The 130,690-nt window shown below is 53.5% G+C and overlaps 49 protein-coding genes across 49 annotated transcripts; 26 read left to right on the forward strand and 23 right to left on the reverse strand.

Moving 5' to 3' along the window:
* Positions 1–431: 431 nt before the first annotated feature.
* On the reverse strand, positions 432–765 carry CGGC5_v011872 (uncharacterized protein; the record flags this gene model as incomplete). Its single annotated transcript, XM_066152614.1, has 2 exons — positions 432–566; positions 700–765. The coding sequence occupies 2 exons, from the start codon at positions 763–765 to the stop codon at positions 432–434; spliced, it is 201 nt and encodes a 66-aa protein (XP_066007912.1).
* Positions 766–3,499: 2,734 nt separating this feature from the next.
* ustT-1 (Efflux pump ustT) lies at positions 3,500–5,187 on the forward strand (the record flags this gene model as incomplete). Its single annotated transcript, XM_032030644.1, has 2 exons — positions 3,500–4,179; positions 4,236–5,187. The coding sequence occupies 2 exons, from the start codon at positions 3,500–3,502 to the stop codon at positions 5,185–5,187; spliced, it is 1,632 nt and encodes a 543-aa protein (XP_031889892.1).
* Positions 5,188–5,762: 575 nt separating this feature from the next.
* On the forward strand, positions 5,763–6,425 carry CGGC5_v011874 (uncharacterized protein; the record flags this gene model as incomplete). The annotated part of the gene is made up of 2 exons (XM_032030645.2): positions 5,763–6,196; positions 6,272–6,425. The coding sequence occupies 2 exons, from the start codon at positions 5,763–5,765 to the stop codon at positions 6,423–6,425; spliced, it is 588 nt and encodes a 195-aa protein (XP_031889893.2).
* A 63-nt stretch (positions 6,426–6,488) lies between these two features.
* CGGC5_v011875 (uncharacterized protein) lies at positions 6,489–8,449 on the forward strand (the record flags this gene model as incomplete). Its single annotated transcript, XM_032030647.2, has 5 exons — positions 6,489–6,492; positions 6,550–6,651; positions 7,081–7,163; positions 7,392–7,439; positions 7,520–8,449. 5 exons carry the CDS (start codon positions 6,489–6,491, stop codon positions 8,447–8,449), a joined length of 1,167 nt encoding a protein of 388 aa, XP_031889739.2.
* A 2,653-nt stretch (positions 8,450–11,102) lies between these two features.
* CGGC5_v011876 (uncharacterized protein) lies at positions 11,103–12,357 on the forward strand (the record flags this gene model as incomplete). Its single annotated transcript, XM_032030648.1, has 4 exons — positions 11,103–11,282; positions 11,336–11,601; positions 11,652–11,999; positions 12,051–12,357. 4 exons carry the CDS (start codon positions 11,103–11,105, stop codon positions 12,355–12,357), a joined length of 1,101 nt encoding a protein of 366 aa, XP_031889738.1.
* A 522-nt stretch (positions 12,358–12,879) lies between these two features.
* Positions 12,880–14,515, forward strand: CGGC5_v011877 (Secondary metabolism regulator LAE1; the record flags this gene model as incomplete). Its single annotated transcript, XM_066152615.1, has 10 exons — positions 12,880–13,077; positions 13,135–13,163; positions 13,219–13,304; positions 13,359–13,381; positions 13,434–13,560; positions 13,608–13,645; positions 13,704–13,741; positions 13,795–13,932; positions 14,004–14,420; positions 14,473–14,515. 10 exons carry the CDS (start codon positions 12,880–12,882, stop codon positions 14,513–14,515), a joined length of 1,137 nt encoding a protein of 378 aa, XP_066008038.1.
* Positions 14,516–14,582: 67 nt separating this feature from the next.
* CGGC5_v011878 (uncharacterized protein) lies at positions 14,583–15,750 on the reverse strand (the record flags this gene model as incomplete). Its single annotated transcript, XM_032030650.1, has 3 exons — positions 14,583–14,792; positions 14,850–15,488; positions 15,544–15,750. 3 exons carry the CDS (start codon positions 15,748–15,750, stop codon positions 14,583–14,585), a joined length of 1,056 nt encoding a protein of 351 aa, XP_031889736.1.
* Positions 15,751–16,232: 482 nt separating this feature from the next.
* On the reverse strand, positions 16,233–20,311 carry CGGC5_v011879 (putative transporter; the record flags this gene model as incomplete). The annotated part of the gene is made up of 6 exons (XM_032030652.2): positions 16,233–17,403; positions 17,457–18,110; positions 18,162–18,252; positions 18,731–19,538; positions 19,594–19,934; positions 19,996–20,311. 6 exons carry the CDS (start codon positions 20,309–20,311, stop codon positions 16,233–16,235), a joined length of 3,381 nt encoding a protein of 1,126 aa, XP_031889734.2.
* Positions 20,312–20,895: 584 nt separating this feature from the next.
* On the reverse strand, positions 20,896–23,820 carry CGGC5_v011880 (Cutinase transcription factor 1 beta; the record flags this gene model as incomplete). The annotated part of the gene is made up of 5 exons (XM_032030653.1): positions 20,896–22,036; positions 22,090–22,838; positions 22,891–23,572; positions 23,627–23,642; positions 23,742–23,820. The coding sequence occupies 5 exons, from the start codon at positions 23,818–23,820 to the stop codon at positions 20,896–20,898; spliced, it is 2,667 nt and encodes an 888-aa protein (XP_031889658.1).
* Positions 23,821–24,724: 904 nt separating this feature from the next.
* On the reverse strand, positions 24,725–26,359 carry CGGC5_v011881 (uncharacterized protein; the record flags this gene model as incomplete). Its single annotated transcript, XM_032030654.2, has 4 exons — positions 24,725–25,881; positions 25,929–25,959; positions 26,068–26,104; positions 26,163–26,359. The coding sequence occupies 4 exons, from the start codon at positions 26,357–26,359 to the stop codon at positions 24,725–24,727; spliced, it is 1,422 nt and encodes a 473-aa protein (XP_031889732.2).
* Positions 26,360–27,208: 849 nt separating this feature from the next.
* On the forward strand, positions 27,209–28,807 carry CGGC5_v011882 (putative agmatinase 1; the record flags this gene model as incomplete). Its single annotated transcript, XM_032030655.1, has 9 exons — positions 27,209–27,469; positions 27,531–27,624; positions 27,684–27,790; positions 27,842–27,995; positions 28,052–28,075; positions 28,128–28,149; positions 28,205–28,247; positions 28,298–28,523; positions 28,578–28,807. The coding sequence occupies 9 exons, from the start codon at positions 27,209–27,211 to the stop codon at positions 28,805–28,807; spliced, it is 1,161 nt and encodes a 386-aa protein (XP_031889656.1).
* Positions 28,808–29,346: 539 nt separating this feature from the next.
* On the forward strand, positions 29,347–30,910 carry CGGC5_v011883 (uncharacterized protein; the record flags this gene model as incomplete). Its single annotated transcript, XM_032030656.2, has 2 exons — positions 29,347–30,437; positions 30,502–30,910. 2 exons carry the CDS (start codon positions 29,347–29,349, stop codon positions 30,908–30,910), a joined length of 1,500 nt encoding a protein of 499 aa, XP_031889731.2.
* Positions 30,911–31,045: 135 nt separating this feature from the next.
* CGGC5_v011884 (uncharacterized protein) lies at positions 31,046–32,399 on the reverse strand (the record flags this gene model as incomplete). Its single annotated transcript, XM_032030659.1, has 2 exons — positions 31,046–31,198; positions 31,623–32,399. The coding sequence occupies 2 exons, from the start codon at positions 32,397–32,399 to the stop codon at positions 31,046–31,048; spliced, it is 930 nt and encodes a 309-aa protein (XP_031889807.1).
* A 982-nt stretch (positions 32,400–33,381) lies between these two features.
* On the reverse strand, positions 33,382–35,029 carry prp17 (Pre-mRNA-processing factor 17; the record flags this gene model as incomplete). The annotated part of the gene is made up of 2 exons (XM_032030660.1): positions 33,382–33,878; positions 33,934–35,029. The coding sequence occupies 2 exons, from the start codon at positions 35,027–35,029 to the stop codon at positions 33,382–33,384; spliced, it is 1,593 nt and encodes a 530-aa protein (XP_031889804.1).
* A 753-nt stretch (positions 35,030–35,782) lies between these two features.
* On the reverse strand, positions 35,783–36,489 carry ERV14 (ER-derived vesicles protein ERV14; the record flags this gene model as incomplete). The annotated part of the gene is made up of 4 exons (XM_032030661.1): positions 35,783–35,875; positions 35,934–36,000; positions 36,058–36,213; positions 36,389–36,489. The coding sequence occupies 4 exons, from the start codon at positions 36,487–36,489 to the stop codon at positions 35,783–35,785; spliced, it is 417 nt and encodes a 138-aa protein (XP_031889805.1).
* Positions 36,490–38,245: 1,756 nt separating this feature from the next.
* On the reverse strand, positions 38,246–39,634 carry fma1 (Methionine aminopeptidase 1; the record flags this gene model as incomplete). Its single annotated transcript, XM_032030662.1, has 5 exons — positions 38,246–38,367; positions 38,425–38,971; positions 39,033–39,349; positions 39,401–39,434; positions 39,494–39,634. 5 exons carry the CDS (start codon positions 39,632–39,634, stop codon positions 38,246–38,248), a joined length of 1,161 nt encoding a protein of 386 aa, XP_031889809.1.
* Positions 39,635–40,437: 803 nt separating this feature from the next.
* On the forward strand, positions 40,438–42,328 carry nic-3 (Kynurenine 3-monooxygenase; the record flags this gene model as incomplete). Its single annotated transcript, XM_032030663.1, has 4 exons — positions 40,438–40,549; positions 40,809–41,026; positions 41,076–41,495; positions 41,549–42,328. The coding sequence occupies 4 exons, from the start codon at positions 40,438–40,440 to the stop codon at positions 42,326–42,328; spliced, it is 1,530 nt and encodes a 509-aa protein (XP_031889810.1).
* Positions 42,329–42,624: 296 nt separating this feature from the next.
* On the reverse strand, positions 42,625–43,778 carry CGGC5_v011889 (putative oxidoreductase; the record flags this gene model as incomplete). The annotated part of the gene is made up of 3 exons (XM_032030664.1): positions 42,625–43,059; positions 43,134–43,506; positions 43,561–43,778. 3 exons carry the CDS (start codon positions 43,776–43,778, stop codon positions 42,625–42,627), a joined length of 1,026 nt encoding a protein of 341 aa, XP_031889666.1.
* Positions 43,779–44,578: 800 nt separating this feature from the next.
* On the forward strand, positions 44,579–45,621 carry PIG8 (putative NADP-dependent mannitol dehydrogenase; the record flags this gene model as incomplete). The annotated part of the gene is made up of 5 exons (XM_032030665.2): positions 44,579–44,663; positions 44,725–45,035; positions 45,086–45,196; positions 45,256–45,556; positions 45,614–45,621. The coding sequence occupies 5 exons, from the start codon at positions 44,579–44,581 to the stop codon at positions 45,619–45,621; spliced, it is 816 nt and encodes a 271-aa protein (XP_031889808.1).
* Positions 45,622–48,224: 2,603 nt separating this feature from the next.
* CGGC5_v011891 (Cytochrome b2) lies at positions 48,225–49,637 on the forward strand (the record flags this gene model as incomplete). Its single annotated transcript, XM_032030666.1, has 5 exons — positions 48,225–48,550; positions 48,609–48,738; positions 48,795–49,354; positions 49,409–49,535; positions 49,587–49,637. 5 exons carry the CDS (start codon positions 48,225–48,227, stop codon positions 49,635–49,637), a joined length of 1,194 nt encoding a protein of 397 aa, XP_031889881.1.
* Positions 49,638–50,109: 472 nt separating this feature from the next.
* Positions 50,110–53,028, reverse strand: OPT2-0 (Oligopeptide transporter 2; the record flags this gene model as incomplete). Its single annotated transcript, XM_032030667.1, has 6 exons — positions 50,110–50,612; positions 50,665–50,722; positions 50,777–51,396; positions 51,451–51,714; positions 51,768–52,442; positions 52,524–53,028. The coding sequence occupies 6 exons, from the start codon at positions 53,026–53,028 to the stop codon at positions 50,110–50,112; spliced, it is 2,625 nt and encodes an 874-aa protein (XP_031889665.1).
* Positions 53,029–56,089: 3,061 nt separating this feature from the next.
* CGGC5_v011893 (uncharacterized protein) lies at positions 56,090–57,564 on the forward strand (the record flags this gene model as incomplete). Its single annotated transcript, XM_032030669.1, has 2 exons — positions 56,090–57,343; positions 57,400–57,564. 2 exons carry the CDS (start codon positions 56,090–56,092, stop codon positions 57,562–57,564), a joined length of 1,419 nt encoding a protein of 472 aa, XP_031889641.1.
* Positions 57,565–60,797: 3,233 nt separating this feature from the next.
* Positions 60,798–61,591, forward strand: CGGC5_v011894 (uncharacterized protein; the record flags this gene model as incomplete). Its single annotated transcript, XM_032030670.1, has 2 exons — positions 60,798–61,254; positions 61,335–61,591. The coding sequence occupies 2 exons, from the start codon at positions 60,798–60,800 to the stop codon at positions 61,589–61,591; spliced, it is 714 nt and encodes a 237-aa protein (XP_031889590.1).
* A 550-nt stretch (positions 61,592–62,141) lies between these two features.
* CGGC5_v011895 (putative transporter) lies at positions 62,142–63,229 on the reverse strand (the record flags this gene model as incomplete). Its single annotated transcript, XM_032030671.1, has 4 exons — positions 62,142–62,536; positions 62,592–62,898; positions 62,956–63,035; positions 63,088–63,229. The coding sequence occupies 4 exons, from the start codon at positions 63,227–63,229 to the stop codon at positions 62,142–62,144; spliced, it is 924 nt and encodes a 307-aa protein (XP_031889643.1).
* Positions 63,230–65,099: 1,870 nt separating this feature from the next.
* DHG2-0 (L-rhamnose-1-dehydrogenase) lies at positions 65,100–65,977 on the reverse strand (the record flags this gene model as incomplete). Its single annotated transcript, XM_032030672.1, has 2 exons — positions 65,100–65,559; positions 65,622–65,977. The coding sequence occupies 2 exons, from the start codon at positions 65,975–65,977 to the stop codon at positions 65,100–65,102; spliced, it is 816 nt and encodes a 271-aa protein (XP_031889642.1).
* Positions 65,978–66,607: 630 nt separating this feature from the next.
* On the forward strand, positions 66,608–68,873 carry AMTR1-0 (Transcription activator AMTR1; the record flags this gene model as incomplete). Its single annotated transcript, XM_032030673.1, has 6 exons — positions 66,608–66,693; positions 66,768–67,599; positions 67,649–67,702; positions 67,766–68,426; positions 68,490–68,678; positions 68,734–68,873. 6 exons carry the CDS (start codon positions 66,608–66,610, stop codon positions 68,871–68,873), a joined length of 1,962 nt encoding a protein of 653 aa, XP_031889627.1.
* A 502-nt stretch (positions 68,874–69,375) lies between these two features.
* CGGC5_v011898 (putative fructose-bisphosphate aldolase) lies at positions 69,376–70,297 on the forward strand (the record flags this gene model as incomplete). Its single annotated transcript, XM_032030674.1, has 2 exons — positions 69,376–69,977; positions 70,027–70,297. The coding sequence occupies 2 exons, from the start codon at positions 69,376–69,378 to the stop codon at positions 70,295–70,297; spliced, it is 873 nt and encodes a 290-aa protein (XP_031889626.1).
* An 863-nt stretch (positions 70,298–71,160) lies between these two features.
* BOT2-2 (Presilphiperfolan-8-beta-ol synthase) lies at positions 71,161–72,727 on the forward strand (the record flags this gene model as incomplete). Its single annotated transcript, XM_066152616.1, has 8 exons — positions 71,161–71,257; positions 71,400–71,424; positions 71,500–71,626; positions 71,680–71,698; positions 71,762–71,929; positions 72,061–72,313; positions 72,381–72,597; positions 72,716–72,727. 8 exons carry the CDS (start codon positions 71,161–71,163, stop codon positions 72,725–72,727), a joined length of 918 nt encoding a protein of 305 aa, XP_066007851.1.
* Positions 72,728–74,315: 1,588 nt separating this feature from the next.
* BOT4-0 (Cytochrome P450 monooxygenase BOT4) lies at positions 74,316–75,369 on the forward strand (the record flags this gene model as incomplete). Its single annotated transcript, XM_032030676.2, has 5 exons — positions 74,316–74,379; positions 74,452–74,620; positions 74,683–74,793; positions 74,870–75,134; positions 75,205–75,369. The coding sequence occupies 5 exons, from the start codon at positions 74,316–74,318 to the stop codon at positions 75,367–75,369; spliced, it is 774 nt and encodes a 257-aa protein (XP_031889628.2).
* A 237-nt stretch (positions 75,370–75,606) lies between these two features.
* BOT5-0 (Acetyltransferase BOT5) lies at positions 75,607–77,223 on the reverse strand (the record flags this gene model as incomplete). The annotated part of the gene is made up of 3 exons (XM_032030677.1): positions 75,607–76,128; positions 76,191–76,910; positions 76,993–77,223. The coding sequence occupies 3 exons, from the start codon at positions 77,221–77,223 to the stop codon at positions 75,607–75,609; spliced, it is 1,473 nt and encodes a 490-aa protein (XP_031889649.1).
* A 3,894-nt stretch (positions 77,224–81,117) lies between these two features.
* CGGC5_v011902 (Zinc-type alcohol dehydrogenase-like protein) lies at positions 81,118–82,522 on the reverse strand (the record flags this gene model as incomplete). The annotated part of the gene is made up of 5 exons (XM_032030678.2): positions 81,118–81,292; positions 81,351–81,705; positions 81,768–81,861; positions 81,924–82,325; positions 82,490–82,522. 5 exons carry the CDS (start codon positions 82,520–82,522, stop codon positions 81,118–81,120), a joined length of 1,059 nt encoding a protein of 352 aa, XP_031889648.2.
* Positions 82,523–83,969: 1,447 nt separating this feature from the next.
* On the forward strand, positions 83,970–85,211 carry SET6 (putative protein lysine methyltransferase SET6; the record flags this gene model as incomplete). The annotated part of the gene is made up of 1 exon (XM_032030680.1): positions 83,970–85,211. The coding sequence occupies one exon, from the start codon at positions 83,970–83,972 to the stop codon at positions 85,209–85,211; it is 1,242 nt and encodes a 413-aa protein (XP_031889865.1).
* A 96-nt stretch (positions 85,212–85,307) lies between these two features.
* CGGC5_v011904 (uncharacterized protein) lies at positions 85,308–87,667 on the reverse strand (the record flags this gene model as incomplete). Its single annotated transcript, XM_032030681.1, has 3 exons — positions 85,308–86,376; positions 86,522–86,738; positions 86,797–87,667. The coding sequence occupies 3 exons, from the start codon at positions 87,665–87,667 to the stop codon at positions 85,308–85,310; spliced, it is 2,157 nt and encodes a 718-aa protein (XP_031889866.1).
* A 311-nt stretch (positions 87,668–87,978) lies between these two features.
* Positions 87,979–89,797, reverse strand: SEO1-0 (putative transporter SEO1; the record flags this gene model as incomplete). The annotated part of the gene is made up of 5 exons (XM_032030682.2): positions 87,979–88,203; positions 88,254–88,603; positions 88,677–89,029; positions 89,088–89,375; positions 89,436–89,797. The coding sequence occupies 5 exons, from the start codon at positions 89,795–89,797 to the stop codon at positions 87,979–87,981; spliced, it is 1,578 nt and encodes a 525-aa protein (XP_031889867.2).
* Positions 89,798–90,597: 800 nt separating this feature from the next.
* On the forward strand, positions 90,598–93,323 carry CGGC5_v011906 (putative transcriptional regulatory protein; the record flags this gene model as incomplete). Its single annotated transcript, XM_066152617.1, has 9 exons — positions 90,598–90,742; positions 90,815–90,895; positions 90,965–91,656; positions 91,708–91,910; positions 91,962–91,982; positions 92,046–92,444; positions 92,495–92,817; positions 92,873–93,100; positions 93,175–93,323. 9 exons carry the CDS (start codon positions 90,598–90,600, stop codon positions 93,321–93,323), a joined length of 2,241 nt encoding a protein of 746 aa, XP_066008055.1.
* Positions 93,324–93,609: 286 nt separating this feature from the next.
* Positions 93,610–95,201, reverse strand: ugl-0 (Unsaturated chondroitin disaccharide hydrolase; the record flags this gene model as incomplete). The annotated part of the gene is made up of 2 exons (XM_032030684.1): positions 93,610–94,896; positions 94,947–95,201. The coding sequence occupies 2 exons, from the start codon at positions 95,199–95,201 to the stop codon at positions 93,610–93,612; spliced, it is 1,542 nt and encodes a 513-aa protein (XP_031889860.1).
* Positions 95,202–96,956: 1,755 nt separating this feature from the next.
* Positions 96,957–98,048, forward strand: CGGC5_v011908 (uncharacterized protein; the record flags this gene model as incomplete). The annotated part of the gene is made up of 1 exon (XM_032030686.1): positions 96,957–98,048. One exon carries the CDS (start codon positions 96,957–96,959, stop codon positions 98,046–98,048), a length of 1,092 nt encoding a protein of 363 aa, XP_031889862.1.
* A 1,779-nt stretch (positions 98,049–99,827) lies between these two features.
* On the forward strand, positions 99,828–100,619 carry dltE-0 (putative oxidoreductase DltE; the record flags this gene model as incomplete). Its single annotated transcript, XM_032030687.1, has 1 exon — positions 99,828–100,619. One exon carries the CDS (start codon positions 99,828–99,830, stop codon positions 100,617–100,619), a length of 792 nt encoding a protein of 263 aa, XP_031889863.1.
* Positions 100,620–102,910: 2,291 nt separating this feature from the next.
* On the forward strand, positions 102,911–105,190 carry CGGC5_v011910 (uncharacterized protein; the record flags this gene model as incomplete). Its single annotated transcript, XM_032030689.1, has 2 exons — positions 102,911–103,394; positions 103,458–105,190. The coding sequence occupies 2 exons, from the start codon at positions 102,911–102,913 to the stop codon at positions 105,188–105,190; spliced, it is 2,217 nt and encodes a 738-aa protein (XP_031889869.1).
* A 741-nt stretch (positions 105,191–105,931) lies between these two features.
* aglD-1 (Alpha-galactosidase D) lies at positions 105,932–107,806 on the forward strand (the record flags this gene model as incomplete). The annotated part of the gene is made up of 5 exons (XM_032030690.1): positions 105,932–106,316; positions 106,371–106,425; positions 106,473–106,640; positions 106,702–106,842; positions 106,903–107,806. The coding sequence occupies 5 exons, from the start codon at positions 105,932–105,934 to the stop codon at positions 107,804–107,806; spliced, it is 1,653 nt and encodes a 550-aa protein (XP_031889870.1).
* Positions 107,807–108,086: 280 nt separating this feature from the next.
* On the reverse strand, positions 108,087–109,320 carry CGGC5_v011912 (uncharacterized protein; the record flags this gene model as incomplete). The annotated part of the gene is made up of 3 exons (XM_032030692.1): positions 108,087–108,780; positions 108,838–109,047; positions 109,106–109,320. 3 exons carry the CDS (start codon positions 109,318–109,320, stop codon positions 108,087–108,089), a joined length of 1,119 nt encoding a protein of 372 aa, XP_031889635.1.
* A 3,076-nt stretch (positions 109,321–112,396) lies between these two features.
* CGGC5_v011913 (uncharacterized protein) lies at positions 112,397–113,249 on the reverse strand (the record flags this gene model as incomplete). The annotated part of the gene is made up of 2 exons (XM_032030693.1): positions 112,397–112,893; positions 113,060–113,249. 2 exons carry the CDS (start codon positions 113,247–113,249, stop codon positions 112,397–112,399), a joined length of 687 nt encoding a protein of 228 aa, XP_031889634.1.
* Positions 113,250–115,502: 2,253 nt separating this feature from the next.
* On the forward strand, positions 115,503–117,292 carry VAOA-0 (Vanillyl-alcohol oxidase; the record flags this gene model as incomplete). The annotated part of the gene is made up of 3 exons (XM_032030694.1): positions 115,503–116,731; positions 116,784–116,935; positions 116,997–117,292. The coding sequence occupies 3 exons, from the start codon at positions 115,503–115,505 to the stop codon at positions 117,290–117,292; spliced, it is 1,677 nt and encodes a 558-aa protein (XP_031889633.1).
* A 1,175-nt stretch (positions 117,293–118,467) lies between these two features.
* Positions 118,468–119,886, forward strand: rds1-0 (Protein rds1; the record flags this gene model as incomplete). The annotated part of the gene is made up of 1 exon (XM_032030695.2): positions 118,468–119,886. The coding sequence occupies one exon, from the start codon at positions 118,468–118,470 to the stop codon at positions 119,884–119,886; it is 1,419 nt and encodes a 472-aa protein (XP_031889632.2).
* A 389-nt stretch (positions 119,887–120,275) lies between these two features.
* Positions 120,276–121,070, reverse strand: fkr-5 (FK506-binding protein 2; the record flags this gene model as incomplete). Its single annotated transcript, XM_032030696.1, has 5 exons — positions 120,276–120,484; positions 120,543–120,616; positions 120,671–120,712; positions 120,774–120,831; positions 120,890–121,070. 5 exons carry the CDS (start codon positions 121,068–121,070, stop codon positions 120,276–120,278), a joined length of 564 nt encoding a protein of 187 aa, XP_031889639.1.
* A 3,278-nt stretch (positions 121,071–124,348) lies between these two features.
* On the forward strand, positions 124,349–124,624 carry CGGC5_v011917 (uncharacterized protein; the record flags this gene model as incomplete). Its single annotated transcript, XM_032030697.1, has 1 exon — positions 124,349–124,624. One exon carries the CDS (start codon positions 124,349–124,351, stop codon positions 124,622–124,624), a length of 276 nt encoding a protein of 91 aa, XP_031889638.1.
* A 1,502-nt stretch (positions 124,625–126,126) lies between these two features.
* Mkl2 (MKL/myocardin-like protein 2) lies at positions 126,127–126,764 on the reverse strand (the record flags this gene model as incomplete). Its single annotated transcript, XM_032030698.1, has 2 exons — positions 126,127–126,350; positions 126,629–126,764. 2 exons carry the CDS (start codon positions 126,762–126,764, stop codon positions 126,127–126,129), a joined length of 360 nt encoding a protein of 119 aa, XP_031889637.1.
* A 1,221-nt stretch (positions 126,765–127,985) lies between these two features.
* CGGC5_v011919 (uncharacterized protein) lies at positions 127,986–128,417 on the reverse strand (the record flags this gene model as incomplete). Its single annotated transcript, XM_032030699.1, has 2 exons — positions 127,986–128,052; positions 128,110–128,417. 2 exons carry the CDS (start codon positions 128,415–128,417, stop codon positions 127,986–127,988), a joined length of 375 nt encoding a protein of 124 aa, XP_031889636.1.
* A 328-nt stretch (positions 128,418–128,745) lies between these two features.
* CGGC5_v011920 (Vegetative incompatibility protein HET-E-1) lies at positions 128,746–130,497 on the forward strand (the record flags this gene model as incomplete). Its single annotated transcript, XM_032030700.1, has 1 exon — positions 128,746–130,497. One exon carries the CDS (start codon positions 128,746–128,748, stop codon positions 130,495–130,497), a length of 1,752 nt encoding a protein of 583 aa, XP_031889631.1.
* Positions 130,498–130,690: the final 193 nt, after the last annotated feature.

Raw genomic sequence — 130,690 nt, forward strand, 5'->3', positions numbered from 1 at the left:
GCGGACATCCTAGACTTCATCACCTCTTGATGGAGGGAGGTGCTCGCGGGGAGGGGGGTGGTCGTTTTTTTCCTCGCTGAGAATCAAAACAAAACGGATGACGGTTACGGCTCTCCCTCCCAGGACGACCAACAACAAAACTCATTTACATTATCGCCGGGGATGTGCGCGTTCGTATTGGAAGGTAGCGAGAGTCCCAGTTCCCGGACGAATGTTTATGCTGTTGGTAGATGGACAGGGAAGCAAGCAGCAGCAGCCGGCGCGAAGAGGGAGGAGAAGCCCGGGGCCCTGGGTACTGACGGTTGTTGCTGCTGCTCACTTTGGGCGGAATTGGGTCCGGGAGATCGGGGGAGCATGCCGGTGACGAGTGAAATGGCTCGGAAGACGGTTTTGGGAAAGACGATGGAGAGAGATGGAGGGGGGAGTCCATGTCATGCCAGCCTTGGGAGCGGGCGGGCAAGACGGTGGCCATGTCCGAGCAGTTGGAACTTGGGCTCTCTCTCTCTCTCTCTCTCTCTCTCTCTCTCTCTCTCTCTCTCTCTCTCTCTCCTCCTCGCAGGGAACATCTACCGTAGCATTAGCATTCATAAGAGGAAAACCGTCGCAGCCAGCGCAGCCCAGACCGGGTGCGTGTGGGATATGAGGAGCGACGAAGGAGAAATGAGAAAAACCCGAGAGTTCGGGAATACCTGCACCCACCTGCCTGCACCACAACTGAAATTTCTGCCTGCACGGCGACTGGATGGATTTGGATTCGGTTTGCATTGACAGTTACTCAGCGTTCATAACTGTAATGCAGTCGGACGAGGGACGACAACGTGGGAGAGGAGCGCGCAAACTCAAGCGCGCCATCACGCCAGACCAGACCCCTTTGCGCCAAATGCCATTCCAAAGCTGGGAATCAATGCATTTCCCGCTTCTTCCCCCGCTCCCAATAGACTTTGGTCTACGGTTCACTGACACCTCGTGCCCTGAGTTCTTCCCCTCTCGGTGAACAAACCCCGTGGATAAAAGTTGGCTTCTGCTTTCGTGATCCCCCACTCGAGGGCGGGAGGTGCCTGGCGGGAAGCATATCTCTCTTCCGCGAGCATCACATCGTGGACCAGGGGCCTGCTGGGCGGAGTCGTACGGGAGGTGGACTGGTCATCTCCTGCACCGAGCGCCGGGCCAGACTGATCTGTTCCGAACAGAGTTAAGCGAGAAGAGAGGGGGGCCAGGGCAGAGGAGCACTGAGGAGGCGCCGTTTGGGCGTCTGCGCCTCGGACGTGTCTTGCACGTGTTTTGGGACCGTTGGTGCTTTGTCTCTTGTCCTCAGTCGCCGTTTGGTCGAGGGGCCCAGCACCCGCGGATCGTTCCGGCCGTCAGGAAGAACCTGGGACGAGAGAGAACTGAGGAGTGAGGAGTGAGAAAGCAAAAGGATATTGGATGATGCCCGATACGCGGCCGCGGTGAACCACCCAAAGACGAAGGGGAGGAACCGGGGCGAAGGGTCCCAATCTCCCCCCGTTCCAACAGATGGGTAGCAGGGCAGTCCCCCGAATTGCCAACACGCAGTTCCTGAACTCTTTTCGCTCTCGTCCTCGCAGCGGACCTTCACTCAGGTGCTGGTCCCAGCCCGCAGAGAACATCCCAATGCAAAGGCAGACGCGGTTCTTGTCGTCGCCAACAACCGCGGCGCATCCCAACGCGCGTCCATTGCCTCTTGCAGAGGAGGGGCGGCAAACAGCAGGAGAGAGTCCAGAGCTGCGAATAGCGCATTAAGCTTACCCATTACCCAACGATTCTGCCACTCTGATGCTTGTTGTTGTCTGTCATTGGGAAGATTGGGGAGGGAAAAGAGGGGAACAGCTTTGGGCATCCGGTTGCCTCGGTGCAAAAGTGCCATTGCCCGAGGACCTGGGACCTGCGTTGGCGTATCTCTTAGGTCACCACACGACGGAGGAGTAAGACGACGACAACGACGATGGGCGTGAGCAATCAATCAGACAGGGCAGCGGGAGACTGTCGATAGAAGCCGCCACGCAAGCGGAACCACGTCAGTGCTCTGTCTCTGTTTCCGTCTCTCTCGCTCTCTGCTTCGGTGTCGTGATGTGTCGTGATGTGTCGTGATGAGAAATACGTACTCGCTCTCACTCCAAATACCTGCCGAACACACTGCTGGAACACACAACACAAACACACACAGACAGCAAGGTCCCGAGTCTGACATCCCCAATCGGGAGGCGGCCGGCGTCCGAACACGCTCATTGGGCGCCCCGAGCTCCCCCAATCCCGAGGGGGAGCTTTCTTGCTCCTCCTCAGCGATCAGTCTTACTGTCTTCCTTGTCCATCCCTGAAGTCGCACCATGCCTAACCTGGAAATTGGGAACGCTGCCGCCCCCATCTGATAGGTTGCCGGGCTGGCGACTCAGGGAACAGCTCGTCGTCGAAGGCAGCTCTCCCGCCCGTCCTACTGCGTGTCTGAACTGTGACTTGCGTGTGTGTGAGAGAGACAGAGACGGAGATAGGGAAGAGAGCTCCAGGTACAGCAACAGCAGCAGCGACAAGGCAGTGTGTCAAGTGTCATCGAGCTGCTACCGCCGCCCAGCCGGTCGGGACTTTTGACGCCCCCAAAATTCATGCAGCCCTATTACCTCTCCATTGCGTAGCTCTGGTTGCTGTTTTGCAGCGGCGAACCTGTCGTGTGCCGCCGCCTCTCACAGCTCACCCATTGCCTTCTTTGGAACATTCTCTTGGCCGCTCATTCGCAGGATTCCTCGCAAATCGTTTTCGATAGCCGGGCCAGATTCCTTCTTCCATCTCTCTCTTGGTTTTTGATGCATTTGATGACGACAGAGCACTTACGTCTGCCCCGTCTGCTGTCTTTTCCTACTTTGGAGCAAAGGTCCGCCCAGCAGGGCCCTGATAGCGACTCGCGAGCCCATCTCGTAGTAAGACGGAGGAATATTACCTCCTCGTCCGCTCGTTCAACCTGCTTTTTTCGGGCAGGACATTGGACCTTTTGGGCCCCTTGCTGCATCGTGTCGTGTGCCTTTCTTATCGTGCCACGCAAAAGACCTGAGGAAAAGCTGCCACGACTGCGCAAGCCCAGGTACGCAACACACGGCTCCGCGGCAAACGCATACGGCTCGCGAGTCGCAGATACGTCGAGGTTGCAGCAGTAGCTCCGGCGGCAGAGCGAGAAGCACTTCGTTGCCGCAGGGAGTGCCTTATTTTCAGTTTCAGACCGCGTGTCTGAACGTCGGGGTCCCATCACGTCAGGAAAGGGATAAGATTGCACTCTGCGTCTTGTCACCACACCATCATCATTGCCTGCCCTGCCCCAGCGATGCCATCTCATTCGTATTTCTTGAGCTGTCTTCCCTCCCCTTCGTTCCTTTTGAGAGTCCCTTTTGGATCAAGGGACTGACTCGCACCTATTCTCTGTACTACACCCCGTTCTTGAGAGAGCATCGGAGCGCCACAGCCAAGCCCACGGAACCGTTACACCGCAGCTAAGATGCATCGCCGCGCCGAGCAATCCGACGACTTCAATGGGGACCACGGACCCGCCGCGCCGTCTAGGTACTCCGTAGACGAGGAGCCCACCGAATCGACGCCCCTCATCGCCGGCGATGGCAGCCCACGCCGTCCCGGCGCCGGCCGTGGCCGCACCGACTCCCTCATCCGCGCCGCCAACACCATCCACGTTCCCAAGGTCCACAACCCGAACGTCATCGTCGGCATCTTCTGCGCCATTATCCTGCTCGGGTCTGCCGCCGGCGGGCTGTGGACCATCCCCACCACCCGTAAGGTCGAGGACATTGTCTGCCGCCATTACTATGACGTCCTGAGCAACGAGAACATAGACGAGAGCCTCTGCAAGGAGGACGCCATCCAGTCCAAGGTTGCGTACATTTTTGCGGTGTATAGCGCCCTCCAGGCCTCCATCGGCGCCATCTGTGCATTCCCCTGGGGTATCGTTGCTGATCGCCTTGGCCGCAAGATGGTCTTCTCCCTGACCATCTTCGGCATGGCACTGGACCAAGCTTGGTTTGCTACGGTCTGCGCGTTTCCCCGGGTGATTCCCCTGGAGGCCCTCTGGTTTGGCCCCTCGATGCTCATGATTGGCGGTGGAAATGCGGTTCTGAGCGCCATCGTGCTTTCAATGCTCGCCGACGTGACAACTTCCGAGAACAGGTTTGTCTTCGAGTCTTACTCCGTCGATCGTCGAGAGATAATAACTTTTGTACCAGGGCAAAGAGCTTCATGCATGTTCACCTGGTGTCAATGATTGGCAACCTGTGCGCCCCCGCCATCGCCGGCTGGATGATGGAGAAGACCGGCCCTTGGCCCGTCATGGGGTTGGCGTTTGGCCTCTTTTCGACCTTAATATTCACCATCCACCTCATTCCCGAGACCAAGCCAGCTGCCCAAGTATCCGATGACCCGATTGAGGACGAGCCCGAGGTCGAGTCTCCCGCGCTTGGGGCCATACAGCACACAATCCTCCGCCTGAAGGAGTCCTTGGCGCTGTTCAAGTCGCCGTCCCTCATACTTCTGCTTGTAGCGATGCTCACTTCTTACCCCGTCATGCTGTCGACGCTGCAGTTCATGTCCATCTTCGCCTCGAAGCGATACCACGTCTCGCTGTCGCAGACAGGCTACCTGTCGTCCCTGTATGGCACGGGCGTCTTGCTTTCGATCGTGCTCATCCTGCCGGCCTTCTCGAGGCTCCTCGCATCCACCAAGATGCCCAAGTCGCTGCGCCTGTCGGACGACCACCAACGCGACCTCTTCCTGGCCCGCCTGTCCTCCGTGGCGCTGTTGATCGGTTCCCTGAGCATGTCCGCATCGCCAACGGTTGGATCCTTCATCGGCGGCCTGGCCATCCTGTCGCTGGGTACCGGTTGGGGCAGCTACGTGAAGAGCGTCAGCAACGTCTACGTCGACGCGGCGCATCGCACCCGGCTGTTTTCCATCATCTCGCTGGTTGAGACTGCTGGACAGACGTATGCGCAGCCGTTGCTCGCAGGCCTGTTCAGCCTGGGCATGAAGATGGGAGGGCTCTGGATCGGCCTGCCCTACTTGGGTGTCGCAGCGTTCTGCTTGATCGCGCTAACTTTGTTGCTCATTGTTAGACTACCGCCGGCCGAGGGCAAGGTCCCGGAGGACGGTGGCGAAAGCAATGCGCCCGCCCAACACTAAACGTTCCATGATTTTCCTTTGTTGCTGTCCTTTGTTTGTAACAACACCTGAACGAGCGATTTCCTTGTTTGTTTCGATACCATCCACGCTTTTAGAGAGAGAGAGCGACTCTGTCGTCCTAGAAAGAAGATGAATAAAGTAGACCTTCGCAAGTGTAATCATGGCCCGAGATGCAGCTTACCATATGACGGCTACTCGTCCCCATTTCCTTGGTAAAAGTACCATTTTGTACGTCACATTCAGTCGGAGCGCAAGGAAGCCATTGGATGCGTCTGGAGCAGATGGGACTCCAGGAAGGCTAAAGCGATTTAGCTGTGGTGTCCGCTGTTACCCTTGCTCCAACCCTGTAAAACACCGAGTTAGTGACCCATTTCCAGCCATTTCAGGGGACGAAGTCCGGCATGATGCTCTCTTGTGCCTCCTGCGCCGCGGACCCGCTTCGCCCGGCGCCTTCGCTACTTAAGGGTTGGTGTGGTCCTCGTCGTCTTCGTCGAAAAGACGATCGCAGCGAGGTTGTTGTCCTCTGTAATCGTTCACACAATCGAAGAAGCCTCGACAGACATGTGCGCGGGAGGATGGCGGACGCAGTCGACGTTAGCGGTACCGCGGGCCATCTGGAGGCTGCCGTCCAGCTCAGCGCTGCGGTGAGCCGGCAGATTGACGCCATCTCCGACGCGCCACGAGTCCTCACGACCCTCTCGGCTGATCTGCAAGAAGTGCTGTCGATCCTCGAGACATTGCTTTACTACCTCAGCAACGACGACACGGCCAAAGGAGTCCTGCATCCGGCCACGGCTCGGGACCTGGATACGGTCCTCAAGAAATACGCCAAAAGCCTGTGTCTGCTGGAAGAGAAGCTGGAAAACGCCACCGAGGGCCGTTCCGGGGGCAAGCTGGGCTTGTGGAAGAGGACGATGCTTACGCTGCAAGCCAAGGAATTCACCGACGTGCGGGAACAGCTTGCGACGCAGAAGATCATGCTGAATATCAGTGTGGCGGTGTCTAATTTGTAGGTGTTCCGAGAAAAAACAGAAGGAGTCGGATGCTTTCGCATGGACGTGCCTGCCTAACATTTTCTCTGCAGTATTAATACGACATACGAAGCAACACCTGAGAACCGGAAGGAGCTCGTCAAGATGAAGACGGACGTCGCCAAGGTGCTCCTGAAGCTGGACCACAGCCAGCGGCGGCAATCCCACCGGAGATGTCCATCGCTGCGATCTCGTCACACAAACTGAGGCTGGTTTGCATGTCGCAAGTTGTCACAAGTCAGGTGTTTGACGATTCAAGCACCATAGAACATGAGTTTGACGCCCTCATCTCTCTTTTTCACTCTCCGCGACGGATGCTGACTTCCTTTAGGCGACAAACAGGACCGATGTAGAAGGGCACGGCACGCGAAATGTGACGCTCGACTCGTGGCTAGCGGAAGAAGAAACGACGAGGTTGATGACGATCTTCAGTGTCCGTGACACTCCATTCTCCCCGGATCGACGACACCCCGGCCGGCCTGCGATAGTGTCGTCGGACAATTTCAGCACGAATTGTATGCCTCTCTTCGTGTGGCTTCAACGTCTCGATTTCCTGCGAAGCCCTGATGCAGCAAGTCCGGTCGAATCAGTCGGAAACAGAAAAACGTACTAATAACAAAAATACAAAAGACCCTTTTGATAGTGGAGGAAGGGTCCAGGCACCAGGCAAAGCGCCGGTGGTTCGCATTGTGGCCCAAGACAAGGGGCCCTTGAGGCAGCCGGGATGGGTTCGGATGGTGAGATGGCGAGGCGGAGGATGCGAGGGGATCTGCGACCACCAAGACAAGGGAAGCGGGTGGCTTGAGTGGGGCACAGCCACCAGCGGCAACGCAAACACGGCCGCTGAGAGGCCGCTGGAAAGCACCCGTCAGCCAGTCGTCCAGTGGCTCCAGGGATCTTCCTCAGCGGGTGGCCGTTTCAGACGAAAAGCTGCAGCGCTTACTGGTACGTCATACCCGCTGAACCTCGCCGCCGTGGGGTCCAGTCAGAAAAGGGGAGGCCCACCCTCACCATACACATTAATGCGCCGCGCCTCACGCACGAATGCTTTCTCTTCCATCATATTAGACACCACTTCGCTCCCTAGTGGTACGCGAAACATGGCCGTCAGTCTTTCATTGAATCAATCAATCAATTAAACCGAATCGTCGATAATGATGCCATGATTTTCAGAGGGCTGGAAACGACCACATCGTCTGCAATTGCGAGTCGTTAATCACGGTAATGCACCTTGAATCTCCGAATTTCCCGCTCGCCAAACCTCAATCTCGAATTCGATACCCAACTTCATTTCTTTCTAGACGCGAGTCCTCCACTCGCACTTCGCCAAAATGTCCTTCTTCAGCCCCCCGAACTGTTCCGTCGACCCCGCCACCATCTCCGTCGCTGGCAATGCCGGTATCGCTGGAGTGGCCGTCTTGCTCTCCTTCACCATCGCCGCCACCATCGCCCTTCTCCTCAGCTGGTCCATCGTCTTGTTCGAGCGGAAGGAACGTCCCTCCAGCATCCGCCGCAAGCTTCTGAACGGTTACTCCGATACGCAGATCCTCCAGGGCATCGCCATCTCCATCCTCGGGCTCGCCACCACAAATCGCATCGTCCCCTACCACTTTTTCATCATCTGGTGTCTCTCCAACATGAGCATGGCCGTCCACAACGCTACACTCTTGATCTACGGTCAGCATCTCCGCCAGGACTGGCTACTCCGTACTCTCCGACAGAGTCTCATGACCGTCAACCTCGCGCTTAACTGCACATACGGCGGCGTCATCCTGCAGAGCCTGGGCAAGGGCATGAAGGACTCCAAGCTGCCCGTCGGCTGTGTATGGTCCTCCTTCAACGGGACCACCGGCGGGGGCTCCTTCATCGACTACGCGGGCACGATCGCCGTCATCGTCGCGAACGTTCTCGTCTTCTTGGGCGCTAGCTGGTACATCCACTCGCGGGGGAAACGCTTCGCCAGGCCAATGATCATGGGCGGCCTGGCCCTCATGACGGCGTCGGCGATTGGTGCCGCTGTGCGGTCCTTCATGGCCTCGTCCGTCTTTGGATCCGGGCCCCAGGGCTACAAGCTCGCTGACAACAGCGAGGAGAGGTGGGAATTCGGGCAGTTCCTGTCTATCCTGGTATTGCTGTTCCCGATAGTCAACTTGCTGGAAATCTGGCGGGGCGAGATCATGGTGGCAGAGCCCGTCTGCGAAGATGCCGAGGACCAAGAGAAGATGCTATAATTCAATTATTTTTTTCTTTCTGTTCGCATGTAGATCTTTCGGAGGGTGACTGGGCTGGCTTCATCGTGACAACGGCCTCGAGAAACTGTACTAATCGAACGGGCAATTTCAGTCGCCTTAATGCTTTCTGAAGAGCAAGTGGCCCGCGCCTTCTTCCCATTTTAAGCGACTCTTGAATGCTCATGTCCCCCTCTACCTGAGTCGCCTTATCTTGTCTAAGTCAGCCCAAATTGACTTCCTTATGATTAAGCAGACGGGATGTCGAGCAACCTCACATACGCAGGACCACGTTTACAGACTTTCAACGGTTATGCTTTGATCATATACGATATGAAAGTGCCGGCATCACTCGAGTACTTTTTGACTCGAAACGCCATTGCTTTGTACCTTTCGGCTCTTCGAGGGAACTTGCGACCAGAAGCCTGACCAGAAGCAATCAAGCCACCAATTACTTGTGCCACTTTCGATCCCCCTGCGTTCCTTCTCTTAAGCCACAAGTACTTCAAGTTGTAGAAACTAAGGGCTGGGCGCATTCCTGATGACCAAATTGCCTCCAGAATGGCATCAAAGGCCATGAGTGTGACCCGGTTGGGGGCCAATATTGGGTGTTCATTCTGAGACTTGCCTCCTGGTTGGGAGGAGGGGCGCTCAGTCGCGAAGACGGCGTCGAATTCCAGGGTCTGACCGGTATGTTAAGTCAATACTGAAGAGGATGTCTGGCATTTTCACGGGTTTTCCAGTTTGCCACCCTCTTTCTTTGGAGCCTACAGGGCCATGCAGGCGAAGCTCTGTTTCTTAAGCGAAAAGAACCAGGTGAAAACCAAAAATTCCTCTACTTCGGGACAACGCCAGAGGCCTGCATTCTTATGCCGCACACAGCAAAATTTACATTAAGGAATGAGACCTGTGTTTGCATGTTAGGGTACATGTAGTGCTTCCTGAGATTTGATGGCTTGCAAACACCTGCCTAAGCCAAGCTGCGGCAGGCCTAAGCACGTGGGTCTGCCGAAGTTTGGATATTTGTCAGTTGGGCAAATCTCCAGCAGAAGCTTGTCTTATCGACAGGACGGCCGATTGGTCGTGGACAAACCTTGAGGCGTGGCAGCTGCTGCTCTCAGGCGGCTTACCTCGCCCATCTGCTACCCAGGTGTGATGTTGAACCCAAACATCACGAAAATCCAAAGCTCTCTTCAGTTGTCCCGTTTCCATATCAAACCAATTATTGGATGTGCCCTACAGATTCAGCGACCACCCATGGCGTTTGCGCCATAGGGGATTTGCCGTGATTGGCTTCCAGCTTGCTGTGCTCATCTCAATTTGCTATGCCCAACTCCTTTCCGTCTCCCCATGGAAAGAGTGAAGCGGGCTTTGCCACGTCCACCTGTGGGTTTGGCATCACCCCTTCCTTCCATACTGGCATAAACTCGTCTCTTTCCAATGCGTGCGCCATGCTTTCGCACTTTTCTATTGGAGTATCGTCATGCATACTCAACGGACAAGAGAGTTGAAGGACAAACACACTCCAACGCACATCGGCACGTAGGATCTACCACCACCCGACCAGAGCAGGGTGGACCAACCTCTGCAAGCAACAGCCACAATGACTATCGACGATGCTACCAATAATTCGGCCTTGCAACGAGCGAGAGATATCAGCGAGCTGATTTTATAGCTCATAGCACAAGTCCCCGGTTCCTTCCTCCATTGCAAGGGTTTCGATTACAGCTGCTGATACTAGGAACCAGGAAGTTGTGGTAAGCAGCAGCTTCCCGTGTTTTGTCCATCAGAGCACACAACAACAGCACCAACCAACAAAATACACCCGATCAACCTCGCCTCAACATCACACAGACACAATAAATTGGCTGGTTGCCCTCGACGTCTCGCAACAACCGTCTACACAGTAGTGACTACTCTGAGATATCAGAAGTCGCGGCAAGATCAACCGAACCTCGCGTGTTTACTTCCTTCTATCTACACTGTTGACTCTTTTTCTCACGACCCTCTATTTCTCTCCGACTGAATAGACTCCTTGCTCATTCTTCGTCAGCTCTTGAACCTTCTGCAGACATAAGAAGACTTGGGCTTTCCTCCGGCTTCACAACGCAGCTTCAGTTTACCTTTGACAGCCTGCTTGAGAGAAAAGTCCGTCACCAGTGTCAAAAAGGACCGGCTTCACGACGACAACGACAACAACGAAACTCGAACCACTCACTGTCTTTCAACAGAAGGCGCCATCCATAAAGTTGGGTGACACTGATAAGCCTTGATAAGATTTACTATCACTGCTCAGTCGACATCCAGTGGCAGGGACGACAGGGACGACACTTGAAACTCTTCAGCAACTTCCTTCATTTCCGATTTCCTCTGTCTATCTACACACTACCCAGAGTGCTGCCTTCCGAAGCTCAACAGATTGCTAAATTCAGGAAAGAAGCATATTAATATCGCGCTTGCCAACGGCTAGGCGAAATATTTCAAACATATTTAATTCTTTTTTTTACTTCGCCGAGCGATTGTTGCACTCGTTTCGATACACATCATCTACATTGTTTTGGATTCAGATATCCCGTTCGCTCTCCCATAGATTTATACCCACGACAAAGCATTACTATCTGTCGAAAAATCACGGCCCGCTTCTCAGCCCGCGAAGATGCTGCCGCCGCTTGCAATGGGCGACCCGCCGGCCCCTAATCTCCCCAGACCACATGATAGAGATAGCCGCACCAGCGAGAAGATTCACTCCATCGAGTTGGAGTCTATGCTGCCATTGGGTTGCGATTCAAGAAGGGTAAATGAAATTCTTTCTCTTCATCTGCAGATCGAACTCAAGGTTAGTCACGCGCGTACACCCGTTCCCGCCCCTTAAGCTGACCATAATCACAGGACCTGAAAGAGGACTTCATGGTGTTCTCGGAGGCCGTGGGATCGAAACTCCAGCCATTGCATAGCAAGCATATGACCTGGAGGACGATTCCCCTCGTCCGTAACATTGTGATTGGGGGCGAACCCGACGACGACGACGACGACGAGGATGACGAGGACGACGCAGACTACGAGTACTACGACATCCTCTCGCCCTTTGATGTGAACGGTGTCAGCGACACAGACGTGACCAGCGAGGAAGATGATGAGTCGGTGGAGCTGATAATGTAAGTCAGATTCATGGCTATGAAAACAAGGATTGGTCTAACATCACCAGTACCGGATTCGGTCACGACCTTGAGACCCTTAAGCCCGCGGGCCTTCCGCTCTTGCGGGCCACGAAGGGTGAAGACGGTTTTGAGGAGGAGAGGCCCATCATCTTTCAGAACGAGTTCTTCGAGATCCGGCGCTCTCCTGTGGCCGGCTGGGGTGCGTTTGCCACGAGAAAGTTGGACAAGGGAGACCAAATCCTCGTTGAGAAGGCCCTTTATCATGCGACTTATGAAGATGTGGAATCGTCCGTCCTCAACCTTAATGAGCACGAACAGAAGGTCGCCAATGACCTGCATGCCCATTTCGGCCGCGATGGAGAGACCAAGGCGCAGGCTGTTTGGAATACCAATGCGTACGTCCCTTTTCCATTTTCTCCCAAAGCTCCTGCTAACCCATTTCTCAGGTTCGCATCCAAGCTCCCCAAGGACACCGTCTCGACACGTAAGAAGGGTTCGGGGGCGTGTAGGGATGTTGCCGGCCTCTTCCCCATCGCTGCTCGCTTCAATCACTCCTGCAATCCCAAGGTGGGGCACAGATACGATGCTGAGGAGGAGGTACTGATATTCGAGGTCCGCGCATGGGTCATCGAGGAGGGCGACGAGCTGACCATCAGCTACGGTAAAGATCCATCGGTGTTGTATTATAAATTCGGATTCAACTGCGGATGCGGCTACTGCGGTGGTTTTGACGACAGCAGGTGGAACTTTTAGGTGTGTTCGGGCGTTTGTAAGATATTTGAGCGGGAGCAACTTGGACAGAGAGCATGCAGATAGACATTGCGGAGCGGCCTGCAGCGGTTTGCCTTTTGGCACATTTTCAGCTTCTAGGATGATACGGCGCGCATGAAAAGCATTTGGGATTCTTCTTCCAGGTCTAGACCCCCCTCCAGCCGTGTGATGTGAACCGTATGCACTCGCTTTCGGGGAGAACCAATCCGCTGGCACACTTGCACGGCGGACATGCCCCGATTTGACCTGTCATTTTTGAGAAGATGTGACAACACGATGATGAACACGCAATGCCCCGCTCCAAAGGCCAGGGTGTCGATCGGAAAGAGGAAACAACCCTTGCTCGTTCTCCAAGAACGCCGCAGAACTGCAGAGGAGCCATCCACTGGAAAAAAACGAGTCAAGCTGCGAGTTACAAAACCCTGTGCCCCTCCTTCATCTCGGGAAAATTTCCAGCCCAGTTTTCTGGTTACTTTGTTCTAAGACATTGAGTTTTGCACTAAAATGGCTGATGCAGCGGCTGAGAATACAACGGCGAGTCCCGGAGCCCGGGTGCCGGAGTCTACTCCGAAGAGCCGGTCGCCGACCAAATCGCCTCGGTCACCGCAGTCCCCGCAGCCCCCGCAGTCCCCGGAATCCCGAACTTCGGCAGCCGGCGACGCCCCGGCACCTGTTCCACTGGAGGTGGACGATACACCCAGCGTTCGTCACCTATCGATGTGAACTATATGTCGTATTCAGATCTGACACTTGAGCCAGGTTGATGGCCGCTCGATTGACGAACAAATGTAGGCTCGTAGGATTTTGAACAACTATCGGTGATGTTACTGACACGCTGACTAGCTCCTCTTATACGGCGTCATTAACTTCATCTGTTATTGACTACCCCACCGAGTATGGGCGACGCTATCATGCATTCCGTGCGGGAGGTAAGTCCCTAGTGAACATCGCTGGCGATGAACATGTTACTGAGATATAATTAGCGTATAACTTTCCGAATGACGAGGTACCCGCCGATTTGTCAAGACGTTGATTTTGAAACTTATTTCCTGTCCCAGAGCGAGGTGGATCGTCTTGACTTGACCCATAGCATGGAGGTTAAGGCAATTGGCTATGAGCTTTACCTGGCACCTCTGAAGCCCGAAATCCAACGTATTCTTGACTGTGGGACTGGGACTGGTATTTGTGAGATACGAGCGCTCTCATACTCTGTTCACTGCTTAGACTCCCAGGGGCCATCGAAATGGCAGACTTCTTTCCCAACGCCGAGGTATGATCTCCGAGTAACCCCTTGCTGCCCACACACTGACACATCGGATCGTCCAAAGATTTTTGGGAACGATTTGAGTGCGATCCAGCCGGAATGGTACACTCCTCGAATCCCATCCTCGGAAGGGACGCATAGCTGACTTAGCACAGGGTGCCACCGAACGTGAGATTCGAGGTTGATGACCTCGAAGACACGTGGGTCGGCCACCAACCTTATGATTTCATCTTCAGCCGATACATGGCCGCATCGCTCGCCGACTGGCCAAAATATGTGAGAAACATCTACGAGTATGTTTCGCCGTTATTTACCATGATGTCCTCCACCCTCCAACCAGCGTGTCTAACATGACATGGTGCAGCAACATCAAGCCCGGCGGCTGGGCCGAGTTCCAGGACTACAACCTGATGCTAGACTGCGACGACGGCACGCTGGAGGGGACGGAGGTCTGGCGCTGGAACGACCTGATGATGGACACCTGCAAGATGCTCAACCGCGAGGCGGCCCCGGGCCCGAAGCTGGAGGACTGGGTCAGGACGACCGGGTTCCGCAACGTGCGCCGCCAGGACTTCAAAGTGCCGCTCGGTCGGTGGCCGAGAGATCCGCACTTGAGGGATGTGGGCATGTGTAATCTGGTGCAGACGCTGGATGGGCTTGAGGGGTTTACGATGAAGCTCTTCTGCGGCGTTCGTGGGTGGAAACCGGAGGAGGTGCTGGTGTTTCTTGCTGGGGTTCGCAAAGAGCTCAAAGCTGGGAACATTCACAGTTATCTGAATTAGTAAGTCACCCGTCAACTGCGGTTTGAGGATTATGGCTGACGTTGTTGGAAGTTATGTTGTTTATGGACAGAAGCCTGAGGACCAAGAGGAATGAAAAGTGTCCATCTGTTGACATGCGTTGGCTAAGAAAATGTGCATATTCTTCAATTAATATGGATAACTCATTCAGACTTCTTCGGCTGCCTGCTTGCAACATTGGGATCGTTCTCGGAGTACGCGATGTAAGTCCACCGCTCATCATACGGCTTTGTCTTATCCACGAACCGCAAGTCCGTTGACACGCGAATGCGGCCCTTTGGCGACTGGTTCATCGCCCCAGCATGGACGGCGTACGGGGTATGAAACACCACATCCCCAGCCTCGTACGCTCCCTACGAAACACCAGCGTCAGTAACCACAAGAAGTCTGCAAAAAAAGGCGAGACTCACCACAAGCCAGCTGCGGGCCCAGTGCTCCCCAAACTTCTTCGCATTCCTATCCAGCCACCCGCCCTTCTCCATGTTCCTGTTAAACGCGGAGATCCTGTCCGGGTCGGGCAGCTCCGCATTCACCCTCGAAAAGTCCTGCTCATACTTCTTCCCAATCTCAGCCGAGCGGTCCAGGTAGATCAGCCCGCCGCCCTCCAGCTCCACGTCGCCGATGGGCACCCACGCCGTCACGCTCGTCGGCGGCCCCGCCCGCAGGAAGATCTGGTCGTAATGCACGGGCGTCGTCTCGCCCCCCGGCACGGCGCACCGCAGCAAAGACCGCGGAAGACACCAGGACTCCTCGAAGCCGGCGAGCTTGCCGACGAAGGGCTCGAGCTCGCGGCCGACTTTGTCCTTAAAATCTTGGTAGAAGGCGGCGCTGTGGCTGGCGATGGCGTTGTCGACAAAGGGGCCTTCGTCCTTGAGGCCGCAGGCGACGCGGACGGCGCCGGGCAGGAGGAACTCGCGCCAGTCGAGGCCGGAGAAGATGCCGTCTGCGGGGTCGGTGCCGGGCTTCAGCATGCCGGTGCCGTTGTCGACGAAGGTGAGGTAGTCTGAGCGCATTTGGTTGACCATGTCTGGGTTGAGGAGGCCCTTGACCTGTGGGCGTGTGTTAGTGAATGGGTGTGAGGATTCGCGGAGAAGGAAGGGGTACCCAGACGACACCGTCTTGCCAGTATCTCTGTTGAATCTCCTCGATGGGAGTGTCGGGGTAAACGGGTTGGAGTAGCCTGACATCGTCGAGGATACCGCCGTTCCCATGCAGCGAGAGCTTCTCATCTTGTTGGACCACGGACTTTTCCTGTGAGAAGACAGGTTTTGAGTGGATGTCAGGGGCGCTGTAACCGAGGACTTCAGTCATGTTGGAAATGTTGACAACTCGTCTAATGTAGATCAACACAAGTATCAATGGTAAACAGGAAACTTTTGCGTGTGAAGCGAGCAGCTTTGTGTCCAAGTTGACATGCATCCATCTTGGAGTGCTACGTGCATCTCCCGTCTTTATGCACTCGAATCCTGTTGACTCGAATGGTCAGCTAAAGGAGACGGTGCCACGAGTGATTGCCGAATACAGTAATGAGCAGCGTTCCCCGAATCATTGCCCGGAGGCGGGGGCGGGGTTGACGCCCGGGGAAGTTGTTGATTTCCTAATCCGGTAATTCTGGACCGTTCCCCGGAGAAGCCGTGGGAATCATGCAGATTCTTCGGGACGCCAAAGTTGGGGTCTCATGATGTCAATACGGGATATTATGCTGGGGAAAAGCACTTTCGAGACTGCGTTTGTCTGTACTCCAATTGGTACGAGAGTAGTAAAATGCCGGCGGTAGTCTTTTACGCGGTCGACTACCTGGCTTCGACATCCACGTACTCATCGATAGCCGAAGTGTCAAAGAAGAGATTCGACCACGGGCCGCCAAAGTCCATCAAGGGCGTCTCAAACGCTGGCATCTCATCAACAGTACATGCACTCGCCAACATATCCATCCCCGTCAACGTTGTCCTTGCCGTCACCTCTCGCAGCTCGTTCAGTATCTCAACATATCGCTGCCCCACCAAGTCGCCTTGCACACCGACCGGGAACTCGGCCATGGCCTCCTCTGCCGTTTCCCTGACGTGCGTCGCCTCGGGCCACAGGTGAGAGTACATGTACAGAGTGCCCAACGCGGCGAACTGCATGTAATTGACCAGCCAGAACGCCCTCGAGAACAGGCCTCGCTGGCAGAGGTAGCGGCACTCGTTGACGACCACTCTGGCCGCTTCGATGGACTTGTCGTGACACCTCTTGACCCACTGCTCGAGTCTCGATACGACTCCGGTGGCAGGGTCCATGGAGTAGAGGATGAAAGGGCGGTAGAGCAGGAGACTGGCATGAGCGAACATCAGTTTCAGTGTGCACGTCTGGCGTTGAGTCATCGTAGATAGCGCTGATGGGGGCAGGGCGACGTAGTTGAGATACGCGGGGAGGTTGTCCTGCCAGTCCAGCAGACTCTTCTCGAACTCGGCCGCAAACTGGTGTAGCTGGGTGATGCTGTTGTTCCGGGCCGCGGGACTGTAGAACTTTCTGAGGATCTTGCCTAATATCCTGGAGAGGCGAGCGTAGTGGATGAGTGCCGCGGCAGAGCAGAACTCTCCGTTGGGGGCTACTCGGCAGCCCGTTGCGGTGATGTCGTCGTCGTTGGCCAAGGCGCATTCGTTTTGGTCAATGTCATCGTCGTGTATGGCGCATGGACGGCCGAATATGCTGCTTATGATTCGGTCGTTGACGTAGATGGCCCAGAACAGCCGTTTCCGATATTCGTGGGTGATGTAATTGCTCAACGGGCCGACAGAATGGCGATGAAGGCCGAGGGCTTGGGCGTGGCGGACGACGATGCCGAAGGAGGACCAGGCTTCGTGCATACGCGAGTGGTTCAGCAGGTAGTGTGTCGCGAGAAGCCGCGCTTGCAGGGATGCAAACGTGATCTTGCTGGATTCTCTCTGGAGCTGGCGGTCGGCCATGTGGTAAAACCGGACGCTTCATTCATAAGGGTCAGTCTGAACTGTAAGGGATGATAGGCCGAGACGTACCTAGAAGAGTAACCGCAATACATGTTGTTGACTCTCGAGTAATGGGAACCAAGCGTCAGTACCATGTAAATCAGAGCCAAGCTGTCGTTGTTGAGACTGTCGCCCTGGCCGTCGCTGTAGAGCTTCTCGAAAGACTCCATCAGAGTCGGCTCATGCACGAAGCGCGAGGTGGTCAGGCCAAAGTCGAAGAAGGTCCGCATCAGCCTGTCAGCGATGGGTTTCGGAGGAAGAATCGGCGGCAGGTTGCCAGACTCGGCGAGCGGGTAGTCGGAAAAGTGAATCGACATTGACGGCAGACGGGCGAGTTTCTGCTTGGCCATGTGGAGGAAGGCAAAGTCGGAGGCGCCGCCGTGGAAGTGGCCGTACTGGTCCTCCTGAAGCGGCCCGTCGGGAGTCTCGCTGGAGGTCCCATTCGCTGGTGGTGACGATTGAATTGGCGAGAAGTCGTGAAGGCTCTCTGGCTGGGCGCCGTGTGAGTGCTGCTGCTCGAAAGAGATTGTCGTCGCCGTTGCGATTGGCGATGGTGCTGAGGGCGTTGCTCTTGGGCGTCTTTCTGGCGGACATGGTGATGCTGTCGTCGGCATGTACTGGCATGGCTGGTCGTGCTGCTGACAGCGGATACATGGTAGGTGGCCGGAACAGCGAGTCTTCTTTCTTTAAAGGGAGTTAGCATTATGGTATGTTTTGTGAAATAAAGCAACTCACTCTCTGCAGGTCATGCAGGCATTCCTAATCTTCAAAGATGACCCATTCTGGCTGTCACCGTGAGTGCCTCTCCGTTTGCGTTTCTGGCCGGCTGTTTGTCCTGGTGTTTGATACGGAACAATTTTCAGTGGCGGTGCTCGGCTAGAAGCAACGCGATCCATCTGTAGTCGAGGGGCGCGAGTTGGGCATTCCCAAGCACTTTAATCGCTTTTTGAAGAAGGCCGTCTCGAATGCGTGTAGTTGGCAAGCATCATCTGCAAACGGGCAGCCGAGGTGGAAATCAAGGACCTAGCAGGAACTGACTGACCAACCCCCTGTTTCTTACTGGCAGAGGGGTCAGAAGGGCGCTGCAGCCTGTGTGGAGAGGGGCACGTCAGGGGCCCTAACCCACTGGGCTTCACTGGGACGGCGTCAACTGGCTGTCTTTCTCCGTCTCCAACCGTGACCACATCACCATTGTGATATTGTCTTGTTAGTTGGTGTTTTGTCCTAGATTCAACATGTAACTCATACGCCCGTCCTTATTGAGCTTACCTCCTACATCATCTACAGCATGTACCTAAACCCACTGGCCCGCTGCGCCGCCGTCGGCCCGCTCACGCCCAGCTCCCTCCCATCGTCCATCTTCCGGTTCTCCCTCCGCAGATACATCCTCGTCACCGTTGCCGTCACAATCGCCGCCCCGGCCGCCACCAGATTCACCGTAAACGCGGCGAAATACCGCGGCGCCCCGTTATACAGGTACGGCGTCCACACGTTCGGCGTGTTGCACACCGACACGATCAGCGCAATCGCCGCCGCCCGCTTCGTCACCGGCTGGTTGATGGTCCCCGCGATCCACGACAGCAGCACCGTCGACCCCGCGTAGAAGGACGCCGGCATTAGCATCATGGCTGTGTACCGCGCCCCGACGTTGAGCGTCGACACGGCGATGACGTTGGCCGCGAGCGTCACCCCCAGCGGCGCCACGACGTGCCAGTACCGCTCGCCCGCGCGGTCCGAGTGGAACCCGTTGGCGAGCATCGTCGCGCAGCAGAGGATGAAGGGCGGCGCCGTCAGCGCGTAGGTCACGGTCCGCGAGTACCCTAGCGTCGCGACCACCGGCGGGAAGAAGTTGGTCACGCCGGCCGACGTGAAGATGCAGTACAGCGTCGCGAGCATGAGCCACGTCTTGGGGTCGCGGACGGCTAACATGAAGCCCTGCCGCGCCGAGACTTCGGAGCGGTCGTCGCTCTGGCCCTGGTCCTTTTCGTAGTTGAACTTGACCCATGCGCGTTCCGTCTCCGAGAGGGACTTGATGCCGTCCGGCGAGTTGGGGAGGATGAAGGCGAAGAGGAGGGCGAGGCCGACTGTGACGACGCCTTCTACGAGGAAAAGCTGTTGGCGTTAGTCACACGGGATTAGAGAACAGAGAGTGAAGCATGTTACTCACCCAGCGCCAGCCCTCTAGCCCATATTTGCCGTCCAGTTTCAGAATGGCGATTGCGAGTAAACCGCCAAAGGCATTGCCCAGCTGGGACCCCGAGTAGAACAAAGCTGCGCGGAGAGCATACTGCCGTCGGTTGAAGAAAAGGGAGAGGTAAAAGAGACCGCCCGAGAAGAAGACGGCCTCCACAAAACCGACGGCGAACCGGGCGACCGCCAGGCTGGCAAAGCTCTTGACCACCGTCTGCGCCGCCGTGACGATGCCCCAGAGCGACATGGCGCAGCAGATGTAGACGCCTGGTAGTTTGATCTTGCCGATGATCATGTTTGACGGGATCTGCATGATGACTGTACTCAGTTGTTAGCCGAATTCCCCTCTGCTTCTGTAAAGTATGCGGCGATGACTTACTATATCCCACAAACAGAACCGAGACGCATGTCTGGTACTGCGTCTCTGAAAGGTGCAGGTCTTCCGTGATCCCGGCCAGCTTTGCCGCGGCGATGTTGTTGCGGTCGAGGAAGTTGAGGATGAAGGTGATCATTAACGTCGGCATGATGATGATGTCCATCTTGAGCGTCGCTCTCCTGCCGGTCTTCCTGTACTCCGCCGCCGAGAGAGACCTCAGAATTTCCGGCATGGGGTGCTCGATAGCACCTTTTTGCTCTTGAGATACATCCTCCTTGATGGACTCGTGGGCAATGGAGCCGGCCTTTTCAACGTCCATCGTGAGCAGGTAAAGGGAGTTTACCCAGGATTCTGTAAGAATGTCAATGATCAAATGGACCACCCGACAGACATGACGGGGTATAGGTGAGCACTCATTTTCGCGTTATATGTACTCATCACCGTTGGACTTCGCCAAAGCACGTTCATGTCACCTGGTCTGGACATCTTCCCGGCCCATTCCCCGCCCTTGACATCGCGGGGTTAGCTCCGGGGAAGACCAGTTTGTGGGGGATGGGTAATCCGGGGTTGGAGAACCTCACGTTGCGGGGGACGGGTCTGCTTTCCCAGACTGCACTCCCAACGCGGTTCCCCGGGCATTTCCGCCCTGCACGGCGCAGATCTCGTATGTTTCCGTCTCGGGGGGAATTCGTGCATGAGATAAGGGAACTGATGTGCCGGATAATCTCTCCTGAGGAACTGCCATTGGCCGCTGAATGCCGGCCGCAAGACGTGCATGTAATGGACCCTTTCTTTGGTTGGCCGCGCTCTTCACTCTCATGGCGACACTACTGCAAAGTCTGACGTATGCAATGGTCAAGTCATTATCATCATTCTAGTCATACCCTCTATAGACATCCGGCATCACGCAGCACACTCAGCCAAGTCCCCCTCCCGCAGCGCCTCAAGCAACACCCGCGCCGTATCCCGATCCGTCCTGTCATCCCCGCCGTGCGTGAGCTCCCCCCACGCCGTCTCGATCCAACCATTCGGCCCGTCGTGCCCGGGCATCCCGTCGAAATACATGCCGTCAAAGTCGCCCTCCACGCTGACGGACTGGTCGTCCAGCGGGAACGCCGCCAGCACCTCCGCGGCCAGCCCGTCGATTCCTTCTGAGGGTGGCCGGTCCGCCATGCTCACGTCGCCCCCGGCGCCGGTCCCGCGCGGGGAGGTCCCGTCCGTCGCGCTGTCTTGGCTCTGCGACGTAGGCGAGTTGCTGTCTTCGTCGGAGGGGATGACCGTCACCGTGCCCGGTTCCATGCGGAAGAGGCCGGGCCGCAGCGTGCCTGTTTCAAAGTCCATCATCGACGCTGTAGATCCAAGGCCGCCGAGAGCGCCGAGACCCGCCCTGCTCTCGTTCCGTTTCCTTTCGAGGAGCGCCTTGAGCGGGTTGAAACCGCCTGTGAACAGGCCGCGGAGGCTGACCGGAAAGTCGCCGTCCTCGGGAAGACGCCCCTTGCTGAGCGAGAGGTCCATTGTCAAGGCGAGACGGAGGTACGAGCTGGGCTGCGACGCGAGGATGTCCGTCCAGTCCGCGATCACGGCGCCGCCCTCATTCGCGCTGGCAGGAGCCTCCCCAGTTGCCGAATCTATCTGTGCCAGGTTGACGATGTGCCGTATCGTCTCGCTGACCCAGTCGACGCCGTCGTATTGCGGCTGGTACGTCTTCATGGCTTCGATGAGGATGTTGAGGCGGTGCTGCTTCAGCGCCGATTGCGTGTTCGGGTCGAATGAACGCGACGAGGCGGAGAGCTTCACGTCGAGGATATGTAGGACCAGGGGCAGGGCGGTGCATGCGACGGCGCTGATGGGCAGCCAGCGGGCTAGCCTCAGATGAATGAGTTCTTTTAAGCATTCTGTGACGCCGGACGCTGCGTCTTGGAGCTCATGTCGGTTCTCTCCGATGATGACGAGGTCTGATGTGGGTATGGCGCTGAATGAAGGGGCGGCGGCCGTGATTGCGAGGTGTAGGACTTCGTGATGGCTGAGAACCACGCGTGAAGAGCTGCTGATGTCAGCGACGATGCTTGAAAAGAGTGATAAGTGCAGGCAACTTACTGATAGTACATGTACATCAGGTTGGTGTACAAGATCACAGAATCATGCTGGAACTCATTCCCTGGCGACTTCATCCTCGCGACGGAACCGCCCCCGAACATGGGGAATCTGAGCGTAGCGCCCTTGTACCACCTCCGCAGGGCCATCTTACATCCGCGGACCCGGTCCTGCTCCTCGGCGCGCATCTCCCGGCCCCAACCGGGACTGTCGTCCAGCGGGAACACCAAGATGAGGATATCCGTCAGCACGACGCACAGCTCGACGAGCTGCTCCAGGATCTCGGCGAGGCACCGCTTCGTGCCGGGGTTGTACACCCTGCTCCGCTCGATCTCGTCCGCGAAATCCGAGTACCCCAGGATGCCGTTGGCGTCGAAGTCGAAGTGGCTGCGGGTGATCTGGACGCCGCGGCGCATGCCGAGGCCGACGATGCGGTCGCGGATGATGCAGCACCACCACAGCCTCTTGAGCAGGTTGCGCTTCTTAGGGGGCGCGGTGCGGGTTGCGTAGTGGTGCGCCTCGACGGTCTTCGCGTTCTGGATGGCGATGGTGAGCCAGGCGGTGTTTTGTTTCCGCAAGGCGGGCGATGAGGGAGGGGACCAGAAGGAGAGGAGGAGGGCGGCTTGGGAGATGGCGAGGGGCGAGGACTCGGATTCAAGGTCGTAGAGGAGCTTTGCGCGTCTGTAGAACGCAGCGCGGGCGGCGCGTATTGTGGCGAAGCCCAGAGTCTTGATTGTTTGGCGGGACACGAACTAGAATGAGGTCAGTTGAGTGTTTTGAGAGCTGTCTTTGAGTGAAACTCACATTACATGAAGCGAAGAGCATCGCTTGAAACAGAAGTAGTGACAGTCGGTCGCTTGGCATACTGCTCGGGTTCATGCAATACACGTCCCAGAAGTCTCCCTCGTTGAGCATTGGAAGGAGGGGATGTACGTGGAGAAAGTACTGCTGTACAAACTCGTCGAGGATCGCACGCGTCGGTATCCTCAGACAGCCCTGAAGCTCTAGAAAGTTGACATCTTGGGGAGGGATGTTGTGAAGGTTGCCCAGGGCCAGGAAAGGGTAGAACGAGAAGGTGACGTCCAGGTTGAGGTGCCGTTGGTCGGCAGATAGCTGTCCTCCAGTGGCGCTATTCAGAGGTAATGAACCGGCCGGGAGAGACTCGAAGCTCGCTCCTGTTGCGGTCGAGGGCTTGGCCGTGTGTCCATGGCTGCCGTGGTCATGCCGGCAAGTGTTCTTGTGCGCCGTCGGGCTCTTCTGTCGGTCATTGTCCGCAGCCAATGGCGATGATTCGTCACTGTGAGAGTGGTCGTGACCGTGATGCTGGCCATTGGGCTCAGTCAATGGTATTGTCTTGCCGTCGCTGCCTGTTGCTGCAATGGGGTCGACATCGTGAGTATGCTCTCCAGACTTGGCGCCATACGGCGGATAGGACGCCTCTGCGGTGTCTGCGTTCGCGGCGTCATCTCTCTGCTGAGCTCGCCGACTATGGGCGGTCAGCAACGCTACAAGAAACGCCAGTAGTCGCGATTCCACTTACAATCTCGAAGCTCTCCCTGTCACAACACATGTCTCGCTGTCGAGATAGCAATTCATACACGGACGGCCACGTTGTGAGACATCACATCTCACTTTGCGAGCGCGACACGACAGACACGCCTTGGGAGCGCGCTTCCGGATCTTGCTCTGTGATTTGGGTTTGGAAGACTCCGCAGCTGCTGCTTCAGTCGCCATGATGTGGGTTTGGCCGGGACACTGTATATGCTTGCGTGGTATCCGTGGAGAGAGCTGACCGAGGTGAAGCTCGTCTATCGGCAGTGACTACGGGTCGAGAAAACACACGAGGATGTCGGGAAAAGTTCAACTTCCCAGATCAGGATGGACCGAAGACGGAGGATGGGGACGGGACACGGAAAGCAGTTTGCGGGGTGTGGGGAAGAGGGGAGACTGCATGGAATTTCTGGAGACAAAGTCTGGGGGTCTGGAGCCGTCGACGATCCTTTGACGCTACACGTCTGGGGATATCAATAGCGGTGGACTACTCGTCCTGGACAGTGGACACGGAGCTTGGGGGGCATGCAGCTCGCGGCCGGAAATTATGACCAGGGGAAGCTATTCCCCGTCCCCGTCCGTTGCGCCGGCGGCATGGTTTGTGAAATCGGATTGATCGGAACTGAACGGCTTTCATTTGCTGACTCGTATATCCATGTCCCTTGGCAAAACGCTATCCAGCATCACGAACTGGAGGCTCGATCTCGAAGAAGAAGGCCGAGGCTGGAAGTGGAGGGATGGGAATTGACAGAGCAAATGAGAGTCAGGAAATCGTTTGCCGATGACACCAGCCGAGTCTCGAAGGGAGACATCCCAGAACTTCTCCACACGAGCTCGGCGCCGAAAGCCAATCACCAGCGATGTAACTCTCTCCAACTGACCATGCAGGTCGAGTCATTAGTGCCTCTCCGAACCCCGAATCTCGGAACATTTCCGCACGCAACCCACCTCAAGGGACGAAGCACCACACCAGACGCGGAAATGACAGGTCCATTCCGTCATATTCAACTGCCTCACCCGCACTGCCGTTTTGTTTTAGGTTCGATCTGATGTATCAATGCACTCTGATGTCGATCCAATGCCAGGATCACCATGAGATCCCTCCCTCAGAATCGGAATCCGACGATGATTCTTCGCTCTCGATCGGCTTGAAGACCCAATCGCCATCTTCCTCTCTCAACAGACACACCTTCTCGTCCCCGACGCGCTTGTCCAACCCGTTGGGCAGGTCCATGCCATCGCCGACTTTCAGGAGGATCGAGGGATCGATTCGGCAGAACAGCATTGGCAACGAGTCGCTCTTCCACACAGATATGTCATCGCGGGCTCCCCGGATAATGGTGTGGAAGAGATAGTAGATGCTGATGACAATCAAAGCCGTCGGGAAAATGAGCCACCACCACGCGACGATAATCATCTGCCTTTCCATGACTGCCGGACAGCCGTACCGCTGCCAGTCTTTACGCCTGTTTCGAACATGTCCATGAAGTCTGACCTCATTCGTGAGACTGGTGCTGAACCGACCGATCCAGTCTTTGAGGTTCCCTTGAGCATTGTAGAGACCCTCGACCCAATCCGAGGAGAAGTTGATGATGGTGTACTGCTTTTCGTACGTTCCCTCAAGCAGGGGATCTGTGAACCGTTGTAGTGCCGCTAATGCCTCCTTGGTGACGCTGTATCGAGATGAATTCGTAACGTTCATTCCCTCCGGTATGTCAATGAAAACGTACTCGCCGAAATGCGCACTGTTGTCCTTCTTAAAGCGTGTTGTGTGCCACTTTTTGTCTTCGGGGACTGTCTGATTCAAACCACCGTCACCAGCCTTGATCGTGTAAGTCTTCATGCAGAACCACAGGGCGCATTCGTGTGCAAGGATCTTGGTCTTCCGCCTCGTTCTCGACACCCAAAGGAAATCAAATACGTTGATGTAGGTGCGTGAAGTTGAGTTCATGTGATGGAAGAAACCGTCAAGCGAGTTCGTCACCTTGAACTTTTCCGTGTTCGGTGAGTTGGCGACATCGAATGAAGTGTCAGATGGCGTCCTGTACTTGCAAGTCTGTGACTTGTCGGTGCACACAGTGTCGACGCTCAGTTGGTTGCATTCGCCGCAAACCGCAAGTGTTGGAACGGCTTCCCATGTACAGGTATGGTTTTCCGGTTTACAATCGGCTCCGATATCCTTGACATCAAGCGAGAAAATGCCGCTATAAACGGCGGCTTTCGTGGATACGTTTAGGGCCGGCACTGCGTTTTGTCAGGTGAAGTGAAGCGACAAGAAGGCATCTACTTACGAGGATCAAGTGCCCGCGTTACCGTGAAGTCCTACAAATCACTTCTCGGGGGAGGCTCGACTAGACCTGCTGTTTCGTTTTTCCATGGTCTGGGCTCGTATTGATAGAGCTGTTGAGAGGATGCCTCAAGTCCATGGACTAAGATGACAATCAAGGCTCCGATGCATGCCAGGTGCCTGTTTTGCAGAGTTAATGGTGGGATTGATCAAGAATGTCGGGGGCTGCATCCATTACCTTGCCCTTAGACGCCAAATAAGGCAGATGCTCCCCCAGAGACCGCGCGAGGCCTCGTCATATATCTTGAAGTCTTCAAGCCTTGCGCGCATGTCGTGTGTACGGCTTTGGCGCGCGTCAGAAACCCAAATCCAAGCGGCCTGGCTGATGCAGGATTCGACAATGCCACTCATTGCAACGCGGACACATGTGAACATGGCGACTATGATGACGTCGAAGTCGACGCCTAAGGGCAGCACTGGTACCAAATCCTTATCGAATCTTTTGAAAATGATTCCCAAGGCAATCGCCCCGATGATGCAGACCACGACGAGGAGGTATTCGTCGATCCACTATTTCGAGATGGATCTCCAGTTGCTCTTCGGGAGAGGCCTTGGAGGACCTTCGTTTGCATCGTCGTCGTCAACAGCGCCATCGTGGTCAATCTGGGTCAAGCGGATGTTTTCGTTTCGTATTCCGCCAAATCGGAGATTCATGGTGTGGCGGACAAGGAGGAAGAGAGTAGTTTCCTGATTCGGAGATAGAAAGAGCAGCAAGAAAGAGGAATGCTAAAAATGCAGTTCGTAGAGGATAATAGGTAGGTCAAGCGATTGCTGCCATCATTTTAGGAGAGTGATACGATGTTGATGGCTTGAAGATGGCAGCGCAGAAGGATTGTTGTCTGGATGAAGTCGCGACGACGCCCTGCGCACCGAACAGTGGGCAAACATCGTGCGCTCGAGTTTTCACGGAAGGAAGCCTCGTCTATTTCTCATTCCCCGGCAACTGCCTGACGCAGGGTCGTTCTTTCCTTGATGCGAAGAGGTCGATGCAGATTGAATATGCACGACGATAAGGAACGAGGCAGGGAGGGACGGATGAAGGAACCTCCTTAGGTAATGTAATGTTCGGCTCGCTGCGTCTCCCCGATAGGATTGATTCGCCTGTATAGCGCTGGGCACGCTGCCTATGTCTATCCTGAGAGATTTTACACTTTTTTCTCTAGAAATTGGCTACCGAGAAAATTCGCATTGGTAGCCGTCCAGTCGTAGAGCTTGTTATCAACGATGCATGCCCTCGTCGTTGCTCTTTTTGGCCTTCAAGGCACAGCTGCGTGGCAGCTCCCCCACCGGGTCCTAGCCAATTCCCCTCACGGCCAGATGCCCTTGACCTTTCAAACCAATGACGACGACATCGACATCTCCGGTGCCGATACCATCGCTGGGCTGAAGACCTTTGCCAATCTGCCGTTTGTGGATTGCTTCTCTGGCGGGGACGCCGAAGGTCAATTATATGACATTGCCATCTTCGGCGCCCCTCACGATACAGTCCGTCCACCCCGAATCCAACATTAATCTGCGTGTACATCTGACTTGATGCACGCAACAGACAACTACCGGCCGCCCGGGAGCTCGATTTGGACCACCGGCCATTCGTATGGGCAGCCAGAGAAAAGGGCCTGGGCAGTGGGACATTTTCACCGGTCGGCTTTTCCCCCCAAGCGGCCGCACAAGTCGGCAGTCTAGCTGACCGTCCTCATAGGCCGTGACCCCTTGCAGAGTTGGGCTAGAGTGGTCGACTGTGGTGATGCACGTCTTACATGGTTGGATAACACCGTTTCACTGAAGCGACTTGACAAGGCACACAAGGTGACAGGTCTTGAGCTCCAAATCCAGGAACAAGATGCTGATGAAGACAAGGGCATCTCCGGCCGACCAGCAGCAAACTCGGCTGTGTCTGTCACACCTAGGATTCTCGCCTTAGGCGGCGACCACACGACGACATTGTCAGCTCTTCGGTCGACGTATGAGAAATGGGGACCTGTCTCTGTCATTCACTTTGATAGTCATATTGGTTTGTCTCAACGACCACTGACCTCCGTGACACCAGTTGCTGACACTGGAGTTCAGATACGTGGGACCCTTCCGTTCTTGGTAAGTGCATCTCACTGAAATATGTGTCGATGCTTATACTCAAGCCTTTCAGGTGGAGGCATATCAGATTATGCGTGAGTTGAAAAGTCACTCTTTATGTACTTGTCTTTGAGACTGACTTGCTGCTAGCGGCCTCAACCACGGTACCTTCCTACATATTGCCCATGAAGAAGTAATCAAACCTGGAGAAAACTTACGGTAGACCACGACTGACACCGCTAGCACCTCATCCTGAATACTTCCATCCATGCCGGGATTCGGGCGCCTCTTATCAGACGAAAGGGTGATCTGAGAAACGATGTTCGATGCGGCTTTGAGATAGTAACTGCGCGGGATCTCGACAAGCTCGGCGCACAGGGCGTTATCTCCAAGATCAAGGAGCGCGTCGGTGACTCCAAGGTTTACATCAGTGTTGACATCGATGTTCTTGATCCCGCTTTCGCTCCAGGTATTTTCGACTGGCCCCTTTAAGCTCCGCGAAATGCATGCTAACACATATTAGCTACCGGGACGGCTGAACCAGGGGGCTGGTCAACCCGAGAGCTTCTCACAATTCTCGAAGGTCTAGAAGGCCTTTCAGTTGTAGGCGCCGATGTAGTGGAGGTGGCACCTGTTTATGACAACGCAGGCGAAACGACGGTCCTGGCCGCGGCCGAGGTCGCCTATTCCCTCATCGACCTCATGGTCACAACTCCTGTCAAGTCAAAGGCTGACCTGGAAACTGGCCAATGAATACTAGCCATATCCATGAAAGATCATACTGCAGACCTATGAGATGCGAAGGAAAGATCAGTGCTCACCCAATGTGATAAACAATAAGGGACCTGCTTGTCGAGGCGACATGCACAGGTGCCTTTGTTCAAAGTCGTATAGGGCCTTGAGATTTTGTTTTCTGATTTATGCACTAGAAACAAAAACAATGGAGCCATATCTCTTACACCGCGACTGTTCAAGGATCAAAGCAGGCCACTTTGACCTTGCCCAACAGCATTCCTCATCTAGACAAAGGCAACTCGAGGTGTTCGTGCAGTTAGCGGGCAACTCTCCACTGACAAAGCCAATTGTGACTTACCAAGAATTGTTCTTTCACTTGGTTTGCAGATTTCGACGACCATATATCACAGGTTCCAGCCGGCTCAATCGTCCATCTCAACTCAGCTCACAACTCGCACTCACATAATAATATTCCTCGAGTATCACTCAACACAGCATCAATATCTAATCCATAATCAAATTGATCAACACCGAGTGCGTTTTCGAATCATTTGAAAATGGGTTTGGGTTCCAACACCTCGAATGATTTCGACATGAACACCCCCGAAAGCCCCCAAGATGTCGCCATGTCCTTTGCCCTCGACTCCCATCTCAACGTTAACGCCCCCGTTCCTCAATACGTGCAAGACTCATCTTCGTCTACACCCACTCACTCGTACGACACTAGCAGCCTCCCAGACTACAAAGAGCCAGATTACGACTACGTTGCGGGTTTCGGCTTCCGTCGGACCCCATCCCCAGGCTCCGGGTCCAACCATCTCGCCCCCTCGCCTACCCAGCGCCGCACATGGGAAGTCAACACCGATGTGCGCATGCAAATCCTCTCTGACCGTCATGATCGCATCGAAAGCCGCCAGTCCGGCTCTGAAGCCATGCAAGAGTCGCTGGACGACCGCATGGATATGATCTCGGAGCGTCAAGACGTCGATTCCATGCGCATCAGCAGCATCCGCAAGGACCTCGAAGAGATTCAGGACGCGCTGCGCAACGGGTTTCGTGGAACCTGGACCAGCGATCATCCCGCATTCTGCAGACCGGAGCGTGCTGGTCGTCCCACGGGACTGGCAAAGAAAGCGCGCGCTCATCCCTTGCGAGGCGCGAAGGGGAGCTCTGTCAAGTGTAAGCATTCGCGGGATAACGAAAATGAAGATGAGGGCGACGCGCTTCCGTGTCCCAAGCGCCGCAAGCCGTCGCCCTCAGCTGGAACCAGACCTGTAGTTCCCCCTCCTGGCGATCATTTCAGCGATAGCGACACAGAGATGATGGAAATCGACAACGTCAGTGTCATCGAGTGCGCAACGGTTTATGCCATGGCAAAGAACGCGAGGCCTACTACAAAGGGCGAAAAGGCGGCGTCCAAGGCTCCCGCTCCAGGTTCCGCGCCTGCTCCTTCTCAAAACAACCCACGACTTCCCCGGCACACTCATCCTCGTTACGGACTTAGGAACCTCAACCAAATGCAGGCGGATAGAGAGAGGAGAGAGGCAGCGAAGCAGGCTGCTGACGCAGCGCGACGACAAGAGGCGCACGAAAAGAGAATAGCCGCCAAGGAAGAGAGAGGCGGCGCCGCAGCAGCGAGAGGCGCGCAGTAAGACGGAAACTGCGAAGAGGGAGACAGATGCGGCGGCGAGGGCGAAGAGAGCGGTAAACAGGGCTGCGAAGAGGGAGAATGGTGGATCTCAGTTTTTCCTGTGCAGCAACAGCAGCAAGGAGATGAGCAGCAAAGCCAGCAGCAGACTCAGGGACAAAATCAGGGACAAGATGACGGCCAGCAACAAGATGATAGCCAACAGCAGGGTGATGGTCAACAGCAAGAGATTGGTCAACAAGATGATGGTCGGCAAAACGACGGACAGCAGGACGACCAACAGCAAGATGGCGTTCTGCAGAACCAGCAGCAGCAAGACCCGGATCAAGAAGATGAGGAGGATAGTGAGCAACAGGATGAGCGACAGGAGCAGCCGGACGAAGACGATCAGCAAGACAACCGGACGCAGCAAGCTGGCGAGGCACAGGAACAGAAAGATGAAGTACCACAGCAAGGAGAGGGATCGAACATGAGCGACGATTCACGGGCCGGCGAGGAAGGGGGTCAAGGAGGACAGAACGGTCCAAAGCAAGACAAAAGTCGAGGAAGAAAAGGATGAGGAGCCCCAGCAAGAAGAAGGTTAGAATACAAGCAACACAAGTCATGATTCAGTCGATGAGAAAGTAGAGGACGGGGCTGGAGGGGGGACATGTAGCCTTCATCAAGACGCCAGGGAGAACGAAGACGTGGAGGATGCTGGTGAGGGCTACCAAGCTGACATATAAGCAGAGCAGAGCCAGGACAACGGAGGGAATATAACACTAAACGTACAATGTCAACAGGAGTCTGCAGGGATAGGCAATGAAGAATACGAAAGTGGTGGTGGAAAGAGTTGAGTTGTATTTTTTCGTGCCTTGTACCCCTTAAAGTGATGGCCAGAATCTTTCTCACTCCATCTAGACGCTCATAGTTAATTCTTCCCTAGATATTGAAGCATTAGTCTATGTCCCTCAAGTCAACAGCAAGACCCCTTTCAGTCCCCCATAGCCAACTAGCCAAACCATTCCATATACCTTCCATCCACGTAAGCCCGGACCCATCTCCAGAAGGCTCACCTTTCGGAGCAGGCAGACAAAAGAGACCCCTCGCGTGCCCCGTCCCCCTCGCATACGCCATGCCAAACACAACCCTCGAATGGCCCTTCGCAGACACGAATGCCATCTCTAGCAACCTCGCCCTGTGTACCATCACAACGTCATGAAGATACCTCGGCGTCAACGGCTCAACCAGCGGCCGCGATCTCCACCGAAGCTCCCCCTTCTGCTCATCCCACTTCCTCCTCCTTCCGACCCCTTTCACCGGCGCCCGCTGCACCCTCTCATTCTGCCAAACCCTCTTCTGCGCCCTCCGCTCCGGCGCGCGTTTCCTCTGCTCCTCCCACCGGGCCCCTTCGACATCCCAATAACTCCCATCCCCTTCAATCTCCCTCTCGTCCCACCCTTCCACCTCGCTCGTCTGCCACCCAGAAGACCGCCGCCTCTCACTCATCCGCGGCCGGCGGGGCTGCATCCTCCTCCTCTGATGACCCGCAACCTCCAGAAGCGGCGCCCGTTCGCGCTGCGACCGCTCATGCGCCGCCGTGTACGTCGTGGCGCACGTGCTCGACGTGTAAGTCGACATCCAGGACGGCGAGGCGGTGTACATGGCCGCGTACACCGGGGCCGCGGCGCCGTTTCTGGGCGTAGGAGTCTCGTCGTCCGGTGACGGGAGGAGCACCTCGGGCACGGGGGCGGGGGCGTCGGAGCTGGTCGCGCGGGGATGGAAGCAGGCCTTCTCCAGCGACGACTTTCTCGCTCCAGCGCTCGAAATTTGTTGGCGCCGTTTGCATCGTCTGCATAAGTGTTTCCTGTCCTTGCACCACGCACACGGGACCTCTAACGATGGCGCGCACTCGTTGCCCTCCTCGTCGCTGCTGGATTCTGAGTCGTCCGCGGGCAAGACGTCCCAGTACATCGAGTCCATCTCTGAGCGCCAATGCTATCCGGAGTAATCTTAACAGCCTGGGAGACAGCGAGAGAGACAAGACTGTCAGAGGTTGAAGGAAACGACGGCCTTCCGTGATGGTAGGTATGAGAAAATCAGACGAACATGTGATCGAAACCAACTTCTTTCGTGAGTGAGGTGACAAGAGGTATGATACGAAGGTGAGAAAAAGAAGGTCGAGGTAGGTGTAATGCGCGGGACACAAATTTGAGACATGCATTTGGGGTAGCTCAGCCAAGAATGGCCCGTCGATGACTGCACCACCTGATTTGCAGGAAGGAGGCGCCGGATTACTTCAGCCATCTGCGCCGGCGCGCTTCGTGTGCCTGAGGAAGTAGCCGCTGGATTGACTAAATCTCAGGCTGTTCTATTTTTACAGTAAGGTAGTTAAGTGGAAGCTAATTTGCTAGAATTTGACGTGGTTCTAGCTCTGAGGCGGCGTCTTGAGATTTAAAGCGGGAAGGAGCCGGTGGACATCTTCAACCTCACCTTAGAACACCATCAAGGAAGGAACGAACTTCTCACCACGAGCCTCACTAAAAACAATGGCAGCAACACCTCGTTTTTGAGGATGTACAGCTTTTGCATCAAAAACAAACTAGATCAAAATGACAAAAGATAACGCGACGGTCATCCGTTAGGCCCTCCTCGCTTTTGGTTTTTTGCGAGATTCGAACTGAGCGCCCCTACCCTCAACAGAGTAACCAGAAACTCATCGGGTGGTATTGGTTTTAAGTTATTAGAGATGCTTTACCAACTAGACCATTCGGCCCATCTCTTAGTTGTAACTGGTTGAGAGTGCTTGCACCAAAGCCATACAAGTAGCATACTGCGCGCAACACATACGCGCAGGTCCAAATTTTTGCATTTCCTTTTTCTCCCAACGCCAAGCAATGCCTACCAAAAATACAAGAAAGCCCGCATGCTTCTCTGGATATAGCCCCTGAGAGCCTCCCCCTTCTTAGTCCCAGTACCGGATATCCCCCTCCGCGCCCGCCGAGACAAACTTGCTCGTCTCCTGCGGGTGCCACGCGACGCACGTGACGGCCTGGTCGCCGGCCTTCAGCTTGTGATACATCTTGCACGTCTTCCAGTCCCAGAAGCAGATGTAGCCCTGCGTGTCGCCGCTTGCCAGGAACTGCCCGTCGGGCGACACGTCCACGTCGATGGCCGTGCCGGCGTTGTTGTGCCCGCGGTACGACTTCTTGCGGTTCTGCCGGAACTTGTCGTTGGCCCCGTACACGACGATCTGGTTGTCCGACGACTGGAACGCGACGTACTTGCCGCTCGGGTGCGGCGCCGCCCGCGTCATCGGGTACATGTACGGCTCTGCGATGTACTTGATCGGCACGGGGATGTTGTAGTCCCACGCGCGCAGCGACTTGTCGTCTGAGGTCGTCATGAAGCGCCGGCCCTCGTCGACGAAGGTGATTGTGTTGATTGCGGCCAGATGGTGGTCTGCATGTACATGTTAGCATATACCGAGAGCAAGAGAAAAAAGTGAGAAACATACCGTATTCTTGCACAATCTCGTTGCCGGCGCGGGTGTCCCACTGGATAATCTTCTTATCCGACATGCCTGCCACGAACTCATGCGCATGCTCCGCAGACGGGTTGAAGCGCACGACGTGCGGCGTCTTGCCCGTCGAGAACTTGCCCAGACAGCTGCCCGTCTCCGTGTCCCACAGCTTGATCTGCCGGTCGAAGCTCGCCGACAGGAACCGCGTGCCGTCGTTGTTGAACGTCGCGTCCGCAACCGCCTTTGAGTGGCCCGAGTACGTCCGCAGCAGCTCGCGCTCGTGGTAGACGTCCCAGATCTTGACCGTCGAGTCCGCCGAGGCCGAGAGCAGCAGGTGGCCCGACCCCGGGAAGAAGCGCAGCGCCGTGACGGCCTTGCTGTGGTCGCGCCACGTGTGGATCTGCTTCTTGGGGATGTAGTTCGTGATGCTGCCAATCTCCTTGCGCAGGTCGACGTCCAGGTCCTGCGGGACGTGCATGTACGTCCGGCCCTGGTAGTCCCGCTCCGCGGCGCCGTGGAACGTCGTCGTCTCCTCACCCATCTCCTCGACCTCCTTCCGCCTAGTCAGGGCGGCCTCGGGCGCGCGCACGACGGTGCCGCTCTCCACCACATCGTCGTCGTCCGTGACTTCTTCGTATTCCTCATCGCTCGCGAGCTCCTCGCCCTCGCGGACGACCTCGTACTCCTCGCGACGGTACCGCGCCCAGGGACCGACGTATGCGCCGTCGCCCTCCGCAATCGAAGCGTCGCCCTTCTTCTCGCGCCCGGAGCGTATCCTCGCCGCCTCCTCCTTGACCGCCTCGCCCGTCTGGTACTCGCGCTCCGGTCCCCCTTTCCGCTCGATCGCGCGGTGCTTGCTGCGGAAGGTGTGTTCTGACAGGAAAGTCTCCTCCGCCGTTCCCGTGAGAACGTTTTTGCGCTTCAGGGTGGTGTTTGTCTCGTCTTTGAATGGGTTCGCGGGCCCTAGCTTCGGGCGGGCGAGGTCCTCGCCGGTGTAGGGGACGACGGCGTGGTCGGGCTCTGCTTCCTGGCGCACAATCAGGGCGTCCTGGGGAGCCATGTTTGGCGTGTACTCTCCAAAGCCCGACATCTTGGATAGTGTCGTCTAGTTGCGGGGATTTTGGGGGTTGAAAGGCGGTTGCGTCGCGGTTGGAAGATTTGGTCGCGATTGTCAAGGTCCTGGTCGCATCTGCAAAAGTTGGTGTCACGTGACTCTGATGTCAGGCCTGAGCTTTCGCTGCGATGCAAGCTCCTGTGTGCAGAAAAGCTTGGACATCTGCAGTCTACGAGCACAGGACATTTACGAATCGAACCCTGGGAAAGCTGCTGGCAAGCTTTTGTGTTTGAACATGATGGAAGCAGTGATAGAGGCACAAGAGGCACAATAAAACATCTGTCATTACTCAATTATCGCAACCCGCCGCTCCCAGGACCAGCCGGCCTGGCAGCAACATAAAGTAAACAGCTAGGTATTTGTCTTTCGCATCATAAACTTCCACAACCATTCCCTCCTCCCCTTCGTCACATTCCTTTCCCGTTCATCATCATCAGAATCCCAAACGGAGGCGATCATAAACCAAACCTCTGCCCGTAAACTCCGGGAGACCAAGGCGCGGGCACCCGCGCCGTATTCTCCGCCCCAGACCCCCACCACCGCATCCTGGTATCATGACCCCATGTCTAGCAGTTGCCTGCTTTATGCCTTCATAATGAGCCACCTCGTAGCGTCCGGCTGCGGGGAGGCGCAGCGTCTGCGTTTCGGTGTGCTCACTGTCGTCCACACGGCATGGTAATGTGTGTACTGGAATCCGTCCCGTTGTCGTTCGCAGTATGCGATTCATCTCTAGTGAGCCTCGTCACGGATGAGGGCGACGATCATGCTGTAGAGGTAGAAGAAGAACATGACGAGGTGGAAGCCGAGCTTCACGAAGGACTCCTGCAACGGTGTTAGATCTGGGCATGCATCAACCTCTGCTAGAGTAGTGCTTGCTTACCTTCTTGTGGACGTTCAGCTTGCGGAAGATCTCGGTGGCATCCAGCAAGTGGGTGTTGTCGACAATCCTAGGCCAAAGTCAGCTTTCATCCCTTCTCCACAGTGGTCTCAAGCATGTGACGTACTTCTTGATGTTGTAGGCAAGCAGCGGCAGGTTCAGGATCAGCGGCACCCAGTAGCCGTTAATCAGGAACAAGAACGTCAGGAATCCGTGGACAGCGGCTTCGGGGATGATGTAGGTGTTGAGGCGGTTGCAGAGGTCAATGGGGTTGATGTAGTCGCTGTAGGAGGTGAGGGTTAGCTGTCAATTGTCCCATCTTTGAAGTGATCGAGAGCACGAGCGCGCTCTTGCAGCCGTCTGCAGCAGCTGCAGCTTGTCTAAGCTCGCAGGGCAACGGCCAGCGGCGATGCACGGTGGGCGCGCGTCGACTCGAGGTCAGGAGGAGAACAACGTACCATTCCAGATCGCTGTACATGATGGTGAAGAAGACTTGGAGGAACAGGTTGACGGCATTTATGAGGACGGCGAGGAGGTATAACCACGCTTCGCCAGACATGTTGACGGCTTTGGCAGCGAGCTGCGCTTGATCGAGATGGAGAAGATGAGGTGTTTAGTTGGCAGAGATACAGACAGCACTGATCGGGGGTGCGGTTGTTGGAGATAGGAGGGGAAGCTCTCGTCTCTTTTTTTCTGCGCTCAAAAGGGCTGGTTTGGAGCTGTGTGCGATGCGGGCGGGTGGAATGCTTCGACGTCACTGGGGTGATGTACGAGGGAAGCTCTGCGCCGAGGCAACCGTTGCAGTCAGGAATTGCAGTCGGGGGGATGCTGCGGAAGCTGCAGAAAAGTGCGAGAGAGATAGATAGACAGAGCCAGACGACACGTGTGGGTATCCAAGGGGTCGATGGCGAAGCCGAGTCGTGGTTGGATCTTGTTGGCTTTTTGGTGGGAGAAGGCAAGAAGCAGCAGACGGGGACGGAGACGGAGGAGACTCTGCTCTAGCAGGCGAGTTGAGGCAAGGCGAGGCGAGGCGAAGCCAGGTGAGGTAAGAGAGGCAAAGGCAAGGTTAGGTAGGAAGCGAGCCGAACAGGGTCGAGGACACCACACAAGCAAAGCTAGGTACTGAGGTGAGGTAGTGCGCCGTTGACTGAGGTTGGGCCGTGGAAAATCGGGAGGGTGGGTGTGGTGCGCGCGGGCAAAGGCTACGGGGCTAGGTTTTCCCTGATGATGAAAGAGGCTCCAGTGTCGATGCCTTGCTCCAGCACACCACCACCACCACAACAACCATCAGGGCAGCGTGAGGTGCCCTCCATTCAACTGAACCTCCAAGCAGCGGGCAGGCCCAGATTGGGCTCCCTGCCTGGCCAGCAGCGGCCAACACCCGACCAACAGCCAGTCAGCGCCCTGGGATTGCGCCCCGCCAGCCTGCACCTCACAGGTGCACCACACTCACCAGATGCACCTAGCAATAACGCAGTACAGGGGATACGTACCGCTAGATAATCCTCCGGCAGCGTTTTTCTGATTTCTCACGCTCCGACCGGCGACCCCAGCGAATCCCATCGATGCGTGGCCGCGAATTCCAGACCCGCCAGTTGAGCCACACTGAGCAGTTGATGGCACAAGCGTGAGGGGAAACACAGAAAATCCCAGATAAATCCCCAGGGGTCCCCATCGCGGCGAACAGGACCCCTCCTTCGTCCCAGCTGCCAGGTGCTGCTCCCGCCCCTCATCCAGCTGTCGACAGTCCATCAATGGCTGTGCCTGGTGGGGAGAGGGGCATTTCGCATCATCGTCAAACGTCCATTCTTTGCCCGCCGGGTGGCTGGGAGCGGAGGCTGGGGGCTCGACGGGCTGTCTGCCGGTCTTGGCCCGGACAGCCGCCTACAACGCGTGCTATTGTATTACGAGTCCGAGTCGCAGCCTGGACCGGAAGCTTGAACAGCAGAAGCACATGTCCATGTTCCTAACTTGGGATGTCCCTGGCTTAAATGCCCCTCGATTGACAGCTGTCTTTTCCGTCCACCACATGGGACAGGGGACCGCCCCAGACGTCACGCTTGGATCCGATCTCACGTGCCCGTGCTTTCAGTATCAATTCTTTCGCTTTTCAAGTCATGATTCTCCAAGGTATCATGCCCAACGCTAGCAACCTCGTCCGCTCTGCCGGCTCGACACCCTGCATGAGCTCGATGCCTAGGTGTTGCCAGTCGTCACCACGTAAACACTGCACCAAACCATGTATCTCCTTGTTTCCCCCCTCACCACAACGCCTCATGCTGCTTGTTTATGCATATGTGTATACTAATGCTTGTTTATGCGGTCGTTCCGTTGGCATCGCCGTTGGCGCCGGGCATCGGGATCTTTCCACCAGGGGAGTCGGCTTTCCTGGCAGTGAGGACCTCCACGCCATCCTCGGTGACAAGGAGCGTGTGCTCTACAACATCATTAGCAATCTATCCATGCCTGCTATCTTTCACCAGATATCACTCACCGAATTGCGCAGTCCTCTTGCCGTCAATCGTTGTGCTGGTCCAGTTGTCGGGCCAAGTGATGTCCCGGTACTTACCAAGAGCAATCATGGGCTCAATGGTGAAAGTCATGCCGGGCTTGCACTCGCCAACCTGCTTGTTCTTGGCGTAGTGAGGAACGTTGGGAGGGCAGTGGAACAGCTTGTTGATGCCGTGGCCGCAGTACGTGCGGATGACACTGCAGTTCCTCTCCTTGGCGATCTTCTCGATGATGTTGCCAAAGTCGCGGATCAGGGTGCCGGGCTTGACCGCAGCGATGGCGGCGTCCAGACAGTCGCGAGCAGCCTCCACCACCCTGACGGAGTCGGGGTCGGCCTTTGCCCGCTCGCCAACGTAGTACGTCTCATTGAGATCGCCGTGGTAGCCCTCGTGGTACAGCGTAACGTCAATGTTCAGGATGTCACCGTCGAGCAAGACGCGCTGGTCGGGAATGCCGTGGCAGATGACCTCGTTGAGGGAGGTGCATACCGACTTGGGGAAGTGGTTGTAGTTGAGGGGAGACGGGTAGGACTGTTGGGCACCTGGTCAGCTCTCATGCCCACGCGCGCTGGTTTCAGCGCAAAGCACTCACGTTTCTCTCTATGCAAGCCTTGTGGACAATCTCGTCAATGGCGTCCGTGGTGATGCCGGGCTTGATGGCAGCGGCAGCAATATCCAAAACCTCTCTTGCCAAGCGGCAGACCTTGCGCATGCCCTCAATTCCCTTGGCATCCAAGATATCAACCTTGTTCCTGTTCAGAATGGACCTGGGGTACTTGGGCTGGCCATCTTGCCACCAGTCGGGGTGGGGGATCGACTTGGGAACCTCGCGGCGGGCGGAAAGAGGGTAGACGGGTCGGAGGGGGCCGCTGAAGGGGTAAGTCGGGAAGGGGTTGAAGACACCTGTCTCTGGATCTGGTTTAGAGACGACCTTTGGCGGGAGGACGTGGTGGAGTATACTTGTCTCGGTCTTGTGCATGGCCTTGTGGTTACCCTGCACGCAGTTAGCAGCCGTCGCGGTTGTCGTCGCGGGCATGATTCTGCATTGCTAACCCAGTTCTTCTTGAAGCAGTCCTGCGAGCAGAAGTAGCTGTCCTTGATTCCCAGCTTCAAGCATGTCGGGCACTGGAGGGAGCCAGCATCGTTGGGGCAGTCGACTCCCAGGCACTTCTTCTTCGCGGGGGGTTCCGTCATGGTGGGCGGTCGTTGGTCGTGTGTCGCAAGAGGAACGGCAGTGGTGTTCACGAGGTGACGATGGTGTTTGAAGACACTTGAAAACAGAGAAGGGAAGTTTACGCAGAAAAGACCCTGGGAAACGACAGGGTTCGGATGGAGAATGCGGCGCGGCAGCTAACAGCACAGCATATAGTACGGTACGACGGGACTGGAAAGTGACCTGACGAAGAATTATTTCCAGTGGAGGCCAAGAGTCCAAGGCTGTGATAGGTACGTTGCCGCAGCTCGGGCGCTTCCACACGTCCCAGGTCGGTTCCCCGCCACCAACAGCGACAATTTTTGGTGGGCCCCAACGGTCTGAAGTGTCTTATCGATTGGCTTCAATCTTATCCGATAAGGACTGTTATCGATAGGCGATACCTAGCACGTACTTCAGGTCATCAGCGTTTGCGGCTAAAGGCCGAAGCAACTGGCACCGCGGAGCTTCCCTTGTCGGGGCTTCCGGGAAATAGCCGACGTCTCCGAGACGGTAACGGGCACCAGCTGGACCTGAACCTGGATTCTTGGTGAAAAAAAGCTTTCAAATGCAGGTGAAAGAAAGGTGCGCTCTGCGGCGTTGCGGCAAGTCGTTGACGCTCTCTCCCTCTGTCCCTCTGTCCCCGGCCGCCCACTTTGCTTCTCCCCCCGGCCGACTCGACCCGCCAATGTGCGAAATCATCATGCGACTCTCTTCACGCCACCGGCCGTAGACTGTTTTCCTTTTTCCAGCAATCCCTCCCGTTGGAATTGGAGAATCTCTTTGTTACGGCGCCCAACCATCAATGGCCGGCAAACAGAAAGTTGTAGTTGTGGGCGCTGGCCCAGTCGGTTCGCTGGCTGCGCTTTATGCCGCGCAACGCGGTCACGATGTCGAGATTTACGAGTTGCGTCCTGGTAAGTCTTTCTCTCTTGGTCTCGGTCGCGTGTTGCTATTCCCGTTCAGCCCTCTTTCGGCTCGGCCGCCGTTGCAGAGTCGCGGGGGATCCTCCAAGCCCCACCACCGTCTGCGCCGAGGCGGTGATGTGGATGAGATTGATAAGATTGCTTGCTTTTGGCCTCTGCAAATCTCTGAAATGGGGCCGCATCGACTTCATTCACGATAAGCCTGGTCACTCGTAAATTCAATTGAATGCCGCTGACGCTCGCAATGCAGACCTGCGAGATCCGACGACAACGTTGTTGAACTTCACCCGCTCCATCAACTTGGCACTCTCGGAGCGCGGCATCAACGCCATGCGCAATGCCGGCCAGCCAAAGTTACTGGAACATGTCTTTGGCGCCACCATTCCCATGCGCGGTCGCATGATTCATGGCAGAACCCCGAAAGGTGAACTGTACGAGGCCTCTCAGGACTACGATGTTCACGGAAGGGTGAGCCAACCGGTTTCTAGGGGTCCTAACCCAGATGCTGACTGCTTAGGCAATCTACGCCGTGGATCGCGCTGGTCTGAACAAGCGCATGCTTGACATTCTCGAGGAGATGCCCAACGTCAGGTTCTTCTTCAGTCACAAGCTTACCGGCGCCGACTTCAAGAAGTGCAAGGCCTGGTTCGAGGTGATGACCTCAGAATCGGCTACTGGTCGCGCGCGGGAGATTGAGATTGACTTCGATTTCATGATTGGCGCCGACGGAGCCCACTCCGCCGTCAGGTACCATATGATGAAGTTTGCTCACATGGACTACAAGCAAGAGTACATCGACACCCTCTGGTGCGAGTTCCAGATCAAGCCGGCGGAGCCTCCCTCTAAGGACAGTGTCGGCCCTCATTTTAGAATCTCGCCCAACCATCTGCACATCTGGCCCGGAAAGGACTTTATGTTTATCGCCATCCCTAGCGATGTAAGTTGCTGAAGCTAGACAAATCGCCAAGTCATTCTGACTGACAATCATAGGATGGATCCTTCACCTGCACGCTGTTTCTCCCCAATGAGCAGACCGCAGCTTTGGAAAATGACCCCGACAGCCTGCCAGCCTTTTTCGACAAGCACTTCCCCGGCGTCACAAACCTGATTCCCGCTGACGACTTGATCGAGTCATTCAAGAGGAATCCCCATCTGCCTCTAATCAGCATCAAGTGCAGCCCTCACCACTTCCAATCATCCGCTGTCCTGGTAGGCGACGCCGCCCACGCCATGGTTCCCTTCTACGGCCAAGGCATGAACGCAGGCCTCGAAGACGTCCGCGTTCTCTTCTCTGTCCTCGACAAGCACAGGGTTCTGGATGAGAACAACAACCCGTCGGGAGAAGGAAGCGACGCTTCAACCGCAGCGTACCACAGAACAGTGGCTTTCGCTGAGTACACGGCCAACCGAGTCCCGGACGCCCACTCCATCAACGATCTCGCGCTGCAGAATTACGTGGAGATGCGGGCCTCAGTCCTGTCTCCTCGCTACCGCCTCCGCAAGTGGTTGGAAGAAACCATGTCTGTCTACCTGCCTGGCCTTGGATGGCAGACGAAATACTCCCGCGTTAGCTTTGGAAACGAACGTTACTCCGAGGTTGTGGCGAAGAGCGACCATCAGGGACACGTCCTGATGAAGTCTTTCGAGGCTCTTGTTTGCAGTCCCTTCGTTGTGGGAGCTGTGTACCTGTGGTGGAAGAGGCCACAGTGTGTCATGGGTGTTGTTCAAGGGGTGCTGAAGAGTTTGTTGCGGGCGACAGAAAACCCATGATATCGACGACAATTTTGACATTAAAATACCATCTCCTGCACGTTAGACTCAAGAAATACACCACTCGGGCGCAGCCTGATCCCGTCTCATGTCGCAAGACCCAGTCTATCATGACCTTTGTGTTATGTGGTACATTTCAGTGCGAACGTTAAGATACTACATGAAAGAGCCAAGCGCTTACAGATGACCACCACTCGGTACGCTTGCTTGCTACATCATCACTACACGGAAGAAATGAGGCGGCAAGACGATTAGCCAAGTTGAATTGAGAAACCCAGATCTATGCTCAAATTCTCTTACACTCCGTCTAGTCCCTTGTACAACGGCCAGCGATACTCCTCAGACGGAACGTTAAATCTAGCCTTCAAGTCCATCGTGGCAATCTTATCCATGTCCTCGCCATCGAGCGCAAAGTCCGACTCGAGGTTCTCCTTAATCTGCCACTCAATCACGCTCTTGGGAATGACGGACCTGCCGCTGTTGACGCCCCACGCGAGAGCCACCTGCACCGGCGTCTTGCCATGCTTCTTCGCCACATCGGCGAGGACGGGATGCTCGATGAGGCGATGCATGTGCGACTCCTTCTTGCTCCACGACACCTCCCTGTAGAACGAGTTCTCGTTCCCTAGCGGGCTGAAGTGGATCATGTGGATGCCGTTCGCGCGCTGCCACTCTACGAACTCGCGTTGCTGGAGGTAGGGATGGAGTTCCATCTGGTGAACCGCGGGCGCCTATTTTGGCGAAAAGCAGTGAATCAGCTTCAGCCTCCATCAACTTATCACCCGTCGCCTCTGGGAAAACTTACCACAGACCCCTTGTCAAGCAGCGTCTGCACCTCGTCCTTGCTAAAGTTGGAAACCCCGATCGCCCTGGTCTTGCCCGTCTTCAGAAGCGCCTCCATCGCCTTCCAGGTATCGAGAAACGTCGTCTTGCCCATTATCATCTTGCCCGACGCGTCCTTCGGGAAGCGGTCCTCGCCGCGCGCAAAGGTGCAGGGGTAGTGCATCAGGAACAGGTCCACGTACGGCGTGTCGAGGTCCTTGAGGGAGGCGTCGAGCGCGGGCTCCACGTCGTCCGGGTGGTACGAGTTGCACCACAGCTTGGTCGTGAGGAAGACGTCTTTGCGGGGGACGCCGCTTGCTTTGATGCCCTTTCCTACCTGCACCTCCGTGTCGTACCTGGCTCATGTCAGTTTGGTGCGTCGACAACAGGTAGGCCGGTCGTTGGCTTACACTCTGGCGGTATCGATGTGGCGATAGCCGCACTGCAACGCCGTCTTGACGGCGCCCTCCTGGGCGTCTGCATCTTGGAAGGTTCCGAAGCCAATGGCGGGTATCTTTGCGCCGGTGTTGAGCGTGTGAGTGGTGAGGCCTCTCACTTGATGCCTTGGGGCCAGGCTGCGCCGCCTCAGGACTTGAGCCGAACCGGATCTGAAGAAACTCATGCTCATGGTGAGTTTTGAGGGGAATGGCGGGTGTTATATGGTCCAAACCAGCACGTCTGGTACGAGAGAGGAACAGCAGAATAATCGTATCAGACGGTGGCTTTATATCGCATTTCTCATTCACAAGAAAGTGCTACATTGCATGAAGACAACAACATCCTTCCTCCCACCGGCTTCTGGTCCAGGAACCTCCGTCTGCTACCCCAACTCTCACCTACGCAGAACCTCAAGATGATCAGCAGGTCTCTCCGGATGAACAGACGCGGTGCGACATCCATCCTGCGCCAAACCTACGGCTCGCCTCTCCAACTTCGCCAATGGTGTTTCAGCCGGATATCTCACGCTGCAGCCAAACACCACCAACTGTTACAGCCCGATGCCCGCCGGACCGCATTGAGAGGCGCTGCTGTCGTTTGGTTGTGTTGGTGGAGATCACCCCGCAGCGTCGTCTCGAGGGAATCCTTCATGCTGCCCGTTGTTAACCCCGCGTTCACCCCGCGATTGTGGAGCACGCGTCCGCCAGCGCTGAGTGGTCTGCGCCGAGCCTAGAGCTCTGCTCGTCTCGAGGGAACGTGTGATGATGCGTTTGAAGCTCGAGATGATCCGGTTTGTTACGAAGTTGTGGATCAGGGTTGCGCTTCACGTTGGGGAATTGAAGGCACTTATAACGTGACGATGCCATGGCTTTATAGTCTTTTTCCCCAAATCATCAGCAAAATTCAGATACCAACCGATTAAAGCTCTTGGAAGCTTACACGGCAGACCTCTCTATCCCGAGATATCTTAGATCACACACATCAGACAACATGTCTTCATCAACCGGCATGCCAGCGGCGACGACAGCCGTTGACGTCCAGCCAGTTCTCACACTAAAGGGAAAGGTCATCGCGGGTACGTCACAACACACCATCAAGTGAGGTATACACAACCCCTCCGTTGACACTCACCACAGTCACCGGCGGTAACCGCGGCATCGGTCTCGGCGTCGCAGAGTGCTGTCTTCTCAACGGCGCCGACAAGGTGTACTCGATCGACCTCGCGGAGCCCGGTGAAGAGTTCGCGGCGGCCTCCAAGCAGTTCCCCGGCCGCCTGTTCAACGTGCAAGCAAACGTGACCGAGGAGGAGAGCATCACCGCCGCCATCGACAAGATTGTCGAGGAAGCCGGCGCCATCCACGGCGTCGTCGCCAACGCCGGCCGCACGAACCACAAGGCGGCGCTGGACTTTACCAAGGAGGAGATTGAGACGTTGTTCGGTGTTAACGTGAGCTTGATGCAGAGTGGTAACCAGAAGCTGTTGCTAATGATGCGTAGTTGTTTGGAGCCTTTTACACAGCCAGAGCCGCGGCGAGGGCGTTCATCAAGCTCGGCATCAAGGGATCTGTGGTATTCACGGCGTCTATGGCATCTTACCGCCCCAACAAGGTTTGTCCTCTCAATTTCGAAAGGAGCCGTCGCATAGAGCACGATTGACACTGTTCCAGCGCGTGCCCTCGGCACCTTACGGCGCCTCCAAGGCCGGCATCCGCAACATGGCCCACACGCTGGCGATGGAGTGGGCAAAGTACGGCATCCGCGTCAACAGCGTCTCCCCCGGTCTCGTCCGCACCGCGATGACCTACTGGGTCCCGCAACAGCCGGACTGGGAGCAGCAGCTGAAGTACTACGGAGGCATCCCAAGGCTGGCGGAGGTTCAGGAACTGGGTGGCGCGTACGTCTACCTCCTGAGCGACGCCGCGAGCTACACCACGTCGATAGACATTCCCGTCAACGGTGTTATTGGAAGTAAGTTGATTCCATCGTGTGATGATGATTGAGCGTTGTCTGACGAGTTCTTTCTAGTCTGCTGAGTGTGGTTGATAAGAGAAAACACAACAAAAATTAAGCAAAGCGATGTCTTTTTAGAAGGAGATAGAGTCAACATGTGTCACATAGTTCACCAGTGGTGGAGTGCAAGTAGAAACCACCTGGATAGTGTCGATTTTTTAAGCGGTGTAGTGCTGCAAGTTGCGGTGGATATCAAATCAAAAGATTTTCGACGATCCTGCCTCCGTCTTGAATCATGGTGTTGTGTGCATTTGGTCGTTCAGCACTGATTCGAGTCAGGGGCTGCGGGTTTTGGCTGTGCCGCCCCCTGGCTTGCAGGCGCTGCACGCGGTGTTGTTGCGCCGAACACCGAACCCACTACTTGTGAAAGTCACCCTGTTATCGGAGCCGAGCACAAGAGACGAACAAGAAACAAGGATTTGAGCAGAAATAAGAATGACGGAGAGAGGGTGTCTGTGTGAGGGAGAATGAGAGAGTCGGCTTGTTTGACAACCAAAACCACCGGGGCCCGCGCCCGCGCATCGTGAGAATTAACATTGTTCCTACTGCCCACGCCCAGTCCGTGCCTTGGAGCCTCAAAGTGATCAGAAACTGCAGCCGAGATGATGATTTCCAAACTTGTTTAAGGGCTGCCTTGTAGGGCCCGAAAAGCTGGCTGTGCGACCACGGACTTTGGCGATCGGAGCGTGGGGGTCTGTCTTAATCGAGGAGGTGCAACGCTCATATCGGCTCGCAACATCATTGGTGAGCCTGGCTCCGTCGCATTGCGACTGTGCCATTTAAATCGAGGGACATCAAGGGAGCCTCATCTTGATTACCAGCCTATGAAGAGTAGTTGATGGGGGCTGTTCAGAGTGTGATTCATGAAGTCTAAAGCCGCGGCGGCCGCAGGAAAAGCAACATTGAAAAGATCAAATGGGTCCAGTCAGTCATGTTGGTTGCGTTGTTAGTACTTGTGCTGCATTTTGCTCCCTGGATTCTTCACGGGAATAAGGACTTGTTGAAAAGCGCCGCTACCAGTCTGAATCTGCGCCAAAAGTCCTCCGTATTGCGTGACAATATCCCTTGAGAATTCCTTGCTATCTCTTGGCAGCTCCCGTTCTCGGAATCGTCGTCCGAACCAAGCCCCGCGGATAATTGCAATGCTGCTGCCAATCGCCCTCGCCAACCCGTGTGCGTGGGCCATTGATTCCAAAGAAAACAAAAAGTCTTTGCTAGGGAGGGTCAGTGATGTCGGTTAGGTTTTTTTCCTTCTCAAGGACAACCGCGCGCGAAGACCCATCTCGGGCTATCGGAGAACCGGAGGAGTCCACAGGTCCCCGGGCAAGCTCCGTTAAAGAAAGCCTGGAGCCCCGACCGTGAGATGAGTTTAACTGCGAGCTCTCCGCAGAGTCCGCACACACGAGTGTGAGCGGACCCCATGGAGAATTATAACTCAACCCGTTAAAGACAGACGGACCTTGCAACGGGTACCGTACGTACGGCTGACTGGGAGTGAAGACATCCATCGACAGGGAAGCATTTTACATCCGCGCCAAGCTTTCTGTAGACAGCAGATCCATCTCTTTTATTCCTGTTGGCGACTCCACTCCCTCCTAGAAACGAGAACTTAATTTCATCTCGTCTCGCGGCTCTCGTTCGTCCAAAGTCATTCCCAACTCTCTCCACAAGCGGAGTTGATGTTGCATCTTGAATGATGGGAAAACGCGCATAAACAGAGCCAGTGCCAAAGCAGCAACACTGCCGACAAGCGACATCCTGTTACCGCAGTCTTGGGCCGGAGCCAAGCCTCCTGCTTCAGGAAGTCAGGAATCCCAACCTGCTGTCTCTGGCAGGTCTAGGCACTTTCGCAATCTTGGTTATCGTTGAGGAATTCTCATTTCCATTCTGGTCAACAAGCTGGTAACGACTCGGCTGCTTCTCCGTACTCGGACGGTCGTTACCAAATCTTGGGCAGGATTTACCTCATTGTGGGTTTTCTTCTTCTTAATAAACTAACCAATGCCCTGAAGATCCGACCACGGTGACAGGATACCCTTGCCTCAGCCACATGTGAAGTCCCAAAATTCTCCGGTTTAGGCAAGTCGATGCCTTCAAAAACAACTTCCAAAAGAAACGAGTGGACTCTCCGCGCCATTACTAAGGATGACTGAACAGACACCCCCCACGGAGGCCTGATTGCTTCAGCCAAGGAATCCAGGCATTCGGGTATCTCGGATTGATTAGATTAGATCGTGACTGGCCAGTCGGCGGGTTCTCTTCACCTCCTTTCGACTCGCGCGGCAGGGGGCGTCCCAGCTCCCAACTTGGCAAGTGACTTGGCCAAGGCCTGATGTTTGCTCTTTGGGGAGGACTTGAGATGAACCAGTACCTGCTCGACGTGAAGAACATGCGGCCTAACCCTGAGGCCGCCGGGGGTAAAATGCACCGACATGGTAGTGGGTGCTCTCGATGGAGATCATCGTGGGATGGAAGGGGTCTAGCTCGTTCGGACAGGAGCATATAAGTCTGGCATGAGTCGCAGTAGCTACTTATGAAGAAAGGCGTCACCAGCTGTGCTTGGCAAAGATCTACACTCAGTCTTACCCATTCACTCCTTTCGACGGTCTTTACAGCATAGATCACGATGCGTTCCTCTCTCTTCGTTGCCGCGCAGTTCGTCGCTGCCGCTTTCGCGGCTGAGCCTTGGGAGAACGAGGTCGACACCGGCTTTGTGACGTACCTCGATAGCACCAACTACACCAAGGGCAGCCTGCCCCTTCTCAAGGACATCCGCGCCATCCCAGACTTCGACTGGGCCGCCCGCCAGAAGCTCGACAACCAGAAGTACTCCTTCTACCGCACCGGTACTGCTGGCGAGTTCAGCTACCGCCACAACCTCGACGTCTGGCAGAAGGTCCAGCTTCGCTCTAAGCACTTGAGCGATGTCACCAAGCTTAACGAGACCCTTCCGTATGTTATAACGACAAATACAAGTACAAAAGTCCTTTTGACTAACACGTTCCAACAGCGTCACTATCCTGGGCTACAACTTCAGTGCCCCCATCTTCATCGCGCCTGCTGCGCGCGCTGCCTACGGAGATGAGGCTGCCGAGCTGAACCTCGTCCGCGCCGCTGGCAACGAGAACATTCTCTACGTCGTAAGTCATGGCCCTAAAGGATGATTGGTAGACATCACAAGCTAATGCGGCCAAAGCCCTCCATGTACGCCTCCAAGTCCATCGAGGAGATCGCCACCGGCAAGAGCAACAACACCCTCAACGGCCCCCAGGTCATCTTCCAGCAGATCTACACCAACGGCAACCTGTCCGTCACCTGGGAGAACATCCGCCGTGCCGAGCGCACCGGCGCCAAGGCCATTGTCTGGACCATCGACGCCCCCGGCGACTCTGTCCGCCACCGCGCCGCCCGCTACGACACCACCAACGCCAACTCTGTCTCCTCCGCCCTCACCTGGGACATCTACGACCAGATGAAGAACCAGACCAACCTGCCCATCATTCTCAAGGGCATCACCACTGCTGATGAGGCTCTGCTTGCCGTTGAGAAGGGTGCCAAGGCCATCTACATCTCCAACCACGGTGGCCGCCAGCTTGACCACACCCCTGGACCCCTCGAGATCGCCTACGAGATCTACCGCAACGCTCCCGAGGTCTTCCAGAAGGTTGATGTCATTGCTGACTCTGGTGTCCGCTACGGCAACGATGTCCTGAAGCTTCTTGCTCTCGGTGTCAAGGCTGTCGGCATGGGTCGTCCGTAAGTCAATCCCGTCTTATCTATATCCAGACCCTATCCGCTAACTGGGCGAAGTTTCATGTACGCCAACTGCTACGGCCTCGAGGGTGTCACCAAGGCCATCAACATCATGAAGACTGAGATCGTCCGTGACGGCGCTCAGATGGGTGCTACCAACCTCCACAACATCAGCATGAGCTTCGTAAGTCCCATCATTGTCCGTCGTTGTCGAGTCATTGCTAACATGCTGCAGCTCAACACCCGCCAGCTCGAGCAGAACGTGTACCTGTTCAACCAGCAGTAAACAGTGCCATACACACGCACAGCACCGCACTCATGACTTGTCAGATTACGTTTCATTGCATGCAGTCCTACTGCGGTTAGAACGGCGTTCACATTGGGATTGGGGTTAGCACATGTCGGCTCAGCTTTGAGAGTCATCTTCTTGTCTATACTTTTTTCAGATATTTACATACCACAAAAGTACTTACACTTTTTCATTACTGCTGCGGTTAACCATGAATTACGTCGAGAAAGCTCGAGTGCTCAAAGGGGAATGTTTGATATTTTTGGATTAAGGGGCATGTCTCTTAATGTCAAACGGCGGCGCCAGGAGACCGCATTGAGCCAAGATCCCGTGACGGCTCCACCTCCCCCGGCCCCCACGGGGTGGCGTCTCCGCCAGAGTCCGGAGAACCCGACAAATGCCGGATACGATAGCTCTTCCCAAATCAATTGGCTATGTCGATGCTTTGATCCTTACCGCCTGAAGACGACTAAAACGCTCCCTTCTCTGGTCCAAAATAGCCCCTTTCTGGGATTGGCAGAATTCCGATCTGGCTGCCGTCTACACCTGCACCACTCACCGTGTTCCCCCACCATTTCAGAGCTATAGGATTATAGCCGACGGCGAAGAACATGACGAGCGCCGAGACCGCCACGCCGGCAGTCAAAGCGGCCGACAGGACGTAGTTGTACTTTTCCCACCAAGCCAGCCTGTGCCGGGGCAGCCAGTACATGAAGATGAAGCCCAGAATCATCCCGGGCGTCTTGTACGAAAGGTTGGATGGCGCCCAGTGCTGGATGCCCTGGATGACGAGAACGGGATTGAGCCAGAGGAGTGAGGCAACGAAGGGGAACAGGGTCCGGTCGAGGAGGGCAAACGTCTTGGGGCTGAGCTTGACGCGCAGCTTCTCGCGTACGCCGGGCAGGTACTTAGGCCCGTATCCTTGGCCGACCAGGAAGACGATGGCGATGAGAGTGCCAATAAGGAAGCACCCTGCAAATTCGGTGTTAGACAGACTTCTGATGTTGGATGGAGGAGCACTTACACTTGAGGATTGGGTAGAATGAGACGAACATGCGTTCTGAGCCCAGAAGACCCCACATCTAGGCGACTGTTAGTATTCTTGTTCATGGTGTAAGCGTGTTTGTTGAACGAACCAGAGAGTTGGTGTAGAGCGGAGCACCGTCGTTTGCGCAGGTGAATCGGCTCGGCTGGTTGGGTGTGCAAAGCCCCTTGACGTTCTCCAAAATGAAGTTTTGAGTCGCAACAGCCACGAAGCAGGTGATAATGATGGTCCCAATCTGACTTCTGAACACCGCGCGCGGCGCGATCTTCGTGTAGTGAGCCATCTTCTGATCCTGCACGTAGTTATCACCATAACCTGCAAGCGCCCAAGAGCCCAAAGTCTGCGAGAAGAGGAAAGCGTTGGTGTTGCCGGGGAGCATGTAGCCGGTGATGACCTGGATCAACGCGCCGAGACCCAGGTTGGTTCCCGTCGTCGCCGAAAGGAACGAGAGAGGGACGGCGAAGACCAAGTTGATGGCGATCATGAGGAACGTGATCCAGATGGGTGTGTCGAGCGGGTAGATGCTGAGGAATATGCAGGAGACGACGATGGCAGCTACGAGAATCAGGAGGAACCACCAGTCGGGGACTTCCTTGTACTTGGCCATGAGTCTGCTGTGGATGTCCATCGCGCCATCGTAGTTACCTTTCTTGTAACGAAGACCCTTGTAGAAATCAACGTAGGCTGCAGAAATTGTCTTCCATTGGTTGCCTGCAACATGTTAGCTCAGGTCCAGCGAGAATGGGCGCAGCTGATATAACCAACCCATGATGTAGAGGAAGTAAATCGGGTAGAAGCAATAGTTGCCTCCAACAGTGATGAGATACCCCGCGGAGTAGAACGGAGGGGAGTAGTCTTGGTAGAGAGTCTCGTTCAGCTTGTTGTCGACGACCACGTTTTGGACCACATATGGGGTGCCGTCGTTGGCAAACGGCGAGGACGAGTTGATGGGAAGATACGCCGTGTTGTACATGTTGGTATAGTAAATTCCGAGAATGATGACTCCGCCGAGAATGGCGCCGCAGTATTCTGGTTTCAATGTCAGTCAATTGTACCTTCTGGGGTGTTTTGGGGCAACATACGGGTGCAAGTGGCGAAGAAAGGCATAGACAACGCTGCATACGAGGACGTGGCGATGTTCCAATCGAACGTGGTGATGGGGTTGAATAGTCCCAGTCCAAGGGAAGAACCGGTGATGATTGCGAGGGTAACATTTTGAGGCGAAATCCAGGTCATCCAGTTGAAGGTCGCCAAAGCGGTGAACAAGTATCCAGGGATCCAGTAGTAGAAGAACATGCAAACGGTACAGACATAGAAGAACTTGTATCGAGAGATTGTCCATCCGTTGATGTTCTCCCTGGGCTCTGGCCGAGTAAGCGCCCGGTTCATAGCAATCGTCGGCAGAATCGTCGGCCACAGTGCCTTGACGGGATAGACGCTGAATCGGCGGAGGTATCCTGCGAAACCCATACCCATAAGCTGTACGAACAGCGTCAACATGATCTGGTAGCCGAAATTGACGAAATCAAGGCCGTAGTAGACTGGAGACTTTTGAACGAGGATCATTCCGTAACTGTTGGTGGTATAGATGGCGATGTTGTAAGTGATGGTCGCGAACATTTGCTCCTTGAAAGTCCACGGACCCGGGTTCAAGGAGTGGCGGACACCGAAAGCTGTGAAGCCCCAGTCAGGTAGAATGAACTCCAGAACTTTTGCGCATGGGAATAACAGAATCTGGATGACCTGTCCGCTCAGAGCTACACGCCCAAGAGATTAGCGAGAAGACAAAAAGGCAAAACTAGCACTAGCATGCCGCCTATAAATCCCAGGAGACTCACAAATGGCAGGGAACCTGGAGTTGAAAAATGTCGAGATGAAGGTGCCGATGACAGCCCATCCAATGCCCAGGAAATAGGCTCGGATGGTTTCGATCGGGACGTTTTGATCGTCCAGAATCTCGGCAACGGCGCGAACGCCAGGGTAAGGAGACGAGTAGCGGATCATGACCGCGTCGATCCTCAGATCGCGGTCGTAAAACTCGCCGTACGCTTTTGGTCCCTCGAGAAGTCTTTTCATGCGCTCTCGCATATCAGAGGGAAAGTTCCAGTCGTCCTTGAAGAACTCCACGCTCTCTTCGATAATCTCGATGGCCTCTTCCTCTGTCATGCCATTGATCTTTTCCAAGACGTACTCATGCTCGCCGTTCGGGGCCAATTCCTCCAGCTTCTCATGGGAGATCTGATCCCCGATCCGTTCATTGCTCTCAACTTTGGCCGGGATCTTCTCGATATCGTCCGCGGCCGGGGACGGCTGGTCGGCGGTGATCTCCGCTTTTCCGGACATTATGGCTTCAGAACTCCACGCGGTGGTGCCGTCCGGGCCCCGGTGAAATAGATTGACAAGACAACTCAGAGAGAGAGATGAGCACCGGACTGACAATTCTGCATCATTCGGAGCGCGGGGACAGCTCCGACAATATATGTCGGAAAACCCGTCTCCCGACTTAGAGTTGGTGGCGGATGCAGAGGCGGGGGAGTCGGGGTCTCGGCCCAGCTGTCGGGCGAGATAGGTCGTTCGACAAGGGGAAGCACCGCTATCTCCTCCATCTCCTCACCAAACCCCCAACAACGTTGCATTCCTTCGGTTCAACGTTGCGCTATCAAGCTGTCGAACAGAAGTTCTGTGATCGTCCCATACACATATCCGTATCACCCCGCACGGCCAACGACACAACGGATGACCTGCCAGACCGGGCCTGCGGGGTGCATGGGGTTGAGAGGGATCCGCGCCCCTGTACGTGCGCTATCGAACGACGTCTAACCAACGGCAGTTGATCATTTGCCACGGCAAAAACAGTCCGACGAAACTGATAAAAGCGCCAACATGAAATAGAGGGGTCGGGTAGGGCACTGTCGGGTACTTGCGGAGAAAAAGTGAATTCTGGGCATGCAGTCGAGCATTTGCGGGAGGCATAACTTTTAGGCTGGCCAAAAGCGGTAGCAATACCACGGGCTTTTGTCCTGCCTGATTGCTTCCCACATGACCTGTTTATGAGCACCAATATTCCGTGTTGCGATGCAAGCTAGTCCGGTGAGCGCGGTGAGTGGATGGAGAGTTCGATATCTGTTACGCGCTCTGCAACCAGCACAATATCGTGAATCCGGATTTGATCGCACTGCAGGAAGACGTGGACGTTTTCGCTTCCTCTGGCCATTGGACAGCGGACGTATGGCTTGAGTTTCATGGAGCTATTGGTTAGTTGAGCGGGTAAGGCGCTTTCTGGCTTCAGGTGGACCTAGGCCGAGCCTACTCCTTGTCCCGCTAGGTCAGCTGTGGCCGTCAATGATTCCGACGTCTGGTCTGAACATGATTCATGTGTGCTTTAATTCATCCGCTCCAGTGTTATCTAGATCAAGTATGCATGGGTTGATTAGTGTCACGGGCTAGAGCCCGGCCGAGATCTCCGGCTTTGCCGGAGCAGCTACCGAGAACCGGCTCCGCCGGATCCACCATTCCGCCGTAGCACACCGCCTAACCCCGGTGTGCTTCACCGCTGCTAGGCGCCTATCCCTGTAAAGTCCTTTCTTCCTTCTTCAGCTTAGAATAGTCAATCGACGGCACCTCTACGTTGAACAAGCCTAGGGGCCAGCCCCTTACAATTAGAGGGCTATCCTGCTGCATGTGCCCAAATCGCAGCATGCAATATCAGGGCTTCTATTGCGGAACTACACGCATCTACGGGGATGAACACGTGGTACGGCCGTTCCACTGGTATGGTATTGGATTGCATCTTCTTGCATGTCACCATCAAGATGGAATCTTGGGAGACTGGCGAATTAGATCTGAGAAGTACAATTTTGGGCCGCAGATGGCTGCCTCCATGCACGTCCACATGTGGAGATGCGAGAGGAAACTCCAGCAAAACGTTGACGTAACCTTGGAGCCACTCCCTTAGGCATGTTAACCAGAATTACAACCTTCATTGGCATAAATTACTATACTAGTCGTTCAACTAGGCCGTCCAATCTATGTCTCGTCATTCGTGGCTGAGCTTGAGATTTGCAAACTTTCGGATGGAATTGGGACACGGGAAAACATGATGTTCAGCTTAGTAGTAATCGGTTTCCAAACTCCTCCTTAGACAGACTGGCGCAAAGTACCTGCGGCTAAAACCAAACGAAACCATTGGTGATCGAGGATGACTGATAGTTTCTGTGACTACCTAAGTGACTAGGTAAGTTGTCTACCATCAAAGGCACTAGATGTACCCATTGCTGTGGCCTATAAATCCAGCGAGATTCCCGAAAAGCTACCCATTCTATGAATTACCGAGATTTACATCAAGATTCAACACTTGCCGAAGGGGCAAGACCGGTTGCCCGTCTTCCAGATAAACACTGATTCAAAAAGATTGGACCAAGAAACAATTATGATCTTGATACGTGATTCCTCTTATAGCTATTTTGAAAGAAAGTACCGGGATCTCTCGAGAGTCCTGTCGTCACGAGGTTCGCCTAATGGTTTAGTCTCAGAGGAGAACGTCTAGCCGCCGCGATCTTGTAATCATGTTGTCATAACAGGGGAGTGATCATAAGAAGGTTCTCTAGTAGCCTCCTTCTGACTTTGTGAACTAACACATCCATCAAAATGTCAATCTCGACTCCGTTTTCGAGCTCTTAGTCTTCACAGATTCTTACTGCTGACGCTGCTGATTCCAAAGCAAATCGTTGTGGTCTAGTTCCGTTAGGCTGACTATATTTTCGTTTTCGAAACATTCTGCCATTTACGGAATTTGGGAAGCAGTATGGCTGAAATCCAGTCTTTGTCATTCGGATGCTAGCCATGTCCTATTCTTAGTTGGGATTGAGGCCACAACGACTTTTAGGCTCCCATCTTGTTGGAATTTCATTCTTGTATGTGGGTGGGTCGCCTACTACGCCCGTATCAAAATCTAGACTTTTGAGGTTCAAACGCCCCCAACCTTGAGTTACAATTTTTCAGGTGTGATTGGCTGTGGAAAAGTCCTCATTTTCGAGTTCGGGCGTAACAGCTTGGATTAAACTGGAGATTGCGCTTAATGAATCTCTTTTGGGCATCGATGCCGGGTGAAGAAAGGCGCGTGGATGGGGCACAGTCACTCGTGGGTTCTGGTGATAGGAGGCACAGCTAGGTAGTCACACATGTGTCCGCAGTTTCGGTGTCGCAAATGAGATCAGGATGAGGCAACTGTGTTTGATCGAGAGAGTGCTGGTGATCCGGAGCCGACTATTTATACCCCCATCATTCCGTCTACATTTGGCGTGACACACTGCCTCTCTTCACTCATTTCTGTCTACTCAGCCTTCCCCAGGGTCAACTGCATCGTCCGTCAACATCCAATCTCCTTCAGTAAGAGACTGCCATAATGAGAGCGGAAATCTTCATCACATATTTCTGTTGCCTTGGGGCTGCTTGTCTGGCGTCCCGGGTATGGAAGCTTTTCTGGTCATACAAACGATCCAAGGTCGTGGATGAGAAACCAGTCTCCGAAGAAACCGACGAAGAATTGAGAGACCGAAATATCGAAAATATTCAAAGACTCGTTGGAAGTCACGAGATTGCCGCTGTGCTCTCCGATCTTGTCAAGAACGATGGAGCTGGGTCCTGGCCACCCCGAGCGAACCATGCTCTCGGTGCCTGGCCCGAAGCTCTGCGGCCGTACCGGAAGATTTACATGGAGCTGGCTCCCCAAATCCCACAAGCCAACCCCTCTCTGGACGACAACGTCAATCTCGCTCGCATCGCCGAGTTCCGCTCCCAATTCCGAACACTCCTGCGGGAAGAAGTTGACCTGCCCCAGGTCGAAGGTCTTCTGAGCAGCACTGAGGCCGGCCAGTGGAACGCGATGCCTCAAGATGTATACAACGCCTTCTATTGCTGCATCGCTTCCTGCAGACATGCGTATCGATGGGCTACTATTCCGGTTGTGAAAGTAGCCCAGATGGAGACGCAGGTCGACTTGCCTGAGGAGCTGGTTCTTCCATGGAAGTACATGCAGCGACGTTTTGATTGCGCATCCGACGCTGGAAACAATACCAGTAATCTGATATTGAACTTCGACGCCGACGGCGAATATATGTTTCGAGCTAACACTGGTATGACGCCACACATCGTTGCGGCCGAAGAAGCGTTCGCACGTATTTTCCACGAAACCGAAGTCCGGGCCGTGTCCGTTTACTATGAAATGCTTCAAGCCACTATCACTTGGACAAGAGGCGACATGGCAGAGTGTGCGCGTCATGTGGCGGCCGTTGGCACACAGTTGAGGACAGTACTGAAAAGCTATTACGACCGTATGCACGAAACTCGCATCCCTCGATCGGTGTGGCTTTCAAGAGTACAGAGCTTTTTCGCTTGGAGCGCCGGCAACAAAGAGCAGCCCGACGTTCGATTCAACGGCTTGAGCGGAAACCAGGTCTTGCTCTTCCAGGCGTTGGACGCCTTCCTTGGTCTCGAGCCTTACCTATCAGAGGAAGACCTGGAGCGTAGTGTGCCTGTAAGGCAGCGCGCACTAGGCAAAGCCTTCCGGAAACATTCTTTTAGGGACCAGCTTTCTCCCGAAAACAAGCTCCATGTGCGGATTGCGGAAGAGATGGAGGACGTTGTAAAGCGCCTTAGAGTAAGTTTGCCACCGAGTGTCTCATCGGAAAGACGATTGATACTGACATCAAATAGGTGTTTCGCGCCGCCCATAGGACTCGTTCCTTGCCATACCTAGCATATCTCGCTCCCGAGAGACTACCCATGACGGCGGCAAAGTCTCTGCTCAAATCTGATTTGAAGTCAAGTTTGGAGTACCTCGATGCTTTCATGCTTGGCCGACTTAAGCAGACAGTATGAGGGGTTCTCTCAGGTATGCGACTGAAAATCTTGACCGAAATACCCTCGGGTACCACTACATGTAGACTATTAGAAAACGTTGGCAACAACGTCCTCATTATTAATATTATCCAAGTACGATATCAATACTTGAGACCTGGAGAGAATCCCACTTGTCTTTGTGCACCCGACCAAGGCCCTCTCGATAAGCAATCCCATTCCTCCAGCTGATCCACATGATATTGTAAAATTCATACTTCTCGCCAGCCTTTGGTCGTTCTTCCAAAACATACTCTGGAATTTCTCTTGCAACATAACTCTCAAGGCCATTTGCGATGAAGCCCCGGGATATGGCAATCAGCTGCAGCTCAACAGGACTTTTCGCCGGGTCCAAACCTTGTCTTTCGAAGTGATCCCGGCTGTGCAGTCGTATCACTCCGGCCCATTCGTTCTGAGAAGTGCGCATCGACACATGAGCAGTTGATGGATTAACTGGCCCCATGCTAGTTATATCTTCATGCATCCATACTGCGCCTGAAGCTGAAAGATGTGCCGTTTGCACGGAGCCAAAGAGGTATGTCGCCTCAGAGAAGCTGGGAATCCTTTGCTGGTGCGAGTAGTCTGGATCCGAGAGAGGTATAGGATACCAAAACCGTGCTGTGCAAGACTCGTGCTTGTACAAATACTCGCCAAATCCGTCGGGGAATTCCTCTATGGTCAAGCTCTCGCCTTTTCGCCGCCTTTTTCGTGTCCACCCTGAAGGGAGGGGGCACTTTGGGTCTCTGTGGCGATCTCTCCATAGCGCCCACTCAACTTCCACCGGTCTCTTGCCAGTCCTGCCAGTGACATCAGAGCTGGTGAACCATTTGGTAATTGGGATAATCTGTTGCCGTGAAGAGGCAATCCAGCCGCTGCATGCGGCCACGAAGTCATTCCCTGTTGCCCAACCTGCAAAATCGAGACGGCCTTGCCATCCTACCCAGGACCAGGTCGGCAGGCTCCCACTGTTGATACCGCTGCATGTTGTACCTGTGTCTACTGGTACGCGACGTACAAGATCATCTCCAGGCTGCCAAAGTAAAGTTGCATCGAAAAACATCTCTGGGAGCCCGCAAAGAAACCCTCCCTTGAATGCCCTTGAGTAACATGGAAGCATTCCCGCTATAGCAGCGAGACAGTCTTGTGGGTAGCTGAGTTGTCTTTGGTTGAAATCTTCCACTAGGCGTGAAAAGACAGTGAGAGATGGGTACCCAACATCCAACAAGAAGTCGCGATTGCGGCCGGGAAGGTCCGGATGACTGTGGTCTTCGTACTGGGTAGATTGACAGCACTGAAACCATACGCTACTATTCTCGAAGCATATGCGTCTTCTTGCGAACAGATACTCTTGAAACGTCCATCCACGATCGAAGTAGTCAGCCTTTTTGGATGAAGATTCACCCCTTCCACGCATACCCATCTTGGTACGACTCAGAAGCAACCTCTCCCCAAATGGGATAGTCTCCTGCTCGAGGTGCCTGGGTTGCGCCGCAGGCGCCTCTTTCAACCCCGGAATCCCACTTTCGGCATTCTCTCCGTCAATTGGGACGATGACAGCTTGAGCATGGGCGAAGATGGATACCATTCGGCCAAGATGACCGTTGAGAAATTCTTCATCGTCCTGCACAATGCAGAGGCTATCCACCCAAAGATAACGTTCGCCAAGCAGCCTCGTCAAATAAATCGCATGTCGGATGGTTTGGGGAAGAGCAGTGTTGTTCAAGGCCCCTAGCTTTTGTAGTTGAGATACGTTTGCTGTGAACGTTTTGGGCATGTCTACTTTGCCCCAGACGTAACTGAGTGCCATGTAAGAAGCATTTTCAGGAGCTGGAGTCAGGCAATTTTCCGTGACGTCGATCAGAATCTTCAGCTCAGGTTTGGGAAGGTATCCAAGATACTCGGGTTTACTGCACCTGTCTACGTGGCCAGACGTGCATGTGTCGTACCACCGAATAAGAGTCTTGTTGTCGATCCAGGAGGGATCAAGTTGGACCCCATATCCAATAAACTGCTTTTCGTCGAGGCTTTCCAATACATCTAATGAAGGCGACGATTGACCAAAATTATCTTTCAGCGTAAAAGTGACTGAATAATCGAAGTAGTTTCTGAACAGGTGCAGTTGTTCTGTGGCTCCCTCTTGCAAGTCTAACCAGCTCGTTATCTTCTCCAACAGTGGTCGATGGCGAGTACATGCTGAAGACACAATTTGATTGACAGGCTCGAGGTCAAGAGATACGTGGTCGGTTGGTTTCCTTTTCATCGCCGAAATGAATCGTTTGCAAAAGTCGCAACGTGTTGCTCCCTGCATTTCGGCACATCCTTCGTTTCTGGCTGCCAAATGCGATTGGAGGAAGGCTTTGATAGGCTGCAGGCACAAGGACATCGCGTTGATGACAGCGCCCAATGGGAGAAAAGAAAATCAGCAGGAATATTGATCAATAGATGGTTGCCTTCGTGCAGGCAATCACTCATCATAGTCGTGTCGAATGAGTGGGGTTTATCCGTAGACAAAGGAGAAATCGACGACTTCTGAGGCAGCAGGTTTAGCGCCCAGCCAGGATGAGTCAGCGCTGGTAGACCTGATTTGTCGGGTCAGACGGCTTCTAAGCGAGGATCTCATCACTGAGTCTAGAGGCACGGGGTGTCAGTCCATTCATTCTCACCATGGCCTCCTTACGGACAGCTGATACGCGCTTCTGGCTGGCATGCTAAGTTACTCCATCTATCTCAGGGTAACTAGTCAACTGGAAGGTGCATAAAGACGATTAAGGGTCCCGTCAATGCTTTTAATCCACTTCGTGCTTATCGCCCACTACGTCAGCAACTGCGATGATGGTGTGAGACCTAGGCCTGGAGGTGTTTGAGCTGCCGCTTGTAGCCGGCTTACAAAAGGCCACATACAGTCAAGTTACTGACAGGGGTCCAGCTGACGATGCGATGACACCAGGCTCTTCCCTCTTGATGCTCGGACTCATATGATCTGCGTTTAGAAGAGAACACGTATTCCTACTCATGACGGGATTATGTGTGAGTCTCGTTGAATCGAAAATGAGTTAGGGTATAAAAAGCTCAGATGCCCTGTTTGAATACATGTACATTTGATTTATCACTCAACTACAAAGTTTGTGCCAAACACCAGTGCTTTTGTCCTCACTCCGATTTTGGGTGTCGACTTTGTTGAAACCTCCCTAAGCAAGTGTCTTAACTACGACTCGATGACTTTCACGATATCTGCCGTCGACTATGACGACGCTCAAGGGGTTTCCAAGAATAACATGACGGCATTTTACCATACCGACGCCCACTGGCGAGCTCTTTGGAAGTCGACCACACTTGAAGAAATCATTAGAGGTGCCGCTGCTCGAATGCCGCATGGTCTTGCATCAGGCCGCGAAGGAAAACGCCACTTGAAAGCCACTGATGACGACACTGGTGAAATTATTGGGTATGCTCGGTGGATTCTGCCTGATGCCAGTAGCACATTGAACTGGCCAGAGGCTCTTGTCCGAGAACCAACCGACGATGAATCAGAAAGTTTCAAGGCCAAGTTCCAAGCCAACACCGAGGAAGGTATGATTCCGGGGATGGATACGCGTCTGCAAGAGGCTCTTGGTCTTCCCCTCGAGAATGCTGAGATTGAACTCATGAAGAACCAAGAAGGACCATTTCTGGGTATGCTGGCCCCATTTGGTTCAGTCACCTCAATACTTGCACCATATCACTCGGAAGTGAGCCAAGACTAACTTTAAAAGTCCTCGACTATCTGACAGTGCATCCGCAATACAGACGGAAAGGGATTGCGTCCGCCCTGGTCAAAAAGGGTCTAGAGCAAGCAGATGCTGTTGGAATGAAGGTTTGGGTTATGGCTACAATGGCCGCGCAGCCCATGTATCAGAAGTTAGGTTTCCAGCTTCTCAAGACGGTGGAAACGAATGTCACTGAATTTGGGATCGAAGAACCGCATCGCAAGTCTTTCTTGATGAGACGGCAACAGCGAGCCGTGCGTTGAAGGGTTGCTATTTTATTTTCTCGGTAACGATTGGATGGTTATAGGGTACGTGATGAGTAATGAGAGAGTGGTATAAGTATGTCTTGCGCAGTTGGGTTCCTCCAGTAATAGCAGTCGAGAACCAGTCGGTGGATTCAATCATTTTGACAAAATAATACGAGCCTCTGATCAGGTGCATGCTTTATTCGGGTAACCATAGTGATTCTTCTTCAAAATAAATCAGTAAGTGTATCGGAAATCGGAGGCATCAGTTTCCTGGAAGAAAATAGGGGCAAGTTAGATTCAAATTGCCTGTCAAAATGAGGTGAATGTATGATACTTGCCTCTGAGGCTTCAAGCTCAACCTCACCACGCTCAGCCTTAGCGTTCCAGTAGTAAAAGTAAGCGCTGAGGCCGAGAATAATGATGATATTCAAGACGGCACATCCCATGCAGGTGCTTAAGCCTGGGAGATACCTGGGCTTATCTTGACTCCTGTAATTTAATCAGAGTTTGTGGTTGTGTCGAGGTTGAAACGCGTGCTGAAATGATGGGCTTCTGAAATGAATACTCACCGGAAAATGAGAGAACCGGCGATGCCGCCAACACCACCGAACGCAACGACCAGGCCGCTAGAGAATGCCCGCTTCCATTGTCCTCGGATGTTATTTGCTTGATAGGCCATGACGACAGGAATAGAAGAAAAAGAGCCGGCAGTAAGAAGAAAGACGCCGGTGTAGCGTACAGCCACGTCGTTATGGAATCCGACCAGAGCGGTTCCAACAATGGCGACAACCATGTCTCCTATGATGATGGGACCACGTACCATGAAGTGATCTCCTAGCCACCCGGAAATCCACATGAGAATCGCACCGAGAACGTACGGTGGGGCGATCATGATCTGGGCTTTGCCAGTGCCGAAGCCCATGTTCTCCTTCAAGATAATGGGGAGAAAGAATGACAAAGCTGAAGAAACAGGGTGTTAGTTCAGCCATGGATACTCGAAGACTCAACAACGCACCAAAGTTGACAAGGGCCTGATTGAAATAAATCAATGCAAATGCCCAGACCTTGACATCAGCCCCGCCTCGCAGGAATCCTTTCACACTAAGAGCGGGGAGCTTTGCATCCCCGCGATCTTCTTGAACACGAGACACAACCCATGCAATCTCTTGCTGAGACAGAAATCCCCAGGTTCGCTTTTTGGTGTCGGGGAAACCGACCAATACGAAATAGCAAAGGACTCCGAGACAACAGGTGATGATGCCTTCCATGAGGAAAATCCATGACCAACCCCTAAGTCCCGCCTTTCCTTCCAATTTGGTGAACTGTCCCACTCAGTTAGTCTTAGGCACCCTGGTTGATGTTGAATAAGAACACCATACCCCAAATGCCAGGATCCCAGAGAACGCAGTGGCGAGACACACCACAATGTAAAAGGCTGAGTAGCGCTTGCCAACCTCGTCTATGGCAAATCAATATCTCAACCTGTTCATGTTGAGGTAATGTAAACTCACAGCGAGTGTACCAGGTACTGAGAAGGTAAACACAAGTGGGGAAGAAACCGGAGTCAAGAGCCCCGAGAACGACTCTCAGAGCAACCATCTGGCCCCAATGTTTGAGGAAGGCCATGCCGATGACAACAAACCCGCAAATCATTGTGACTCCCGTGAAGTAGGCTCTTGGGCCAATTATTCGAGCGAGTATGATTGAAATTGGCTGAAAGGTAGTGTAGGTCGTGAAGAATACAAGGCTGATAATTGACTTTGTTCAAAATGACGTTAGAGTTGATATGCCCAATACGTTTGTTGAAGTCGGAAACAAAATCTAAGGAAGTCGAAGTCCTGCCCATCCAGGTGACTTACATAACGGTTTCCAATGAGGCCCAAATCTTCTGTCATGCCAGCAACGGCGGCGGATGGTAGGTTCGATCGGTCAATAACAGAAAAGCAATACAAAAGCCCGACAGCGGCTACGACACGAATGTCAACCCGCCTCATGATTCTCTTCTGCTCTTCTGGCGTAAAATCCCCCAAGACTGAAGCTTCTGCTGCTTCGCCACCCGAAGTTGAGGCTCTGCGGCTCCGAGTTCCGTTCTTACTGTTCAAGGTCGACATTGCCGTTAGATGATTTTGTTGCTTGGTCGTGGAAGATCGAAGATTGGATAAAAGTCTATTGCCGAGGAAACATCCTTCAAAAAGGCATGACAGGTTTTATATGCTTTCTGTTCGACGAGGCTAGGTTGGGAGTTTCCAGTGAATTGACTCGGTGGTTGCTTCTCATCGACCATGACTTCAGATGGCAGCGCTCTTCCACTGTTTACTAAGACACATTACAACATATCTTTGTCTTTGTGAGCACCGGATCATCATGGAAGCTGGATAAAGGATGGTCAATTATTGAGCACTTAATTGAGCTACTCAATGACTGACATCGTGGGCGGGGACTCGGGGCAAAAATTAGTTCAAGGATGTTCCTACTTGCGCCTCGCTACTCGTGGCCCCCCTGCCATTGCTAAACCGTCCCGCGCGTGAAAACGTCTGTATCCACCTAGCAAGAAGTGCATTTGTCGCTGCCTCCGAGATATCGATTTGCTCTTACCGCTTCACAATCATTGCATTTCTTGACACCGGCTTCATAGTCTTGCTTACTCTGTACTGATTAGCGCGCGGCCTGGGGTGCACCTTCCTTCTGGAACCAGCATGAAGAACTCGCTAAGCTTCCTGATCATCAACTTCATTCACGATGCACACAGCAATGGAATGGTGGTTCTGCTTTCATGAGCCATGACTAAGTCTTGAGGATGGGGTCGGTCAGACTGGCACTCTGGCGCGCCGGGTAAGTAAGCAACGGCTAAGTGGAGTACCACCGATGTCATCTGCAGGGCATCGCCGATGGGATTGAATCTCTTGGTTTTGACGTAGGATTGCGGGATTTAAGGACTTGGCGAACTCGTTACCAGCTCCCGTAAGCTAATGACATAGGCGCCGCTGGCCCTGACAAAACACGACAAATCGAGGTCTCACGAAGATGAGCCCGCGCGCGAATGATGGCTGCGCAGAGACAAGGTCCGCGCATGGTCTCATGTGCTCCAACGTTCCCTGGTAAATATGTTCACCGCACCTTGCAGATGGATCCTGCGAACCGGAATCCCACTTAGCTGGTCTGGCGATGACAGTCAACATGCATCACCGTGGAACCAACACAAGGTGTGCCGGCCCACAGCAAAGAGCAGAAATCTAGGAATAATTAGTAGGGCTGATGCAGGTGCAGCACGCCTAACACGAGTATTTGATCCTCCCAACTGTATTTGCGGCTCTGTAGGATGCCGCAGGCAGCCCGGGATATTTGTCCAGGTCGTTCCCCACAACTTACCTCTCGTAGGGATTGCACGCCGCTGGTAAGAATAAGCCATCGAATACTTCCAAAATTAGATCAGATGATGCCTTCACTTCATTGAACAAGTAGTCATGGTCATAAAATCTCATTTACGGTATAAAACTCTCAGCCCAGTAGCAAGCAAATTCGATTACTGCAAATTTACAAACATTCCTCCGTCAACAAGCACCTGAGATCCCGTCATGAATCCGCTCAGCTCCGGACAGGCCAAGAAGACTGCTGGCCCCGCCAAGTCTTGGGGCTTTCCAACACCCATGGGTATGCGCTGCTGGAGATATTTGCGCTTTTCCTCATTCTGCATATCAGGCTCCGCCAATTGTGTGTGAATAGTGCCTGGCAACAATGCATTACACCGAATCTTGTCCTTCGCCAACGCAATTGCCATTGACTGTATCATGGACAACACAGCGGCTTTTGTCGGCGTGTAATGTGTTTGTAGGCCACCACCAACGAGAGCAGATATTGATGATATTCCAATGATCGATCCGCCGCGTCCTTGCTTCACCATCTGGTTGGCTGCCGCCTGACAGGAGTAGAACGCCCCGTTCACGTTGACTTGCATACTTTTGTCGAATACATTTTTTTCAAGACTGAGTTCTCATAAAGTTAGTAACCTCGAGGCTAAGAATGATGCAAAGAAGGGCCAACGTACGTGAGAAACTCAGCAGCCTTGAAAATTCCTGCATTGGCAACAAAAACGTCAAGTCCACCCCATTTCTTGACTGCTGCACTGACAAGAGCTTTGCCTGTCTCAGGGTTGGTGACGTCTCCAGCAAGTTCTATCAGCTGGCCAGTCGGTTGATCTTTGGTGCCAGCTTTTGCGATACTTTCCGCCTCCTCCAATAGACTGTGTCGATGCTTCTCATCTTGGGGCAGGCCCAAATGATTTACAGCGACATTGGCTCCCTGTCTGAGATATTCCAAAGTAATCGCACGGCCGATACCAGTTGTGCCTCCTGTGATGGCAGCAGTTTTGCCTCTCAACAGACGGCAACTAGACAGAGCCATTGTGAGAACGATGGATGCTAAAGAGTTGAGTAGCCCCTCTTGTCATCAACGGTACTGAGACTCAAGGACGGCGGAAGAGCAGACTACTTGAATCGAACCTGCGGGGTGAGTTACCCTGTGAACAAACGAAATGGTCTACCCCGCTTGATCAACGTACCAGTGAAGGTCCCACTCCCTCGTCTCGAGGGAAACCCGATGGGTATAAGCCAATTTGCCGGTGTTACAGGTCGACGAGAAGATAGACTTCGTCTCGTCTCGACCACGCCGCCAGAAGCCTTCGAATTTCGTCTCTCGATCAACGGATACTAGCCTCTGAGGGCTACATTGCATTCACACACCAGACAACATCGGCGCCAGGGCCGGCCGCCCACCGGGCCGTTACGGGACATCCGGGACCCAAGCTCGGGTCTCCAAATTGTGGACCGTTGCCCCAGATTACCCCGCACCGGCTGCAAGATCTCCATGCGGCTTCCTTCACGCTGCTCGGATTCTCCCAAAGTTGCTTTCAATGACCCCACGAATGATGCCACCAGGTATCACCGCACCCTTGATTTCTGCCATCCGTGACTTCGAGCACAGTTATCGTTCCAATATCTGTCAGGGCGCAAAGTATTCACTGAAGTCCACAACATGGTGATCGAGGAGGAGGGAACTAAACGTTACTTCACAAGAGGTCGACTGACCAGAGGCCGCGGCTTGAGAAACACGACTGGATGGTAATACACCTATTCATCCTCTATTCATCGGGCGTGTGGTCTCATATTTCATTGGCTAAACGCATACCGCACAGCGCAACCTGCCGTCGCCGCCACGTCAAGTGCGACGAGAAAAAGCCTACTTGCGGAGGTTGTGAAAGGACCAAACACATCTGTATCTATGCGCCACGGCGACCACCAAACAGAAAACGCACAGGCAGTCCCGGAGAAGTGGCTCACACTCAACATGAGAGCGATGCAGCACAACAAGAGTCTTCTTTGCCTCCGCGATCGATTAGCCCCGACCAGCAATCCCCAGAGCCCCAAGAAACACCTCCAGCAGTAAACGATGAAGAGCCTATTTCCGCCCCCGTAGTATCATGGGATGCACAGCCGCAACTGAACATACCTACTACGTCGCCGGACACCACCCTTAGTGTTGGAGCTCAGGATGAAACATCACCAGCTTTTCACGTCAACGAAACGCCCAATGCTCAGGCTGGATGTCCGGAGCATCTTCCAGAGACAGGATGCACGGGTATTACACCTCACAAGTCAGCTACAACAAGCAGCTCTTACGGTGCCAATCTGGAGAATGCAACGGCAGTATGGGTTGACCTACTTCTTCAAGATGCTGCTATGCAAGAGTTCGACTTCACAAGCTTCAATGTGGACCAAGAAAGTGTCGATATCTTCGGAAGTTCCGTCGTGCAGTCACCAGCAGTACGAAAAGCTCAACCAAAGGTTTCCTCAGATGGGCTGTCGCCGACTCCATGCACCTCCAACTCTTATTTGATGGAGAGGACACCGAGGTTGAACGATTACCAACAGTTTGAGAAGCAAAACTGGTACTCGACAAGCCCAATACACATCTCTTCTCATGAGCATGTGATTTTCCAGAACTTTGTGAGGCATATCAGCATGTGGGTGCGTAGACATGTTTCCCCGGCGTTTGGCCGTTCTAAACCTTTAGTAGATGGACTTCTTCGACCCTCGGAGACCTTTCGGGACACAGGTTCCTCAACTAGCGGTATGTCTCTGACGAAAGTTGTCTCTGCAGAACTTATTACTTAGTAGTAACGTCTCGACTTAGATGCATAATGTAGGTCTTATGAATGCAGTCCTAGCGCTTTCGGCTCGTCACCTTTCCTTAAGCTCAAAGGTTGGAGAAAAGGACCATCAAGATCTGAATGAGGCCTTGAAATATTACTACAAGACTCTGCACTACATTCAAGAGGCAATGCAGTACGATACATACAAAACAAGCCTTGAACTGCTCGCTACTTCATCCATCATATCTGCATATGAGATGTTGGATGGATCACGACAAGACTGGGAAAGACATCTCAAAGGTGTTCACTGGATACAGCGCTCTCAAACCATACATGGTGATTATGGGGGTTTGAAGCAAGCAGTATGGTGGACGTGGCTTTGCCAAGATGTTTGGGCTGCATTCCGTGAGAAGCGTCGCCCCTTCACATTCTGGAGGCCGGTCAAGACATTGGATGAGCTTGATCCTTATCAACTTGCGGCTCGTTCCGTGTACTTCTTTGCCCAAGTCGTAGCATTCTGCTCCAAAGAAGACACAGAAGCAGCAAAGAATGACCCGATTGCTAGAGTTGCCGCGGCTGATGCGCTCAAAGATCAATTGGAAAATTGGAGGAGGCATTTGACGGCAGAATTCCAACCACTGCCATACTCCGGTTCCGTGGACGATGTATTTGAGCCAATTTGGATTCACCCCCCAGCATGCGGTAAGCTGTGACATGTTGAGCACCGCCCCCAGCGACCAAGATGTTTACTGACGCCCTGTGAAGCGATCGCATTCCAAGTCTATTACTGCGCTCACATACTTTTGCTTTTGAATGTGCCAGTACTAGGAGGTCTAGAGCAGTACACACAGCAACGGAAGCGTCTCATGGAATGCGTGAAGAAGGTCTGTGGGATTGCCTTGACACTCTCTGACTACCCATCAAGTGTCATGTGTTCTCAGTGTCTTTACATAGGTATGTCATCGTCACCGCCGGCCCCATGAACTAGAACGCGTGCTCATGGCCTTAGCTGGAATTCCTCTTGAAAGCAGGAGAGAACGGAATTGTGTTCTAGGGCTATTGGAGGCCTGTCGCGAGAGATCCGGCTGGCCAGTCAAGCCGCTAGGAGAGGAACTCTCAGCAAGATGGGAAATCTCAGAGGGTAATTGAGGAATGACTCCAGAAAAAATCAAATTGAACACAGATTCAATTCACTTGGTAGAAAAGGAAACAGAAACTTGACTGCTAGTGAACCCAACATGAAAGCTCTCTGACTTCGCATTGGTGCTCAAGGTCGAGTCGCATCATACAAAACCTCTGTGAAGCATTTTGAGCCCAGGCTTCTCCCATTCATATTGCAGTTTTCATGCATGTCGGAGAAGCGGGGATAAGACACGACAAAGGTCAACATGGAACAATGGTTCGTGTTGGTTGGTGATCGTGACGTCCCTCGTGACGACCCAGACCCACTGCCATTCGATTTCCTCGACACGGAAGCCAACACATCATCCCAGACCCATCCGTCATGTGGTTGACGTAAATTCGCCACTATCGATATCAGATCATGCACAGAAATAAGTCAAATATCCAATACTCGGGGTTTCCAACGGCTACCACTCGACGAACACATCAATATCAGCATTATCCTAGTTCGAACGTTTGAACACACATCATGGCCGTGCCGACCAATTGGAAAGACAACAATCGACATCTCCAGATCCTACGGAATGCTGAAAAGGGGCGATATGGCGTGATCGCAGCCATTGCGTACAACCTCGAGCAGATCTACGGACTTGTGGCCGCTGCCGAGCAAGCTCAGTCACCCCTCATCCTCCAATTCTTTCCATGGGCTGTGACCTACGCCGACGGTCTGCTCGTCAGGACTGCCAAGGAATCCATCAGCCGAGCAAGTGTGCCGATATCGATACATCTAGACCACGCTCAAGATGAGAAAATCATCAAACATGCGGCCGACAACCTCCCCTTCGACAGCATCATGGTCGATATGTCGCACTATGAGAAGGACGAGAACTTAGAGAAGACCGCAACATGGGTCAATTACTGCCACGAGCGTGGTATTGCCACGGAAGCAGAACCTGGAAGGATCGAGGGCGCTGAAGATGGGGTGATGGACACGGCCGGACTGGAAGCGAGCAAGACAACGCCTGAAGAAGTTGACCAGTTCATCGCTACAGGCGTTGATGCTCTGGCTCCGGCTTTCGGTAACGTCCACGGCGAATATGGAAAGCAAGGTCCGCAATTGGACTTCGAAAGGTATGCCGGGCGCTGATTAATCTTTGGTGCGCCTCTAATCGAAAATCAGGTTCGACAGCATACAAAAACAGATTGACGGGAGAGTACGTGTTGCTCTCCACGGCACGAATGGATTCCCGTCGGATCTTATGCGGCAATGCATCGCTGCAGGGGCGACCAAAATCAACGTGAACAAGTTGGTCCTAGACGAGTATTACATGCATCTTAAACATCAAGTTTCGCGGGTACCGCACACCACCTTAATCGAGGAGGGGACGTATCATGTGAAGCGACAAACGATGGAGTGGATGGAGATATGCGGATCAGCCGGAAAGGCATGAGTGATGTTGGTCGGTGGCTAAATGAAGAAGGGCAAAGGGGTAATTAGCAATGGATCGATGCATATCCTCATCTTCTTTACCAGATCAAAAAGAACATCGTTCTCGTTTGGCTGGAGGCGCGTGCATTAATCCTGCTACAAATCCGACTGAACTTGGCTGGTCAAATCCCATGTATCCATGGGAAGACGTCGCCTCCGTCAGAGTTGAGGTCAAAGTTGCCGATTTCATCACCCTTCATCGTTGCAGGAGTTGTGGAAAATGAGCTAAAAACGTGTCCAAACTGCACTGAGTCACAGGGACTCGTCTACAAAAAACATCAATTCAGGAGGCCCACACGGCAACGTCAGAGAACCGGGGTCGCACTATTTTACTCTCCTGGCAAAGCCCGATTTCATGCTGGGAAAAGAGGACATTGCCAAAATAAGAATTCCAAGTTGGAATTTCTATATTGAGATTGGCTTATTGATGTTGTTTTGAATAGACGAGTCTCCGGCACGAAAGCTATGGTCTGTCGGCATTTACTCTTTTTGGCAATTGCCGTTTGGCCGTATCAGATGCTCTCCTTTGGGAGAATGCTGGCTTGTCGTACACCGGTTCGTGCTTCCAGATGCTTTCCCACCCCGTTGACTTTCTTCAGATATGCTGCCATTCAGCACTTTACCCCCTGCTATCACACGATTACGTCTTGCGTAGGGCAAACGACGATGGGGCGTCATACTTAAGAATCAGAGGGAAACCTCTACGCCTAACCCATATGAAACGGGTGATCGATGGTCGATACTATCTGGTAGTTTCGCTCACTCCAAAGATCCAAGTCTCGTCGAGAATTATATGTTTATCATCAGAAGTGAGAACCTCCGAATATGGCAACGCTCTTATCCAAGTCGCAGGACGTCGAGATGGATCCAGCCTGTGACGATGCCAGCAGCAACAGCTCAGACTCTGGCTACGAAACCATTAGTATGACGTCCCCGATGCAATCAAAACCAGACAGAAAGCAGATTGCCAAACGGCCACCTTTCGTTCGCATCCCAGAGCTATTCGGTTCCATCATGTCCACAAAGCTTGTTGTCAATCAATCCCAACTACTTTGAGGTAAAAGCTGTCGGAGACGAATGGATTGCAATGTAAGCGTGCGCTTTTGAATCCAATTTTGGAATCGTTTTCAGTCCGAAACTAACGCACCGAGCTTCGCCCGGCAGTGTCATGAAGTACAACGAGGTGGAAGCAGCAAAGAACTCCAAAGTTGATCTGTGTTTCCTTGCATCAATCTGGTCACCAATCGCCTCAGAAGACCGCCTAAAGATCATGTTAGATTGGCATCACTGGGTTCGTTCTTCCACTAAGCCAACTCATATGCTTCCAAATACTGACCAATGCAGGTGTTTCTTTTCGATGATCGTAGGTGGCTCTCCAACTTCGAACCTGTTCCAATAAGTTACTGATAATGCGTTATCATAACAGAGTTTGATGAAGGACACCTCAAGGAGGATCCGACCGCTGCTGCGGAGGAGATCAGTCAAAACATAGCCATCATGGGCGGCGATGCGCCTCGCTATACTGCCGATTCAAATCCCATTAGATATGTATTTCAGAGATGCTGGGATGCCATCAGCGAAGTATCCAGTCCAGGTTCGTTCTGCATTGCCCTTCAAACCGACCACAACTCCTTCTCATTGTCCATCCGCTCCTCATAGCAGATGACTAGACTTTGCATGTAATTGGAAGTGACAAGTTTGTAAAGTGCTGACCTTTAAATCTAGAGATGCAAAATCGATGGATTGATCAACACAAGCGTTACTTTGCACAACTGCTCGTGCAGGTCGATCAGCAAGTCAGCGGCCAAAACTTCATACGCGACGTAGATGAGTACATGAACATGCGCAGAGGCACAATTGGCGTGTACCCAGCCATCAACCTGACCGAGTACGGCTCAAACATCAACCTGCCACAACATGTGTACGAGAATCCAAGCCTGCAGGAATGCATGACTGTCTCGGCAGATCTGGTGATTTTGTAAGAATTAAGGGTGCACAGCGTTTTATATTCAAGCCTTTCAAGCTGACACTTTGCGCTCTGCTAGGGTGAACGACGTCTTGTCTTACCGCAAAGACCTGGCCTTAGGCGTAGATCATAACCTAATTTCGCTGCTCATGGAGAAATATGGTCTCAATATCCAGAAGGCAATGGACGAAATTGGTAATATGGTCAACCAATGTTACCGAAGATGGTATCTTGCTCTGGCAGAGCTGCCATCCTATGGAGAGAAAATCGACCGCGAAGCTATGAGATTCGTGGAGGTTTGCAGGGCGTTGGCGCAAGGGAATCTGTATTGGAGGCAAGTAAATCCAAAGTTTCGACTGTCTTGTCATGAACATTAGACGAGGAAAGCTAACAAGATCAACAGCTTCAAAACAGGTCGTTACTTAGGCCGCGAGGGCCATGCCGTCCACGAAACAGGCATCATGCATCTTCCACCCGCATAGAAGGAATCTTGATCGTTGCTGGGAAAATTGGAGTGCATTGGACTGGAGCTTATCATAGATTGATACAAAAGTTGACGCAAGGATCGCGGGCGCTGCTGTTTCTCGCAGTGGATTCTCGACAAACCCCGAAATGGGAGACCATTTAGAAATATAGGACTTTTCGCGCAGCATATTGTTTTCACATGCAGCAACAGTGATTTTTGATTATATCTATGGATTCCAATGAAGCTCAATACCATAGGTATCAAGTGACCCCCATCACAAGTTGTGCATGTGCACCTTATCTGTCATGCCACTTTTAATGCCACCGTAACTGTGAAAATGCTGCTAAAGGATTATCTCCACATGAATGAGTGCAGCCGGGAGAGTTTAGCTTTGATGGGGCAAGGAAATAGCCACGTTCTGATATCCAAGAGATAATCGGGTGAAGAAAAGCCATCGTAAGACATGAAGTTGCACATTCGTTGAGCAAACCCCTATCTGAGTCGCCCATGAATATTTGTGGGTGTTCTTCCTAAAACGAGTATCGAGGATTTCCGTTTCGGGATTCAGCGATCGGTAAGTCTCTAATTGGAAATCCCCGGCCACCTCTGGTTGGTTGTTGTACACTGAGAAGGGGCGCACCAACAGTATATGTGGAGGTAGATTATCCATTCCTTGCGAATTCGCAGAAGTGCGCTATGATATCCGAAGAACGCGACTCACCATGAATTACGATAATGTCATCGCAAATGAGACCCGTGAATCCAGGTCTAGCTGGTCTATCGGGTCCCAGCTTGCCAAAACAATCCACAATACGCCGCAGCAGTGGGGATGGAAAGCAGTGGTCACATGGATAACTACTATTGTAAGGATCAATTACACATCTGAGGCGTACTAAGAGCGATATCACTGATTGCTGCACATAAGATAATCTGTCGATGTATTGCCGTATGGAGCTACAATTTATGGTTTCATCCCCTGGCCAAGTTTCCAGGACCAACTTTGGGCCGGTGTTCTTTGGTAGGCAGAGAGACAAAAATGACAGCACCAAACTAAAGTATTAACGCGACATTCAAAAATTAGTTATACCGTTTCTTTCACAGCTCTCGGGGCAAAATCCATATTGCAGTTGAGCGAGCCCATGACAAATATGGTGTGTTTCGAACCATCGTTGTTTCGATTGCACGCGACATTGTTTTTGACATATTTTGCCAGGCAATATAGTCCGGATCTCGCCTAATGAGCTCTTGTTTGCCAGTGCGGAGAGCTGGAAAGCCATCTACGGTCACCCCGGAAGTGGCAGGCAGATTGCGCGAAAAGGACCTTTCTATGACGTCCTGACTGCCGGCTTCAGCAGCAGATGCATCGGAAGCGAGCGTGATCCCCAGAAACACGCCGTCATGCGCAAGATTCTGAGCCCATCTTTTTCGCAACGTGTTTTGGTCGAACAAGAGGATATTATCTCGGAAATTGTGGACAGGTTTGTCACGAAAATGGGAGAAAAAGGGGGATCTGGAACAAAAGGTTTGAACATGACCAAATGTTACAACATGAATTCATTTGAGATTCTTGGCGAGATGGCTTTCGGAGAGAGCTTCCGCAATCTTGACATTGGTGAGTAGACTCATCTCTGGCTTCAGTCAGAAATGCTTTGGCAGATGGCAGCTCCGCTGATTCCAAGACCAGATATCCTGAATTCTTGGGCGGATACTGCACTCGAGCATCTCTACATCGTCACTCTTATTGACAATTTGCGGCGCATTGGGTGGGTGTCCAAACTTGCAAGACTACTCATTCCCACATGGATCGTCACCAACAATCAACATTCGAACTATAGCCGCCAACAGGTCGAGAAGTAAGTTGAAAGTTGTCCAATGGTTCTCTGTCAACTCATGAACTAACGAAACCTCTCGTTAGCCGTCTTCAAGTCAAAGCGGCTCGAAGCGACTTCGTCAGTCCGCTCGTCGACAAGGTTCGCGCAGGAGAAGTCTCCAAGGAGGAAATGACAGCTCACGTTTCAACAATCGCGTACGTTCAATCAAGATTTCGTCGAGTTTGCTTCCATGAAATTTCAAAGGATACATTACCTAACGTGACCCGGCAGAATTGCTGGTGGAGAGACAGTGGCAACTACTCTATCAGCTTTGACATGTTTCCTGGGTCAGAATCCAGAGAAGCTGAAACTTCCCAGCCAGGAGATTCGTGCCGCTTTCCAAACCTACGACGAAATAACCGGATCGAAGGCCCAGCAGCTACCATATCTGCAAGCTGTTATTAATGAAGGTCTGAGACTGTTTCCTCCCGCTTCTGGAGGCGCGACTAGGCTCTCTCCTGGCTTTGAGCTGCACGGCCAATATATACCTGAAGGCGTGAGTTTGAACAAACCAGGGCGATAGGCGCATTCTTTACTAATTAAAACAACTACTGATGGATACACAGACCGACATCAGCGTCAGTCCCTGGTCCACCGTTCACAACCCAGAGTATTTCTCCGACCCCTGGCATTTCAAACCAGAGCGATGGTTGGACCCTCATTGCAAAGACAATAAGGATGCCAGTCGTCCATTTCTGCTTGGTCCTCGGGACTGCTTAGGAAGAAAGTAAGTCATAATTCACTCTCATCGCTCCGAAATTTGACGGGTCTGACAAAGTTGCTACGTCCAGCTTTGCATGGATGGAGTTGAACCTCATGTTGGCGAAACTTCTGTAGTCGTATGACATGGAGCTCGTGGATGAAGAAATCAAATTCATAGAGCAGAGCAGAGTGCATGTCTTGTGGTGGAAACCGGAATTGTTTGTTAGATGGCATAAGCGTCCTACGTAAACGGCTATGTTCTCCCCTCAGACGTCTCTCATGCCTTCTTCTATCTCCCGCTCCATCATACCCCATTGACGCTGCGCTCTCTGTCCTCCAAACCAGTAGTTACCTGCGGAGTCCTTGCCAAAAAGAATGAGCCCATCATTAAACTCATAAGGGCCTGGGACTGCCTGGATATACGAAGGAAACAGGGGGCCATCAAGTTTGTTGACAGATGCTGCCGAGAAATCGGTCTCGTAGAGTCTAGCCCTTTGCCAGTTCGTGAACATCAACAACTTCATGGAGGTGTCGCCAAATAGAGGAGGGGCCTTGTTGATAGGGTCCTGTCGGATTAGTGATGTATAGGCTTCAATCTGCTCTCGTGAGCCTTGCTCAATGAGCGTACGACGGATCTGGGAAGCCACATAGCTCAGCGGCTTTTGGAGAAGATTTTTCGCGGGTATCAGTGTCACAACAAAGCCGACGCAATTGCTTAGTATCGGCCTGTCGTGGGGTATGAGGTCTTTCAAAGCCCGTCGCCACTCATAAACCTGTTGTAGCGCCATCTAGAAGTGTCATTATGTTAGTATGCTGCACCAGCTTTTGATTGTTTTGCAAGATTACTTACTGTACACTCAGAACTTTCAGAGAGACTTGAAAATGAGAGGCGTGCAACCCATGCTAGGATCACGTCTCCTTCACTCACAAACTTTGGCTTTTCCTTGCCGTCGATACTTGGCTGCGCCTCAAGCTCAGCCATGGCCTTTTCCTTGAGCCCCCGGAGGTACTCAGCAGGAATACAGACAACGCGATTCTCCTTCGGCCTGATGACCAGATTGTAGAAGTTCCAGAAGAGCCATTTGCCTAGACTGACCGTGGACATGTGCTGATGAGAAAGGACGTGTGGCCTAGTCGGACTTTTGCCCAAATCTTCCAGAGCATAGGCACCTGTCAGTGGCTTTGGTATGTCATCTTCCCGCCCTTGAAGTTTCAGCGACCAAGCGTTGAGGAGAGACCCGATAGATATGGCATCAGCCGACAAGTGCAGCCAATGAAGGACTATCACTGTCGAGTTTTTGAAGGAGACGATACGCAGTCCAAGCTGTGGCCGATTCGTGAACAGGTAGTCATTCAATCCTCTGGGAATATCAGGGCCGAGGTAGAGGTCCGATAGATGGCTGGGGTCACCGACAATAGAGGGCTGACCGCTGCTCGGTGGGCGGGGTATTTTGGATGCAGTGGGATGATCCTCGGCAGCCAAATGACTTAGGTCAACATGTTCAAATCCGACGGCTGGGCGGTCTGCGGAAAACTCTTTCGGGATGTGGTGTTCAAGCTCCCCACGGTCCTATACGGCCATTCCAAGTCAGATCTTCATCAATTGTTCAAGAAGACGTGCTTTTTCGGATGATTCGAGCACCATGCCTTACATTTCTTCTCAATCTGGCTCCCAACTTATTCCAACCCGGCTGATTTAGCAGACCTCCTAGAGAGTCATGTAGCAATCCAGGCGCAAGGACGCTGTCAAAGTTGAAGAGGGCGTAGAAGACAAAGTTTCTGAAAATGATGGTATCATCAAAAAATCCCACGGGAATAACTTCATCAGTTGACACACGCTGAGGTTGCGGTGATCTCCAATACTTGGCAAAAAGGTTGAACATTGTGTCTAATAATTTGCGGATTCTCCAAGATTCCAACCCAAGGGCAGGAGGGTCGTCTCCAGAATCCGAGCCATTTAATGTAATAAGATGGGCAGCGTTACCCTTTTCTTATAGATAAGGAATGTGATTTACGAACCTGGATCTTGAGCAGGCTGAAGCTAGAATGCGGATAAATCACCCAGTTGCAGGAAAAAAAGTAAAAGTCCGGGCAAAAGTCGATGCCGGGGTAAGATGTGCCAATTTCGAGCAATAACCCTTTGCGGAATATGTAAGACGGAAGATGAGTCTGACCTTGGACACCTCCCCCAATCATACTCGACGGCGCCAACATGGTCCCACTGAAGCATGCAGTTTACACCAATGTATGCTCACTCGAACGTGTGGCTCGAGCAGGCTGTGCGGAATGTTATCTGTCTTTGGATGTTTGCGACTGTTTGCCCGAATGCTCCTCATCCACTCGCGTAACACAAGTCCCATAATTTCACAGGGAGACATCCACGGAAACGCTTTGTTTTGCTTGGCACCGCATTGCTTTGGGCCCAATCGCAAGCCGTGCTGTCTTGTCAACATCACTGTGAACCATTCAAACTTGAACTGTGTAATTCGTTTCCTTTTAAGATGATGAATTCTTGTTAACAGATTTCGGAGGCAATTTCACGTATAATCAATAGAGATCGGCCCTGGGCTCACCACAATCAACCAACTGAGGCTCGTGTCCCTCCATACAGTGACAAGGGTGCCAAGTTTTGGCATTTAAAACATATAATTGGCCTTTTGCGCATCCGACGCTGTGAAATCACCATCGCTAATGTTTTCGGCTCAAAAGCATTGGGAGTCTCATGTTTTTGAAGGGTTCAATTGCAGCTCTTCCAGATGTTTTCTAACTTCTAAGTAAACGCTTGCCTAAGCCTTTCCATCTGCCGCTGGTACTCTTCATATACAGTGTCTAGGCCAGATGCATTCACTTTGAGACTTGTAGTTGAAATGAAGGAAAACAATTCCTTCATTCTCGAAGTTATAAGGTGTTCAGTAATCAACCGCCGATCAGCCCTATCCTCCACGACGAATGATCCCATGTTGATGTTCAGGGCAGACCCTGACAGTCCTGGGTCTTTGGCAATGTCTCCAGATCTTGCTGAAGACGACGCTCTCAATAGCAGCGAGACCAGTTGTTGAACATTCATCAACATGAGAAGTGCGAGGCTCGGGGTAGTAGAACATGCCGCAGCGCACGTGTCGACACCCTTCCATCTGTACATGGAACGCTTGAAGAGAAGCAGTAGACGGTCCACTCGGACATTCTCGCCAGGTGTCTGGAAACCAAATAAACCTGCAGTCAGGTCTTGGAGGCATGTGCATACGCTCGAGAACGAGGCTGCCGAGTCGGATAGGGAAGGGCTTTTAGGAAATCGTACGTTGTCTATGACATCGTGAAACCCAGTCAGAGGTGATAGACGGGCAGGCAGCTTATCTTGGGTGGATCTCGAATGCCTTAAAGTCCACGATTGATCAAGAGGTGTCTCTAGAGGGGTTTCCAACGTTTTGGCTCGTCCATCTTGCCCATGTGGTGTACTCCTGCTTATATTGAGTGCCGATGAGAGGGTTACTGTTGATAAAGCCCGATCCGAAGAATTATGATCGCCAATAGACCTCTCACCAATATACTCTGATGTTGAAATCATGTCTGGAACATGTGACATGACACAAGTGTCGTTAATGAAACCAAACAGACTGCCCATGTCGTCAACTTCATCTTCGGCTTGTTGATTTGCTATGTCTCGAGATGTAGCTGCCGTACTTGGACTTCCACTTAGGTCGCCAACTATATCGATGTTGTCCAATTGAAAATCAAAGATGTTTTCTCTCCCAACAAAGACATTCTGTCCGCCTGTTATTGGGCTGAGCGATCTTGGCGGTGTTGGACTTATGGCCGGGTGGCTGTCTCCATCCTGAACCGTTTTTTTTCCGATGACATTGGCTGGTCTATTTGATCTAGGTGGTTCATCCTTGCCACTCTGATTTGATTGTCGAGGTGCCTGTTGATTTGAGCTGTACGTGCATGTTCTTCTCGTGCTGTGACACCGGGCACATTTGTCTTTGCTGAACTTCTCTCGACACTTGACGCGTGCTCTTCGACATTCGTCGCATGCTGGCTGCCTCTGCCGCCTGCCGCGAATGGATGAAAATGCGTAGAACTCTGTCGGAGAATTGTCTTCGTTCTTGTCAAAAGAGAGCGTCCCATACATCTTGTTGATCTAGACTGTGTGATGATTTGGGCACCTTTCGTAGAGAATGGTACCAACCTTGGAAGTCCCTCATCAGTCGAAGCCCACAGTCCTCGGAGCATTCTCCGAGTTATGAATGATGTGGTTACCATGACACGTCATCGGGATGTTCTCGTCCCCGCTGCAGATTTCTGCGACTGGGAGGGGCTAGAAACATTCCAGTGCAGTGTTTTGCTGGCTGTTGGTTCCGATACTGGGGGCTGCAGGAGACCCTGGTCCCTTGCAGATAGAGATCTGTTGGTAGTCCCCTCCGGCGAATCCCTGGACATGTTTGGGAGTTTCGGGCTCGTGATGCAGCTGGATATGTGTGTACAGTCTGGCGTCAGTATCAACATTCAAGCCCGTTCAGCACTTTAAGTAGGCAACGGATTTGACTTTCATCAATACCAATGATTTTCAATTATCGTAGACAAGTTGGCGTAGCTGGAGGATGTTCCCCAGGTGAATTCCGTCTGTACAACCCCTGATGAAATGTGGCAACCAACGCCCGGCCGCAGAGGACACCCTTACCGATAAACTTGGATAGGATGAATACCGACGTATCATTCGTAACCCAACCCCGCACCTCCTGGCTTGCATGCAAGTTGGGAAGAAGTACCACGCCTACAGACCTCGAAAATCAGACGATAGAGTGGGTGGGTTCCTCGAAGACCCTGTCAGGCAGAGGGCGTGATGGGGCATCTAGGGCAGATTTACCAACCAAGGATATTTTTACACCCCTGCACATCTATGTCTACTCTTATAGTAACTCCAAGATACTCGTGGTTGACGATTTAATTGTTTGAAGAATAGAAAATTGGATTTTGACCCTTCTTAGGTGCATGTCATTCAACCAGCGATATGCCATGGAGATCGAGGATGGTGAGCTGGCAAACACCTTGCCCGATACCCCTGCAGAGCTAAAAGTCTCCATCGGTCCCAACATCGGCTGCGTCGGCTACATCTGGGAATCTTGTCTTGTTGGTGCAGTTTGTGTTGGCATGCACTCGCGAATCCCATCTGGCGAACATGGGCATCATTGGGAGGGTCATGGGCTGCTGACTCGCGAGGTGCATGGATAGGAAAGTTGCACGTCGCTTCTGCGTGTTGCTGCTGCTCTGTGTTGCTGATAACAGGATTTCCTTCGCCCCCATATGCATGACAATGACTGCTTCGCTAGCTCTAGTGGAGTACCAGAATGCCCAAGACCTGTGGTATAATGTCGTGGGTTGCCCAATAATAGGTATGGCCCCTGAATCAACGGCCATCCCATTGACTTTTTTCTGAATGTCAATAGGTACATTGGCGTTGCCAGTCCTTAATTCGTGCATGTCGAGCGTCGTCACGTCAGCCCACCGCCTCTTTTCTTCGGACAACAGATCAGATTCCGCTGGCTATGGCTATTGTTAACAGCTAGCGCAGCCTAGCTATCTTGCACAAGTAGATGGGCTAGCCGTTATTCTGTGCGGCTAATAGTCCCGTACTCAATTGTACAACAGAAAATGTCGTATTAAACAGATACACATCATCAGGAACTATAACACTGTCATTGTGACAAAGAAAAGCCAATATAATATGTGTTACTTAGGAAAATGCCAACATGCCATTGAGGACGGTGACACAGCATCCCTCAGACTTTGATCACCACCTTTCCCACGTGCTTTCCGGAGTACAGGTAGTCACAAGCCTCCCGTGACTCGGAGAAAGGGAAAATGCGGTCAATGAGAGGAGTGAGCGCAATCTTGTGCTTCTCGAGGAAGTCGAAGAGCTGGATATAGTCTTTTTTGGACCCAACCTTAATGCCCCTGCAATTTCGAAGAGTGATTAGCACAGCTTTTAGTCTTTTGTCTTGCCTGAACTCACCTCAGACTAGCTCTCTTGCTCATGAAGCCCAGAATGGCGCTCTGGTCCCACTCTGCCTTGAATCCGTCCAAGAATCCAACCAGAGAAACATGGCCGTTCTTCTGGCGCAGAGCATCCAGGTCTTGTATGATGGATGCTGGACCAGTGTTGTTGACCACGACGTCGACACCTCTACCGTTGGTAATGCGCCGGACCTCAGCTGCGACATCGGGTGTTGTCTTGTAATTTATTCCTTGAACCGAAGGATGAAGCTTCTTGATGGCAGCGATCTTCTGGTCGGAAGACGATGTAATGATTGGCTGGACACCGGCAGCAATGCACAAGAGGAGGGAGAACATGCTCACACCACCGGTCCCTTGTTCATAAGAAGGTTCGTTTCACTTTAGGTCGACAGAGGTGTGGTTCAGGATGACGTACCTTGCAACAGAACGCTCATGTTCTTTCCGGATGCATCGCTGGGAAGATCCAACACGTTCCAGGCAGTAACTCCGGCGCAAGCGAGAGTGGATGCCTGAAAAAACAGCTTTCATCAGCAACTACTCACACTGAAGATGGACATTCACAGGGACATACCTCCTCCCAGGATAAATACTCGGGCAGGTGAACGAGCTGTTTCGCCTCAAACACTGCATACTCTCGAAGAACACCTTGAGCATCTCCTCCAAGTGCTGCAACATCATCGTCAATGTAATCATCGATGTCGTTGATGTCGAAGATAGGCACAACGTGGTCACCCAGCTTGAAGTCTTCAACAGCGTCTCCAACCGCTACGACCTCGGCTGCACAGTCAGATGCGATGATACCTCCGTCTATGGACTTGGCGGGATAGCGTCCATAGAGTATGCCGACGTCTCTGAAGTTCAGAGAAACCGCGTGAATCTTGATAACGACGTTGTTGGAGCCAAGGGTCTTGGGCAGTGTCTCGGTAGCGGCTTCAACACTCAGGGGTAAGCTGCCGAGAGTTCGCCTGATGGACTGATAGGTCTCCGGGTAAGCCATGTTGAGATGAGGAAGACAGTGATGACTTGTGTTCTCAGGAGAGCAGATGCTGTTGTAACGGAATGAATGCAAACTCTCATTTCACGAGAATCGAGAATGTGGGAGTCTTATATGATCTCGTCGGGTTGCGGGTACCGTACCATCATGCAAGAGGTGACCAATCTCCGCCGCATGATATATCAGATAGTCTTCGTGGTGAACGTTTGACGAAGCCGGGAATAACATGGGGTAAGGTTTGTTGACTGCTGTCAGCAATGATCGAATTCATGATAGGATGAGATCGAGCACACGAAGTCGGAGTGACGGCACGCAGAAGTAAGCTACGATCTGCCTTCCTGATTTGTAAGACGGTCAGACTCACGTTTGGTGAAACTCCGCTAACCAAAAACTCCGCTGTCCCCATTTGTAATCGAGCCCTTCAAGCAACTAATGGCTCCAAGAAAAAACGAAATACAGCGCTATCCCCACGAAAATCGCAATTTTTGCCAGCAGCTTAGATATCAGATAGTTAACTTGGACAGGTCACTGGAGCAGACCTTCGTGTATGACTTCGTGATATCTTTCTACACAGCCACAAGCTTTCCTTTGTTGAACGACACGCAAAGTTTAGGAGTAAAAGAATCATTTCCTCGACTCATGTTCGTCGATGAGCTCTGAAAGATCGGGGCGTATGGCGATGTCCAGTAGCAACTATGTAGGATGCTCATGGACTGGATCTATGAACATGTGATCGGTCGCAAGCATGTGATTGGCCAGGGGTTCCCTGACCAATTGTGCGAGGCCTTTTTGTCACTCTTCACCACGTCCTGGAGTCGAGTCTCTCTTTCTTTCAAATTGACCAATCAAAGGACTCCCGTCTCATTTAACCAGAATTTTCTGTGTTAGTCGTTGTCCAGCAGCGTCTTTCACCTTGACGGGTTGAGGCTCAAACCTTGATTCAAACCATAGTTCATCCGAAGCTTAAATGTTTCAACCTGCATGTCTCTGCTGTTGTTCTCGGATTCGTTGCCACTAGCCCAAGTGAAGAACTCGACATTCAATGTCGTGTTCAACTTTTTACAGCACCATGCGTGGGCGGCTATCTGTGTCCTTCACCGCTTGTTGAGACCTTGCCCCCGAAGAGTCTGGACCGTTGAACAAGTCGTTAACCCCGAAACACGACAGATTTTTTTTCCAATCCGCAAGCAGCACCCAGCTCGCTTATCGGAATTGCTTCACGCTAGTCCAGAGTCAGCTTTTCCAATCTCAGGGTCCGGGTCCACCCACGAGTTTTAAAAACCCACCGCCACCTACTTCATCGCTTTCTCCGTTCCCTTTACCCCTCCAAGACAAATTGCCCATACCTCAAATCACCTCTTCTGCAGCATGGCATTCTTTCAATTACTTATTTCCAGCAGCAGTATACGTGCCTCTAGGAGTTGAACATACTTCACTCGCTTTTGCATTGCTATCTTGCATCATCAGTGCTACCAAGATTGACCACAGAGACTCAATTCCCCCGGTTGCAGACGCCTGTTGACCCCGCGTGTCACCACATTGCTCAGATCGTGTGCATTGATATCACCACATTCACCCGCGACTAACGTGCATTCATTCACTGTGGACATCACCAAATTCAACATGGCTGCTTCACTCACGGCTAACCTACAATCGCTCACTATGACCGCTACCGACAGCGACAACATGTCACAATCGACAACTAACCCCACCATCGACCTCCTCGAAAGCGATACCGCCGCCTCACTGACGAGCTATCCAGCATCGAGCGCCTCGAGACCCTCCTCCGCCTCCTCAGCTCCCTCCGACGATCTCTCGAAAGTACAACTCCCGGGAGCACCCATCTCGCCCCTGTTCGAAGTACGCGACACACCCACAGCCGGTCGTGCCGTATTCGCCACCCAGGATATCCGAGCCAACACCCTCCTCTGGCGTGCAGAGGACCTCACAGTCTTCGCCCTCCTCCGCGAGTACAAGCGCGAGGTCTGCGGACAGTGCTTCGCGTACGACTACGGCCGAGACCTGCGCATTCGGGATCAGGTCGTGGGCTTCGCCTTCTGCTCGGAGGAATGCCAGAAGAAGTGGCACCAGGAAACTGGTGAGCTTGGCGTCCAGGCATGGACTGAAGTCGAGAAGCTGGTCAAGAAGAGGAGTAAAGAGGATAATGGACTGGTTGGCATTGGTTTACCCCGGCCGCAAGAAAATGAAATTGCAGAGGCTTGGGAGGAGACCAAGGCACAGGCAGAACTTGTCCGGGCGTCAAGAATGGCGGAGTTGGGTGGCGAGGGCGTGAAGATCACAAAGCAACACCGCAAAGCTGTTCAAAAGGCGCTCCAGCAACCTATCCAGCCGGACGTCATGAGCTTTTGCGTTAGCGGTCTCGTCGCCCGGTACAACCACCCCGACAAGTGGGAGCATGTGCTGTCGCTCGCTGTGGATTCAACGCCGTACAGCAATGCAGACAACTTGAAGGCGTTCACCCGCACTTATCTGCATCTGCTCGCCATTCTTCCTCTCCGACTTCTTTCCATCGCCACCTCGGAGACTTTGCACCAACTCATTTCGCACGACAGCCACAACTCATTCGGTATCCGCTCGTTGGAAGACGACGGGTCTGAGTTCTTTGGTTATGGTTGCTGGCCATCGGCTAGTTACTTCAACCACTCCTGCGGCCCGAACATTGTGAAGAGGAGGGAAGACAGGGTATGGGAGTTCAGGGCTGCAAAGGACATTGCGAGTGGAGAGGAGATGAATATCACCTATTTGGGCGGCGAAGAGAAGGATATGCCAAGGAATGCCAGGATGGCGATTCTGAGGAAGAATTGGGGTTTCGATTGTGGATGTAAGAGGTGTCGGGAGGCATGATAACATACATTAAATTTTACCAATAATCCACGTCTTCTTCATACAATGAAATCGTTGCCTCCGTTTCGGAGACCTTGTGGTCTAACGCGTTCCACATCACACATCAACCGCGATGATCTCTTCTCCATTGGACACAGGATTACTCCCAACGCGGACAAGAGGTACATCTATCCAACGATGTTGCAGTCCTTTCCCGGTCAGGCCCCGTCCGCCATTCGCCTTTGTAGAAATTGCAAATATTGACTCGACCAGAACGAATTCAGATCCAGCCTCGATACCTTCAACAACGCTGTGGGATGTGACCGGGATCATTGTTCGCTGGGACGCCAAGTTTGTGTTGGAATCTGGCTTGAGGGGGGAACAGTCTGAAGTTCTTCCACTGCCAACGAGACCTTTCGTGACCACCCCACTCGCACCAGCGGAGGATAGTATCAGCACTGAAGTCTTCTTTTGAATGATTGCCTCAGTTACGCCCAGTGTAGCATCATCTGAGATGGTACCCGTGACAGGAAGCGGCATGCCATCGGCCGTTTTACGACTGAAGATAGCGAATCCGCCCTCGACCGTATGCAATGTCTTCAATGTCTCACTGGCTTTGATCCGGTGGATTCGCACATGCCAGTCTGGCCAACGGGTCGTCGGCGGTATCAGTGTCGTGTCGACGGTGACCGCACGATCGCCCCAGGGATACCAGATAGCGCTCGCCACCTGCACCTCTTCTGAACCTGAAGAATTTTTGAGATGAGCTGTTGAAAATCTCACTTGATCAGACTTCCACTTGACTGCCCAGGTCTCGCCCCCATCCTTGCTGAGAGCCAGGACATTGTCGGGCGCGATTTGTTGTATGAGGGGGCCTGTCGGCACAGAGAAAGCGAAAGCCGAGGAGTAAGCAAACTTGCAATACTTTGCCTGGTTTGCTTTCATTGGCCATGCGACGAATTGGCCTGGTGAGAGGAGGAAGTGGTGGTTGCTGCTGGGATGGTTGCAGAGAATCTGTTCTGGAGCCTGAACGACAGTCACTGAGTCCGAAGGCGCCGATTCAGGGTAGAATGACTCGTCTTCAGTCCAGAATAAGTCATTCTCGCTGAGTCCAACGGCGATGAGAGTCTTCAGGCACCAGTAGGGGGACTGCGGTGAATTGTAATCCTCACACATGAACATGTTCCTGACTCTGATGTTAGCACCAGCTACGGACACATTCCATCCATCCACGAATGAAGGAGATTTGATGCCGAGGTTAAGAGTCATCATCATGAAGTCGCCAATGACTGGAACAGCCTTAGACTAGAAGAAAAGGGGTGAAATCTTACGGGTACAGCCATCCAATATTCAGAGTTCCATCTGGGTAGAAGATGTCGTTTGAGTTCTCGGCCCACCATCGAAGATGTCTCATCAAGAACCCCTTCACGGCACCGGGTGTGTTCAGAGGTGCCGGCAAGTCCTCTACTTTGGCCAGAGCCACGGCTGCAAAGTAGCCACCGCAGGCAAATCTGTAAGTCAGGGATCGACCGAAGGGGGTAGCGGCGCCTTCGAATAGTTAGACGCAACCTGTCTTTCTTCTGAACATGAAAATCGCAATACTTACCATCAGCGTCGAAATATCTCCAAAAAGTGGCTCCAAAGTCTCTAGCGCGCTGGCGATAGACCGCACTTCGCTCAGGATCTAGATCTGCAGCAAAACGTGAATAAAGAAGTTGGCTGAACTGGATGGCAAAACTGCCAGAGTAGTAGTCCGCCTGGCGCCCAATTCCAATGGCATCACGTCTTCCCGTCTTTCCGAATTGCTCAAACTCATCTTGGGCCTGTTCGACGGTCTGCCAAGGTCCATCGGCTGACCATCCATCCATGCGATAGAAGGTTTCCAAAAGCTCCAGGTCCGAGTTCAACTCGTCTCGGACGTCCTCGAATGGGACACCACAGACTTTGCTAAGCGCTAGATTACCAAACACTCGGAACCAGCGCCAGTTATTCTTGGGCATCTCCATCCAATTGAGGGTACGAAGCCAGTTCGTGACATTCTGTTTGGCTTGATCGCTTAGTGGAGCGAAGATTCTCTCAGGGGCGGAGAGCAAGGCAAATGAGATAATCTCGGCCTCAACCATGCGTTGGTCCATATCGTTGATCTTTCCCCAGTACTCTGGATGTACTGGATCAGTCCCGGCAACGAAGCCGTCGATCCACGGCTGGACCACTTCATTGATCGAGTTTGCCAATTTTGGATCGGATGTTGCTTCAACCCCAAGAAGAAGAGCCCCAACCGCCCACAGTGGTCTTGCAAACCCTTCAAGCTGGGCTGCTGTCTCGTCAAAGTGCGTCGCTGTTGAGACTGGGACCCGGATTCGGGCTTTGGAGGAAGAGAAGTGGGGTATCAGCGGCCGGAGGAGAGCAAGCGTGGCACGGATCAGGTCCGATCGGGTCCGGAAAGGGTTGTCTGAGAAGCCTGGCAGGGGTGGCATTTTGGATGAGTTTGGAATAGCATGAATTATTCGGGATGGCGAAAAGAGCCGCAACTGGTTATTGCAACCTTGCTAGGTCTTATTTTGTCCTGACAGAGGGGACGGATAATGAGTTCCACAAATCAAATCGGGCGTCGGGCGAATGACCGGGTGATTCTCCTACGTTTATATGATCTGCCGGGTGCCTATTTCTTGTGTTGGTTGCCGCTTGCGGTGCAACGGCAGCCTTACGATCTGTGGGTCACCACGAGCAACAGGTTACACCAATCATTTGTTCATCGTTCATTCATATGAATAGTTCCCTAGGGTATCTAATCCACGTGCTTGACATCGGCACCTTTAAGGTTCTCTTCGTCAAGATCCAGCTGTTTCTGCCTCTTCTCTTGCTTGCGATATAGGAAGAAACCAGTCGTGAGAGAAGCCCAGCATCCTAGAATGAAGAAGAAGTTGACGATGTAGCCCTTTTTCCACCGGGGAGCCTCTACCACTGGAAAGACGACAAGGGGGTAAAAGCTCGAGATCGCGAAACCGAGCGTCTGATATTTCTTATTAGCTTTGCGAATCTCTGAAAGTAAAAGCCACTTACCAGCATGCTTCCTGTGCAGAATGCGCGCGCTTCAGCCGAATCCTTGAGCCAGTAGTTCACGGTTGGTACCAAGATGGGCGTGACGGCTGCACTGACGCCGAAGAGATAGTAAGACACAAAGTGCAGGCCATGCGGCACGAACCAAACCATTTGCACAATGTTCGCAAACATGAAGATGGCCATGACGATCTGGAAGATGACCCACGTGGGATACACCATGCACAGAGACGTGGCCAACACTGCCGCCACGACTGAAACCCCCTGGGCCCCTGTGGGGATGGTGTTGATCTGTGGCACCGTATAAATTCCCCATTTGTCTGCTTGATCTTTGAGCCATAGAGCCATCTGGCCTGTATAAGGAGTGCATCAGCTTATGCCTGGCGAGACACGTCATGCGATGAGATGGTAAATGAAACCACGTACCGTGAGGGTACGCTCCTGACAGGAATAACACATAGGCGAGAACGCCAATGTACCAGTGCCAGTGACCAAAGACGCGCTTGAACATCTGCATGCTGATCTTCTTGGGCTCTTCGATGCCTTCCTCTCGCATTCTTCGTTGGCCGATTTCATGTTCTTCCCGAGTAAGCCACCAAGGCTTGCCGCTGGTGGGCATTCCAGGGAAAATGAAGTAGCCAGCGATGCCGATGGGAAGACTGATACAGCCGTCGATGATGAATAGCCAGCGCCATCCTGCCATACCATGAACCCCGTTTAGGTTCTTGTAAGCCGCCGCTTGGAGGTATCCACCAAACATCACGCCGATATTATTTGATCTGGTAAGTATCAGTAAGAAGCGGAGAGATAAGGGGATGTCTATTCGTGTTCACTTACACATACCACAAGCCTGCGCGCTTGAACAGTTCCTCTGGCTTATACCATGAAGATAAGATGAACAGAGAACCTGATGCAACTGGAGTCTCCAGTACGCCGAGTAGGAACCTGGTGCCGTAGATCTGAGGAGCGGTTTGAAGCTTGCATTGAGCAAATGTCAATACGCTCCACAGGACTTCCATAGTTGGCAGGAAGTTTCGGGAATATTGGGGTCGGGAAAGTAGTAGCATTGCTGGGACTTGGCAGATGATGTAGCCGATGTTGTAGAACGTTTGGAACATGGAGTATCTGCACTAATTTTGTTAGTTGCCGTCAATCTACCAGTTGGGGTTTGTCTCAGTATCTTACTCGTTTCCAAAAAGCTTCAATTCTTCTTTCATGCCAGAGACGTAAGCGGAGTTGATGTTGGAAGAATCCAGCCACTTCAAGAAGAAGGCCAGTGATGTGAACGTGAGCAGAAAAGCATCAAGTTTTCGCAGAAACTTCTTCTCCTGTTTCGAAAGATGTGAAGGGTACCAGTCGAACATGTAAAGCCATGCGATCCAGAGGGAACGCTTCGGTGCTTGATTTTCAGTCTCGCCGGCCTCCTCCATCACCGTTGACGCAGCAACAGCTGGGACCGCTGCGTCCTTAGCCACATGATGTTCCGTCGTCGCATGTTGATGTTGAGAAGTCTCCCCTGAGACTGTGGTCGATGCCGTTGTGGCCATTGCTGCTTTCACCTGACGTATCTGTAACCAAGACCTCTGCACGGAGGACTCAGAAGATCCGAGGCCGTGGTTCTGGAGCCGACGCCAAAAAACTGGAGATGCAACTCCACGCCGGCCTCGTATCTTTTTATGTGAACAAGCCGTCGATACGACGTTCATCTGATCTACACTACCCCAGCCAAAGCCACAATTCTCCTCCCACACGAACCCCAGTTGGGCGGCAGTGAGCAGTTCGCGTGGCGCCGGGCATCGGGCAAAAGCTCACCGGGGTGCTTATTCGACGTGACCCCTGTCGTCTCTCCAGTTTCTCCGCACCAACCTCGTTCCACGAAACTGCCCACTGTTTGCTATCACCCCGGTCCCACGAAGCCGAGAATGCGGGGAAAGCTCCGTTCTGGTCTCGCTCTCCGTCTGAGGGGGAGGAGAGCGAAGAAACCAAGAGGCGAGATCACCTTGATCAGTTAGCCCCCTCGGCGTTCGAAGTCCCTCGGCGATTTGCAACCGAACGATGAAGGGCGCCCGGTTCCCCCACAAGCGCCCCCAAATTCCCACCTCATAAACGCGGAAAACCCTCTTTGCCCACATCCTGCATCGTCGCGTCGCACGATTCCCTGGCCGACGATTCTCACGCAAAACCGACGGGAAGACTCAGACGCGCTGCACTTGCGCCCGGTGTGCGCCCGTCCTCGCTTGTGCTCCTTGTTACGGCCGATCATCGCTCGCGACCCCTCAGCCCGGCCACCCGTGCCGCCGGTCACTGCCGTCTGCCAACCCGCTGCCCGGCGATCCTCTTCGAGGCCATGGAGCTGGCCACGTCGGCATCCGCAACGCAGCAACCCAACGATGGGTCCTCCGAGAACGACATCCCATCGTGCCAGGGTTGTCGGCGCCGGAAGCTCCGCTGCTCGCGCGACCAGCCGACATGTTCGCACTGCAAGCGATTGGGTACGTCGGACTCATACGGCCGGAGAGCTCCGCCGATGTCTCACCTCCGAATTTGAGATGCTGATTGGCTAGATTCACCTTGTGTTTATGACCTGAAGAAGAACAAGCCTGGAATTAAGCCTGGAGCGGTTGAGAGTTTGAACCGAAGAGTAGGTGCGTAGCTAAGCTGTCATCCGATTTTGTCACGTACCAAACACGCGGATGAACTAATGATTTGCTCAGAGGTATTGGAGAATGCTCTGTTGAACAAATCAGAGCAAGGATTGCAGTTTCCGACCTCCAGCGGAAGTGGAGATTCGAGCAGCGGGCCTACCGAGTCTCAGAATGTTGTCGGCATTTTGTCTTTGCTGGCTCGTGAGTTGCACAAGCTCAATTCTAAGACTAAAGTAGGCTCTCAAGCAGGAAGTCCCGATGGCATTGGCGAGCATGCGGTGCTGTCCCCGACAACCTCCAGTTCGTCCCGAAGGTACACGGTTGATGGGCTGGAGATAGTGTCTCACCCTCACAACCAGCCACGGAAAAGAAGACGCGTTGACAGCTGCGGCAATCCCAACATCGATCTCGCGTTTCCCCTCGAAGACCTCGAGAATATTACCACAAGTTTGCCGTCACCAGAGCTCCTGGAAGATATCATCAACATTCATTTCAACATCATTCAGCCATGGATTCCAATCCTGCATGAGACACAATTTAGACGACGAGTTCACGACCCAGAACAACTTCCACGATTGGTTGTTGTCCTGCACGCGATGGTGGTTGGTGCTCTTCGGTTCGTCGACAACCCCGAGACCCGCCTCTCGGCGCAGGAAGTTGAGCGCCGCACTTCAAGGTCCAGGAGCATCGTGGTTCTCAACGCAATGGACCATCTTTCAGTGGAAAATCTTCAGGCACTTATAATAATTGCCTTCTGTGATGTGAGTTAACTTACAAGGAACAAGTGGACTTCTATTGACTTTCAGTCTCAGATCGGTAACGGCGATGCATCCAAGGCATGGTCCATTGTGGGGTCCTTAACAAGAACAGTCGAGTACCTCCAGTTGAGCATCGAGTCGGACCATCGCGAAAAAGAGCCTCTGTTGAAGCCATTACCCTCGATAGATCCGCCACAAAACTGGACCGAAGAGGAGGAAAGACGCAGAGTCTTTTGGAATATTTTCAACTTGGATAGGTAAGTATTGTGCTTCCTGAGGCTGCCAACATTAGACACTAATTAGCCTAGATTTTGTTCAGTCACCACAGGGTAAGAACTCAAGTCATGAAATTTAGTCCTGACGGCAGTCGTGGATATCTAATAGGCTTTCAGATGGAACACGAGCTTGACCTCCGACGATGTCCACCGCAGACTGCCCGCAGATGGGGGCCTTTGGCACAAGGAAGAGTCGGTGATTACCCCGTATTTTGGCATTTGGGATCGGTCGGCTGCAAAGATCGGCAACTCCATTGCTTTTTTGCCAGCACACTATCCCAGCCCAGAGCAGACAGCCGATGCGCCGCCGCAAACTCCGGTGTCTGCAAACCCTAACAAGGGGCCCAACACCGTCGATATGACCACTGTTGGCGCCTTTGCTTACTGTATTGAGGCAACCGAGTCGCTGAGCCGAGTCACGACCTACTTCCTCCAGCAGAAGATCAACTTTCAGGACCGTCAAGAAGTTAGCAGCTGGCTCACACGGTTCAAGGAGTTGGACCTTCGTCTTGTTCAGTGAGTTTCACTACTGGTAATGTGCAGATGACGATGCTGACATTCAACAGTTGGAAGATGTTTCTGCCTCAGAAATGGAAGGACTCCAATATTTCTAGACAACCAGCGCTCATCAATATGGATCCTAACTTGACCTTGGCGCACGTCACCCACAACACATCAATGATCCTACTTCACCAGCGCATAGCGTATCCAGAGGCTCGATGGTCGAATATTGTGAAGCTTCCTAGCTTTTGCAGTGCGGAAACTTGCCAGATTGCTGCAGTCGAAACTGCGACTATCACCCAAAAGTACCTCAAATACACCCCCGAGAACAGCCCGGCAACCAGCCAATTCGCGTTTTGCGTCTTCATCAGTGCCAGGGTCCTGCTGGGTAAGTTCACAGCCGGGGAGAGAGCATTCGTGATTCACTGTCTAACAAGATGTAGTGCATTGGCGTTACTATGACGCGGACCTTGTCCCGGAATTCTGGCTGCTCGTTGAAGGACTGGAGGAAATGGCCAAGCGTTGGGTCGGCCCGATTCTTCGAGAGAAGCATGCCTTGTGTCTTGCCGGCAAGTATGCTGCTCAACTACGGGATCTTCATCACAAGTGCGAGACGGACTCCCAGTTCACAGTAGATGTTCTAGGCTACTCCAGTGGTATCAGCGGCCAAGGTTGCAGTCCATCTGCCCAAACGCCAGGATTCAGCCATCATCAGGGAAATGCGCTCTTCTCACAACCATCTAAGGCGGCCCAGCCCCCTTCATCGAGCCCCTTGGCACCTCACCAAACGTCTACCACGTCGCAACCCAGACCGCCCCCAATCTTTCCGACTCAGCAATCTCCAAACCAGCTTCGCCAAGGGTCCATGATTGGGCCAATGGCTTCGCCGCTTAACATCACTGGATTCACTCCTCGTGACTCTGACGCGCCCGATGAGCTTTCCGCCATCTCGCATATGCTGATGGATCAGAGATTCATGGAGATGGATAGAATCATCAGTTTCGATGACATGATGTTTACAGCGCAAACCGCGAACCCAGGGCAGTCCGGTATGTCAGTGAGTGGGTGGAATCAAGTAGATAACTCACGATTGGACTGATTTGTTCTATGGTGGGAAGTAATGACGGTGGTAGGAAGTCTATTTGAGATACCCGAGTTTGCCCTGTCTATAAATGCATATTCAAACCAGTCCCATCTTCAGCAATCTGTTACCGAATTCAACAAGATAGTAGTCGCCATATACCAACCCATGGTCCCAGTATCTCTTATGGTCGCGTGCATTGTGGTTCGCCGTCGCATTCTTCAGAATGGCTTCAAAGGTCTTGCCCTCTTCCGTATCAATGGTCATGATCTCGCCATTTTCGAAAACAAACTTGGCCTTTTCAGCGGCCAGCGAGAAGTCGAGAGTATCCTTAACAATGAGAATGGCCATGTCTCGCCATTTCACACTCTCTTTGTTGAAGCCCTGGCCTGCCAGAGCTTGAGAGAGAACGAGCATGCCGTTGGCAGCAATAACACCAGCCGAAGAGTCTCTCAAGGGATTGGCCTCATCCTCAATGGGTGCATCAAAATCCCAGAGGGGGACGTAGCGGCCCTTTGTGCGGTTCTCTCCTTCAACAGGAAACTCAACCGATTTTGGCGAAGTCTCGAGACGGAAGATGAAGTACTCGGCCAATCCAAGAGCAACGTCCAGGAATTCCTTGTCGCCAGTCCACAGGAAAGTCTGGGCATAGCCGAGGATGGCCCATGCCTGCCCTCTCGCCCAAGTGGATTCGGCTTTGTATCCCTGGCCGGTGCGTCTCTCCTTGATCTCGCCGTTCTTGGGGTTGAAGTTGATGACATGAATGGTACTGTAGAATGGGCCAGTAACAAGGCCTCTGGGATCCTTTTCCGTTCGAAGGTTCGACTTGATCAGCGTCTTCGCATGCCTGGTCGCCGCGTCCCACAGATAAGTTTCACCTGTGTGCGATGCTGCGTAGTATAACAGATCGAGGTTGCACATTGAGTCGATGATAACCAGAAAGTCATCAGTCAAACTTGTGATGGTGACACCATGTTGAGTCAGAGCGTCCCACGACCGCATCGCTCCAACGGTGTCGTTGTACCGGGTGTAAAGAGCTTTCGCTGCAGTGATGATGGAGTTCAAAGCTTGCTTGTCTTGTGCAACCTCCCATCTTACTCTCATTGATGGCTGAATCATGAAAGACATGTCATGGGTGTCTGTTCGCTTTGCCGTCTCGTGGAGCGGTTCTGACCATGCGGCGCCGAGTGACCAAAGTTCTGAGAGCAACGCAGCCTTCTCGGTACCACCTGGCATCGTTTGAGGGAACTTGACTAGTCTCTCGATGAGGGAGTAGATGCTCCCAGGGAAGAAACCGCATGTCCAGAAGGACGCCTCTCGTAGGTGGTATTTCCCCGCTTCGGGGCCAGTCTGGAGAACATACTCGGGGTATGCTGTTGGGGGGTTCTAGATATCATGAGCAACTTGTCATCATCCCTTGACTTCGTGATGCTCACATTGTTGACCAGAGAATCCGTTGCTGTTTTGAAGATCTTGGCCGTAATATTCTCTTCGAACAGGCCATTCAGCTGGTCTTTGGTTGACTTGGACCGAAACATCTTGATTCTAGAAGCAGTCTGGCCTCCGGTCTCAGAAACGCTAGTGTCGCTATCAGCATTCAGTTCCGTACTGTCGGACTCGGCGTAAGCAGTGCCCTTGTTCGAAGACAAGCGGTCTGCAGGGGTCTGGTCGATGATTGTACCAGGGGCCATGTTGTTGATGATGTGGGTTTGGTGGGAAACAAAACTCCTCTTTCTAAATGAATTACTCACTTACGACAAATGTCTTGATGCGAGATCGTGAGATCCCGGGCTAGCCTTTTAAGTCGAATGTGTCGGAGCGGGCCAAGGCTTAGCGTAATGTTCTTGCGGGAAGAGTTGGCAATGGACAGATTCCCCGGCCTGTCATTCGGGACAAGATGTCGTACGAAACCTTCTTTCTTCTGGAACGGCGCAGTCTGCCTGATTTCTCGGTGGAAATATCGGGCAAAACATCTTACTGGAGCGGGAATCGGGTGGTGTTGTGTCGGCCCTGCGGGGTTGATCGCCCGGGCGATCCCCCGATGCCCGATGTCGACATATGGAAGAGCGCTGCTCAATTATTCTCCCACTCGCTTGAGGTGACTGAATTTATGACTGGACGGAGATTATTGGATGAGAGCGACCTCTATATAACCTCGAATCAACTTCTTCTCTGTTTAGATAAACATCAAGTGTCCCGAGCGTCAAGCGACATGGATCCTGACGATGCTTAGCCATCGACATGCGCAGTTCTTGAACATGCAATTGTATGCATATCCACGATCAGGGCATCCCATGTGAGTTCTGAATGCACAGAAAACTCATGTATCATAGGCCTGTTGTTGTTGCTGCTGTTGTTTTCTCAGGTCCTGTATCGAGTGGGGTTATCGATGCCTCCCGTGATAGCTCAACCTGGCGCGCTCAATGGCTCAATCCGCAGCTGGGTTTTCCCAAGATCGAGACTCTCTCCAATATCGGCGTTCCTCAAATGTGCCACCAACAACAATTGTTTTCTAGAAGATGCTACGAGTCAGCCACAACTTAGATTGCATGCAGCCAAGCCGAATATCCGGAAACATGTACACATACGGATCTTGGCTTCCGTTGGCTGACGCCGCATTGCTATGATTGCTACCAAGGTATTACCAAGTGTTTCCCGGGCACGCGACCAGTTTCCCGATCCAACCACAAGCTCCTCGAGTCTTATCTTTCGAATCACCTGATCGGACTCAGACGTGAAGCCGTCCGAGTGATAACGATGCTACCAGGGCCCTGGTTGAACCCTTCTGCTTCGGGTTGGCGAGTCCGGTTCCCCTGATGCACATTTTTGGCCTTGGCAACTCGTGCATCATCCCCACGCTGCGGCATAGGGCTGAAGAACGGTTCATCCGATGCAACACAGCTGAAGACTTCGAAGAACTCGAGCCGCGATGAGGCTTGACTCGCGCTCATTTCTTATCGGGTTGGCCATGAGCACTCCACTGGATTACGAAAAGCTTATCAGCTTCTCATTTCAATAATCCCGCTCGACGTCACAAATGTGACCAAGACAAGCCGGGGAAATTGGGAACCCCACAAAGTGGATGTTACGCGACGTCGCGACACCATCGCCAACGAACGCCAACACTCGCATTCGAGTCCGGTACCTTGGCGACCCCAGTATCTACTAGACTCAGCGCGGTAAGCGAACAGGAGGGACCATGATTCCCTGAATTGATTGAAGCCGAAATTCGGGGTCGCCTTCGTCCAATTGACGCCTGCATTTTGCTAACGTGACAACGGCCCGGCCGCCGTTGAAAATGGGGGTTTCTCCCGCTCCCTCCCGTCCCCTTCCGTTCCGTTCTTTACCTCTGCCGGCATCGTTCTCTCAGACTGGTCTCAAAGTTTTGGCAAGGCGCAGCTACTCCCAAGAACACTAGCTCGACAACGCCATCACCGCAAGCAAAGATGAAGACCTCCGTCAACCCCGTCGTTGCCTCCCTCGGGCTGGCCCTCGCCCGTGGCGTCGCGGCCGTTCCTTCGGTCTATGCCAGCAACCACACCGTTGGCCCCGAGCTGAGGACCTGGCCTGCCGAGGCGGCCAAGTCCCTCAATGCGATGATTGCTGCCAACGCCAACCAGAGCAACTATGCCGTATTCGACATGGACAACACCAGCTGGCGCTTCGATCTTGAGGAGTCGCTGCTGCCATTCCTCGAGAGCAAGGGTGTCATCACTCGCGAGGCCATGGATCCCTCGCTGAAGCTGGTCCCCTTCAAGGACACCGCCAACTACACCGAGACGATGTACAGCTATTACCTCCGCCTGTGCGACATTGACGACATGCTCTGCTACCCCTTTGCGGCCCAGATCTTCAGCGGCATTCCTCTCAGCGAGCTCAAGGGCTACGTGGACGAGCTCATGGCGCTCAACACCACCATCTCGACCACCTACTACGAGGGCGATGTCATTACCCCCACCGAGGTGTCTCCTCCCAAGATCTTCACCGGCCAGGTCGAGCTCTACAACAAGCTGATGAACAACGGCATTGACGTCTACGTCATCACCGCTTCCGGCGAGGAGCTCGTCCGCATGGTTGCCTCCGACCCCAAGTATGGCTACAACGTCAAGCCCGAGAACGTTATCGGTGTCACTCTCGTCATGAAGAACCTGACCTCTGGCGAGCTCACGACTTCCCGCAAGCAGATCACCGAGGGCACCTACGATCAGGAGGCGAACCTTGGTCTCGTCATGACCCCCTACCTGTGGACTCCTGCGACATGGATGACGGGCAAGTGGGCTGCCATTCTCACTTACATTGACGAGTGGAAGAAGCCCATTCTTGCCGGCGGTGATACCCCTGCCAGCGATGGTCCTATGATCTTCCAGGGCGTCGACGTCTCCAAGGGCGGCATCCACCTTTGGATCAACCGCAAGGACAGTGCTATGGAGGAGATGAACGGCATGATCGAGGAGTACACGGCCGAGCAGACGAAGCTGGGCCTCCCCGTTACTGCCGACAAGAACTGGGTTATCGTCAAGCCAGATGACATTCTGTAAATCAGAGTTCCTGTTTGGGGTACGCCTAAGTATACAGCACCCTGGGCACAAACACTATAGGGAAGCAAAATAGAACTAACAATAATGTCTATGATTTACATTTGATCTCTGTGCACAGTCTTGCTAGTGTTAAACTCAGACTTACAGGCGGTGCGTGGGTACATACGTTCATGACGTCCGTATCCAGCGCTTCACGCCCATCTACACACCCACTCACAATCCCAATTGATACAAAAAGCAAATCGCAACGCGACGAGGCAAAAGAATGGACGAACAGGGAATCGAACCCTGGACCACTCACATGCTAAGCGAGTATTATACCACTAAACCATTCGCCCAAGATGATTTCGCCCGGACTTGAACCGGAGACCTTCAGTGTGTTAGACTGACGTGATAACCAACTACACCACGAAACCATTTGAATTGTTGACGTGGAGCGAAAGAGACACTAAGATTTGACGGCGGGTCGACGGGGTTATGGGAATGGCTAAACCCTGGTGGGGGTTGAGTCTTGACTGGGGATGTTGATGGGCCCGCATCAAGAATTGAACTGCAGATGGGTGAGTGAAACTCCACTATCTCGCGAGAGCATTGCCAGAATGAAACGATTATGCCGAGAGTCAGTGATACAAGGTATTGTAAGAAAATTTACAGTGAGCGGGATAATGCAAAGCTCTGCATGTTGACTCATGAAGTTTGGTCGGAGGTATTGTATAACGTGCTGGCATTGTCAAAAAGTTTTCTTGCATCAGGAGTATCACGCTGACCAGAAATAATGAGTTTGTGGCTGTCAGCATGTGAAACTCCGCCTCATCAGAACTAGACTCATTTGCGACAAGCAGTAGCTGACATGCCTCAACTTGAAAGTAGTTATTCATAGAAGCGATTGCATATAAGAGCTTCGCGGAGATAGTGCGGACTGGACTTTGATTTCGAGAAGTCTTTTTACAGTCTGCAGAAGCGGTTTCGAGGGCAGCCCAAGTTCACTAAAGCAGGGAAGCCTTGGCCATTACTTAAAACGGACGACACAACGCACCGGATCATCTCAAGCAACTGGAGGAATATCAGTATTAGAATACTGAATGGAGTAGCCTGAGCTTGAAATATTATTTGGGTATACAACATCACCATAAATGCACAGATTGACTTTAGTAATTCCCGCCAAATCAAGCGGTCGCTCAGTTGAAGAACCTCAACAGATTTTAACTAACCATGTAACATCATCCCGTTGCTCCATTTTTAGGGGTTCACTCGGTTGTTTGGCCCCACTTGCAAAGTCTAGATTCCTTCAATGGAGCCTCAAACGAGTTAGCCTGCATACCACATAGCCGACATCAAGCTGAGGTCCGTTCTGGTAGGCAGTTTGCTATGTCCAGGGCCCTTCTCCATTCTATCTTTAGGCTATCAGAAACTATGTGGCTAGCATTCTTTGAGTGATCTTTGAAATCCCATGGCAATGAATTACTAATTCTGAGCCGACATAGGCGCTTTGTTCAAGTATTTGCAAAACTGCAGTGCCCACCTTGTGCTTAGCGCGATGAATGACGTCGCCTACACAAGCCCCGGCGTCACCATCCGACATATGGAATTAAAAAAGGTGACGAAATTCGGCCTCACCACCCGAGGAAGAATGAAGTGACCAATTCCTCACTCTAAGCGAACCCCCATCATAGGCAAAGACTGCTTCAACCGTATTATATCCCAGCAACCACGCAGGATTGCCTCTTTCATCTCTATACTGCAAACCATCTCTACTGCAAACCACTTTCTGCAACAAATATGGCACCAACGAAAGACAATCTCGGTTTCCAGTGCGCCGTCATTACCGGTGGCGCTGGTGGCATCGGAAAGGTCATGGCCCAACACTTCATCTCAAAGGGCAAGAAGATTCTCCTCGCTGGCCGCACCGAGTCAAAACTTCAGGAAACGACAAAGGAGATTGGGGCTGCAGGCTACTATGTACTTGACACCGGCGACGTGGACTCCATCCCGAGCTTCGTCAAGAAGATCACCAGCGATCATCCGGAATTGGACTGCCTCGTCAACAACGCAGGGGTCCAGCGACCCCTCGAGGTGCTCAAAGACGATGACTTCCTCTCAAAAGCCGATCAAGAAATCAGCATCAACATCAGAGGCCCAATGCACCTGGCTTTGGGCCTACTGCCGCACTTGCAGAAGAAGGAATCGGCTCTGATCATCAATGTGTCGAGTGTCCTGGGCTTCATTCCATTCTCAATCATCAACCCAGTCTACAATGGCACGAAAGCTTGGCTGCACTTCTGGAGCATGAACCTCCGCACCCAGCTGAAAAATGGTGGATCCAAGGTCAGAGTGGTGGAAATCGTACCGCCGACGGTAGCTACTGATCTTCACCGGGAACGATCGGATCCAAATGACAACAAGAAGGAGAACAACCCTAACGCTCTGAGCGTGGATGAGTTTATGGAGGAGGTTGCAAAGAAGTTGGAAAACGGTGATGAGACCATCGGCCCTGGCATGGCTGGTGAAGTAATTGACCGCTGGTACGGTGCGTTTGGCGAGCAGTATGCTAAGGCGGCGTCCGGCAAGTAATCGAACCAACGCCAGGTTCTCTTTCAATATTTAAGACGGAAATATTTCGATAGAAGTTGAAGAATCCTATTGGTCAACCTCAATGCTATCCATTATCATTTCCTGCTTACTCCTTCGCGTAGTGTCTTGCATGAGAACTCCCCAAGCTGAAGTTTTCAGATCTTCCCCAACGTTTTAAAACTATCGGTCTTCGATCCGTAGTGATCGTAACAACCAATGACTCCATTTCTAACCCAGATGCCGTACGCTAGATATTCGCCCCAGGTTAGCCAACCGAGCATGCATGCTACTTTTGGAAATACTCACAAATATCTAGCCATGACCAGTTGTTGCCTCTCCAGAACCAATTTTTTCGCGGACAGTTCGAGCAGTACAAGTACAAAGTGCTGCCTTTTTCTTTTGGATCTTGCTGCAATCTGCAGCCCTTGCATTTGTGGCCTCCGCTAAGAAAGGGGTGTATTAGTTACGTTTAGAGCCGCCAAACTCGTGTGGGATTCAAAAGAAACGTAGCATGCCCTCCTAGATTAGCCGGGAGGAAAGCCGAAAAGTCGTGCGTGGGTCAAGAAATGGGGGACTCAACGCATCGGCCCATTTGAGGAACCCATCAAAGTTACCGATACACCATCGAAGATCAATCCACGTGAGGACTTCGTTACCAGCATCATTCTTGCAGCGGGCATTCAAGACGATTGGCGTCTCATAGTCCGGTCCACCAATATCGTATGTGATGTCCTTGCAAAGATTCTGGATACAATCGGATTCGAGTGGGCATGTCCTGGCTATGGTCGTAGACGCAAAGAGGGAAAGAATGACAGCAGTAGCGAGTTTTATGAGACCCATGTTTGCAACGGGAACATGAGGTATGTACATGTCAAGGCGAGGGCCTGGTCTTCGAATAGGAATACGCAACGCAAAGGTCCTGTAGAGGCGCGGATCAGTCGAGAAATCAGCGTACCCAGCGTGATGTATTTATTCAAGTATGTTCTTTCTGCATCTCACCAACTCATCTTTGGGCTCGGACATTGAACAGATTCGGATTCAAACTCAAGTGCTACGGTACACCGTTTGAGGGTATCAAAAACCGTTTATTTTTACATGAGAGAAAGAGACCTAAGATGTCTAAGATACCTTTTCCGGAAGTTGATATCAGCCTCTGACAGAAGGGCATAGGGGGAAACCAGAAATGGCGTTCTTTGGCGAGATGCTGGACCCTGATGCCCTTTTACGCCACCTTTGTGTGAATGGAAGTCTGAAACCGTGCATGATGGTAGCTTGGTTCCATACCCTTCTCAACTTGGATCTTTGAAGCTGATAAGGGCGTCGGGTAAGTCAACTGGGAATGTCTTTGCAGTACAGTGCAATTACTTCAAGAAAGTAAAACAAAGCATTGAATGCTAGTTTGACCTGCCATGTGTTGCCCCAGCTTGCACCAAGTCTGGTGGCAGGGATCCAAATGGTGCAACATCCACAACGTGAGACAATCTTTGATTGCCTGCGAACCTTTGACGATTTGCAACTAAATGCTTAACAAAGCACTCCTGTATCACAATCTTTGATCATTGGCAGCCTATCCAGCCATTTTCATTTGGGGCATATCTCCAATGATTTAGCGGGCCTATTGTGGATCTGTGGAACCCCTGGTCGGATTTGAGTTGACACAAATTTTCATTCCATCAGACCCATAGCCGTGACTCATTTCCAGGGCTTCTTTAGAGACTCATGCTCTAGCACCGCTCATCCAATACGTCCCACAAGCACGGTAGCTCAGGGGTAGAGCGCTGGGCTCATAACCCAGAGGTCCCTGGATCGAAACCAGGTCGTGCTAGCCTTCCTTTTGCTCTTTTTCTTTTGCTTAAGCTACGCATAGGAAGTTGGTGTTGTGTTTTTTTCGTATTCTATCTACTTATTGATTCAAGAGCATCATCTCTACTTAAGGTACCTATGTATGTTCCTTGATATTCCCGAGTCTTAGACAATGCTTCTCGACAGTTGCAGACAGGATGAGTCAAGTCAACACCAGATTCTTCCCCCCAGCGCGTCTTTGGTCCTCTGGTCCTTTAGCAAAGAGTCGCCATCTACTCCTCCTGTTCTTGACTCAAGTAGGACGATAATTGACGGGATTGGCCAATGACCCATGCAAGAACATGACCCCACTGAATCCTTCCAATAGTCTTGACGTCTCATTCATCAACGCGCTTCCCTCAAACCCCGCTCGTTGCATGCTCGTTCAATAGTCCTCCTCCCTTGCGCTCTTTGCCGCATACCCAACAGACGGTAACTCGCAACCGAAGATGAACAAGCAATGCATCTACTGCGCGAAGCTATCAATCGAAGCACTGGTCGATCTCGCCAAGATCAGCTTTGAGGCGCAGAGGTTTCCACAAGATGCTTGTTACCAGCACCACGACTCGTTCAACGCTCTCGAGCAGTCAGCTCACGATGGCTGCGATCTCTGTCAAGTCATACTCCAATGCTTCCAGCAGACACCTTGCGAGGCAGAACAACCTCTGGAGTGGCCACAAGAATGGAATGAGATAAGCAAGGCGTCCTCGGACGGATATTCCCAAACAATGTACTCTGTTGCGAAGGGACTCGACGTCTCAGACGTTAAACTTTGCATCAACACGTCGCATCTGTACGATTCACAAGGGCTGAGGGATGTACAGGTCTTTGATGAAATAATTGTCCAAGTTGGAACCTTGCACATTGAGACAGATGAGAACTATGGCGTATGGTCATTTCCCCAGCTTGTATTGAGACTGAGTACTCCTAAAGGTTGGTTGGAAACAATTAGATCCATCAGAGGGTCATGATCCTGAGCTCACATCTCTATTCCAGACCAGGCGGTTTATGTGGAAACGTTCCGTATTGGGAGGTTCGAAGTTGACCCAGATCTCGGGTCCTTGACAAATCACCAACTGGCCAAGGAATGGCTTACAGAGTGCTGCCACGATCATGAATCATGTCTCTCGCATCAGATGCATGAACTTCCCAGCAGAGTCATCGATGTCGGTAGCTCTCCGAACGAAGGCTCTGTTCGTCTGCTTCTCTCCCATGGCTTGAAAGCAGACTACATTGCCCTGAGCCACTGCTGGGGTGGAGCAATATCGCCTCTTTTGACGACCGAATCAACTGCCACCTTCCAACAGAACATCGACATTGAAGTATTACCGGCTAACTTTCGTGACGCTATCACAATAACACGTCATCTTGGTATTCGCTATCTGTGGATAGACTCTCTGTGCATACAGCAAGATTCGAAGTCGGATTGGGAGGTCGAGTCCAAGAACATGGGGCTGGTATATCGAAACTCAACAGTGACGATCTCAGCGATGATTTCCGGGCATAGCAAGTCAGGGATCCTGAAGACCAGCCAGTCGGCACATAGTCTCGGTGCTTCCACCACTTTGGACGTCTTTGGAGGCAATGATGACACATCTAAGGTCACCGTGAGACGGAAGAATCTACAGGAAGAGAACCTCATATCTTTGGATAGGCGCAGTGCGCTGGCAGAGCGTGGTTGGACCCTTCAGGAGTACATCCTGTCTCCAAGGCATCTTTTATACGGGCAAGAGATGATTTACTGGAGATGTCCTCAAGGTTTCAAATCTTCCGACGGCTTACCGCCAGGCAACAACTCACCGCACACGATTTACAAGGATGCTGCACAAGTCATTTGCTCCGACATTCTACGGCATCCTAAAGCAGTACCGCCTGACATCGATGCCGTTTTTCGAGACTATTCCGAGCTTGTCAACGCGTACTCGCAACGAAAACTGACATACGGCTCGGACAAGCTGCCCGCGTTTTCCGGTCTGGCCCAGCGACTTCATCCGGCCATAGGAGGTGAATACCTGGCTGGGATCTGGACAGCTAACTTCAGACAAGGCCTGCTCTGGACAGCAGAGATGAAATTTTGTCAGCATGTCAACGAGCCTTATCGAGCACCATCATGGTCATGGGCTGTGACTGATGACCTAGTGCTCTTTGAGGGTCCACAAGCGGTCGAGGAACAGGTGGTGCTAAAATCGACGCCATCAAGCGCCAAACTTCTGGAATACAGCATCAACCCTAGGGTCCCTGACAACCCATACGGCGAGATCCTCTCAGCAAAACTGGTGGTGGAAGCCTTGACGAAACCGTTCGTGCGAAGCCGTCAAGTGGTCGAGACCATTCTAGACCCGAACTCGATTGGAACTGCCAACTTTGATGAGCCCGCTGGTCCTGAAGACTCGGTTCCAATGGGCTGGGCGAGCCTTTTCCGTATGAAAACAGAAGGTGGAGACTACATAGTCAGCATCATCACTCGTCCAGGTGACGATGCTGACTGGGAAGTCGACTTTCATTACTTTCGGGAGGAAGACTATCTTTTGATGCTTGTTTACACCGATGACGACCTGACAGAAGATGATGAGACTGAGTGGTCGAGATCGCCTGCGTTCTGTCTGATACTCCGACGAACGACTGATGAGTCTGAGGAAACGTACGAGAGAGTTGGGTTTGCAAAGTTGCAGGAGCCTAGGCTAAGATGGCTCAAGACTTGGGAGCGATGCGTTTTAACACTCGTCTAGGAGGAAATCAACGGCGAGATATTCCTGTCATCCTCAATGCAACGTTGAAAACGCAACCCGCGGACATGTGAAGATAAAGTCGGCCCACCCCCGGAATCTGCGCATGAGTCGTAACCGCACGAAAACGTCGGTGTCATCCGTGACCCTGGTCATCGCAGGCCTGTCGAATCCCGCCTGTGTTTCCTATTTCTCTCATTCTCCTCATGGCAACCCCAACAATATTGCGACTCCGATGCGGGGAAATCGTTTGCCAAGTTTAAAATCCGACGTGGTTTCTGCTCCGGTTCGTGTGGAGAAAAACATGGCCAGATCGCGGGGTCGCATCACACATTTTATAAGCGCCCGACTCGGAATCGCGCGCTCTTCTTAAATGCAACCTTCCCCCGGTGTGCGCATTCGGCTGATTCCCCCGCGTTGTTTACCCAGGCGCATCCGCCCGTTCGTCTTGTGACGCGCATCCTCGGCGCGGAGCTCGGTGGATAGCCTACATCGGAACGATATTTCAATGGTGCGCGTAACAGTTGCGATGACCTCACTAATGCTCGACTCAAGCTATCCATGCCGGGGAACACGGGGCCGTGCGGGGAGGATGGTAGCATTTCGCTCTTGGCATCAAGCTATAAGATGAACACGAGTCGTTCGACGAATTATGCTTAAATACTGGTTCGCAAGATGCGATGATTGAGACTCTCTAATCGTCCCGGCTCGACCACGTCCACACATTGCAGCTCCAGTGCAGCCATGGCCTCCGTCGCGTTCACTCTTCTAACGGCGCTTGTCAGCCGGGCTTCGGCCAAGACCGTCAAGACGCCGACGCCTCAGATGGGTTGGAACAGTTACAACTACTACAACTGCTACCCGAACGAGACGATCATCAAGGAGAACGCTCACGCCGTCGTGGACACCGGTCTCGCGGAGGCCGGGTACTCTACCGTCACGACGGATTGCGGTTGGCCGGCCAAGGACCGTGATGCCAATGGAGAGCTTGTGTGGAACCCGGCCCTCTTCCCGTCCGGAGGCGCTAAGGAACTCGGCGACTACCTCCACAACCTCGGCCTCAAGTTCGGCGTCTACTCCGGCGGAGGATACTTCCAATGCGGATCCACTGATCAGCCTGCCTCGCTGGGTATGCAAATCATCGTGGCTGCGAGTGATTGACTGGAGTTAACGATGATTTTAGACCATGAGTTCACCGATGCGAAGTCCTTTGCTGCTTGGGGCGCGGATATCCTCAAGTAAGTTTAATCTCTCGAACTCAAGGACGATTCTGACAGGACCAAAGATACGACAACTGCTACCCCATTGACCCTACGGTGATGGTCGACTACGTCTCTGAGGAGGCCATCTCCCCGGACCGCTTCGTGACGATGGCTGAGGCGATGAACACCACCGACCGAGACATGGTCTACCAAGTTTGCCAATGGGGAACAGGAACCGACCTGGGTGTTTGGTAAGTCGTCACTTACCCGCATTTGTCTGCTGACATTGACGGAAGCTAATCTCGCATGCAGGGTTCCCAAGATTGGAAACAGCTGGAGAATCAGCAACGACATCTACAACAGCTGGCGCAGCATCTGGCGCATCACGAACCAAGTCGTCCCCTTCTACAAGTACACCGGCCCTGGTGCCTTCCCCGACATGGACATGTTGATGTGAGTGGTCTGATGATAGTCTGCCTGACATCACCGCGGAAACTAACTGTAGCACTGCAGCGTCGGGCTCAACGCCTTGTCTGTTGAAGAGGAAAGGTTTCACATGGGCATGTGGAGTATTAACAAGTCGCCCCTCACTCTGGGCGCCCCGGCCATCCCCGCCCTCGTGCCGGAGCACACCTTGTCCATCGTCGCCAACAAGGAAGTAATTGCAATCAACCAGGATCCGCTCGCCAAGCAGGCCCAGCTCGTCCGCCGCTTCACCGAGGAGGAGTGGGACGTCTGGGCCGGCGAGCTCTCTGGCGACCGCCTCGTCGTCGGCATCGCGAACTGGAAGAACGACTCCCAGGCCGTCAGCTTCGACGTCGCCGACGTGCTGGGCATGGCCTCGGCCAACGCCCGCGACGTCTGGGCTGCGAGTGACGTCGGCTCCATCTCGGGGACTTACGAGACAACCCTCGTGGGCCACGAGCTCAGGCTGCTGGTGCTCTCAGACCTCTCCAGGGCGGAGCCGGTCCACAGCTCCACCGGGTATTACACGGCCACAACGAACGGTACGCTGTCCGGATCAGCGGCCGCGGTGGCTTGCGGCAGTGGTGGATGTCTGCCCAGCGGGTCGAAGGTGGGCAACATCGGGTCAGGGGCTGCGGTCAAGTTCGAAGGCGTCGAGGCCAAGAGCGAAGGCAAGAAGTTGCTTGGCGTTGACTTCATCAATTACGATGTCGCCCTCGACACTGCCTGGGGATTTGGTGCCAACGTTCGCAACATGACTGTCTCTGTGAACGGCGGTACTGCTAAGCAGTGGGCATTCCCCATCTCTGGAGGCAACTGGTTCGACACAGGCCGCTTGCTGGTCGAGGTTGATGGTTTCAAGGGTGACAGCTCCAACACCGTGGAGTTCAAGAACGTCGGCAGCGAATGGGCTCCTGACTTGGTCGGCTTCGAGGTCTTCGAGTCCGTCTAAGCTTTTGAGCAACAACTTTTCTTCTTTGCACATTATTACAAAAGGACACTCAAGACAATGGTCGTCCACGTTAAGGTAGTTTCTAATCATATTGATCTGCCCACCGAGAGTCCTGTCTTTACCACACGGTGACATTGTACAAAGGAAAACATTGGTGCATTTGAAAGTACATTAATGGGGTATACGTGTAAAACAGCATTTTAACCAGTGCATGCCACCCAGTCCTCCAGTCGTGTTCGATAGTACCATAAAGTTAGTGCGTTGAAAACGTCGGTAGTGGTCAATTACTCTTCTCAAGCGAGCGAGAACGAGGGTGGCCGGGGTTGCCCGTGAGCGAGTCTTCGTCGTCGATCTTGTAGAAAGTGCTGCCGCTGCCGGTGTCGTCGTGTCCCGATCTTCCACCAAACGAAGGAGTGTTGGAGTGCTCAGGCGTCTGGTCGACTCTGATTTCAACGTCGACTCTTCGGTGGATTCCGTTCGCGCTCTTCGGGATGTTGTCCAACTGCAGTTCGGCGGGAACAGCTCCGACGCTGGCTCGGTGATAGCTCTTGAGTCCTGCGTCGTGCTCGCCGCGGTTACCATCGTGCTGTGTCGTGCGGTGGCCGCGAGAGTGGCCTTGGGAGTAGGAAAGCGAGTTGAATCTGAAGCCGCTGTCTTGATCCTTGGCGAGCCGGGTGATGAGAGACGCCATGGACATCTCAATGTTAAGCTTGACCATGTAGGCGACGGGGTGGAACTGGATGAAGACGACTTGGTTGGGTAGCGACATAAGTCCGATGAGCATGCCGTCCATGGCAATAGAAAGAATCATGAGCTTGGCGTTGAAGCCCACAAGGGGCTTGTATTTGACCAGACCATGCTGGCTTAGGAGTCTTGTCTTGACGATGCGCAAGAAATACCAGTTGAGACCGGCATCGACAATCAGGATGAGGACCTTGGAGGTGCGGTCCCAGTAGTGGTTGATAAGGACGAAACTGCGGGCATGAGGTCAATGTCGTTGAAGGGTTCGTCTTATAGTTGGGTCAACTTACGTGTCATTGACAGGAGGGGAAAGATGGGATGGAATCCAGATAATGAAGACGGCGATGTTGATCACAGTGATGAGCACTGCGGTTCCCCATTTCAACCTCATGATTGTCTTCTGGCTTTCCGCAATGACTGCGATTCGGTTGATGATGATTTGCATCAACAGTTGGACCTCAAAAACCCAACAAAAGAGAATGAAGAACAACACCGGCACCCTAGCCAACCAGAGTCAGTATGAAATTTCTCAACAGATATTGTCTCGAATAGACGTACGTTGGTCCTAAAATCCCATCCAAGAACAACCAGCCGATGACTGTGATGACGAGGTTCGCCAGAATCTCACCCCACATCATGTAGATGTATGAACTTCGAAGCGGGTTCCGGTTCCTCCTCGTCTGCTTCATAGCCTCCCATACTGTCAAGAATCCGAAGCCGATGGTGAAGCCGGCCGCCAACGAGGCGATCTGGTAATCGACCTTGGACGCCATCGTGAACAGCCGTGAGCCGGAGTCGGAGTCGTCGTTGTCTGAAGTCGAGTGTGTGTACGGTCGATGTTTCGAACTCGCCAAAGTCCTGCCCGGTCGTCTCGAAGCTTCGTGGATACGCCCGGTATGCGAGAAGGGTAGGTCCGCAAGGCGAGACCGGTGGGATGTCGTCAAGACTTTAAACTCTAAAAGAAGGGCCCCCAGAGTCCATGTCGAGTGGGAGAGGCCACTCTTAAGGCTTCATGCTTCTCCAAACAGCAGTGGGCTGCGGATCGTCCTCGCCCAGTTTCCATGTCCCACTCTTTCCCGGAGTATTTACTGCATGAGTCTTTCTGACTACACCTCAGTGTGAGCCTGTGGCAACAGCACGGCAAGCTTTTGTTTTGGGTACGCTGGAGAAGCAGTCTAAACGGCCCCGGGCAGCCTGGGCCGCGGGAGCAAAACCCTTAGCCGACGCTGGAGTGCCTCGGTGGACTAGCTAGACCCAGATGGAACCCACATGGTGACAATTGGTAGTGTCATCCTTAGCCTGACGCCACAGCGCCGTAACGTCGGAGGAGCCCTTCACTACGACGCCGTAGTGGCAGAGAGGAAAGGCTTGCGTACTATTATGGACAGGGTGGTGGAGGGATATGAGACGACAGGACCTGCAATCGACACGCCCTTCCTTGAAATCTCGCCGTTCCTGCGTGCATGGCACGTATTCTGGCGGGCAGAAAAACCAATTAAGGTAGAGGCCGATGGAAGTCCTCGGCCGCCAAGGGTTAGCCTGAGGACGGTAGCAATACAGCTTCAGAAACCTGCAGGTGTCACAGTCCATTGGCCCGAAGGCAAAGGATCAACAGGCACAGCAGCCGTGTCTTGTCTTTTCGATGTGCCGTCATCCCCATCGTTCAACTGCCGGAGGAAGGTTTGCTGAAGAAACCCAGACGCAGATCTTGGAAAAGATCAAGTCACGCAACAGACGGACGGGGGCCCTTTCCAGAGGCCCTCCTGGAATGCAACTTGGGGTCCGGAAATACAGGCATCCCCTTTCCGGGGGTTCAGTCTTGTCATACGCGCAGCGTGGCGGGCATGGGTCTTTCTGGGTCCCGCTAACAAGAATCTCGCGAAAAAGGCGGGGAATATTAAAAGGAGACGATGGGTCAACAGTGTCGATAACTCCTTCACAGTAAACGAGCCAGCGAGTCACAGCACGAGATTCCGGTGTCTTGCTGGAGACGGGTGCGAAAAATGTGTTCTGGATCAGCAGAGATCGGCACGGGTTCCATGTATTGATGGATGCAGCTGAGGCCGTGCGCTGCTCTGTTCTTCACGCCAACGAGTTGACAAGTGATCAAGGTCGCATCATGCCATCTGCCACATCTGCTTTTTAGAGTGGGCGGGCAGAGGCTCAACTGCTGACGTACAGTAGATTGCGAAGGGAGACCCAGGCTGCGATGAAGAAGACAGCATCTCCCGGCGAGAAGGTCTCCAGCATCTCCAGATGCAATGTTTCTTCATCAACCCACAGTAGCACTAGGAAGCGGGAAAAAGAACTCAAAACACCCGGTTCTCCTGGCGAAGACACCGGCCAAACACGCCAACGAACCACATCCTGCAAGAAACCCCGAACAGCCGTTCATGCGCATGGGACGTCTTCACCCTCGTGCGTTCTGAAACGTGATATCTCCTGCGTCCCAGTCGTTCTGCTGGGCCACAGGGCCGCATTGTTCCCTCCCGGAGATATTTTCCACGTGGGTGAAAGCTTCGACCTAGTATCAATCAGGACACGAGAGCCGAGATAACCGTCAATCAGAGTGCGAGGACGACCGTTCTCCATCCGAGGAGGTAGCAAGGTAGCAATGGCCCTTCGCCTTTAACCATCGCCATTGGGGCCCATTCTCTGTGCGGCCCCCAATGGAAATTTGAACCCGCCAAGATTAAGATGCCAGGGGCCGAGAAGCGAGCGAGAAGAAGGCTGCCACAGATCTCCTTTTCCTCATCATTTTCTTCTGCACCGTTTCCACTTTCTTCAGCGCAGCATGCCAGTGGACCGACCGTAGACGACGCGCATCATGAAATGCGGGGATGTCGCGCGCTAATGACATGGGAACTTCGACGCTTCATCTCTTTTCTCGCCCTTCCTCATCCATTCATCTCTCAACTAAGCAACATCGTCCCGAAGAAAGGATAGAGCGGCTCGTACCCGAGGTCTAGCGACATAAGGTGGCGGTAGAAAGAGGGGCGTCGAAGAGAGCTGTCCCTCTTCCGACACTGGCACCGGGCGTGGCGTCAGTCGCTTGAGCATCCGGCACTATTCCCACTTCGTCCCCGTCGTCCGTGGCTTGTCTCGATCTGCACTGCAGTGACGGTGATTCGGTGAAGAACCCCCTCCAGAACCACGGTTCCAAACGCAAAGATCCGCGTTCTGCAGCAACTCGAATTCCGCGTTCGGAAAGTCAATCGGCATATAAGAAAAAGGTTGCAGCTTGTCACAAACCGACCAAAGCACACTGGACGAACTATTGCGAGTCTCGTGACCGTATCCGTATGCCCCTGCGACTGCGTCTAGTGCGTGTGTGGGGAGAGTCTGGAACTCCCGAGCTATGAGCAGACCTCTGGTCCTATGGCCAGTCATCATCTTGCTCTCGTCTGTGTTGTGTAAGCGAGCTGAGAACCGGCGCACTCTCTGCGGCAGGGGATCCTAGGGCGCGGACGTCGATAGCTTCACAGCTATGCTTCATCTCCGGGCTGACAGCTTTCTAGCGCGGTCACGAGGAATCACAGACGCGAGAGGGAGTCAAGACGGTGATGGTATGATGGTATTTTCTTTTCGCAATTCCAGTTCGCCACTTCGCCCGACTAGAAGCTGGAGAGAATGTTCGACCCAGAGAAAGCACACGTTCGACCCCGCCGAGAAACGAAACTAGCATCAAAACTAGGTACTGACATGAAAGGTGCGGGATGCTAACGGAAAAAGGGCAACAGAATCAAACCAAGCCCAGCCCTCTCAACACATGAACGCCCTGCTCGTCAAAATATCCCCTTCTAAAACCCGCTGAACCACATCATGCACCCGGGACATGCGCACAAGTCTCTATAATCCTCCAAATCCTTTGACGGGAAATGTAAAGTTGACGTGGTGACTCTCGGTTTTCATACCGCCCGTGTATGCCGCCTTGTTCGCTCTCCGGCTTGCCTCGACCCCCGTCCACCCGATGACCGCGACGAAGGTCCTGCCGCCGTTGCCGCCACCGATGCTCGCACTACCGCTCGCCATGCCGCTGCTGCTGCTGCTTGGACCTCCTCCGGAGCTGTTCCTACACAGCGAGAACCCGCTCGCTACGCCGTTGCACCCGGGCATCGCCTTCGCCCTCTCGACGATCTCGCGCATCCTCTCTTCCGGCTCTCGGCAGCCCTCGAAGCTCAGCGTCTCGACGATGGGCGAGTTGATGACGGCCTGCGGCGCGAAGGGCTTGAACTGCAGGAGGTAGCTCGTGGGTTGTCCGCTCAGCACGGGCGCCAGCTTGGCCATGGCATCGGCATAGTCCCTCGTCCTCTTCCAGGCCTCGCTTGCCTCAGCGTTGATCCAACCTAATCGCGGAAGCACAGTCACATTAGCTCGGCGTCTTTCCGGTCTCTCTCTTGCCTACTACGGCAACTTTCCCCGGTCGTTGATCGGCAAGGCTCGCGCGCAACGGTTTTTGTATTCCTCCCCGCCCCGTTCCCCTCCTCGGGCATAAGGAGGTTATTCACGTACCAGCGAGGAGCTCCAGCTTCTGCGGATCTTCGCTCCATGGGCCCCATCGAGTGCGGAGATATCCGGGCTGGTTCTGGAGGACTTGAAGCATGGACTTCAACTGCTCTTTCCAGTCATCAATGCCACCCTTGACGGGAATGATTACACGCTCGGTGACGGCGTTGGCAAGCTGGGCGGCCGCAGGATCCATCACTACAAAGCTGCGTCGTGCGTGTGTATGTGCTTGACTTTGCTTTTCGACGGCAGGACCTTTTCTCGTCACACTCTTTCTCCTTTTTTTGCAATGAAGCTAAATGAGGCAATGGGCAGATGACTTGAAGTTGATTTATAGTTGCTGCTAAGCTCAGACAGAGATAGCTATAGCTGGAGACGTCCGGATCCTTTTCTGAAGTAGTGTATGTGGTAATCACGCGTCCCCCCTCTAGAGCTGATGTGGACACAACCCTAATCTTAAATACCTCCAGCTCAACGAGACCGAACAAGACGCGACTGGATCAAGGGATTGGTTCCAACCCAGAAGTTTAGTCTCAGTCCAAGGTGTGTGTGTGTGTGTGTGTGATGGGTGTGATGGGTGTATGGTGTGTGGCTGTCTGAAGGGAAGGGGATCTTGGCTGATGACGTTCTCCCGCTCAGCAGAAACGGTGTTCAGGTTCGCCCGACAATCTGGCACCGCACTTCGGAATGTGGCTCACGAGCGCAAGGCCGTCGGCGTGTCATATCCCGCCCTCCCTTTTTGCCCAACGCAGTTCGCAATCGTGGGAACCCCCGATCAAAGCTTCATGGGGGGTTCGCCAATGTCCGGCTCTGCCTGCTGCCACCGGGGGGGAAATAAGCTCAACGCTCGCACTTCGCAACATTTCGCAATCGCAACGATACCCGGTGACCGAGGGTCGTGTGTGGTATTGGTATTGGTATTGGGCTTGGGCTCCCATGGCGTCCCAAGCTCCCCGTCGTCTTGCTGGGCCGAACAGCCGACGAACCCCAAAGCAGGAAACGTTCTAGAAACACCGCGCAGTCCGCTCCGCGCCGACAGAGGATGGCCGATGCGAGAATTCACCAACCGCTCCTCCGGAACTGGCCGCACCCCGGTTCAGTCCGCCCGCCCGCCTGTCTTAGGGCTGCGGCTTTACAACGTCAAGCACGCCATTGGGTGTGTGGCAGGTTTGAAAGAGAACGCAAGCAACCCAAAATCGAGATGGGACGGGCGCAAGAGAAAACGAGAAAAATAAGCGTAATGTGTCGGTGTCACATTTGATATGTGTGTGTGTGTGAAAGAGAGATGGCGAAGAGGGTGTGCAACCGTAATGATCTGCCGCCCGTCCATCTCGGACAACGCCGGCCGAACGAGCCGACGGGCTGGTTTACCCCACGGACATGGTGGACGGGACCAACTCAACTTGTTTCGTTTCATTAGCGTCTCCCGCTGCGACGGTAAGACGCTGTCTGTCAAGACTGCATCTTGCAGCATGCAGCATCTCACAGCGGGAACGGCTGTCTGTGTGTTCAAGGTTCCCGTCAAATAACGTTTCATGTCAAGTTTCTGTCCCGTCGACTCAAGGTCCGCAGCTTCCGCCACTCGTTTCTCCTGCAAGGCCGGCCATCGTTAGGAGGCCCAGCGGACAAGAGACTACTTTTTTGTTTTTGCTCTCACTCGCATACTATGCCTCTTCAGTCTGCAACCCAAAACTGCTCCACGACACCCGTCACGTCAGGTCGAACAGAGTTTCCTGACACGCGGTTGTCTTCGTATCTTATCGAACTCAGCCCAGCGGTAACCATGGGCAGCTTGCGCCACAGACGGAAGTTACCACTTACGTGGAGTCGGCATCCTGGCCACGCCGGACATCTCTCAAGCCACATGTCGGAAGCATCTGTCAGTCTCAAAACGAGTAAGTGTCTGCTTGGTATTGTTCGTATTAGGCAGCTGTCGACGTCGAACAGGTGGTCGGTCCATTGACCTAAAGCGACCTCTGCAAGCCACCCCTTAATAAGTAGAAAGAGCCGCGTATATCAGTATCGACTTCGGACGGACCCGACTCTGTCGGCACAGAGCCTCGGTCTCTCGTAGTTCCCCGGGTAGCATGGCCTAGTTGACTCTTGCCGACTGCCCCCGTATCTGTATACGCTCTGCCCGAAGGTGATCTTTGCGGATCTAAAACGGGCAAGGAAAATTGCCCCACGACGTCGCCTCCGTACCATGAATTGCTTGATCGTGGTCCGGTCCGCGAGGTTGACTTGTCTCGAGGATCCACCGTCATGCTGAAGTTGCATAGTGATTGATGCGAGACCGACGGTCGAGATTGGTATTAAAAAGATTCAATATCCCAATTAACAGTGGGATATGAAGGAGCATCAGGACCATCTGTATCTTGATAATCTGCTGGACACCTTTCTACATCCAGAGAACCCCCTTTCCACGTAGCCAACCATCCGATCATCCACAATGGCACCAATCCCAGAACCTATAACTCTCCCTCCAAACTTCACACCCGAAAAGTTCCAAGAGTTTATTGTTCGCGCCCAAGAGATCTGCGGCACCGAAAATGTCCGCGTGATCCCCAAAGACAAGCCCCTTGAGGGCGACTCGTACCTGAACCAGCCCAAGTCACACGACCACTTCCCCCTCTACGAAAAGACAAAATTCGTCGCCTCGGCCGTCGTCACCCCGCGCCATGTCCCGGACGTCCAGGCCCTCGTCGGCCTGTGCAACGACCTCGTCATGCCCGTCTGGCCCATCTCCCTCGGGCGCAACTTCGGCTACGGCGGCGCCTCCCCCCGCGTCCCGGGCTCCGTGGTCATGGACCTGGGCCACCACATGAACCGCATCCTGGAGGTCAACGTGGAGGGCGCCTATGTTCTGCTGGAGCCTGGTGTTAGCTTTAGGGATCTGCATGAGTACCTGGAGAAGCACAACCTGCGCGAGCACCTGTGGCTCTCTGTGCCTGTCGGCCAGGGCTCCGTGCTCGGCAATGCCGTCGAGAGAGGCGTCGGCGCAACGCCGTATGGCGATCATTGGGGTATGCACTGCGGCATGGAGGTCGTGCTGCCGAATGGGAAGCTGGTGCGCACGGGGATGGGCGGTGTGCCGAACCCCAATGCCGACAAAAATCTCCGCCCCGACGAGCAGCCTGGCTGCGAGACGTGGCAGCTGTTCAACACCGGCTACGGCCCGTACAACGATGGCCTCTTCTCCCAGAGCAACCTCGGCATCGTAACCAAGATCGGGATGTGGCTGATGCCCAACCCCGGCGGGTACCAGCCCTACGAGATCACCTTTGAGAACGACTCGGACTTGCCCAAGGTGGTCGACATAATCCGGCCGCTCCGTCTTCAGATGGTCCTCCAGAACGTCCCGTTTCTCCGGCACACTCTGTTGAATGCCGCGCACTGCGGGCCCAAGACGAAATACACCGACAAGGAGGGCCCACTGTCCGAAGACGAAGTCAATGCCATTGCGAAGAAGCTCGACTTCGGACGGTGGCAGCTGATTGGTGCTGTCTACGGGCCCAAGCCCGTCCGTGATGTCCTGCTGGGCGTCATCAAGCACGAGTTCCTCGCAATAACGGGGTCGCGGTTCTTCCTTCCTGAGGACCGCGCCCGGGAGAGCCCGCTGCGTGCCCGTGAGTTGTTGATGCAGGGTATTCCGACCGTGGAGGAGTTGAGATGTCTGAAGTAAGTGGCATATCATCGCATCGCCGGAGACATGAGCTAACATGAGCTATAGCTGGCTTCCCAACGGCGGTCAGCTCCTGTGGGCCCCCATCTCCAAGGTCTCGGGCGAAGACGCCAAGAAGCAGCACGATGTAGCCAAGAATCTCATCACAAAGTATGGGTTCGACTACCTCGGTGCATTCGCCGTCGGCATGCGAGAACTTCGTAAGTCACGAATCTTGAGTGTGAATCTCGACCAGGAAACATTGTGCTAATGGTCACCAAGACCACGTTATCGGCATCCCGTACCGTCTCGACGTGCCTGACGATGTTACGCGCATCCGCAAGCTGGCCCACGAGCTGATTAAGGAGACCACAGCACACGGCTGGGGCCAGTTCCGCGCGCACACTGCCCTCATGGACCCCGTCGCCGACGCCTTCAACTGGAACGACAACGCGCAAATGCAGCTTAACGAGGCGATCAAGAACGCCCTCGACCCCAACGGCATCATCGCGCCTGGCAAGAACGGAGTGTGGCCCGCGAGCTACGACAAGAAGAAGTGGGTGTTAGACGGTAACTAACCGTCGGCCCGGTGGAGGAACGATTTGGTATTGGGGTGCGGCGGCGACTCGTGCCGAGACGACGTGGACTTGATGATCCATAAAATGCAGAAGCAGAACTAGAAGGGTGTAGAGGGCGTGGCCGAATCTTGGAACGGCGCCGGAGATAGGGGTGGTAGTTGAGAGGCTTGAGTAATAGACTCCGCGCGGCTAGATCTTGCATCCAAGGCTAGAGTCTTGGACCGTCGCCGGAGTTGGTTAGATGAGATTGATTCAAATTGAGATACGTGCTAATGCATCTCGATCATGTTGTGTACCCCATGTTTTCTGCGTGATGAGGTCTTTGATCGGGATTTGCTGTGGTTGTCCAAAGAAGTCGCTTAGGTTGGCATAGAGAATGGAAAATGCGACAATCCGACCTTCCTCCGGACCTAAACATCCGGAGACCGATCAAGGACGACACGCAGAATAATGTCGTTTCCCACGTTCAACATCATCGCGCAGTCGTTGTTCCATAAGTTCATCTAAATGAACGTCCTTCCCGACGCCCTTCCACATTCCGAAGCAAGGGATAATTCCATCTGGGCTTCGAAAAAGAGCCTCATCCGTCCGATGTAAGCGTCATCAACACCGGGGCCGACCAGTCACGGCCCGGCGGAGCAGATCCACCGGCGCCCCCCTGGACCGGTTAGCCCCACACCGGACCTGACTCCGTGAGGTACTACTGACGTCTTTCCGTTGGTAAGGCTGTGGGAGTAATTGCGGTTCTACCGTGGAACATCGGAAATTCGATGGTTTCTTATTTCCCCTTCGTATGCCGAGGAAACAAACGCCTGAGCTTGTTTGTAAGCTGGTCCGTTAGGCTCAATCAGGCGGATGACGGCACAATTACACCCAAAGACTCTGTAGCGCGTAAGACGTTGCAACTCTCCCCGTAATTTCTTCCTTTTGAGATGAGAAATTCTCCGATGAGCCGTTCATCCCGAGTCTATGAACTCATCCCCAGCGGCTAATGCCCAGGTCGCTGGGGAAATGGCGAGCCGAGATCGGGAGGTGATTCTGTGATGTTGTAATGGAGTCTTAGTCCCGACGCTTTGCGTAGCTGTGCAATCCAGATTTGTCTTCTATAAGAAGCAAGACCTGTTCATGTGTTCACAGAAAGCTGAATTCTTCAGCACATCCTCACAGAAAACAAGATGACTAGGATAATGGCGCCCCGAAGCATCCTCCAACATGCTGGGCTTCTCGCCTTAGCGACGACAATCCGCGCGGTCCCGTTCGTCTCTGAGCCTCAGACAACAGTCACTTCCGAGCCAACAATCACTGCCTCCCAAGTTCCCGTCCAGAATGTGACTTCTCATGGCCCTTACACAGGACCATCGCCAACCACGACGGGGGCCATCTCAACCAGCATTCTCGCCTCAGAGGTGCCGCAGCTTCCTCCCCCAGACGATGCGTACGACTACCCAGCGGACGGCGCTCTCCACGGCGACCAGCCCGCACCGTACACTCCTGCCGGCGGTCTCGGCACCAACGGCTCCGCGCCAGTATACCGCGTCCAAAGCGACTTCGACTACCAATCTCTCGCTCTGGCCCTATACCAGGAGTACATCGAGCTCGACCTTTTCCACTGGGGCTTGGCCACGTACCCCGTCGAAGACTTCGAGGAGCTCGGCTTGAACGCCGAAGACCGGTACCTGCTGCAGTTCATGGCGGAGCAAGAGATCGGCCACGCGACCGTCATCACGAACATGCTTGGCGCTGAAGCCCCGCAGCAGTGCACGTACAACTACCCCGTCTCGAACCTCCGCGAGTATATTGACTTCAACCAGAAGCTCACGCGCTGGGGCGAGGCCGGCGTCTACGGCTTCCTGCCGCACCTGAACTCAGGCCCCGCCGCGCAGCTGCTGTTGCAGAGCATCACGACCGAGGCGCGCCAGCAGATGATCTTCCGGCAGTTTGAGGGCCTGTTCCCGATGCCCGAGCGGCACACCGTCGGCATACCGCAGAGCTGGGCGTGGACGCTGTTGGCGCCGTACATCTCTAGCTGCCCGTGGAACCAGACGCGGCTGATCTGGCAGAATTTCCCTGCGCTGCACATCCTCAACCAGCCGAACCCGTACCGCATCAACGGATCGAGTGCCTGGAACGAGACGACCGGCGGGTGGGCTAACACGGCGGCGACGGGGAATATCACCGACTCTGAATCTTGTGTGAACGCCACGGATCCTGAGGAGGACTGCAACCCGGCCATCTCGCAGAACCGGACCATGCCGCTGTCGTATGCCGGCCGCCAGGTGTTTTTGCAGTGGGATGCGCCGGGTCAACCGGTCGGCCCGAACAACAGCTACATCACCTCGACGAACGTGAAGGAACCCAAGTTCGCCGCGTGGGTTTCGCAGCTGAACGTCACGTACTCTGCCCTGCAGAACGTCAGTCTGGAGGACCGCACTGCGTACACTATCCAGCCGAACGTGTCGACTTGGGAGTTTGACCCGGCGATCAACTCGACTATGTTCTTGGCGTTGACTGACACCGACTTGTATATCACGCCTTACAACTTGACCATGATCAACCCACATGTTGCCGCCCTGGCCGTGTACCAGGCTGGTTAAGGATTAACGAACGAGGCAATGTGGGAGCCTTAAACCTGGGCAGTTTCGGCGCAGGGAGTGAGGTTTCAATTTGTTCTGTACAAAGACCGTTAGCAATCAATCTTAATGACATCACGATGTAATTACAAACAACCACAAAGTGACTGCGAAATTGTTGGGTGCGCCGAATGTAGTAAGGCGAATTTTCGCGTAAATTGATTGGCATTATTGCTCGCCTAGAATCATAACAACTTCGTTGCACGTCAAATATTTCTCATGTCAACCTGTATTCGCCGGTCCATGCTATGATGCAGACCCGTGTTTCTTTTGGGAAAGGCAGTAAGCCCAAAGCGGACATTTCCTTTTTTTCTAGCCAACGCATGTCTAACGCCCTGTATGGTTGCTCCCGTCTAGAGCTCGTTGTGCTCCTGGCCGTCGGCGTCAGAGTCGGCGACAATAGTCTTGACAACATCGGCAGCCTCGGCAACCTTGCTGGCGACCTTTTGAGCAACGCCCTCCTTGGCTGCCTCAGCGGCCTCGCTGGCCTTCTCGGTGGCCTTGATGATGATCTTCTCAGGCTTGGGAACGCCGTCGATGCCAATGAGCTCGGTCTCGAAGACTGCGGAAGATAACGGTTAGCCGGAGTCGTCAATGATTTGATTGTCGATTGTACATACCAAGGGTTGAGCCGGCGGGGATGGGGCCCATGCCGCGGTTGCCATAGCCCAGCTCAGGAGGGATGGTCAATGTCCTGTAAGGCGTCAGGATCGGTTGGTCTCGAACGTTTGGTTGTCGCCCATCTTACCTCTTCTCGCCAATGCACATGTCAAGAAGACCCTGGTCCCAGCTGCAACGTTGTCAGTCATGTTTCTTCGGTCTTTGCTTGTCAGCCGAGTGATTGGACTAACCCCTTAATGACCTGGCCGCTACCAAGCTTGAAGCTGAAAGGGGTTCCGCGGTCGTAGCCTTGAGAAACGAGACGTCAGTATCATCCATGGACCTGGCAATCGGCGCAGCATCTTACTGGCATCAAACTTCTGTCCGTTGGACTGGAGAGTGCCGCGGTAGTGCATGTTGACCTTGTCGCCATTCTTGGTCTTGCGCTCGCACTCGACGGCCTGGGTAACGTCGATCTGGAGCTCGGCGGCGGCGACGCTGACGGCGCTGGAGGCCAGGAGGCCGAGAGAGAGGAGGAGACCCTGCATTATGGCTGAATTGGGACGGTGAGGCGGTAGACTGTGCTGAAGAAGGTCGAGATGCTGTGATTGAGCAGTCAATTGGTCGAATTAGAGACGAACAGCTGGCGAGCAACAAGGAAGACAGCTGCAACGAGGGGCCACCGCCGCAGCTGTGGTGGGTTGAAGCCACGCCGCCTCTCCCTCATTGCTATTTTCCGATTGGCTCATTCACAGGGATAATCCGGAGATACGGACCCGTTTTTGTTATCGATAAAGGGCACCTGCAGGTGACGAGGGTGGCTTATCGCCAGGGACCTGCCCAAGCTGAGCTCCAGCTGACAGCTCTGGACTCTATGTGACGTCAAGCACCAGCAACAACCCCAAGCAACGCTCCCATCCACCATTCCTTTTCACGAGGATTATTGGTGATAGTTGTGGGGGTCTGTCAACCGCACATGAGGCTATCGACCGCCTTGGACTCGCGATGGGCTTTTTTCCGAGTCATTTGACTCAACCCCAGTTCGCCCAGGAATCCATGAGCCGCAGCATGTCTTGCCTCGTGTGTCTGGACCGGTCGTCGATTTGGTTCCCGGCTTCTACCCTTTGGTGTTTTCTTTTTCCAAGCCACAGCTTGTGATCTCGACGTGGCTGCGATGGAGTCATCGGTGTCTGGGCTGTGCAGCGTGCCCAAATGTCATTTCGGCCGAGGCGGAACAACACGAGCTGTTGAGGCAGACAGGGACCACGCAGTCGCGTCTCATTAGCCCGACGTCAACGCCAATCATAACCCAAAGGATAGTCATCGCGACCATCACGGCCTGCGGTTGAGGTGCTGTTGAGGTGCTACCCACCTCCGGCGAGTCGGTGCTGTCGCGTGCCTGTCAGACATGCTCGAGCACCAGTCGATTGCCAGCTTCACGGAGACTACTGCAGCAACAGAAACCTATCAGGCGACCGACTTCTCGTCGTAGAGGGTCGGCGCAAAAGGGTTCCTTGCCTATCCGTCCGGCATGTCGATATGATAATGACAAACGACAGAACGGCCACTTAGAGAAGGTTTACAGACATGCGCACTCTAGCACACCTGTGCTATACGCTTTTGAGGGTTTGCCATTTCGAATGTCTTCGGCATTAGCTCCGTCGTCTCTTCTGCCAGAGCCCGTCTGGCCGTCTGTCGTCGACCTCCAGTCGCAGATCAAACCATGCAGCCCGCCCTACTTGCCCATCTCCGTCTGCACGCCAGAGGCATGAACCACTCCACACGGCGAAAAGAGCACTCGCAGCAGACTGCTATCCGCGATCCGTTGCCCATTTCGTGCATTCACTGCATTACATGCTGCAGACAACCTGCGCTACTGGAGCGATCGCTGCCACATGCATACTCACCCGCTGGAGACCCGATCGAAAGGGCTGGATGGCGGCCAGTTGGGTCGCTGTCGCAGCCCGCATGACAGGGTTTCCCCCCAGCAATCTTCAAAACATCAGGCACGATCCGAACTCTCTGACCCGTTGGTGAGCCCGACTGGGCCGCTTCGAGAAAAAACACAGACATTTTTGCTTGTCTCCGGCGGGCGGTCCCGTTTGAGTGGAAACTCTGAGATGAGAGGGCAGAAAAGCAAGATTGCACTTACGACCAAGGAACATCGACCATCAGGCCATGGGTTGGGAGGTTGGGCAGCGATGGCGTCGCTTCGCCGGGGTCTAAGCCAGCCTACATCGATGGCAGAAAAAAGAAGAAAAATTTTCAACTTTGTGGAATGCCAAATTCGGCCTTTCACACTCTAGAGAAGATGTTCTTCGGATTTCGAAGACACCGGACACGTACAACCCACGTCGGACCCTTCGGGGCCTTTCCTCGAAGCTTTTGCTGCACGGCGCTTGAAGCAGCCAACCATGCCCATGCTCCCTCCAGCCCAGGCTATCTAATTATGCCGCAGCCTGATCTAGTCCAGACAGTGACAGACTTCAGACAGACGGGGAGGGCCTCCTGGACTGTCAGCTTTTTCCATTTTCCACTGCAAAACAGCCCCCAAAGCTGAAGAAGACTGGGCGCCGAGCAGCCACAGGCTCAAGGCTGCATAAACGCGCGTTGCTGCTTCGTAATGAAAGCAGGCTGGCATGCACTCCGGGTTTCTGGTACGATTTGCACTTGCTTCCCGTTGCGCGCATGACGAAGCAAGATGACAATATCAACGGCGCTTAATTTGGGAGGCGTAAAATGCCAGTGTCATGAAGCAAAGGGTTCACCACGGACACAACAAAGTACACACACCTGGAGGCGGCAGTAATAGGCCGAAACAGAGCGGCAGTCCGTCAATCATCGCCCTGGCGAATGCGCCCCGCAGTTGTCGTCAGGCCCAATCATTCCGTGTTGTTCGCCACCGGGGCACTGCTCTCGCGCAGCAGAAGCTCTGTCATTCGCCGGGACGTTGGTCCGGGTCGAAGTTGACAAAGTTACTGAGGCATCGGCAGGACTTTTCCAGCAAGAGTTTCCTTTCCATGCTGGCGGGTCCACCATGCAACACCACCCTTTCTGCTGCACCTGCAACATCAAACAACAACGCTCTTCCCTGCTTCTTCGGTGATCCAGGACGTTAACAAACAGAGACTAACCACCTTTGCCCTCATCCTGTGCCCAACGGTCCCTGCATCCAGTGGCCTGGGATATGACAAAGCTGCCCAAGGACTTCCAGCAGCAAGGCGACACCCTTCTTTCTCACGGTCAGCCCCAGGTTCCAAGGTTCATGGTCCGAGGTCCAAGGGGGCTCCATGATGCTACCCGCCCCCCACTGCCTGTCCACCTTCGCCCGTCCGTCGCCCAGCGCCAGCGACCACCACATCCTGTCTCCTGGCCACTTTTCCACTTGGTGCTCAGCCGCGTACACGGCTGCAAGACTTTCCCCAGGGCTGTCTTTCTCCCGGCCTGGCCTGGCATGGTCCGGATGCATGGCATGGCCAGGCAAGCAACCCAGATGGGTCCCGTCTGCTGTACCCACGACCAGCTTGACCCTGGCTCCGGCAAGTGCTGATGGCTATGCACCAGTGTACTTGATAGAGGCATCCCATCCCATCCCACATCAAGTGTGTTTGCAAACAGTCCTCCTCTTCCAAGTATATATCTATCCTGCCCTCGGCCTCTCTCCTCTTCCTGCTCTTGTCTCTCACCAAGCAAGTAACCAAACATCTGTCTACACAAAGCCATCTTCCTCAACCGAGTCTTCATCCTCTCTCATCTCGACCAAGTCACCGTTCTCGAGACCAAGCTCAACACCACACCTTACAAACAAAACCTCACATCACACAAAATGTCTTCCAGACCAGTCATCATCCACCAGGCCGCTCCCTCCATCAGCAGCGCCTACACCGCGTCCTCGGGCTCTTACCCATCCTCCAACGGCTCTTACACCCCTCGCTCGCTCTCACCAGCCGACCCCGTCTACCACCGCGTCCACGGCGCCGAGAACCACATGTCCTCGAGCAAGGTCTCATCCAAGAGAGTCACGGTGGTCAACCGCAACCAGTCTGGCTACGAGCACGGCGCCCCGTCACCAAACTACGGCGGCACCTTCCGTCGATCCTGAGCCATCGACGTCGATACCACATCACCGTTCATCATCATCATCATCATCATCATCATCTTTTTGTTTTGCATACATTGGCGTTAGGGGACTAGGACATCAGGGGGCATCGGCGGCAGGGACAACATCTGTACGGCATACTTGTAACATTTATGGGATATCGGAGAAATATTTGGAGATTTTTCACGGGCAAGGATTATAATGCGAGATGCACGCGGAGGGACCCAAGACGACGGGGCCATAGGGCATGACGGAGGCACGGGATTGATTACTTGCAGATTGTTGTACCATCATAGCATAGCAGTGTGTATATGTGCCTGTTTAGATTAGATTGGGGTTCGCGGGCGGTGCATTGGCAGCCAACAGCGTCTTCTTCAACAACACCTGGTTTCAAACAAATCATTGTTTTTTCCCCCAATTTCTCAACCTCCTTCCCCTTTCGGTTTCCCATAATTATGTTTTGCAGTTACTATTTTCGAAAGTGAATGCCTGTCCGTCGTGTGAATGACTTGCTTCGTTCTTTTTCTCGTCCCGTGCCTGTTTGACGTGCAGAATCCGGCTGCTGCAAAACATGTCCTCCGCCCCGTGGACCCTTGAGGTCTCAGTGGTCCCCTTCCTTGTTTTCCCTGCCAGTGAGTGAGCGAGGCCCCGAGTAAATGCCCCGAGGAGCTGGGTATGTACGGGCACTGCAACGCTGGACGGTCGGGTGGCCGGTGATTCGCTGCGGCGGTTGGATGCCCTGCATTACCGCAGTATGGTACTTTCATGCAAGGGCAGATGGCAGCTATGAGTGCTGGAGTGGCTTTGAGAGAGGAGAGAGACACCACCACGCCAGGCCTGGGCCCGCTGACCTGGCAGGCAGGGAACAACAGCTCCGAAGTGCAGGAGAGAACTGGGATAGATGCACTGGCTCTGGGATTCGGAGCAAGGCGATGAGGTCATGCGAATCCGACAGGGGCTCGTTCACATGTAAACGACCCTCGACCGGACGAGAGTGTTCCAAGAATAGACGGATGGGGATGGGTACGACGGGATGGATGGGATGGAGACCCTGAAATGTCATCGCATCTTGATTGTGTGCATCATGGTAGCATTTACGATAGGGCTGATGGAGACGATGGCGCGAGCATGCATGTTCGTGATTGAGTGCAGTGATTATTGTTTTTTGTGATATGTTGGGAAACAAGTAGATCAGCTAGCTAAGGATAACCATCTGCAAGGAAAAAGACGTCCCGCATTGCCTGGTTCCAGCGTCAATTCGACCTGTTTTTGGGTGTGATTCGGTTTGGATGTTTATTCATATCTCATCAAGGAAAACAAGGGACCCGTCCGCCTCCACATGTAAACTGCAAAGTGCGATTGATCCTACATCGTATTGCAAGTCATCCGCAGCGGCTCGTTGACGTCGCATCGCAATCGCAAGAGTGCCGGGTTTACTTCTCCACAATCTATCCCGTCCGCCCCAGTTCATGGGTAGTCATGATGAGGCTGTGAACGGGACGTCTTTAAGCACCACCCTCACGCTTGGCGTACTCGTCCTCGATGGCCTCGGCGTACTTGTCTTCAGCGGTGCGCGGGTCCTCCTTGAGCACGCCCTCCTTGACGAGCTCCTGGGGGTCGGGACGGTGGGAGAGCTTGTCGTTGAGGGAGTCTGCGCGCATGTGCATCTCGAGCTCCTTCTGGTGGGCGATCAAAGACGGCGCGGCGTTGGATGCGGGAAGGATGTTCTCTGCGAGGCGGGTTGTGGTCAGTCTCACTGTGGTCACGATGCTCAAGGGTTTACTAGTTGGGGATATCATGGGGTGATATTCATGATGCGCCGGCGGGTGGATGCTCTGGGTTTAGTGGTTGGGATCGGCGGGTGAGGCGGGCAGACGGGTGGTGGGGTTTGGAGGGAAGAGTGGTTGCAGGGGTCCGGTGGTAGTTCGAAAAAGGGGAAAACAGGGAAGTGAGGCCGTGAGGCAAAGGAGGCGAATTGCGAGGGATTGGGTGACGGGCGAGACTCACTCTCGACGAGTTCCGCCCGGTCGGGACGGTGTTGGAGGTGTGCCTCAAGGGAGTTCTTGCGGTCGCCGCGAGAGGGCGAGATGGGGGTCTCGTCGACGGCGGGTTGCTGCGTGTTGTTGGTGCTGTCGTCGGCCATGGTGGATTGGTGCTTTGCCGGGGTAGTTTGATGGTTCTTGGTTGTTTGGACCTTTGGTTCTGGGTTCGTATCTGCGGTCGAACGGGGCGAACTGTCTCTTGGTCGAGGGATGTCTCGCCTTGTTTTTCGGTGGTATTGAGATGTGCAAAAGCTTCTTCCGCCTTGCTTTCGTGGGCTGGACAAGCTGTATGATTCAGGATATCCGGTTGGTCGCAAGTGCAAGTTTGGTTCGCGATGGGTATGGGTTGTAGTGTCGATGTTGTTAATGTAGGCGGGAGGAAAGAGGGGCTGGATGGGAGGTGGTGGTGTTTTGTACTCGTTCGGACGTCAGCCACCTCGCTTCAGTCTGGAAAGCAACAATCAAGCCAGCAAGTAAAGCAGGCAGGTTGGTATGGCAATGGGCGCTTGCTGGCTCAGGCACAAGGCACATGGGACGGAGAGCTTCGATAGGTAGAAGCCAGTCCAGCAGGTCGAGAATGTGGTCTGTCACTCACTTCGCTGGGGGTCGGGAGACACTTTCGCGCAGAGAAGGGAAGCTGTTTGGCCGCAGCTGCTGCATAAGACCTGGTTCTACCCCGCCCGTGACCCTTGAGCCTGGGGAAAGCGCACCCGTGCAGGCGTTGCTGCCCCTCCCCATTGCACCACCACACGGCAAGCAGTGCCTGCCTCTAGTGCCTGCCCTGCCCAGTCCCTGCCCGAAGCTGCACTTTGTGCCTGAGGATCCTCAGCTCCATGATTGGGGAAAGCTGCCATGGCAAGCTCCCATTTGCTGAATTCTACTCATGGGATGTGTTTGTTTGCCATTTGCATCTGATGTTGCAGCTCCATCACCTCGGAGACGTCGGCTGCTTTGATACCGTCTGGTAAATGCCTTTATCGATTTAAACGACCGTTGATGCCGCTGCATGGAAAGCTCAGAAACATCCAATGCGACAGCTGCCAAAGCTCTCGGCCCGCGCGCCCCCTGATGACTCTGACGACGGATGACGTCTGGCGCACGGGAGACCCCCGGGCCCCAAAGCCACAAACGCCTAAGGAACCACGGAACCTAGCTCGCCCACGCCAATCTCGTTCCTCCACCCGTCATGCCACCAAGCTCGCCTCAACCCAGCTGCAGGACCCTGGGAGAAACCACAGACGCGCAGCCTCGGTGATGGGATCATGAGGACCGAGTTGCCCCTTCACTTTGCGCTGCGCTACCCATCCCCTGGCTGCCTCGTCTCATGACCGCACCAGTCCAATGCCGATGGCCGTCACGACAACCACCCCGGCCGCGATGGTTCCGCCTCTGCGAGTGTCATCATGTCAGCGAGCCCGGTCTCATTTCGCTAGCCAAGCTACTCACAACTTCGGCCCTTTTGCTTGCCAAATGGCCACGGCGTCCCAGACGCAGAGGATCGTACCAGCGAGGATCACCGTTCCCATCTCCGGACCCTTGCCCTGCCGCGCGAGTGCGAACAGCGCTGCTGCGATTGCCAGGTCCCGTACTCCGAGGAGCGGCACCAGTCGCCCTACCGCGTCCGACGGCGGGAGCCCGAAGAACTCATACCCCGCCCGGTACGGAAGGAGGACGTCCAATGCCCCGAGGGCCGCGTAGCTTGCTGCGACAGACAGGCCAAGAGTCCGCCACGTCGATGCTTGGAGGGACGCCATGGTGAATGATGCTTCAACTGTGTTTTGCTTACTTTTGTGATGCTATGATCCAGGAAAACTCGGTTGCTTACGGATAATCTGACGGACAAGCTTCTGCTGACTTTCCATCAGGCTGTCATCCAGCTCCATCTGAACCGCTACTGATGATGCAGCCGCCTGTGGCCAATGACAGATGCAGCAAGATGCGCGACAAATCCGTTCATCTTGGCTACCAATGGGGGTGCTTCGCTTTCCCACTGATTCCAACCGCTAGCCTGATTGTCAGCTTTCAACATCCACAACCAAGTGGGCGCATAACCGGCGAGCTTGTCCTTGAGAGCGAGACAACATGAGGCTTCTTCACACCACGACGCTCGATCTCAATGAGTTTATCGGCGACGTTCCTCCATACGCCATCCTCTCTCACACCTGGGAAAATGACGAAGTGAGTCTCCAGGACTTGTCAACCACTGCTGGGCGGTCCAAAAAAGGGTTCAAGAAGATCGAGGCATGCTGTGCACAGGCCCGTCGCGACGGTTTTGACTGGGCTTGGCTAGACACGTGCTGCATCGACAAGACATCGAGCGCCGAGCTCTCCGAGGCCATCAACTCCATGTTTCGATGGTATCGGCAGGCCAGAGTTTGCTACGTCTACCTGAGCGATTTACCATCTCAATATCCGGGGGATGTCGATCGCCGACAATTTCATAGTGCCAAATGGTTTACCCGAGGATGGACTCTTCAAGAGCTTATAGCTCCCAGGGCTATCGAATTTTACGACCAGAACTGGGAAGAAATCGGCACCAAGGCGTCTCTGCTCGACTTGCTACACGATAAGACGGGTATTCGGCTCGACATATTAGACGGAACAACCACTCATACCGTTGTTCCCACCGGAGAACGTATGTCTTGGGCTTCAAACAGGGAAACCACCAGGCAGGAGGACCTGGCTTACTGTCTCCTGGGCATCTTCGGCATACATATGCCTCTGCTCTACGGGGAAGGCTCGCAGGCGTTCATCCGCCTTCAACAGGAAATTCTCCGTACATCAGAGGACCTCAGCATTCTGCTGTGGACAGGCCTTTCCCGACAGACAACCACATGCGGCGTTCTGGCAACGGCACCCAGTGCTTTCAAGGATATCAAAATTGTCGATCTCCAGGGCCACAGAGTTGGCTTTCTAGTGACTTGGAGGTGGAAATACGTGATCACGTTACAGCCTTGGTCGGCGGACATCAGTTGGCACCCCGATGTGCTCCTAAATACGCCCCCAACCATCACTAGCCGCGGTTTACATGTCCAGCTGCCGAGTACCCGGGTCAATGGAGGACGTAGGTGCTTATTGTGGCCAAAGTGCATGATTGTGGAAAGCCTCGATGGCGCCCGAGGATCGCTGAATGGATTTCTCTGCATTGAGCTGCAGAACTTCCAACCCAACACTAATTTGTCAGTGTCCAGACTGAGCTCGCCCTACATCTACTACATCCCACAGGCCGGAATCCGCTTTGACGACCCGCTTCCGATGTACCTGAAGATATCGGACCAACAAGTCGAAGAGGATTTCAGGGGATTGGACATGTTCACCGTCTCGCTGGAGGACAACGATCCGTTACGGATTGGATTTTGCAGGTCAACAATCCCGCCCGGCACTTTCCCAGGACTGAAGGCAGAGGATTATGGGCTCGAAGTTTTCAGGCTCCCCGAGTCGCACGCGCACCAAGTCGTTCTGCAATGTTCGGTGACGCACCGTGAGTCCCCTCATATTTACAGCAGCAAGGTCACCGTTGCCGTCAAAGAAGTTCCGGGAGAAGACCGCCTGGGCTGCTTCATCAACACAAACGACGACGCTCAAGCTTCGATTTGGGAGATGATTGGCTCTCATTCTACAGGACTCGACGACGCTAATTCTCAGAATGGTCCTCAGACCGATGATGAGGCTCGGAGATGGTCGTCGGTTTCCCAGTTGGTCGGCGCGGGTCCGTGGTCGGATCGGTGCGCAAAGAAACTCCCAGGTGACCAGTATGTACTGATGGCTGCCATTAAGATGTCAAGAGGCATTCCGGTGCTTGTCCTTAGGATCAAATCGCTTTCTGGCAGATGATAGCGGTTCTCAGATCACGGCAGTAGGCATTAAGCAGTCTCGTCGCAAGTAAACATCTATTTCTGCATGTGACGCTGGGCTAATGGTTAACCGCTCCATCATTCGTAATAATCCGCGCTCTAAACAACCCATTCCTTATTTAAACTAGACCAAGCGACTGCATCTAAGGCGACTCGGAACTGGATGACTCGGG

The sequence above is a fragment of the Colletotrichum fructicola genome, assembly GCF_000319635.2.
Source record: "Colletotrichum fructicola Nara gc5 chromosome Unknown KSG_Nara_v1_contig07, whole genome shotgun sequence".
NCBI classification, from domain to species: Eukaryota; Fungi; Ascomycota; class Sordariomycetes; order Glomerellales; family Glomerellaceae; genus Colletotrichum; species Colletotrichum fructicola.